The sequence below is a fragment of the Siphateles boraxobius genome, unplaced genomic scaffold, assembly GCF_051911475.1.
Source record: "Siphateles boraxobius isolate OS27281-9 unplaced genomic scaffold, OSU_SipBor_1 24, whole genome shotgun sequence".
NCBI lineage: Eukaryota > Metazoa > Chordata > Actinopteri > Cypriniformes > Leuciscidae > Siphateles > Siphateles boraxobius.
In genome coordinates this window covers 17,034,177-17,165,086 of record NW_027508855.1, presented here as the reverse complement: position 1 = coordinate 17,165,086, position 130,910 = coordinate 17,034,177, and the positions used below count along the sequence as shown (strand labels likewise).

At 37.5% G+C, this 130,910-nt stretch overlaps 8 protein-coding genes across 11 annotated transcripts; 3 read left to right on the top strand and 5 right to left on the bottom strand.

Annotated features, from left to right (window-relative positions):
• Positions 1-9,362: 9,362 nt before the first annotated feature.
• tor4ab (torsin family 4, member Ab) lies at positions 9,363-16,830 on the bottom strand. The gene is made up of 4 exons (XM_077240557.1): positions 16,695-16,830; positions 16,557-16,595; positions 10,870-11,229; positions 9,363-10,575 (listed from the first exon to the last, which is right to left on the bottom strand). The coding sequence occupies exons 3-4, from the start codon at positions 11,191-11,193 to the stop codon at positions 9,760-9,762; spliced, it is 1,140 nt and encodes a 379-aa protein (XP_077096672.1). The 5' UTR covers positions 11,194-11,229; positions 16,557-16,595; positions 16,695-16,830; the 3' UTR covers positions 9,363-9,759.
• Positions 16,831-25,442: 8,612 nt separating this feature from the next.
• Positions 25,443-32,012, bottom strand: LOC143748547 (E3 ubiquitin-protein ligase RNF183). Its single transcript, XM_077240556.1, has 2 exons — positions 31,996-32,012; positions 25,443-26,260 (listed from the first exon to the last, which is right to left on the bottom strand). Exon 2 carries the CDS (start codon positions 26,189-26,191, stop codon positions 25,622-25,624), a length of 570 nt encoding a protein of 189 aa, XP_077096671.1. The 5' UTR covers positions 26,192-26,260; positions 31,996-32,012; the 3' UTR covers positions 25,443-25,621.
• Positions 32,013-33,405: 1,393 nt separating this feature from the next.
• On the bottom strand, positions 33,406-46,980 carry wdr31 (WD repeat domain 31). Of its 2 annotated transcripts, XM_077241712.1 has the most exons (10): positions 46,734-46,980; positions 46,063-46,198; positions 45,851-45,974; positions 44,340-44,414; positions 41,648-41,792; positions 41,460-41,560; positions 40,810-40,877; positions 39,785-39,926; positions 39,539-39,701; positions 33,406-37,012 (listed from the first exon to the last, which is right to left on the bottom strand). In XM_077241712.1, exons 2-10 carry the CDS (start codon positions 46,107-46,109, stop codon positions 36,852-36,854), a joined length of 1,026 nt encoding a protein of 341 aa, XP_077097827.1. In that variant the 5' UTR covers positions 46,110-46,198; positions 46,734-46,980; the 3' UTR covers positions 33,406-36,851. The 2 variants fall into 2 exon arrangements, with proteins under 2 accessions (XP_077097827.1, XP_077097826.1); XM_077241711.1 differs by lacking the exon at positions 46,734-46,980 and having other exon boundaries at positions 45,851-46,198.
• Positions 46,981-48,301: 1,321 nt separating this feature from the next.
• Positions 48,302-65,914, top strand: slc2a11b (solute carrier family 2 member 11b). Of its 2 annotated transcripts, none has more exons than XM_077241708.1 (12): positions 48,302-48,436; positions 50,249-50,347; positions 51,827-51,987; positions 52,094-52,218; positions 53,309-53,438; positions 54,096-54,244; positions 59,140-59,327; positions 60,762-60,872; positions 61,112-61,213; positions 64,614-64,689; positions 64,812-64,939; positions 65,237-65,914. In XM_077241708.1, exons 1-12 carry the CDS (start codon positions 48,383-48,385, stop codon positions 65,423-65,425), a joined length of 1,512 nt encoding a protein of 503 aa, XP_077097823.1. In that variant the 5' UTR covers positions 48,302-48,382; the 3' UTR covers positions 65,426-65,914. The 2 variants fall into 2 exon arrangements, with proteins under 2 accessions (XP_077097823.1, XP_077097822.1); XM_077241707.1 differs by lacking the exon at positions 48,302-48,436 and adding an exon at positions 48,693-48,885.
• A 1,628-nt stretch (positions 65,915-67,542) lies between these two features.
• LOC143749202 (glutathione S-transferase theta-1-like) lies at positions 67,543-70,838 on the top strand. Its single transcript, XM_077241716.1, has 5 exons — positions 67,543-67,729; positions 67,948-68,035; positions 68,154-68,304; positions 69,302-69,478; positions 70,223-70,838. The coding sequence occupies exons 1-5, from the start codon at positions 67,606-67,608 to the stop codon at positions 70,367-70,369; spliced, it is 687 nt and encodes a 228-aa protein (XP_077097831.1). The 5' UTR covers positions 67,543-67,605; the 3' UTR covers positions 70,370-70,838.
• Positions 70,839-76,320: 5,482 nt separating this feature from the next.
• On the bottom strand, positions 76,321-85,687 carry LOC143749206 (glutathione S-transferase theta-1-like). Its single transcript, XM_077241719.1, has 4 exons — positions 85,441-85,687; positions 85,155-85,242; positions 79,873-80,023; positions 76,321-76,538 (listed from the first exon to the last, which is right to left on the bottom strand). Exons 1-4 carry the CDS (start codon positions 85,562-85,564, stop codon positions 76,530-76,532), a joined length of 372 nt encoding a protein of 123 aa, XP_077097834.1. The 5' UTR covers positions 85,565-85,687; the 3' UTR covers positions 76,321-76,529.
• A 7,435-nt stretch (positions 85,688-93,122) lies between these two features.
• Positions 93,123-110,731, bottom strand: chek2 (checkpoint kinase 2). 2 transcript variants are annotated; one of them, XM_077241683.1, is made up of 15 exons: positions 110,615-110,731; positions 109,723-110,009; positions 106,048-106,172; positions 103,637-103,769; positions 103,396-103,486; positions 102,904-103,000; positions 102,093-102,146; positions 101,951-102,015; positions 101,071-101,170; positions 100,170-100,256; positions 99,839-100,002; positions 97,732-97,847; positions 97,503-97,588; positions 96,856-97,203; positions 93,123-93,321 (listed from the first exon to the last, which is right to left on the bottom strand). In XM_077241683.1, the coding sequence occupies exons 2-15, from the start codon at positions 109,997-109,999 to the stop codon at positions 93,265-93,267; spliced, it is 1,800 nt and encodes a 599-aa protein (XP_077097798.1). In that variant the 5' UTR covers positions 110,000-110,009; positions 110,615-110,731; the 3' UTR covers positions 93,123-93,264. The 2 variants fall into 2 exon arrangements, with proteins under 2 accessions (XP_077097798.1, XP_077097799.1); XM_077241684.1 differs by lacking the exon at positions 106,048-106,172 and having other exon boundaries at positions 110,615-110,692.
• A 500-nt stretch (positions 110,732-111,231) lies between these two features.
• On the top strand, positions 111,232-119,900 carry hscb (HscB mitochondrial iron-sulfur cluster cochaperone). The gene is made up of 6 exons (XM_077241682.1): positions 111,232-111,597; positions 111,909-112,005; positions 117,398-117,487; positions 119,114-119,258; positions 119,494-119,541; positions 119,651-119,900. Exons 1-6 carry the CDS (start codon positions 111,278-111,280, stop codon positions 119,743-119,745), a joined length of 795 nt encoding a protein of 264 aa, XP_077097797.1. The 5' UTR covers positions 111,232-111,277; the 3' UTR covers positions 119,746-119,900.
• The last annotated feature ends 11,010 nt before the right edge of the window (positions 119,901-130,910 follow it).

Sequence of the window (130,910 nt, the reverse complement as noted above, 5' to 3'; positions counted from 1 at the left end):
AGACACTTGAAGCAAAATGTTCTGTCTTTTCATTCCAGGATTCTCTTGGATGCACATTTGTTTCTCTGTTGCCAAGAAACTTTAACAATTCACTTACATCTTAATGGTTGCTAATATTAAACACAATTAGAAAAGAAAAAGAAAAATCACAGACTCCTACACAAAAGCTTGCAGATCACATTTTGTGGTAGAGTCACTGATAATAGACTCTTTTAACTTTACAACTGCCCTTACAATTATCACTCCCACACATACAAAACCAAAATGTGCCATTAGTGTTTACCAGGATGTAGTTTTCGGGTGAGTAATGGGGTCACGCTAGCTTTTAGATGATGTCGTACTTGTGAATGATTTCCACTTCTTGACCGGCTGTTTGTGGAGGCGTGTTTATACAGCAGCATCACTCTCAAATGAACTTACACATAGAAACTCTTAAGTACAAACTCTTAAGTCGCTTAGAGATGGATATACCAAACTACCCAACCTCAAAATCGATATTAAACAGTCTACAGTTGTGATATGGGTTCCCGTACTTGGCAATCACATGTCACTTAAACACTTGATTCATTTTTATGCACTAAACTAATAATCTTGGTCTAACAGAATGAAATTAAAGGTACACAAGATGTTCAATTCGTCTTTGAGAGATACAAGTCCTTCACAGTGGCCAGAGGGTTTCTGCGGTCTGGTGGAGGAAAACGTTTTCTGACCTGCTCCTCCAAAATACCCCAAAGTGGTTAAAAAAATCTTTAGATCTGGTGACTGTGCAGGCCGTTGGAGATGTTCAACTTCACTTTCATGTTCATCAAACCATTCTGTCACAAATCTTGCTGTGTGTATTAGCGCGTTATCATGCTGATACACGGCACCATCTTCAGGGTACAATGTTTAAAACATTAGGTGCACATGGTCCTCCTGAATGGTTTTAGAGCTCAAAAATCACTGATACAGCGTCTATTTTCACTCTGGGCGTCCGGGTGTTCAGACTCTTCGGGGATTCTCCACACCGTAATTCCCACGGATGTGCAAAAGACAGTGAAGGTGGACTCATCAGAGAACAATAGATGTTTCACATTGTCGACACCCCAAGATTTTTTGCCACCAATGAAACTGACATTTGGCACGAGTGACCAAAGGTTTGACTATAGCATCCCGACCATGAATATGGACTCTGTGGAGTTGAGCAGCTGTGGTTTTTTGGATACAATCCGGGTTAGTAACTGGACATCCCTTTCAGACAGGACAGCTTCCCCTTGCGTCAACAGTTACTCATGTTGGATGCGGTTGGTCCTGTGTGGAGGTATGCCGACATTACCCTGGATACCAGAGCTCTCGATACACCACAGAGACTTGCTCCTGGTCACAGATGAGCCAGCGAGACGACCACCAACACTTTGTTCTCTTCTGAACTCTGGTATATCTCCCATTATGTTGTTTGAACTGCAATATTTTATGTATAGCAGTGATACTGCTCTGATGTTAATCCTCACACTCTACTTTTACTGATGGAATGTATAATCAGTGATGATTGGCCACCAGGCCGTGTATATATAGATGTGAAACCTTCAACCCTATACTGGCTAGTGTTTCAGTTTCATTGTCCAATTAATTCTAAATATATATATTTAAAACATATATGCAGAATGTACTTCTTAAGCTCAAAGTGCAGTACCTGCTACTGCCGTGTCAAGAAGCTGGTTATGCTACATGGTCTTATAAACAGCCTGCTGTATATAAACAGAATGAGCTTGGTTCAAGATGGTCAACACAAAACATTCTAGATGTTTATATATTCTTTGAACTAGTAAGTGGTGCTAGCCCAGGCAAAACCCCACTGCTATGGAGTTTTTTGTGGTTGTCAAGACATTGCTTCACAGTTGCTAAGGTGTTCTAAGTGTTTTTTTGTGTGTTGCTAAGCGGTTCTCATGGTTGCTCCCTGGCCCAACTTAAAAGAGCCAATCCCTGCGTCTCTATATGATATTCAGGTTGCTAAATATGGCCCGGGACCCTCTTTAAGTGTTAGTACACTCAAAAGTTCCAAAAGGTGTTTTTGGCAGAGATGCTGTAGAAGAAACATTTTTCGGTATTAAGAACCTTTCGTGGAATGGAAAGTTTCCAAGGATGTTAAAGGACCTTCATGGAAGCATCAATGCTTTTAAGAGTGAATTTGTTTTTTTTTAACCTGTTTTATAGTCTGGCAGACAAAAATCAAATCCAATTCACAAGTCATTTACTTTTCTAGCACGTACAGTGCAGGATGAGTTACAAAATGAACCCACTAACCCCATGTATAACCAATTATAATAGTGATGCTTGCCTTAGTAAAATGATAAATGAGTTCATTCTAAGTGTATACCAGGAAACTGATTGAATTTCTACACCGGAGGTCAAATTTATGTCAGAAGTCCTGTGATTTATGTCACTCTGAGTGAAACTCTGGCTTCAAAAATCAGGAGTCCTATTTCATGTTTTTTTTTTTCCCCAGAGGAGTGTGTTTTCGGCTCCTGATTCAATAGGAAGTTTTGTCAGTCCTGATTCAATAGGAAGTTTTTGTAAGTCCTGATTTAATAGGAAGTTTTGTCAGTCCTGATTTAATAGGAAGTTTTGTCAGTTCTTTCCTGGGTTACTTCACTCTGTTTTCCTGTTTCCTTTAATGCAATCTACAATTTTAAACAACTTTGCATTTAAAATCAATTTAAAAAAGCAGTAAATGTGCAATTCTTTTGTATAATGCACATAAAGGCCACCGTAGAGGAGCAGTGGAAAGTTTTGGTGCGTTGAAAGATCCTGCTGCAGTAAAATAGCTGGCAGCTATTAGCAAAGTTAGTCTGGCGTTGGGCTGAACCACAAAACGGAGGAATGTACTGACCTTGGTCTCCACCTTCCTTTGGAAATTAACTCTTTGCTCACAATAGCTGCAAGCAACACTGAGATCAGACACAAAATCAAACCTCCATGCTTGACACAAAGGACAGAAATGTTTTTTTGCATACTCTAACTTCTCTAAATTGTTTCTGGCGCTGCTGTACATTTCATTACTGAATTGTTAGTTTGTGTGAGACATGTAAACTTGACCCCTCCAGCACCTCCAGTGCCCTTTTCCACCCTTGTAACTATTTTGAATTACACTAAGTTACCAGAAAGTTCAAAGCACATAATTAAACGGTCTGTAAATTCAGCTGTCAAGATTATGCGTGTCTCAACTGATATTATCAAACTTCCCCATGGCACGTGCGTTATTTTCAATAAGAAAGTGTGCAGTGAAAAATGTGAAAGTAATTGGAGCAGAATTAGAGCAGGATGTTATAACAAAAATAGCTTAAAAGGGGAACCATACTTTTAATCAAACAGTCAAGCAGACTCAAAATGGTTAATGTAAAAACTAACGTACAATAAAAATAAAGTTAATAATTATCAAGGTATTTTTCAGATTTTTCAATACACCAGAATATTTAACTAAATATTTATAACAAAACATTTTGATCCATAAAAAATAAAATAAAATAAAAATAAACGCCACGTTGAGACTTGGCACAAATGAATCGTTCCAAGAGTTAGGAAACAATTTATTGAGTCAAACAGACTGAACTGACAGAATCATACGAACTGTAGATGTGTTAAAGCACTGCTAAACTGCTAAAGCACTTTAAAAAAAAACTCATGTTAGTTTTGCACAGATTTTAACCCTGGGTTAAAGGGATAGTTCACGCAAAAATGAAAATTCTGTCAGTATTTACTCACCCTCATGTTGTTCCAACCCCGTAAGACCTTCGTTCATCTTCGGAACACAAATTAAGATATTTTTGATAAATTCTGAGAGCTGGATCACTCCTCCATAGGCTTCTTCAGGGATTGAAACTTGCCAGGCCCGAAAAATTATTAAAGTCATCGTTAAAATAGTCCAAGTAACTACAATGGCTCAATCCTAAGTTTATCAAGCGACGAGAATACTTTTCGTGCGCAAAAACAAACAAAAATAACGACTTTATTTCAACTATTCATTTCCTTCTCTGTGGGCCTCGAGTCAGTTCACTAGTGTAACAGCGTAAGCTTCTGTTGTTGTACGTCACACGCATCACACACATGACCAGCATCGGCCAATAGTGAGTCTACGTGTGACGTAGCTCTATGCAATCACACTACGTTAACTGACTAGATGCCAAAAGAGAAGGAAATGTATAGTTGAAATAAAGTCGTTATTTTTGTTCGTTTTTGCACACAAAAAAGTATTCTCGTCACTTGATAAACTTAAGATTGAGCCACTGTAGTCACTTGGACTATTTTAACGATGTCTTTAATAACTTTCGGGGCTGGCAAGTTTCAATTCCTTAGAAGCCTATGGAGGAGTGATCCAGCTCTCAGATTTAATCAAAAAATCTTAATTCGTGTTCTGAAGATGAACGAAGGTCTTACGGGGTTGGAACAACAATTGCGGTGCTAAAGGTATACATAGTGAACTATGTCTAAAAAAACAGCCTTAAAAACAGGATCAAGTATGAACAGTGAAGAAATATGGAACAAGCCATGATTGCATTTTGAGTAGAAAAGATGACGTTCTTCCTCTTCCTTTTCTAGTGCAAATATCTAAACATTTTAAATCAAGATGTGTGTACTTGAGAGGCAAAATTAGGTCTTGTTTTCTACATAAAATGTATCAAAATGAAATGAGTTTTTGCTTAAAGCTAGAAAAAACAACTGCCAGTGGGGTCAGCAAAATAATCTTGTTTTGCAACTGAATATGAAAATACAAACTTTTAATATATCGCAAATCCTTTGATACTAGTGTCAACGGTACTCATATTTCATGGCATTTTCTCCAAATGGAAGGCATTTCCATGGAAAGTGTGTGCATGTGTGGTGATCGCGTGACAGTTTTCAGCCGTGTCTCGATGTGATTAAAAGTGAAATTTGTTATGTTTAGCATTCTCAGACAGAGGGCTGTAGGCAGGTACGGGGTGTATAATTGGGATTCAAAATTATTTGTGGTGGTAACCAGGCTTCTGTCTCACACACATAAACACACAAGGGTGAAAATAAGATAAACCTGCCAATCACAGCAGAGGAAACAAACCCAAACATCAACCAAGTGAAAACAGCAATTCAAACCATCAAACACATATATCACAATCTTGACCACAAGACAATTAACAGAGGCAATCAATGGATTTATTTATAGCATTTTATATATATATATGTGGCAGAGTGGTGCGGGAGCGGCAGCTCTATTCTATATGACATTGAGCGTAACAACAATTTATACCAACGCTCAATTCAGTTTATTATTTCCGACTACGCCACTTGGGGAATTTCGCCCCAAGAATTTAATATGACATCTAAGCTAAGGCACGCACAGATCGTAACCACAGTTGGAGTCAGAGACATAGGTGATTGAAAACATATAAATTTTATTAATTATTAAAGACAGTTCTTTTTCTATAAAAGGCGTTGACCAGCAATCACTCTCTTCAATTCACTAGGTTCTAGAGTGGGCGACTGGGAAACCTGGGCATACCCAAGGGCAGTCTCGAGGTATCACATCTATGAAGAATACTCTATTCATTGCACACACGCCAGCACAGCACACACTCCACGACTCAGGTCAGAAAAGACCACGATACACAGTGAGGACCCTACCACCTAATTGCCCCCTCATCTGCCCCCGGATGCCCAGGCCCTGCCAACAAACAACAGAAAAAAAATACATTAAAGAGCAGTGTTATACAAAAAAAAATAACAACAACAAATCACATAAATTCAGCAATACAATTCAACCAAAAAAATATATATATAAATTCACTAATACAATAATTTTCAAAAATACTCAGTCTCGACTAGTTAAAGAAATAAACCAAAAAAAGAAACAAACTCAAAACATATCACAAATACAGAGTCATCCCTCGCTGAAAACCGTTCACTTGAAATGGCTCATTGAATGGCTCACTTAGAACGATTCACTTGAAATGGCTCACTTGAATTGTCCGCTTAGGACGGTTCACTTGAAATGGTTCACCTGAACGGTTCACTTGAACTGCCACTTGAATGGCCCGCTTAGGACGGTTCACTTGAAATGGTTCACCTGAACGGTTCACTTGAACGGCCACTCGAGACGACTCACTCGCAACAAAACAACACACACAAAACAGAAACCAAACAGACAAGCAGTTGATGAGACACAGCGCAAACAAAGTCGTATAGCGAAACACAGGGCAGATAATACTCATTCAGAAGGTAGGTATCGTCCTTGTCGCATGCAACCAAGCACGCTGTCCCAGAATCACCATCCCCAGACTATGCGATAGATGGAGGCGAATGTCTCCGACATGCTTGTTGGCATGAAGCACCGATAAATCGGTCACTGTCTCAAATGTCCACATTCAACCCTCGAACCAAGCCCATAGACCCGCCAACAGCACCGCCAGTGGATAAACAGCTTCGGCAAATTTTACGAGCAACACGTTACGCTGAACCCAGCAGAAAGCAGCAGGGCGCGTAGATGACGTCACGACCCCGGATAATGACGCATGCCAAGGAACTGGTAGCTCATGCTCTTATACGCACAGGAACCCTGGCCATTGGTCAAACCTAAAACAAGTGGGAGGGGTGCTAACACATCCTGCCACAATCTTCCCCTCCATTTTTGTATCGGCGCCCCGACGATGGACTCAAGCCGGAGCCACCAACATCACTCATGACCAAGGCCTAAACCAGATATCACACAGTGGTTAACTCAGAGGCGACTGCGAACCTACTTCCCATCTCTCCTACAGTCCGTGGAGGATGGTGCACGTTTGGATGCCGACCAGCTCCAACTCGGCCTATTCGCCGAGGGCGACAATCCTACTACCCTGGTAGCTAGAAGGCACCGCAGATTTCCTCGCCACGGGTCCCCTGCCAAGACGGCTACACGAGAAACACATGAGAACCTGTTACCAGTCCTCTGCCATGATGGCTATACAAGAAACACACGAGAACCTATTACCAGTCCTCTGCCATAACGGCTACACGAGAAACACACAAGAACCTATTACCAGTCCTCTGCCAGGATGGCTATACAAGAAACACACGAGAACCTATTACCAGTCCTCTGCCATAACGGCTACACGAGAAACACACGAGAACCTATTACCAGTCCTCTGCCATGATGGTTATACAAGAAACACACGAGAACCTATTACCATTCCTCTGCCATAACGGCTACACGAGAAACACACGAGAACCTATTATCTCTGAACCAATCCGGTGATAATCCTGCCGACTACGCCAAAATGTGGCAGAGTGGTGAGGGAGCGGCAGCTCTATTCTATATGACATTGGGCGTAACAACAATTTATACCCACGCTCAATTCATTTTATTATTTCCAACTACGCCACTTGGGGAATTTCGCCCCAAGAATACAATATGACATCTAAGCTAAGGCACGCACAGATCGTAACCACAGTTGGAGTCAGAGACATAGGTGATTGAAAACATATATATTTGATTAATTATTAAAGACAGTTCTTTTTCTATAAAAGGCGTTGACCAGCAATCACTCTCTTCAATTCACTAGGTTCTAGAGTGGGCGACTGGGAAACCTGGGCATACCCAAGGGCAGTCTCGAGGTATCACATCTATGAAGAATACTCTATTCAGTGCACACACACCAGCACAGCACACACTCCACGACTCAGGTCAGAAAAGACCACGACACACAGTGAGGACCCTACCACCTAATTGCCCCCTCATCTGCCCCCGGATGCCTAGGCCCTGCCAGCAAACAACAGAAAAAAAGACATTAAAGAGCAGTGTTATACAAAAAAAAATAACAACAAATCACATAAATTCAGCAATACAATTCAACCACAAAAAAAATATATAAATTCACTAATACAATAATTTTCAAAAATACTCGGTCTCGACTAGTTAAAGAAATAAACCAAAAAAAGAAACAAACTCAAAACATATCACAAATACAGAGTCATCCCTCGCTGAAAACCGTTCACTTGAAATGGCTCATTGAATGGCTCACTTAGAACGATTCACTTGAAATGGCTCACTTGAATGGCCCGCTTAGGACGGTTCACTTGAAATGGTTCACCTGAACGGTTCACTTGAACGGCCACTTGAATGGCCCGCTTAGGACGGTTCACTTGAAATGGTTCACCTGAACGGTTCACTTGAACGGCCACTCGAGACAACTCACTCGCAACAAAACAACACACACAAAACAGAACCCAAACAGAACAGCAGTTGATGAGGCACAGCGCAAACAAAGTCGTATAGCGAAACACAGGGCAGATAATACTCTTTCAGAAGGTAGGTATCGTCCTTGTCGCATGCAACCAAGCACGCTGTCCCAGAATCACCATCCCCAGACTATGCGATAGATGGAGGCGAATGTCTCCGACATGCTCGTTGGCATGAAGCACCGATAAATCGTACACTGTCTCAAATGTCCACATTCAACCCTCCAACCAAGCCCATAGACCCGCCAACAGCACCGCCAGTGGATAAACAGCTTCGGCAAATTTTACGAGCAACACGTTACGCTGAACCCATCAGAAAGCAGCAGGGCGCATAGATGACGTCACGACCCCGGATAATGACGCGTGCCAAGGAACTGGTAGCTCATGCTCTTATACGCACCGGAACCCTGGCCATTGGTCAAACCTAAAACAAGTGGGAGGGGTGCTAACCCATCCTGAGGAGCAGATTATGGTATATATATATATATATATATATATATATATATGTATATATTCAAACACAAAGAGATAAATATATATATAGCTTATGATGTATATATGAGGTAAAACACTCCTCCCTTAAGGTTTTTAGCGTAGCATACCGACAGTAAGTCTGTTAAGGTTGTTGTCCTGTTGTCCTACTACTTAAAATAAGACTTAGTGTGATAGAAACCCTTACCTGTTATATGTGAAGTTATATACAATCTTTCAACTTGGCGACGTAATGCTACAGCTGCTAATCTGCTAAACTTTTAGCAAAAAAATATGCACAAGTTTACCTGAAAGCGATATGACGTAATTATCCGTAAAGCACTGTTTGCATTGAACAAACTCCACCCACAGGAATTACATCAGTAACATGTGACCAGAAGTTCATCCGCCGAGAAAAGTAGTGCCACCTCACAAGGATTTAGACGAAAGTCCCAAAGTCCATGCATTATGATTTTTTCATAATGTTTAGATTTTTTTTGTGATTTTCGTCGTAATCCCAACGTCATCTCAATTTAATGTTTTCACAAGAAAAACAAACTATGTTGCTAATCAAACTATCTGTTTATATGATCTTGAGGGTCATCAAAATTATTTTCTTGGCAATCAGCATTCTGACACAAATATATTATTGAACATTCTTTTAAGATACTTTTATTCAACCAAGCAGCCAGAAAAATACCTTACATATTTCTGTTATTTTTTTTTGAGAAATATTTCACAGAGACACATAATTTGAATTAAAAAAAGTTGTATTTGTCACTACAGCTCCCCCCCCCCCAAATTCTTTGAAGAATAGAAAGTCCAAAAGAACCGCATTTATTTGATATAGAATTCTTTTATTATATTATAAATATCTTTACTGTCACTTTTGATTAATTTAATGCATCCTTGCTGAATAAATTTTTGAATGGTTGTGTATTTTAAATGTAGGATTGGCAAGTTGTTTTTGAGATTCCGATCTTTCTTTAGAGAGGAGCTGTATTTGCGTAACTGAAAATAGCTGAATAGTGCACATTTTCAAACAGAACTCACTCAGATCTCTCAGAGCAGGTTCACTTTTCCCACTACTTGTTTGCATCCAGTTTTTGCATAGTGTCTTCCAGCCGCTCTGTGATAGGTCAGTTCATCCGCCAGCCTATCTACATGACTGAGTTCGGGGTAAAATCCTTCCAGGGTCATTTCCTCTAGAAAGCATTGAATGATGTGTTCCCGCTCCAGCAGGGAAAGAGGTATAAGCTTGACTACTTGCTCTGTCCATAGAGGATGGACAAGAGACAAGGCTTGTCGGAGCGGTTTATGGGCTCCGGCGGTGGAGGCGTTTTGAAGAACGTGAGCTGAGATCTCTTTTTGCCCCAGACTGCTGAGGAAAATGTAAATCACGTTGAGAAACTCATTCGTCTGATCTGACTGAAGAAACGTCTGCAAGATGTCCAGCAGCAGAGGTGGCATTAGTTCTACCTCATCCAGAATGAAGAAGGGAATCTGCTCCTCTTCCTCGGCTTGAGTCACTACCTCAGTTATACGGCGAGCCAGTGCGGAGGCGCAGTGCTGCGCTGCTTCCTGTAGGGGACAGTGGTGTTTGGATAAATAATGCACCACTAGCTTGTCTTCCACCACGGAGCGGAAGTGCCGTACCAGTAAGCGACCCAGGTGGCTCTTCCCGACGCCAGACGCCCCATGCAAAGACAGGACGAGGGGCTGCTGGTGGGCATAAGTGGACAGGTAATCGTTCAGATAGTCCATTAGCTCCTCTAGCGCCTCCGACTGGCCAAACACCTCCCTGTGCAACGTCCTTTCCAAACCCTCAATATCGTACTTCACAACATGGTCGTCCAGATTCTCAATGGCATTGTAGACCTGGGAGAACAGGAACTAATTAAAAAAAAGAATGGGAAGCCACCTTTAATAAAGCTTTGGTTATACTTTATTTTGACGATCCACTTTAGAAATTCTACTAACTATGAGTAACTTTGTAACTACATGTCAACTGAATCTCATTAGAGTATTAGTACTCTCAGCACTCTCAGTGCTTGGCTGCATCTAGAGTAAAACCTGTGCCAAATCCAATGAGTGTGTGTTTTTCAATTTAGTGTTTTTTTCAATTCTGGCACAAAAGAAATGGCACCCAAGGAAAAGAACAGGAAGAATTACCTGAACGAAGACGATCACGCTAAAGAACACAAGGAAAGGTTTCGCCCGACTGCGTTCTTTCTTTGGCTTGAACATCAGAGTGTCATTAGGGAACATCACGCGGGACTTCCTTCGCTTGGACTTTCTGGTTTGGGGGCTCTTAGGATGCAAACTTCCACCGGAGACAACAGATTTAGTGCTATGAGCCAACCTGACTGAATTAGATCTCTTTAGGTACTTTTTCTTGATTCGCATCATTGCTTTCAGCTGTGGGGAGAACATAGATGACCTTTGCCCACTTTCCTTCTCCTCAACTCCTCTCGCCTTTTCCACTTGAACATCCATGGAAACCCCTTAACAGTCCACCACTAGTCTGGAATACTGAGAGAAACAAACATAAGACCATGTTATAGTTAAAGGGTCTGGGGTGGTCTGGGGTGTTCACTGATATGCTCGAGCAAAAATCGCTGCAAAAGATGCTTTCCAACAGGTTTTATCGTAGTTTTTGGAAGAATGTCCGGTTGTGATGCGTTGGAAAAATAGGTCCACAGTTTTACAACGAATGGTAAAACACCTGTTGGAAATCATCTTTTGCAGCGATTTTTACGTGAGCATATCAGTGAACACCCCAGACCACTCTGTGAGTTTCACGTCTTTGTAAACTAAAGTTTAATGCGTTTATATGAATGATTGTTCCAGTGCCCCTATGAAACCATTGTGGAGGTGGGGGGGTGCTAACACAAAAACCTAAAATTCTTGGGACAGCAGCATGTGTCCAAATTTTAATCTTAACCATTCGATTTAATCAGAAACGATCTTAAAACAGGGCTTTACTTGTAAAACGCCGAACTTACCCTTTAAATATTTGTATTAATTCACTTGGTAAATGCTTTAATCCAAATCTTACAGCGCCTTCTTTGTTGATCCCGGAACAACATTCCAATCAACCAATCAGATTTGAGGTTTCAGGCTTACAACCAGGGTTAGGTGCTGAGTTAGTGTTATTCAATTATCATTTCCCTCTGATTTTAGGGTTAACTTATGGGTAGGGTTAGGTTTAGGGGTAGGGAGGGATAGGACAACATTTTCAGACTGGAGTGTTGTTTCAGCATCACCAAAATATGTTGAAGCAGGAACATAACTTAATTGGCAGAATCATGGTGACCGTATCACATGCAGTTTGCTACAGGTCGAGGTAGTTAGCATGACTGGTTTTGAAGAGTCTTACATTCAGCTGTATCTTGGCAAACGCATGATAATTATAGGTAATTAAGAATAAGAGGCTAAATAAGAGGCTGGAGTTGGCAGTAACAGATGTGTGTGTGTGAGTGTGTATAGAGTGGATGTAAATTGTAAAGCATGAACCTCAGGCAAGGAAAGTATAAGGTTCTAAAAGCACATTTCTGATACAGGATATAAGTAAGGGATAATCCACAGCTGTGCATAAAACGATTTTAATGCACGACATGGAGGCAAAGAACCGCCCAACATGAAGCCATCATTTGCCAGCATTGAAATACAGCAATATTTGACCGGAAGACTAAAGATGGTTATTTTTGTCATTTAGAGGTCGGTAGATCTAGCATTCTGTCCGCTTTAAATCAGTCACAGAGATAAAGTGAGGTAAGATTACATTTATAAGAATGAATTAAATTGCAGAATTTAAAACTGCTGAGATTTAAATGCTCGAAGAAATGGGATAACCTTTTACAGCTGAGAATGTGTTGGTTTGTGTTGTTATATCTATTAACTCAATATTACACGTTTTTCATGGTAGGCTACTTTTAATGTTTTTGCTTTTACTATGGTAACTTTTTATTGTAGTGTTAGCTGACACCTTTGTCTTGTTGTATTGTGTTAGTTTAGCAAAATCATCTGCTGAAGTCTATTTCATATAGCTATAGATATTCATACATGCGTCTAATTATGAATGTTCACGGACCGTTGACCGTTCCAATATGGCGGACAGCTTGCGTATAGCGGCCCATAGAAACAGCTGCTACTGAGGCATCTATGTGTATATACTGTATCTATCTATAACTACTGTATGACCTGATTGTACCTGCACAGTTCTGGCGTAATTCAACCTAGTGGTTAGGAGATTGAAAATGGTTATTTATGCTCATAACTTCTGAACGGTTTAACCAAAAGTCACTTTTGGTGTCACTCTTAGGATTTGATTCACAATTTTTCTATGTCGGCCATTTTAGACAATGGCCATTTTGAATTTTGTTGTAAAATGCTATATTTTATAAACGCAGTGGCGCATCGTTACACAATTAGGTATAGGTCATCAGCACCATGCCCTGAAGGTACTTAAAAAGTACTGATGTACTGAAGAATTGTAATGAAACTTCAAAAAATGCTTGTTAACACACAAGGTAAGAAGCGGGTGCCATCCTTGTATGTTTTGGGTTTTCAGTTAGTGTAGATTATGTTGGGCGTGTTGAATGCTGGAGACTCTTTTTTCTTTCTTTGTCTTGTTGCGTTAGGTAGTTTATTGGGAATGGGATGTAGTTGAAGTGTGGGTTTTGTTTTATTATTTTTTTGGATTTAACCCCGCTCAGGTTCCTACTCCCTGTGATCGGCATTTGTACTTTTTCTGTGTAGCAATGGCCTAAATCTACTCAGAACCTCTTAGCAACTGCACATCAAGGTACTGGAAATCACCTACAACACATAATGTTATGGTTATGGCATCTTTTGCATGAGCAACACCACTCAAATTTTGTAATCACATTTTCTTCAGAAAATTAAATAATCTAGTTTCTATATCCTCAAGATACATGCATTCAGGGGAAGTCCACATGCATTTCTCTCTAAAGTTTTCGTCATAGTGCTCTCATGTATATTATCCTGGGCACATCATCCTAAGCTCCACTTGTCCGGGCAGAGAAAGAGAGAGGGATGTGTGTGAGATGACTTTACCATTTTGCATAACTGTCTACACTCACACTGCCATTTTGTTTTACAAAAAACACACAATTAGGAAGTTGATGCATAACACACTAGCATTGAAATTAGAGACGGAGCCTTTGGTTCTATCTGTATAACAATATTCCATTGTTTATGTGTGAAATTGTGTATTTATTAATGGTCTCAAAATGTATTTGAACGCTTACTTAAAACCGTAAAAGGTGCATGTAAGTGCAACTGAAGTGGAGATTTCTGGCTCATTGAATGTCACTGCGATAAGCAATCTACGCTCAGATGCATATGTTATCCATACAGGCAAAAACATTGTTTTTTCATGCACTGCTCAAATAAAGTACCCCTATTATGCTATTTTAAAGGATTAGTTCACCTCAAAAATGAAAATTTCCTTATACTTTACTCACCCCAATGCCATCCAAGATATCCATGTCTTTCTTTCCTCAGTTCAAGAGAAAATAAGTTTTTTGAGGAAAACATTTCTGGATTTTTCTTCGAATAATGGACTTCAATGGCAACCACCGTTTTGAAGTCCAAATCAATGCAGCTTCAAAGGTCTTTGAAGTGCTTCAACACAGGCTGTGCACGATTGCAGCTGAGGAATAGGGTCTTATCTAGTGAAACGATAGGTCATTTAAAAAATATATATAAATCAAGAAATGTTTTCCTCAAAAAAATTAATTTCTCTTCCATTGAGGAAAGAAAGACATGGATATCTTGGATGGCATTGGGGCGTGTAAATTATTAGGACATTTTCATTTTAAGGTAAACTAATCCTTTAAAGGTTCCTAATTTTGTTTTGTAGGTCTCCTAAAATAGGTTTATATGCATTCAAGGTCAAAAACGTAGGGTGGTTTCACACCCGCCTCATTTAGTTCGGTTGGATCGCACTAGAGTTCGTTTTCCCCATTGGTGCTGTTCGTTTGGGCAGGTGTGAAAGCAGTAATCGCACTCGGGTGCGCACCAAAAGCGGACCAAACAAGTGTACCGAGACCTCCTCGAAGAAGAATCAGCTGCGCTGTGCATTATGGGATGTTTGTTGACAGTTTGCACTAGCATGGCAGCGAGTTCTGAGAAGGTGCGGAGCATCATAGAAATTTGCCTAAAGTGGTGTAGACAAACTACATAATACACTTTGACCAGGTATACAATCAGCCCACGCAGTCGTCTCTCCATAAAAGCTGTCTGCCGGATTTTCCTCCTCTTTGTTAACTTCCGGGAGCTCTGGAATTTTCCCGCACGTTAATTCTGACTTGCACTGACATATATTAAATCATGTCAGTGCCATTGTTTTGTCTCAAGATTCACACCAGTAATGTTTTTTTCTAAGGCCCGTTTATAAAAGCTAAATGTCCTAATTGAACCTAATTCTGGCTTAATCTAAGCCCCGTCTGTGAAACCGGGCCTTTATTTAATGTAAACTTTGATCTTTCAAACTTTGCAGACCTTTTACATTCACAAACAGCTATATACATGAAAGGTAATTTCTAAAAAAGGTATAATGACAGATTTAATCCTATCTATATTCTGAAGGTTTTTACAGAAGGGTTTATTCATACATGTATATCATTTGCCTGGTTTTACACAACATTTTATTCCTAAAAACATGGTGATAGTTTTTTTTCTGGCTGTTGACAGGGTTTTCTGATATATGGAGTGATAAAAAGAGATACCAGTAATCCCTTCTACAATACAATACCTTATGAAACTACTTTATGAAACCCAAAAGTAAATTATGGTGTTACAGAAGCAGAAAGTCAAACACACACAAACCGATAAAATAAGATAAAAATCATCTACAAGCATAGCAAAATCTAAATCTACACTTCTGCAAAAGCCTTTGACTCAAAGAAGTTGACAAAATGAAACAATTTTTTTGAACCTAGCTTCATTCAAGGTTCAGATTTTTGTTCTGGAAATGTATGCAAATTAGAGCATATTTGATTAGACACTGCCTCGTTTGTATACTTCACAAAACCTGTGATACAATTTTTTTTGTGCAATTCTTAATGTAATCAATGAGGAAGTATGGTGTATATTTTGTTTTACCCTATTCACTTGGGTATAAATGCCACCTGATATTTTGTTATCTAATGCAATGGCATTCAGACATTTTTAAAGGGATAGTTCTCCCAAAAATGAAAATGATGTCATCATTTACTCACATTGTTCCAAATCTGTATCTGATTCTTTCTTCTGTTGAACACAAAAGAAGATATTTTGAAAAATGTTGGTAATCAAACAGTTGACGATAGCCAATGACTTCCATAGTATTTTTTCCCCCTACTATGGAAGTCAATGCCACCGTCAACTGTTTGAATACCAACATTTTCAAAATATCTTCTTTTGTGTTTAACAGAAGAAAGAAACTCATACAGGTTTGTTACAACATGAGGGGTGAGTAAATGATGACAGAATTTTCATTTTTGGGTGAACCATCCCTTTAAGTGCGTTTTGAGAGTTCAAATACCCTGAAGCCATTATAGATCCATATATGAAAAAATAACTGTATATTTCCATTTTTCAAAGGATGGCTGGAAAATGGTGTTTGTTTGCACACAGCTCTGTGAGGGCAGTTATGCAAACTTCACCATGCAAATGGTCCTGTTGCTCAGAAGCACTACTGTAAAAAATGAATATGGAGACCGAAAATGATGTAGAAATGGAGGAGATTACAAAAACATGTTATGGTTCTCTTTTTTTTTTTTTTCAACATCATGGTCAGATGCCTAAACTTGCCTGATTGTATGGATATGAAACACAATATGGGCCTTTACCTTTCATGGATGAGTCTGGTATCACCTGCAACGATACCACTGTGATAAAGAGAAAAACATGACAATCTATGATCGACAGACAAGGTGAAACCAAAAATAAATAAATAAAAAAACAAGAAGATGAGCCAGAAAACAGACCTTCAACGCTGCATTAGGCGTGTGCTTGCTTTCTTCTCCTAGAGTTTTGGTTCTTGTCCTCAAAGATGTTGATTTTGACAATGATGATTGATAAGAATTAGACGATGTTCCAAGCACACATGCACACCTTTCGACTACCTGCTCACTCCTATTTCCATCACACCATCCCTGTGTTTGAGCTCCACCCTCTCGTCCCGCTGTCACTTTACATCTCTCTTTCCATTTTCCTTTCCTTGTCCCATGAACCACATACAATAGCCTATATCAGTGTGATCGACTGTACAATTGCTGTGGCCAACGTTTGCTATTTAAAAGAGCAAATTAATTAAAATAGCTAGCCGCTGTGACCGCAGGCCCCCAAAATAAGACTTATTTTTTTTAATTCCACTTATTATATAAGGAACGTTACAGGTGTGTTCTTTAGCAGGCATTGATACTATGCCATTTAAGACTGTTCATCAAAATCTCTTAACCATGTAAAGCCTGCCATACAGTATGAAATACTAGTCAGAAACCTTTAGACAAAATGTTGAGTACATTATATTTGGCTTTTATGGCTCATATAGTGAGAAAATGGGGCTCATATTTGAGGAGGGAAAAAACACCGGTTTTATTCACAGGCCCAAACTGAGCAAAATATGTAATATGGTGCAGTTGCTGATATTTATTTGAACAAAAAGTATGATGAAATTCTCATTGTTTGTAATGTAAATCAATGATATCTTTATTACATTATGGTGGATACTTACATAAAATGCATATAAACACCCGTTGTCACTGTATCTCTAAATAATGTATCAGTAAGATTATATTTAAATGCTTAGTTTTATAATCAAAACATATAATGCAATGATGATTGAGTGATGAATAAATAAACGTTCCACAAAACCCTGATGGATTAGATACTCACGTTTTAACATGATTTTTCAAAACAAAATAAAAGATGTATAGATAATCATGTAAACCTAAGTTGTTTCAATAAAAAAAGTTATTCTCAATGATACTAAAAGGCCTTTTACTTGATGAATAAGTATCATCAAAAAGCATGCCAGCCAATAGTAAATAACCATTTTCTAATCCTAATCTTCACTATCATGTTATATGAATTTAATCATAGAACATATATTAAGATGAGTTTCAGTTTTGGATGGATGGATGAACAAATAAATAAATAAATGAGATTGAGGAATGACCCATCTGGCATGTTTTTTATACGTTGTTCACAAATGATCTAAATAACATTTACATAACTGATCTGTGGGTGGAACAGAAAGCGGTATTATTTGAGATTATTTGCAGTCTGATTCACTAATTATTCAATTAGGTTTGCTGGAGGAGCAACTTTCCTAACAAAATAAATAATGAACAGGTATCCCAAGTCCAAGCATCCACTCAGAAACAACCCACAGATTTAAAGTTCATATCCTTGATATTTCACCTGAGGGATTTTTTTTTTGTCACAAAGTTCGTCATCTGTGCGTCTGCTTGTACACAAAACTGAATGACCAATTGCGTCATAATCTTGAGTGGACATTGAGTTTCTATTTCCATAGTAACATTCAAAACTTGCACTTTTGTGATTTGCAGTTCTGAATTAACTGTAAAACATACTTGATGTCATAGAGGCAAAACATGGTGTGATTTAACCTAGAAACCAAATACTAATCCTTTTTTATATCAATAATTATCAGACAACAATTAAAACATAACATGCACTATGAATCTTTACAAAATAATAATAATAAAGATAAATATATATTTTCTAATTATAATTAAATTATTGTCAGTAAATTGATTCTATTATATAATAATTATTATTAACAATACATTTAATAAATATATAATATTGAGCAGAAAAATGTAAGCAGGTTATTGGTCAAATATAGTACCGAGTAAATATAGTAAATCAGAAGTAATCATTGGTCTAGTTATACTGTATGTTTACTATTGAGTGCTTCCTGTTCGTTTTTGACAAGAAAGGAAAGGGACTGATTGCTCACCCATGTGGAGCCATCGGGAAAGCTCACTGAATGTGGGAGGGCTGGGGAGTACTGAGTAACGCTGCTTGTTTGTTTATCTGAGGTAAACGGTATTGGCCTTGACCTCGGAGAGACAGGAGCGACTCTTTTATCTGCCCGAAAGAGCGGTGATATTTACAACGTGGTGGGAGGAAGCTTTCTTCCATGCCATTTCCATACACTTCATAAAATATCTCTTTGTTCCTCCTGCTGTTCAATAGAGCACAACAGTGACCGCACACCTTTTCAGATGATTCAGGGATTTCATTTCTTTTTTCAAAATTCTTCAATAAAGTGTTCTAAAATAATAATCAAATAAGCAGTGGTGAGTTCAGTGGAACACTATACAAACTTTGACTGAAGACTGGAGTAATGATGCTGAACATTTAGCTATGACATCACAGGAATAAATGACATTTTAAAATATATCTAAGAAAACAAATAGCTTAAATTGCAAACGTGATATTTCACAATATTACTGTTTTAACTGTGTTTTTGATGGCATCTGAGCATAAGACACCTCTTCCAAAATGACTTTTGGCAGGTATTATTGCAATCTGAGAGCTCATTGTAGTTTTTTTTTTACATTTTTGTTATCTGAAAGGTTTATAGGTTATAGGCACACTATGTAACTTTTGGCCCTCTAGCCGTAAAAATATAATACAAAACTGCCTGCATTTTGCAGAAGAACATTGTTTTGGTTGTGCTTCAGCTCTGCGTGACTGTGTGGATGAATATGGTTATCATACTGCTCATAAAACATTCACTACTAGACTTAAGAGATAAAACCGGTTTAGATGGAAAGGATCTCAAGCTGACTAGCTGAAGACATTACTGTATCTTTACCTATTAATAGACACGGTAGCCTACTTCCTTGAAAAAAAATTCCAGCACAGCTACAACAACCATAATGAAATGAGCTTCACAATAGGCTAATGCTTTACAATAAACTCTGTTAGAGAGCTACCTTTGGTAATTTATCTGTTTAATGAAACACCTTACTCACCTGTTGAATGCATTTACAACATTTCAAATCCCTCCGTTCTCTACATCTCTGAAAAGCCAAGCCAATGTTGATTATTGTTTTATTAAGAGCTCAGATTCTCTTTTCTCCAGCAGACTCTCCTCTGTTCTGCATTTTTTTAACAGGTGATTCTCTGGAGGTTCAATATTTAGCAGCTCCGTGTCAGTCTTTCTCGTTCGTTGTGACTTTAACACGTGTTAAAGAACCTGGAGCAACATTTCCCTAATGTTTTATCGAGACAGCTGGAGTGACGTAGGCCTATCTGCTCAAAAAACATCCCGACAGGTCTAAAATATAAATGTACCATAGTGAATCATAAGACAAAAACACATTTTTGAAGAAGGATCGGTAATGTAGTGATTGATTATTTAAATTGTATTATTGTTATCAAAAAACGTTACATAGTGTACCTTTAATCAATACAAAATCTATTTCTCAATAGAGAAAATAAAGGCTTTTTTATTACATGGAAACCGCTTTGTAAGAAAAAAACTAAAAACACTATAAAGGTTAAGGTAAATAGCTATAAAGGTACTGGCTGTGGTAAATGGGGTTGCACGAGGATAGAACAAGATGAAGGTATCTTTTCAACACGAAGGTTTAATGATGATCAAAATAAAAGACAGGAGAAGAGGCAGCAACACATTATTTACAACGGAGATCGGACACACACTTAAATGTAAAACTATCAAGCTAACCCAAACACTACTGTGACGATATCAATAAACTCTTTATGTTTGGTGTGCCACAGATGATCTCAACGACTCTCATACTCACACAGTACAAAATTTCACACGCGCAGACTCAACACAACCTTAACAAAAACAAAGATAAAGAACAGACAAAACTCTTGCCAGTTCCCACAAAGGTTAAATGACACACACACACGCACTCACACTCTTTTGTCAAAATGTCTTTCTACACCAGTAACATGTTCAAAGCAAAAGCACAATTGTGCATTGTAGTTCACATGCTGTACAAAAGCACAAGAATAGTACCACAAACATGCTGTAATCCGGTCTGGTCGCAGTCTTTGTGCCAGTTTAAACATCATCTGACGTATATTAGCACTAGCTGCGACAAGACAAAGGCAGAGATGTGTCACATCAGCGCGACAATGCATGATGACATTACTCGCCCAAACTGTCAGGAAGAATCAGTGATGAATCAGTCTTACCCAACATTTACCTTAATACAGTACATTAAAATCATCTCACTGTACAATCAAACCGTCTGTGGTAATGTCTGATCCAAATCCACACAGAAACAACCGGGACACCTTATAATCAGTCCAGGCTGTAACATTTATTTTAAGAACAGATTTGTCTGTAACACTTTCACAATAAGTTCTCATTTTTTGACAATAGTTTAACTGCATTATTTAACATGAACAATAGGCTACTTCTATAGCATGTAAAGGCCTATTATGTCTTATTTACATATCAAAGCTTGTTTCCACCACAGAATAAAAAAGTAATTGTGACTCCCCCCCCCCCTACAATTGTGAGCTTATATCTTGCAATTGTGAAACATAAAGTCAGAACTGCAAGATATAAACTTGCAATTGTGAGAGGAAATGTCAGAATTGCGAGATAAAAAGTTTCTCTTTTTTTTTATTCTGTGAAATCATTTTATTCTAAATTCAAACATTAGTTAATGCACCAAGTTATAGCCTATGCTTTATTAACCAACTTTAACAATGATGGGTAATAGAAACTCTGTAAATGTTACTCATTGTTAGTTTATGCAAGCTAATGCATTCACTAATGTTAACAAAAGAGATCTTATCAAGACTTGTACTCATGCAGAGTGCTATTTTTAGATCTTTGCATAGCATAGGCTACTGATGTATTGATTTCAAAATTCAGAAAAAGTCCGAATCTTTCATTAGTGCAAAGTTTCACTTTACTTCCTTCTACAATTTTTCATCACATCCGTGAGCTGAAGTCACTAAAGTTACATAGAAATGTATTTCCCCATTTCAGAGGTTTCAAGAGTCGGGTGGCACAGTGGATTGCACTGGTTTGTATGGTTTTGTCAGCCATACAAGGCAAGAGAGGCAGAAAGGGGCAGGTTAACGTGCTCTGGTACTTTTCCATTGCGTAAAACCGCTCGTTAATGAAGCGCGCGCGGTAAAGCTCGGGCCAGATGCGGGAATGAACTCTGGCGAGAAGGCGCCACCTGGTGGACGCGCAGTGCAGTGGCTGCTTGATACCAGACTTGCAGTTTTCCATTTCTACATGAGTCTGAACAACTTTAATAATGCAATCGCTATGTAATCGCTTTGGAAAATGAGACAATATGACTTTAATAGCTGTGTTGGTATGAGATTAACCAACATGGTAAACACGCAGCCTATGAAAAACAACAACAACAAAAAAAAAACTTATGTAGCCTAGGGTAATATGAAAAAATGTGTCCCAAATGACGCAATGTACACTTATACACTCACTATGTATACTTATGCGCAATGTGTAGTGTATTCATTTTGTAAGCACTGCATCCCAATTTGCTCTTAGGCTACTTATACTATCCCTTAAAAGTGTGTAGCCTAGTTTTTTTTTTTTGTGAAGAAAAATACAGTTTTGAGTGCGTAGCATAGAAAATACTGGCCTACTATGTGTCATAGCCTACAACTATGTCACTTAACTAGAGTTTCTGTCACCGTTTAAACTGCCCAGTCAATCATCTTGTCACAGAACAATCTTGAATCCTCCACATTTAATTTAATTTAATTTCCTACAGTTTCAGAGAGAAAGTTGATCTGCCAGCACAGGGTCGGAGAGCTCTCTTCGTGTGTTTTCAATTTGCATAATGATGCATTTACAAGTTAATGAACAAATGTATTTTTTACAAAAGTTCAGATGAAACATAATGTGAATAACATTGAATACATATCTTTTCGTCAGGTTAGACTGATTATTAATCACTTAAACCCCTTTATCTTAACCTTTGAACTTAACCGCCAGAAACGCACATCCGCCGTGTTTGTAGTTTTTAAACTCCTTTTATTCGTGTTTGTAGTTCTAATCGAACCCTAGTCCAACGCGCAATGGGTTGTGGGCAATATTACCTGTTAGAGCGTGCACGGATTTGCACATCGGATCTTAGGTCGGTTTCTTTGGAATACTATTTAAACATACTACAATTTGGGACACACTAATTCAAATTTCGAATATTATTTAGGATGGATAGTAGCCTATGTGAATTGGGACGCAACAAAGGTTATTTTGTCATTCAGCGTTGGAGTCTGATGGCTGCATCCGAAATCACACAATTACCTACTACTGTAGTAGGCGAAACACAGTACGTGACAAAAGAAGTATGTCCGAATTCACAGTACTCATAAAAAGAGTCTGCAAAAGCTATCTGGATCTGTCTCTATATGATATCTATGATCTGGATGACCTACTACTTCCAGCATGTATCCCATGAGGCCACGGGAGAGGGGTCACATGACAATGACAACATGGCGGGTGTAGTACATTCACATACACACATTCACAGGAGTGCCGCTAAGGGGGGAAAAGTTTCAATTTAAAAAGTTAAGTTTCGAAAGAAAAGGACGATTCTAAGGGCCCACACACTTTTGGGGCCCCCAGAGATCGATTTTATTAATGGAATCGGTGGGGTAGGGGGCCCAACCTCATATTCTTTCATAGGGTCCAACATTTCTAGCCGCGCCCCTGCACATTCATACTATATAGAACGTACTTTTTTAGTCGTTGTGAAGTAATTACTTATTCAAAACAAGTACCTACTCAAAGAGAGTATGCGACTTAAGACGCAGCCCTTGGCAGCATCTAAATCCAATTTTTATGTCCTTCCCTCGCTAACTTCCCTCTGTCTCATTCACTCAGATGAATGCCATTGCTTACGCTGCACGAGTGCCCACTAGTGGCGAAACCCTTGAAATGTTTAAATGGAACACACTAAGCCCTTGATCACTTGGAATCTGCAAGGGATCTGTATTATTTACAGTTTTTTCCGTATTAAATTTGTTTTACGCAGCATTCTATCGGTCTGTATGTATGCTTTGGCTGTTAGAGAAAATATAAAAAAAACTACTCAGAATGGTGCATAAGTATGCAAATTTGGACGCCCCGATTCTGTACTGTTTTTGCCTTTTCCTTTTTATTTATTGTGTAAAAATGTGTGTGGATATAATTTAGTGTTACCAATACTTTGGCAATGCAAAGTCTTTCATCATGGCAATAAAGCTAAATCTAATTCAATACATAAGGAGTCCAGTTCAGTGAGCAGAAAAAAAGCAAAAAAACACTTCTATACACAGAACATTCAGAAATAACATTTTCCTTAATGGGAACGTTAGCAAAACGTAATTAGAACATATTTTTTTGTTAGCTGGGATGATTGTCAATAAAAACTATAGTTTTGAAACTTATATATATATATACACTACCAGTCAAAAGTTTTGGATCTGTAATATTTTTTATGTTTCTCTTCTGCTCATCTTGGCTGCATTTATTTGATGATAAAAAAACAAACAAGTAAAAAACAGTAATATTGTGAAATATAATTTTAATTTAAAACAGGTGTTTTCTATGTGAATATATAGTAAAATGTAATTTATTCCTGTGATGCGAAGCTGAATTTTCAGCATCATTACTGCAGTATTCAGTGTCACATGATCCTTCAGAAATCATTCTAATATGATGATTTGCTGCTCAAGAAACATTTCTCATTATTATCAATGTTGAAAACAGTTATTCACATTTTTATTTTAGGATTCTTTGATGAATAGAAAGTTCAAAAGAATAGCATTTATCTGAAATCGAACGCATTTTCGAATACTACCGTTCAAAAGTTCGGGGGCAGTAAGAATTTTTATTTTATTTTTTTGGGGAAATAAATAAAATAAATCAATACTTTTATTAATCAAGCATTAATAAAATTGATCAAAATTTACAGCAAAGACATTTATAATGTTACAAAAGATTCTATTTCAAATAAATGCTGTTTTTTAAATTTTCTAAGTAGTAATGAATGTTTTTTGAGCATCAAATCCGCATATTAGAATGATTTCTGAAGGATCATGTGACACTGAAGACTGGAGTAATGATGCTGAAAATTCAGCTTTGATCACAGGAATACATTACATTTTAAAATATAATATAAAACAGTTATTTTAAATTGTCATAATATTTAAAAAAAATTATCAAATGGTAGTGTCAATAGAGGGGGGGGAGAGAGAGAAATGAATGTGAATAAAAAAAAAACAGTTATAATATAGTATAACATACATTTTAAAATATAATATACATTTTAAACCATACATTATGAAATACCATTTTGGACATGTAGAACCAGTACCATTATCAGTGTGCATGACCCTACCATATGATATTTTGTAAGGTGCAGTTATGAATGCCTCCTAAAAAACAGAATTTTTACACACACACACACACACACACACACACACACACACACACACACACACACACACACACACACACACACACACACACACACACACACACACACACACACACACACACACACACACACACACACACACACACACACACACACACAAAAAAACTACCTAAAAGTATCATTATGGTATACTGTAAAGTAGTCTACCACAGTATTTTTAAGGGACATGAAGAAAAAGATACAAGGTGTCGTAGTGTTTAGCACATGTACCATGGTACTCGGGCATACCATCTAAATACAGTGGTAGCTTCACAGTACTTTTTTCACATCCATTGTCCTTCTCAGCTGTCAAATATAGCAGTAGACTTCCATGATGAGAGGGACAGTTTGATTTGCATGTGGAAACATTCAAAAATATGCTCGTCATGTTGCTTGTTTGTTGTTTATGCTGCCGTATTGATGCGTCTGCTGTCAGTGCCAGTGATAATCTATTGTTTGATGAAGATGATCACAATGACGAGAACCACCGTAATTATGGCCACCATACTCATGAGTAAAGCTTTGCACAGTGGCGAGCGCAGTATGGTGATCAGCATAGACCTCTCTCTGGCCGAGGCGTGCTCCCCCCCCTCTCCTGCTGGGTTCCCGACGTCCAGACTCTGGCTGATGGTGTGTGTTAGAGCCGGGGCAGAGCTGGGCACTCTCTTCACCTGCAGTTTGCCCTTGTTGCGATTAAAACGGATGCTGTAGACGTGCTGCATGGCAGCCGGGAGGTAGGACAGCACCGTGGAGTCATTCGCGAGCTTGGGAAGACCCAAGTCTGGTAACGGGGTGTAGGCACGGCACAGCGGGCACTGGATGGTGTTGGGTTGGGCGGACTTCACGTTCATCCGCGCTAGACACTCCAGGCAGAAGGTGTGCTTGCATTCCAGTACCTTAGGGGTGTTGAAGATGTTGTTGAACTGGCAGAAACAGATGGCGCACTCCAGATCGGGCAGCTCGCCCTCATCCGCGTCTGGGTTGTAGGGGTCACAGAGGTGGTTTGGGTCAGACTCCATGACAGAGGGGGGAGGTGAGAGAGAGGGAAGTCAAAGGGCATCTTCAAGGTCCATGATGACGTGGCAAGTCTGGAGAAGAACAAGAAAAGTTTTGTTTCATGGATTTTTTCGTGTATTTTCTACCACCACCCATAGGAGAAATAAAATAAAAACAAAAAACCTGGCATTATACACTATGAATATTGTTGGCTCTGTGAGTAATTGCGTATGTTCCTCTTTTTGTGAGTGGCTTTGGATAAAAGTGCCAGCCAAATGCATGAATGTAAAAAAAAAAAAAAACTGGCATTGTAAACTACGCATATTGTCTGCTATTTGACACATTGCTTATGTTCTTCTATTGAAGTTGCTTTGGATAAAAACACCTGCAAAAAATTAAATAAGATGAAGAAATGAAAAAAATTAAATTAAAACAATATTAAAAAAAAACCTGGCATATACACAACGGATATATCCTTTGCATAAAAGCGCCTGTAGAATGCATAAATGTAAAATAATAACAAAAAATAAATAAATAAATAAAACTGGCATTGTACACTATGAATATTGTTGACTCTTTGACACTTTGCTTATGGCCTTCTATTGGAAGATGCTTTGGATAAAAGCGTCAGCGCCTGCTAAATGAATAAAATAAAATAAAAATTTATAATAAATCTTTTTTATTAATTAAATTATAAACCTGGCATTGTACACTACGAATATTTTCTTTGGATACAAGCGCCTGTCAAATGCATAAATGTAGAATAATAATATAAATAAATCAAACTGGCATTGTACACTATGAATACTGTTGACTCTTTGACACTTTGCTTATGTCCTTCTATTGGAAGTTGCTTTGGAAAAAGTGTCTGCAAAATAAAATTAATAAATAAAAAATAAAATAAAATAAAAGCTGGCATTGTACACTATGAATATTTTTGGCTCTTTGACACATTATTACTTATGTTCTTCTGTTGGAAGTTGCTTTGGATAAAAGCGTCTGCAAAATAAAAAATACAAATAAAATCTGTGGTGAATTGCTTATGTTCCTCTGTTGTAAGTTGCTTTAGATAAAAACATCTGCTAAATGCATAAATGCAAATCGTGAGCTTAGAATTATACGGTTCTATCTCCACTTTTGGTCGAAATTGAGTTTTTGACATAATCCTATCCATTAGGTGTTTATTAATGCCGGTGTGGTGTTATTTTTGTAAAAAAAAATATTTTGTCAGTAGTTATTAATAAAATAGAAAGGTTCCATCTCACAAAACAGCAGGGATGTAAAAACTTTGATGCTCAATTTCTCAGAACTACCTTAAACGGAGATAGAACTGTATCATTCTAAGCTCACGAAATGTTAAATAATCAAATAAAATGTAGCTTAATGAGCCCTGCATTAGAGGTCTGCACTCCCGCGGGAGTCCCGCGGGACCCGCGGGTCCCGACGCAAAACAGTGCGGCGCGGGACAAATTTTTAAAGGTCATTGCGGGAGCGGGCGGGATGATGAGGTGCACTTGCGGGTGCGGGCGGGAGGGATGATACGCTGCACTCCCGCAAATTAAATATGAGTATAAAGTAAAATATATAAATGATTAAAGTAGCGTACATAATTTGTAGTTGTGAGGGAGATTCTGATTGGCAGCAATAAAAACGTTTTAAGCAGCCTAAACTTGTGAATGTTGTCGGGTAGGGCGGGGCCTAATCTCACGCACACTTGTTTAGAGACAATTCCTTTCCCGCTGCTCCGAGTTCGAATTCGAAAGCTAGTTCAAGTTCAAAATAGACAGCATGGACGAGGAACAGAGCGCCTCTAGTGCTTCAGATAAAGTACTGTTGTGAATATTATGCTGTTCGTAATATGGGACCAATAAATATGTTACCAAGTATTGGTAAGGAATTTTGTGTGCACGCATTTTTTCCCCCCAAGACGTTTCGTCAGACAGAAAGTGCGGGCGGGAGCGGGACATTATATCACAGATGCGGGCGGGAGCGGTACTAAAAATGACAAATCTTTGCGGGAGCGGGCGGGAGCGGGACTGAACACTGCGGGAGCGGGCGGGAGCGGGTCTGAAAATTGTGTCCCGCGCAGACCTCTACCCTGCATATGGTCATCGTGTGTTTTGGATGTCGGTGTATTCCACACCAGGCTTTTTAACCTGCCTGGCTAGCAAGGCCTTCATGCTCAACCAGCTTCAGTAGAAATCCCACCTCGTCCCACCTCTACAACTTTTGCAGAGTAGATAGTATGATTGGTAAACAGACTTGTTTGTTGTTCTACCCACGCTAACCTGTTCTCAATAACAGATTTGCCTTGGAAATGATTATAGGTCTTCATCAAAGAACGGCTAAAAATATGCAAAGCAGCAGAAGGGTGTCCCATTACTGACGTCTATAATGCTGGTAGAAAGGATTGGGTTACTTCATTAGAGGTCCACTTAGCCTCAACTGATCATAGTTTACATTTATGATGCCAGTATAGTCAAATATGATGCATTTAAATGTAGCTGAATGTTTCAGCATTTACCTACAATTTGTTTCTTATTCTACAGACATATAATTGAGTGGGTTTCTTATGGATTTGAGAGCATTGCTGCATAGTGTAAAATGCAAATAAAAAGCAGATAATCTATTGCCTTAGTTTGGTGTGCACATGCTCAAACAAATAGGACAAATAGACTAAGGCCTGGTATCACAAACAAGGCTTAGATTATTCCAGGATTAGGCCTTAGTTCAATTGGGGCATTTAAGAAGCTTTTATAAACGGGCCTTAAAAAAACATTACTGGTGTTATTTGGTACTTGAGACAAAACAATGGCACTGACACATTTCGTGCTCAAACATGCATTTTAGTCTGGGACTAGGCTTAAGCCTTATCTTTGAAACCAGGGGTAAGACAGTTTACTAACAACATAATCACTGATGACTCGCCAGTCGAACCAGCTGCCCAGGATCTTGGAGTCAACACAAGTTCACTATCATAGAGATAAAGTACACAATTGAAGAACGGCAAAATCACACCAGAGGCACTGAAACACGGAGGAGACTATGTTGCCGATCTCCTCTGCAACATCTGCAACGATGTATACGATCAAGAAAAAGCACCAGAACAGTTCACCACGAATCTGATAGTACCACAACCCAAGACAGGAGACCTCACCCTAATGAACAACTACAGAGGGATCAGCTTGATGTTGGTCGCCGCCAAAGTATACAACAAGGTCTTTCTTTACCGAATAAGAGACCTGATCGACAAGATTTTACACGCCAATCAAGCTAGCTTTAGAAGAGGGAGAGGATGTACAGAACAAGTCCTCATCCTGAGTAGAATAATCGAAGGCTTCCAAGACAAGAAACTCGATTATTACATCACCTTCGTAGATTTCAAGAAGGCATTCGATTCCATCAAGAGATCAAACATGTTCGACATCCCAGACAAAACAGTAAGAGCGATCCGCACGATTTACAAGCCAAAGAGTTATGTACTAGTAGAAGGGAAGCTGTCAGACCACTTCGACATCACAACAGGTGTCCTGCAAGGCGATACCCTAGCTACCCTCCTATTCATAATCGGCATAGACTATGTATTAATTCCAGCCGAAGAAGAGCATGCAAAGAACACATTATCGCGCAGAATCGTAACACATTCAAAAGAATCCAGCAGAAATCCAGAAGTATCATTATTTGACCTGGATTTCGCAGACGACATCGCCCTATTTGGCAACACCCTGGACAGAGGTCTTGAAGTCAACATAGATAAAACAGAAGCACTGAGTAATCAAGAATATGCCGGTCTGGACATGGCAATACATAAACATCAGCACATAGAGCTAGATGGATAGACCATCGAATGGACCAAAAACTTCAAATATCTTGGCTCCCACATGGCATCTAGCGAATCCGACGTCAAAATACGAAAAGGCCAAGCATATAAGAAAGAAATTTAATGAGCATTACATTCTAAACAGTTCGTAAGAATGTTCCAATTCTTGGAAAATTCTCTCATATTTTCTCAACATGCCCCTATTATGCCTTTTCAGATATGTGACCCTGGATGACAAAACCAGTCATATGGGTCATTTTTTTTTTAAATTGAGATTTATACATCACATGAAAGCTGAATAAATAAGCTTTCCATTGATGTATGGTTTGTTAGGACAGGACAATTTTTGCCCGAGATACAACTATTTGAGAATCTGGAATCTGAGGTTGCAAAAAAAATCGAAACATTGAGAAATCGCCTTTAAAGTTGTCCATTTAATTTTTAAAGTTGTCCGATTGTGCTGCATTCACTCACAAAAATCAATGTTTTATACATTTACGGTAATAAATTTCCAAAATATCTTCATGGAACATGATCTTTACTTAATATCCTAATGATTTTTGGCATAAAAGAAAAAATGATAATTTTGACCCATACAATGTATTGTTGGCTATTCCCACAAATATACCCGTGCTACTTAAGACTGGTTTTGTGTTCCAGGGTCACATATTACCTTTGTAGTGAATAATATAGCTGTGAATCTAAAAGCTCTGCAAAGTTTCAAGTAATTACAGTCTTAGTTCCTCCTGCATGAACCTACGTAGGTTTTGCTCTCCGTGACCAACGTCTACTTTGACTCTTAAACACTGTAGTTGTAGCTGAGACTGGAAGAGTTTGGTTCGTGTTGTTAACATGTTGAGAAGATGCGTATTTTTCTGCGCTGCAAAAGCAAATCCACTTTGATGAACTTCCAAGCATTGAGATTTCATTTCACCTTCTGGAAGTTGAAGAACATATTTCAGTCAAAAAGTCTTCCAATTACACTCAAGATCAACATATTCGAAGCTGCGTGTGTCTCAATCCTGCTCTATGGTTGCGAGAGCTCGATCCTTGGCAGCAAACTCAGAGACCAACTCAACAGTTTTACCACCAACTGCTATACAATCATGCTTGGCATAAAGCGTCTAAGAAAAGCAATAAAGAGATTTATGTAAGAGTCGGCCGCAACCAACTCGTTCTTCAAGTACAACAGAGGCAACTAAGATTTGTAGGACACTGCCTAAGAAGATGTGAGAGCGACTTGATCAACAAGTATGTCTTGTACGCGCCACAACAGCAGCATGGCAAAAGAATTCAAGGCAGTGCGCGAAAGCTACAGTATACCATCAATATATCGGCACACTCATCAATAAGGACGTACCAGCAACAGCGAGCGAACCACGAGAAGTTGCCAGTAATCGCAAGGAATGGAGAAAACTAGTGACCGACTGTCAACCTACCCCGTTCGCAGCCGATTGATGATGATGATGTAAGACAATTTCCATTATCTACATCTTCAATCATCAAATGTTTAATATCTGATTTCAGATAACATACCTGAAGGTTATGACTGAAGGCATAAGATGCATAACACATTTGTAAATTTCAAAAACCTCTAACATCCTTGTTGGTCTACAAGTTTGACGGCATGACCTAATTTAACCGCCACAGACATTGCATTTTAATGGTTGATTAATAAACTACTGGCTTTAAACCATATATTTTGCTTGTCTATTATCAAGTCAAGGAAAACGTTAGAGCCACTCTTATGTGTTAATATCACCAGTTCTACTTGGTATAAAGACAGTAGACATAGAAAATACAATGTAACACTTTATTTTGATGGTAACTTTGCAACTACACGTCAACTTATTCTAACCCTAACCCTTCTAATACTCACCTAACACTCTAATGAGAGTTAGTAAACATGTAGGTGCAACGTTACTTATAGTCAACAGAATGTGCTAAAGGGACCAAATAAAGTGAAACCAAATATATTACATGATATTTAGATTCACAACTACTCACTCATCTTCTGGAAAGATTTGTTGTCCTGGATGTCAAGGCTGTACTTTTCAGGGAGAATGAGATGTTTCGGTGTCTCTTTTTCTCTCTTTGGACGTCTACCACAGTTCTCCTGACATGTTTTACATAGAAAAACAAAAAACAAAACACCAAGTCACTCTACCACTTTTTTCCTTTTCGCTCAGCTCTCTTTCTTAGTCTCTCTCTTCCACTGTGCTATAAAGAATGGCAGCATTTGAATACTGGAGCAGCAGCAGGAGGAAACACACAGTCAGTAGTCAAATACAGCCGTCAGGCAGATCGGCAGAGTAAACTCTACAACCACGACCTGAAAGACAGAGAAACAAAGAGGGAATAGAGAATACATGCCTGATCTGAAGAATGAAGTGAAGAAAAGCGTAAAAACAAAACAAACAAAACAAAAAACGCTGTTTGGATTTAAATAGGCAAAAGAGTTTGTTGGAGTTGGATCATTATTGCAGTGGTTATTATGTTTCAAGCATGTTATATGTTTGGTAACAGTTCTTCTAACCATAATTGATGGAGTGTGTAGCTTTTCATTACTAAAACAACCATGCATGAAGACACATCATGGCCATATTCTAGGATGGCAATGTAAAGATTCACCAGGCTCAAATTGTGAAAGAATGGTTGTGAGGAACATAAAAAAATCATTTTCACACATGAATCGGCTCCTCTGAGTCCAGAGTTTAAGTTCATTGAAAGTCTTTTAGATGTGCTGGAGGAGACTTTACAGAGTGCTGGACTCTTGCATCATCAATACAAGATCTTGAGCAAAAACTGATGCACCTCTTGATGGAAATAAATGTTGTGATGTTATTTCCATTAATAGGTGCAAAAATGTTTTGGTAGTAGCATGAATAGAGTACAGTGTACGAGTAGCGAGTAGCTCCTTTACTCTCAATCACAATACCCTCCCCTATTACCAATTCACCTACTAATTGTGAACTGTTTCAAAAGAGTTTAACTGGGATATTCTATAAGCTTTTATTTTGCCTCTGTCCTAACCTCTTTGGAGTGTGAAGCAGCCATCAAAAGCAAAATTTGTTTACTTTTACAAAACACAATTATTTTGTGAAAAAAAGTTGTTCAGTGAAACATTTGGAAATCTTTTCTTTTTAATGTTGTCAGTTAAATTTAGTTGAAAGAGAGTTAACAAATTACATGTTTTTAAATTTCTGGATTTGGGGTTGTAAATAACCGACTTTTATGATCAAATAAAATATATTATGAGCTGTTAATAAATATCATGGTACCATCTTTTGATATGGTTTTGTAAATGTGCGTATTGCATATTTTATCAACAGCAAAGATCAAGCTACACGTATTATTCCACAGATGTTTCCATGTCCTGTTGTGTCTGTATGCAAATAAAGACCCAAAAAAGGACTCTTCTCATTGAACTGAAATAATTTATCACATAATGTGCAAATACATTAACATTTCCTTCAAATTGATATCTCGACACCACAGACTTTACATAATAGTCAAATAAACACATCAGTGTAACCTTTACATCCTTCTGTATCATTAAAACAACAAGACACAGTATGGACAGTCCTTTCCGCTGTTTGTTCATCAGTATACAGCTAATGTTATATAGTGGTTGAAAAAAGTATTTGGACATTTTAAAATGCATGAATGTCTTGAAATTTCATTAGACAACAAACGTTGACGTGATGAACTACAACCTGTTATTTTACACTACATACATTTAAATAAAAACTAAAAAAACAATACAAGCTAAAAAAGCCTCAGAAATGTCGTTTGTTTGGAGAAAAGCTCTACTCTTAAAAATAAAGGGACACAAAGGGGGTTTTCACATCAATGCCATGGAATAACCATTCTGGGTTCCTCAAAGAACCTTTCAGCACTGAGAAAACAATGGGTAAAATTTACTTAATTTAAGATTTTGCATGGATATCTTTTAAGTAAATTTCACATATGGAATTAAGAAAAATCTACTGTACTTAACTAAGTTAAGTAAAATCAACAAAGAAAGTAAGTTACTTTAACTTGGTCAGTTAAATTTTGTTTTAATTGAGTAATTTCTACTTATTTGAAGTTTAGTACATTGTATTCAAACATTAGCACACTGAATTAAGACATGATTTTGAAGTGTATGCTTTACTTAGAACATCAAAGTAAACAATACAGTAGATATGACAACATATCTACATAATAGAAGTAATGTGGTAGCCACCCGAACACAGATCGCAATACTTATTTATTACACAATGCACAATAACATTCGTTGGATAATTTTTGAGTATGAATGTGTGATTGAGTAGAAAATGAACTTCAGATGTCAAAAAACAGCAAGTTGCCAAAAGCAACGATAAAACAGTGTAAATACAGAAAAATGCAACATTATTATTCATGTCAGAAAGTTAAGTAGGTTACACTTAGTTTTATAATATAATAATATAATATAAGCTTAAATTGAGTAAATTTTTTTGTTGGTAAATTCTTGCCTGACCTAACTTATTCACGCATATTAACTTATAACATTTGTTTTTTCTGTAGTATTTACTTCACAACATTTTTCTTTTACAATAAAAGATAAACTAACAATATTTTCGTTTGAAAAATCTGAATTTTTTTCTGATAAAGTGAAACTTTTTTGTAACTTTCATGGATGTCAAAGGTTCTTTATGGAACCATATATGCCAATAAAGAACCTTTATTTTTAAGAGTGTAGCAACATTTATTTGATATTTTGCATCTAAGGCAATGACATTCAGGCAGTTTTAAGTGTGATTTAAGTGTAACAATTCTTTGGGACCACTGTGCATTATGTAGAAATAAAATAATACAAAAAAAAAACTCTTTGGTTGATATGTTTGTAAAAAAAAAAAAAAAAACTTCAAAACAAGGACATTTTTAAATCCATATGAAATCAACACTGCCGGTGTTGGCAAGACAGTATTAGCTGGAAGAAGCTGCAATATTCTTTTTATTCTAGTAGTTATAATTGAAGGAAAAATATTAAAAACAACAACAACAATAACAAAAAAACACATTCCATCACTGATTTTCATCGACTTCATATTCTCCATTGTCTGGCCACTTGTCTCTGGCTGTTTTTGTATTTAATTCTCTAAATGGTCACATCATCTCATAAGCGGTTTCAGGAAATACAAGTGCTGAATGTTTACATAAATGTGTGAATGTGTGTGTATGTAAACTCCGTAAATGATTCAGTTTCTCGCTCATGCCAAACCCTGAGTCTGTGTATATGTAACTGTGAATATGTGTGTATGAGAAAGAGAGAGAGAGAGAGAGAGGGAGGGAGAGCCTGAGATTTTATCTCCTTCTATGCTACTTACTGCACTACTTTTAGCAGTGAACCATTTTGACCCATTAGCCATTACCTTGTGCAAATAAAGATCTCCAACAGGGGTGTAAAAGTACAGAGAAATTGTACTTCAGGTCTGGCCAAGCGTCTATATAAGATCACCGTTGCACAGTATGTGCACTTATGTGTATACTTACCTAAGAAAGTACTGGGTAATATAATGTAATACTACATGGGTTAAGGTTAGGTTTTGGGGTAGGTTCAGGGTTAGTACCAGTTATTGTAATTATTATAATAAGTATAGTACCAGTATATACATAGGTAACAGGACTGTACAATAAAGTGCTACCAAGATTGCGAGGTTTGAGATTGTGATATAAACCAAACTCTAACCCCCCTCCCTTTTTAAATTTATTTTCTAATTTAATTACTAAAAACAAAGGCTGAGTACACAGAACTTAAAGCAAAATGTATATTCAGAAACCCCTCTCAAGTCAAGTTGGTATATCTCATTTTTAGTTAATCCTGCCTATAAATGGTGGTTATAATCCAAATGGATTAATCAGATTCTTCGCATTGTTACATGTTGTTGTGGACAATCATATTTCACAATGGAATGGATTTGGACATCCAAATGGATTTGGATGTTTCAAATAAAAGAAAATAATTTGTTAGATTAATAAGCAAAATAATAAGAATGATTTAAACCATGATAATGCAAAATATATTTGTATTTTGAAGCTCTTAAGTAAATTGTAAGAAGTATGATTTTTGCAAGTATTCTATTTCAACAGGAGTCAACAGTAGTAACATATACATGTCCTAAAATAATACTTTAACATATAATGAAGTACAATTACTCCAGTACAATTTACACCCCTGAACTCAAATAACATATTCAAGCATATTAAGCAACCAAGCAGAAGTGGAGTGGCATTTTATTGCCTATATTTGTTTACACAATAACAAACCTATATTTGTTTACACAATAACACACACAGACAGACAGACAGACAGACAGACAGACTGACACACACACACACACACACACACACACACACACACACACACACACACACACACACACACACACACACACACACACACACACACACACACACACCAGCACCTACAGTATCTTATCTCACAGTTGTATTTGGAAATGGAGAAAAATTCCCATACGGTAAATCATCCCTGCCGGGTAGGAAGTTTCACAGCGACCCAGTCTCTTTCCTTTAGGGAAGTTGATTACGTTTTTACATCCTTTAATGCTTCATGTAGTCAAGTGGTCATATATGGCCAAAAACATGCGGACAATGTTGGAACATGGATGGAGGGATTTGCTCCCATTTAGACACGAGCAGATTGCATGGATTCATGCTTGATTTATGCTCCTGTTAGTAACAGATGTATCTGAAATGTCCAAGCTGTTTAGAATAGGGTGTCCACATACTTTTGTCAACGTAGTGTACATTTTGATTTCCAGGAGTTCCAGTTATTAAAGTCGTTGGTTTTATCTTCCAGGTGGTCCAGATGGAAGTCAGAAGCGAGCCACTTCAGCGAGGCTGGGCACTGTTGCCTGATCCAGATGCAGCTGGTGCAGTCCTGTGTTAAAACTGGCACACAGGAGACTGCTGGAGTCACACGGAGCCAGAGACACCAAAGGCCCTGAACCGTCCAGTGTTAATGTGTACAAACATGCTGAAGAGAGAATATGGAGGAGACTCGAATCAAACCATGTGGATGTGACACATCATTTTTTTGTGATTATTCTGGCCAGAGCTTTTTAGGAAAAGCTATTTGTTGCCGAAAAAAGCATGACATACACTAAATGTAATGTGTTCACTGTTGCCTTTGACAGTAGCTATGTTTCCAACCACCTATTTTTATGCACATTTGGGATATTAAAAAAAAAACTTTTTTTTCCTGGATGGCAATGCCAAGATATGCATAAACTCTAACAATGCACATAAAAAAAATGTATGCACAAGTGAGGCGGATAAATGTTTTATCTTATAAGAATAAACTATGATTGAAACACATTTACTGAATAAATCCCTCGAAAGCTAAACAAAAGACTTGTGTGATTTTGCCTCAACAGCGGACTAACCAGTGGACCAATTTCATCACACAACATGTCAGACGTTGGTTTGGTCATTCAGAAATGCATGAGCCACAGTCTGTCATCAAAATGATTTTTTTAATCCCCTCCCAGAAGCGTCTCACATGGTTGTGTTCCCAAACATCCGCATCCGAATGCAAGATAACAGGACAGCGTTTATTGCGTTTCGTCTGTGCTCTCTGTGAGATGCAGAAAAGGAGCCACAATGGTTTCCCCGATTGCAGCAACCTCCATTTTATTACAGATATTTTGCACCAGTTTCCTGGAAAGTGATGATTTTTTTTCTCAAAAAATGCTGTTTTATTCGCAAACGATTTATATGTTATTCCAATTCTGCGCATAAGTTAAATTCTCAACTATGGATGGAAACATAGCTAGTGTTGTTTAAAATATATATATATATATATATATATATATATTTGGGAAACAGTGAACCGTTTGCATTTAAATTCCACAAGTCATGAAAAACCTGAAATTCAAAAAGTTCAAAACAGCATTTATTTGAAATATATACATATTTTAAATATCTTTACTGTAACTTTTGATCAATTTAATGGGGTGATAGAATGCAAAACAAAGTTTACCGTGGCATATTTGAATAACAGCAGCTATGTGGGTAAAATGGCCATACACAGAATCTCAAAATCCTGTCACCTCCTTAATATGAAAATCTCAAAACTTTAAACCGCAGCTGTAAAACGGTCGGATCTCAAATCAGCTCAGATGTGACGCAACACTTGGGGGATTTCCTTATTTGGATCTGGTCTGTACCTTTGTTATGCCCCTAAATTTGCATACACCCTACATTCTTGGCCCAGTTATATCAATGGTGGTCGTGCAGTCAGACACAGTTTAACTGGCGCGCTAAGTTTACTGCTTCTGGAATTACAGATAAGAAAGTTTGGACGTTTTTAAAGGATCTTCAAAATGAGTCACGGGCGTTACTGCAGTGTTCCCGGCTGCAGTTTTCATTGTCTTCCCAAAGAACCAAACATTCAATGGGCATGGTTGATGTTTTTATACAACAAGATCCCTGTGCACTTCAACATGAAATTATCAATATGCTCGAACCATTTCACCCCAGACTGTTTCGAAAACCAGACAGTTTAAAGAAGGCTTTTCTACGCGGCTACTTCTGAAAAGAGTTTCGGCTGTTCTGACCATGTTGACATCACTACCGCAAGCTGTAAGTAATCTAACGTTATGAATTTGTCGCTAACAGTAATTAGCAATGCTATCCGTTATAGAAGGTACAGTTAGTGTGACGGTTTGGTTTAATTGAAATATTTATTCGGTAGTAGTTTAGATAGACTGGACAGCGTGCAGCTCATCTAAATAGTCATGTGCATACAATAAAAGGGAGAAAACCGCTTGTTTCATTCTAGGGCTATTTCTCAGGGTGGCATTACGGCGTATAAAAGAGCCACCGGGGCATTTTCAGCCCAACCACTGTTACATACCCTATAAAATCATTCTATCACCCCCCTTTGATGCATCCTTTATGAATAAAAGTGTGAATTTCTAAAAAACAAAAACAAAAAAAACAATCTTACTAATCCCTTTTAACAGTATTGTAATTTAATACATTTACTTATTCAAGACTTTATACTTAGAACTTTATTGCCAAGTATGTTTGTTTTGGTGACAGAGGAAGCTTCCTGTGTACACAGAGACAATAACGGTACACAAATAGAAAAATAAAAAATAAAGATATATGTGAAGATAAACAAATGATGTATAAATGTGTGTGTGTGTGTGTAATATATATATATATATAGATATATATATATACACACACACACACACACCCAAAAAAGACAAATTTGTATGTACATGACGTGTATATATAAATGTATAAATAGAATAGAATTACCAGGGAACCTCAATGCTTTATGTAAACTTAAGCTTTATATTCATTTAAATGTCTGCCAGCCAAAGGTGATAGGCTTCCCCAGCTGAGTTTGTTTCCTCGTACAGTTTCTTTTTCATCTACCTAAACATCTTAGACAGTTTTTTGACTTGACTTCCAAAACCAGGAAGCCGTCTAAACCCACTGGCTAATCCTCTTTGTGTGTTTAAAAAACAGAATAGCGCACATGCGTTACCTGCAGTGTTCTGATCCCATATTTTGACTGAGCTGTCATACGATGAGGACGCCACGAGGGCAGGACACCCGGGACGGGGAGGCACAAACACGCAGCACGCTGTGGTCTGCAGGTGTCCTCTGTATTCGGCCACCTTACAGCCGGGCTGTCTGAGGTCCCACAGCTACACACAAGCATAAACACACAAACAACTAAACTTATGCACATGCACAGCTGTGCCCAGGCAGTATCCGTACACACACTCACCGTGGCCTCGCAACCCTGCCCACCGAAACCGTTGCTGGACGACAGCAGGTGGTAACAGTTGGAGCTGATGTCACAGTGTGTCTGAATGTGCTGCTTCGCTGGAAACGTGTTAGTCACCTGCCAGGTACGACTATCCCACACCCTGAGACAGACAACAAACATCAACACACAAACAAAGTCAAGTCAATTTGGTAACACTTTATTTCGATAGTCCACTTTAGACATTCAACTAACTATAAGTAACTTTGCAGCTACTAACTGTCATTCGAGTATTAGTAGACTGTCTGCTTAATATCTGCTAACACTTTTTGTGTTGGTCCACCAACAGAAATTCTACTGACTATAAGTAACTTAGTAACTACAAGTCAACTTGTTCTCCTAACCCGAATCCTAACACCTAGAAGCTTTCAAAGAAGCTTTACATCAAAAACATGATGTTAATGTTTGTAATTATAGTCGTATTGAGCAGATTAGAGCTGTGCAACAATATATGGTTACACTTTATTTCAATAGTCCACTTTAGACATTCTACTAACTATAAGTAACTTTGCAACTTCATGTCAACTAACTCTCATTAGAGTATAAGTAGACTGTTAGTAGACTGTTAGGTTAGAATTAGGATTAGAAGGATAAGTTGACATGTAGTTGCAAAGATATTTATAGTCTGTTGAGGGAGCATTCAAATAAAGTTAGCAGATATAAAGCAGACAGTCTACTAATACTCTAATGAGAGTCAGTTGATATGTAGTTGAAAAAAGTTAAAAGTTTGCTATAACAAATTAATTGCTCATTATTAGTTAATTTTACGTTAACTAAAGGAAACTTTTTATAAAGTGTTGCTGATATACTATACATCCAGCTTTATATTTAGAGCTTTGTGATTATATAGTTTACATTTTGTGATGATATAAAAGAATCACGTAGCTTGTTATTTGTTTAGTAAATATTCCCAGAGAAACACATCTCTGCAAACAATGACTGTACACCAGTGTAATGGATCATATGACATATCACGATCTTCTGACCTGATAGTTTTGTCTTCTGAGGTTTGGACAATAGATGTGCTTCCTGGTACCCAGCACACATGTGTCACCTGAACAGAGAGCAACAGTAATATTAACAATAATATTAATGCACAAGTAAGGAATACTTGACTAATAATTGACATGGCCATGAACTTTTAGAGAAATAATGCACATGTGGTAATGCGTTTGCAAAGTAAGTACCATGTCTCAAGACAAGATATTTTATTTCAAGACATTTGTCAGGTTTTTGTCTTTAAAACGTTCTTGCGTGCAGGACTGATTTCTTACACATCTCATCCCAAACCTCAGTTGCTAATACCAAAACGTCATTTTAGAGCTAGTAACAGCGCTAACAAAACATGTTTGTGCGTGTGAATGTGATTGTGCTTTTGATTGTGGGTTTTGATTAATTTGCTTTTATAGGCTGTAATGACCTTTTAAAATGCTGAAATCATTTGTTATGTGATCAAAACCTGCCTGGAACTACTTTAGCTGTGCGTTTACTAGAAAATAATTGCACACCTTAGAACGTTAGTCAATCAATCAGAATTAAGCATTCAACAGCCCCATAGTATAACTAATAGATAATACATGCACAAGAATATTAGAAAATGAATATTAGTCCATTTTTGAAGATTGGCTTTTCTAACCAGGTTGCGTGAGATGGTGTTTCTCTGCAAACATTCTCCAGACTCAATGTCCCAGAGGCACATGGAGTTATCACGAGAGCCCGTGCACAGCTTTGTGCCATCTACAAGACAAAAAACAAACAAAAAAACACATTACAGGATCGTGTATAATTTGTGCATGTTATGTTATCATTTGAGCATTAGTTCACCTGGGCTAACCGCTACACCGTTAACTACGAGTTCATGGCCACAAAACTCCTGGATGGGTTCTGTATCTCGACCCAAATCCCACATCAGCACCATCTTATCCCGGGACGCACTGAAGATTAAGGAACTTCCTTTGAGACAACACAACTAAAGGAAAACAGAGAGATTTATACTGTAAATACACTTATTCATTGCTTCATCTCTATGTGTGCAAAATATATAAAGGTACACTATGTAACTTTTTTGTTCAAAATTAACAAAATTGAATAAAAAAATACATAATGAGTCAATACATCGTCAAATTCTTCTTCCAAAACGTGTTTTTGTCTTACCATTATTCACTTTGGTAAGCCAATTGTTTATTTATAATATGTTTATTTTAGACCTTTCGGATGCTTTTTGTGGGAAATTGCGTACATACGTCAGTCATGTGTGTCTCGTCATATCTGTAAATAAAGAAAAGTTACTCCTACTTTGACGTGTGTATGGTGTGGTAGTGGCAAAAGTTAGTTTTCACAACACACACACAAAAGGTTGCCGAAAAGTGCAGAACAGAGGAGAGTCTGCCGGCAAAAAGAGAACATGACAGAGCTCGTAATAAAACAAGAACCAACATTGGCTTGGCTTTTCGGAGATGCCATTTTTATTACTCAACAGATAAGATATTTACAGATAAATGGCCATATGTAGCTCTCTAACAGAGGTCACTGTAAAGCATCATCTCTAGTGAAGGTTCATTTCATTATGGTTGTTGTAGCTGTGCTGGAATTTATTCTCAAGAAAGTACTGTCTATTAATAGGTAAAGATACAGTAATGTCTTCAGCTAGTCAGCTTGAGATCCTTTCCATCTAAACTGGTTATATCTCTTAAGTCTAGTAGCAGGGTATCTGCACACTTTTTAAAGTCAAATTTAAGGCTTTTTAAGACCTGAAGAAATCAAAATTAATACCTTACATTAGGGCAGTGCAAGTTTGACAAAAATCTCTCAATATTTCAAAGTTTTGTTATTGATAATTAGATGATATTTTACTGATTGTGTTTGTGTACTGGTACCATGGCTGGTTTAGGCCTCTTGTTGACAGCTGACTCATGAAGATATTCATATTTTTCATATTCTATGCAGTGGTCAGTTCACAGCAGTGACAGAAATTATCATTTTTTTTATTAACGGGTAATAGATGCAACCTTAAATTGAGTTCCAGGGGCATTTTCACCCATACATGGACTTTCTTTTTTTTTTACTTAGAGGTATGCATCACTTTTAATGTCAAATTCTAACATTCAAATTAAATTACATTAGAATAATAACACAATACCACTGTTACCAGTTAAATTAAATCATTAAATCAAAATCCATCTTTGCAGTGCAGAGGAGACACAGAAGCAGCATTAGAACTTGCATTAATATATTTACACTCCATTTACAACTGCATAAATAAAGCTATGAGATTTTCAATTCTTCAATTCTTAATTCAATATTTAAATATGAACTGATTTCTAATTGTAACATTTTAATTACAGGGTACTTTAAATGTGAAACTAAACCCGCCAGTAGGCGGCGGCAAGTCACTGTCTCAGGGAGTCATTCATTCAACCGATTGGTTCAAACGGCTGATTCATTCCGAAGTGCAAGTGATTGGTCATTGAATCGTTAAAATGATTCGTTCAAAACGCGTATTTCAGTCAAGAAATCATCGCTGTCGTTTGCATTGGGACTCTGCTACGGTTTCATTTTGAAATTTCTCGTAAGCGAAATAAACGGAAAACAAACAATATTGACAATATTGTTTATAAAATGTAACTCACAATGTTCATTTAACTGTTATATAAAATAAATATCATATTTGCTATTGTGCACGGGAAAACAGCCCTCTTGCTGATGTTATATTGTATGATAACAAGATATATAAAATACAAAAACTTTATACGTCTATTAGGGAAAATACCATGGAAAATACCTATAACTGCACTGACACATCACGCAGTGAAAGCAAACGTGAGAGACAAATGCGATGTCAGCTCGCAGTGCGCCCTCGTACATAGTTAATGTAAAACAATGATTACAAAATCACAATAGACTACACATCGCACACCACTATAAAGAATGAACTTACAATTGAACTGAAATTAACCAGCTTTCTTCTCCTCTCCTGCTGATTCCCGTGCAGGAGACAGACGTGATGCTGGCGCGAATGTGATGCGAAATGTCACGTGAACGAGCAAATCCACAAAAAACGAATAATAAATGATAAAGTACGCTAATTAGATAGTTTTAATTTGGAAAACATTCAGATATGTCGAAGTCAAATTGCCATCGAAAATTTAAGACCTTTCATAAGTAAAATTAAGACTTTAAGACATTTTATGGCCTTACATTTTTAAAATCTAATTTAAGACTTTTTAAGGACCCGCGGACACCCGAGTAGTGAATGTTTTATGAGCAGTATGATAACCATATTCATCCACACAGTCACGCAGAGCTGAAGCACAACCAAAACAATGTTCTTCTATAAAATGCATGCAGTTTTCTTTTTTTAACCGCTAGAGGGCCAACAGTTACATAGTGTACCTTTAAACAAAATCTGTTTTGTTTATTTTTGTTCCACCATTGAAAATAGTTCCAAAACAAGTAAAAGCAGGACCCAGCATTGCTCGCTGAATCTAATTAAAAAGATTTAATGTAGTTTTATTACCTTTGTAATCTCTCTGCTATGGCCCGGGAATGATTTACACAGTTTTCCAGCCTTCCAGTCATAGACAACTACAGCCTGACCAAAAAACAACAACACAAATCATATTTAAATGCATATTTCAATCAAACTTTGAACAAGATATTATGATGATTATTGTTGTTTGTGTACAGCCTTAAATGTGGTGCATGTACTGAACCTGAACTGCAAATGTAGCTAGGTTTTTACAAATGTATTTTCTGAACATTTTATATATTTTAAAATGTAATTTATTCCTGTGATGTAAAGCTGAATTTTCAGCATCATTACTCCAGTCTTCAGTGTCACATGATCCTTCAGAAATCATTATCATATGAAGATTTGCTGCTCGATAAACATTTCTGATTATTACCAATGTTTAAAACACTTGTGCTGCTAATTTTTTTTTTCAATGTGGATACAGTAGCAATTTTTTATGATTCTTTGATGAATAGAAAGTTCAAAAGAACAGAAATCTACTGTAACGTTATAAATGCCTTTACTGTCACTTTTGATCGATTTAACGTGTCCTTGTTTAATAAATAAATGTATTAATTTCTTAATTTCTTGTATTAATGAAAGATTATTAATTTAATAGTAGTGTATTTCAATGAAAGATTGATTTGACACATTCTTTTATTATGTGAGAACAAAGAATGTGGAGACATGGGAGACATGAAGCTATAGCACAGTGTAGGGAATTAAAACTTCAGGAACAACAGTCAAAAATAGTTATGATGAGAGTCACAATGTCAATTTACAAATATATCTGTCCACAGACCATGCATGCTGCCTTTGACCAATCAGAATCATGCATTCCACAGAGCTGGTTTGTTCAAGTTACTATGAGTAATAAAGCACCACTAATGATGCTTTACAAACATACAGAAGTCCATTGAGAACTTTAAAAGAATTATGTCATTTCATTTATGTATTGATAGTAACTAAAGAGTTTACAGTACATTAGTAAGGGCTAGTTAATTTACACTAGTGTTATTTAAGTATTAATTATACATTATTATTAATTCATTCATTCATTTTCAGTTTAAGTTTTAGTAATTTTACTATGCACTTTTGTAAATATTTATATTATTCTCTTCTATTATCATTTTTTATTTCAGTTGTATTAATTTTTAAGTACTTCAACTTAGTTTGTGTTAAATTGTCATCTAATATTTTATTTCAGCTAGCAAATTCAGCTAATTTTCAATAACACTGACTACACTAATGGCTCACTTTGCCGCAGAGTTTTATAACACTACTGTGTAATTTAGCAGGTCCTTTAAAGAAAAACAAAAGATAAAATGCTTTGAAATTCATTCCATTCAGTTGTAACTGCTTTATTATCAGTCAGCAACAGTAAAACCCACAAGGCAAAACGGTGAAAGGTCAATTGTTTTTGCATTTCCAATGAGTGCTGAAGCAATGACTTCACCTTTGACATCCAACACCGCTACACACGTTCATCTCAAAACCTCAATGCTTCTCCAGCTCACCTGGTCATGCCCCCCTGACGCGCAGAGGTCAGAGGTCAGGCTTACGACACAGTTGATGGCATCTGTGTGAGCGGGTTCATACTGCACTACCTGTGGCACAAGTGCAGTCTCCCCCTCTTTGACCCTGCCAAGGTGATAATAACAACAGAGCCTCAATGACCACACACTTATCACAACCATCTGTCAGATCATTATTGCTCATCATATCTCACTTGTAAAGGTCTGAGCGCCGCCGGAACTTGCTCTGCAGTTTCCCCATGTTTGTATGGGTGTCCACCGGATCACCTGATGTCAGGAGGACTCTCTCATCTCCCCACGTCGCAAGCCATCTACAGACTCTTTCGGGATCTGAGAGAATTACAGTTTTTTACATGCTGAAGAAGACATCAGTCCCTGGCAACCTCACAAGGGAGCTATTAGCTGCCAAGAACAGATGCTGATGTTGTCTCTAGCATAAGCTGGTAATCAGTTATGTATTGGACTCAGTTATGGGCACAGCTTGCATCTGAGAGCTACAGGAAGACAGGGAGGGCGACCTGAATCCTATTAAGTGCATTAGTTCCTCATCGCATTAGGTAACAAGAAAGATGCAATATGGCAATATTTGGCCAAACCAATATCCCCAGTAGACATCTTCTGCAATAAACCTTTATATGAAATTAAAAAGCAATATACAGATATTTACATATATGTATATAAATCTATATATCGGTGCCAGTGCACAATGCATTGCCCATTTGAAGGCAAACCAGCAAGCACTGCATGACATACATGCAACATCGCTGGCTTTTAACCCATGCATGCATCTACTATTCAACTACATTAGACACACGTAGACGCAATTTAAATTCAGTGAAGTTCACGAGGACAAAACTAAACTTACCGTCCCGTGCCGTAAGACGATTATCCGGGTTTCCCAATCAGTGTGCCAGTGTTATTGTGAATGCCTCGCATGTGGGTGTGCGTGTGTGTGTGTGATGTCGGAGATATTTGAAAGTACGTGAACGAAGGATTTATCGCGCATCGTGATCGGTTTCGGCAGTAAATCTTCAGCGGTTCCTCGAGTTCAGCTTCTCAATCTCCATAGCGTGAGCGACGCTTTCGCTGTTACCAGGCGCACGAGATCACGTGAGGAAACAGGAGGCGGGGCTTCAGGTCACATGGACTGTCTGAATGAAATAATTACTACTATTCATTTATAAACAGAAAACGAAAATTCACCAAACAAAAAAAAAACATTATATTATTCAAAATTATTATTATTATTTTAAAATTTTCAACACGGGAAACAGTTACAAAACGCCTACATCCATATACAGTTTATGCACAATAATAAAACAGAAATATCTCTTAGAAATATCATATTGCATAAAAATATGTTTTCAAAAACTTATAGTTGTTTGTTTTAATAGAATATTAAAGAATCATAAAACATATTTAAGTCAGTGGAAATCAATATCATATTAATTCAAATTAAGCTCAAAATATATTGCTCTGAATGGGGAAAAAATGTTTAGGCACATAATATCTGTTAATGTAATGTAAAATGTAAATCAGACAAAATATGTGCCCCCTATTCAGCAAGAATATATATTTTTAAAATGTAAATTAAAAAATTCCATAATGGCAGTGTGCAATATGTTGTGCATTAATACACAGATCTTTCACTTAAATTGTTTTTTTGTCTAAACCATGCTATTTTGTTGTATTTAACAAAGATTTTTAAGTTTTATTTTAAACTTTGAATCAAGTAAATTACTCGCTGTATATGAAGATTTGGCTACTTTCATTGAACAGTTTAGACTAGACTAGGCGAGCGGTTAGCATTAGGAGCTTGTACCGAAGATTTGAGTTTGCTGAGGCAACACTACATTTCCTTCTGTCACAATCAAATCAAATCAAAACTAACTTTAGCTAGACAATAACTTTATTCTAGAGCTGCTGTAAAGCAAAAACAATCTCTGTTACTTTAATTTCCTTTTATCACTGTAAAGCGGCATCCTTTGAAACAATCGATATTGTTTAAAGCACTATATAAATGAAGGTGTCTTGACTTTATTGACATATATAACCATGCTTTTTATATGAAATTAAACGCACTATGTTTAAAATGATGGTACTGGTATGGTCAGAGCCTTCCAAACTGCTTGAGTTTTATGAATCAGAAAGAGGCTTATGGGCTCTGCGGGTCACTTGACTGAAATAGCAACAATGTGCTCTTTGTGATCAAAGGCCAAACAACACAATGCTTGATATAGTTCAATAAGTGTTTCTTCTCACATATAAGAGCCAGCTAGCATGAAGTAGTTTCTTAGTCATCATTAAATAACCATTAGAGGACAATCCAACTGTAATCTTACATGCAGAATTCAGAATTTGCGCCTTAGGTTGGTTCAGTGGTCATCTGAGCTTATGATTACACCAATGACTGCACACAGACCTATACAGCCCCTTCAAAGTTAATCTTTCCAGTGAGACCTAGAAGGCATGATGGAATAAACTCCTTTCTTTAGCATTCTAAAGTTGCTAAAAATGAACAAACTCAAAATGAACGAGCCAGAAGAGTCTAGGACTTTCAGAAGAAAGGTAAGTTTTCATTTGAATTTTGAATTCATGGTCTACCACAAGGCTCTCAGTGCATTATCCACAGGACTGAGTGTGGAAAAGCAATTGACATGCATGTGTTAAAAGACAAAAATATCCCAAAGACGCTTCTCTGTGACTAAAGGGAATTTCATCCTGAATCTACTCTGAACCCATGCATTTTTCACTGTTCATGCTCTGAACAACAGCATGATTGTATTTCTGCTAGTATATCTGTTATGCACCTCATCTAGAGCTCGAAGAGCAGTTCTGTCCTAGGATGAGTTCATATTTCAGAGACACTCTGAATCTGTGATTAAGAGACGTTTGGTATATATAGTGACATGTTAAAATATTTTGGACGAGTTTCAAAAATGGGCAAAGACAATGGAGAGCTAAAGGAATATCAGCCTTTACTTAAAGACTTCAAAGAACCCGTTCAACAAATAAAGGTATGCTTGAAATTATTCTTGTAATATAATTTGAAATACATATAACAAATTTATTATAATTAAAAATACTCAGTACTAGCTGGTTATAACTATAGTAACAGTGATGGACAGGACGTAAAGTTGTAAAAGCACTTACTATGTTTGTGTGTCTTGCATATTACATTCTTTTTTTTTGATTATTGTATATTTGTTGTATTTTTGCATATGCATATATTTGGTAACACTTTGCAACTAGGTTCGATTTGTTAACATTAACCATATTAGTTTACATGAACTAACAATAAACAACACTTCTAAAGCATTTTTAATCTTAATGTTCATTTCAACATTTACTAATATGTTAACATTATTTAATGCACTGTGAACTAACATGAACAAACAATGGACAATTTTACCAAAGATGAATAAATGCTTTAAAAACATTGCTCTGTAGTTCATGTTTAATGTTAACAAATTATTTATTTAAAATTAACATTTGTATATTGTAAAGTGCTACCATATTTATTGTAAATTTTTGCAGCTCTTCAGCTGCTGGTGCAATACTGCAGTTTTCCTCACTCTACTCTACTCTACTCTACTCTACTCTACTCTACTCTACTCTACTCTACTACTCTACTCTACTCTACTCTACTCTACTCTACTACTCTACTCTACTCTACTCTACTCTACTCTACTACTCTACTCTACTCTACTCTACTCTACTCTACTACTCTACTCTACTCTACTCTACTTTATTCTACTCTACTGTACTCTACAATACTCTACTCTACTATTTTCTACTCCACTCTTCTCTACTATACTCTATTCTACTCTACTATACTATACTCTATTCTATTCTACTCTACTCTACTATACTCTATTCTACTCTATTCTACTCTACTCTACTCTATTCTACTCTTCTCTACTCTACTCTACTCTACTATATTCTACTCTACTTTATTCTACTTTACTCTATTCTACTCTTCTCTACTCTTCTCTACTCTACTTTACTCTATTCTACTCTACTTTACTCTACTCTTCTCTACTCTACTATACTCTATTCTACTCTACTATACTATATTCTACTCTACTCTACTCTACTCTACTATATTCTACTATACTCTACTCTACTCTATCCTACTCTTCCCTACTCTACTCTACTATATTCTACTCTATTCTACTCTACTCTACTATATTCTACTCTATTCTACTCTATTCTACTCTACTCTATTATGCTCTATTCTACTCTACTCTTCTCTACTCTACTATACTCTACTCTATTCTACTATACTCTTCTCTAATCCTGACAAGTATAAATATTAGCTGTTAACAGCAAGTTTAGATCAAAATCACGAACATGCTTTTTGTACTGTGTTAACTACAGGTTCCCAGTAAGTCTCTTCTTCTGGCTGTCTGGGCAGCTGGCATTGGTGGAACCTTTCAGTATGGGTACAATATTTCTATCATAAATGCACCGACCAAGGTAAGTAATGTGCATCAAGCCTTTACCCGATTATTTAGCCTGTTTGTGTTTACACATAAAGCAAACTTTGTATAATATGCATTATACAGTCACATTAAGAGGAGTTAAGTCAAAAGACTTTACTTTGGTTATGTACAGTGTGTATGAGTGTGTGATGCATAAGTTATTATTGCAGTCGCTCATCAGCTTAAAAGTCACATGAAATCTGTAGTTTGTTAATATGTTATGACAATTTTGGGCCCTGTCACATTTTTGCTAAAAAAAATTGACTAAATGTAGCCTACTGAATCCAAAACCCACATTTGGGCTTTTTGCACTTTTAAATTGTTAACTCAGGGTCAATTTTAACCATGTTTCACAATGTCCACACATTACCCTAGATTAGCAATTGACATTCTATGATATAATATTGTTCATGTTACTATTATCCAAGTTAAAGGTGCAGTATAGGTGGTTTCTGAGAAAAGCTAATGAAAATTGAAATCAACACCCAAACAAACAAATTTGTAAATATTTGCAAGATATCTGTGTGTGCTGAAAAAAAAATATGTTTGTACATAGTCCATGCATAGGAGAAAAAACAAAGTGGATCAGAGCGATCACCATACACTCATGATGATGGAGAGTGAGCAACCGGGACATTTGAAAGATAGAGAAAGAGAGATGGCTGAGATATTATCAAAGAGGAAAAGGTCAGATGAAGCAAGAGTCACAGAACCCACGTTAAGGTAGGGTAGGCATTCAAACAGGCTAGCAATAGCAAGCTAGCTTTGAAAGCATAGATCCCACCCTCTCTTCAGAGCGTCTCCAAAACCATGAACACACACAGCAGAGTCTGCAAAGAGCCACGAGAGACAGCGTTAAATTACCTCATGTCTCAAAGCACATAAAATTACAATAATAATAATAAACTTAAACAACTTACAGAGCTCTAGTTGACTGCTGTAGATCACGAGGCAGGTAGGACATCGTATCATTGCATTCGGACTGCATGCATTGATTGGATGAAAATTTTTTGGTCCTGAGACTTCCACTGAAGATGTATGTTCATGTTTTATTAGTTAGACCACTTCTATTACTGACTGCTATCAGGATGTGAAGATTTCCAACCAATACAACAAAAAGTATTTATAAAACAAATTGCCTACCCTATACCTTTAGTATTAGAAAAGCCTTCCAACACTGGAGTGACGTTAGAGAGCGGAAAGGCCTGAAAACGGACACTGAGGTTGCTTTGTTTTTTTAAAAATATGTGAGTAACTTGGTTTGCTGTTTCACAAAACTAATGCTGCTGTTGTTGACTCAGCTGATTCATCTGTACTTGCGCGAACAGATGCATTTCCTGTTCGTCACTTTGGGGGCGGAGCAACGAAAAGGAGGAGCCTGTTTTGGTTGAAATCGCTTACTGTAACTTTAAATGCACCTTTTCCTTTCATATAAGACACTATTTATTCTATTTGCTTGTGTGTTTTCTATCAGTCTGTACAGAATTTCATTAATCAGACATGGACAGAGCGCTACAACACAGAAATCTCCACACAGATGCTCACTCTCCTCTGGTCCACCATAGTGTCCATATTCACTCTTGGTGGACTTGTGGGAGCGTCCGTTGGAGGAACTCTGGCCATTAGATTTGGAAGGTGAACGGAAGACTAAATACTGTATAGAATGTGTTTGAAGAATGCATTGAATTAAGTTTTTAGGGATGTTACAGCCTTGAGATAAGTTTTCCCGTCTTTTTTTCAGGAAAGGGACACTATTGTTTAACAACACATTTGCTCTGTTGGCTGCTGTCTTCATGGGCTTGAGTTATCCTTCTAGCACTTTTGAGCTTTTAATCATTGGACGCTTCCTGACAGGAGTAAACGCAGGTACAGTATCTCAAGCTTTAAAGCACATACAATTAGTGAAGATTGATCTTTTTTTTTTTCAATCAACATTAACATTATACACTATAGTTCAAACTTAAAAAAAAGAAAAAAGAAAAATACACTTTTATTCAGCAAGGATGCATTAAATTGATCAAATGTGACAGTCATGACATTTATAATGTTACAAAAGATTTCTATTTCAGATAAATATAATTCTGAAAAAAGATCAAAGAATCCTAAGCAGCACAACTGTTTTCAACAATGATAATAATTGGAATTGTCTCATAAGCAGCAAATCATCATTAGAATGATTTCTGAAGGATCATGTGTCACTGAAGACCGGAGTAATGATGCTGAAAATTCAGCTTTGCATCACAGGAATACATTACATTTTACAAAATATTCAAACAGAAAATAGTAATTTTAAATTTTTATGTTTCACAATATTGTTGTTTGTTTAATATATAAATGCAGTCTTGGAGAATACACATTTTTAAAAATTACTGACCCCAAACTTCTGACTGGTAGTGTCTTTTTTCTAGTGTTACAGTGTTTTTTTCATGAATACAAATATGAAACGTTTTATAGCAGTCTATAAAAGTATAAGGGGAAGGTCAAAATATATCAAACAAAATAAATATTTTGCTATTAAATACAATTATTTAAATTTAGATATATTCCTTATAAGGTTCACAAATGTTTAAAGTCTTAATAGATTTTTTTTTATTCAGAGAGTTTCTAATATTATCAACGTACAGCCTTGCTTTACTCCATAAAATCATAAATAGTTTTTTAATTAGTACATTTGCATTCATAAATATGATTTTTTTCACCACAACAGTGAAAAAGCTGTAGGCCTACCTGAGATAAAGCAATCCCAAAATAAGTGCTTTCAATGTATTCATTGCATGTTTTGAATTTCTGTAAGTGATTTGCTGGATAGAATTTGTTGTTGCCTTTATGATAAATTGCATGTAGCCCATCTTTTAAATGACTAAACATAAATGAGAAGCTTATTGAATTAAATACGTTGCACAATATTATGAGCATTTGTTTATGATCCCATAACTGACATCTCTTTGAATGACAGGTATCGCAATCTGTGTGCAGCCTCTGTATATTGGTGAGATCGCACCTAGAGCTCTGCGTGGAGCCATGTCCATGGGAACCTCCATCTTCATCACCGGGGGGATCTTAACGGGACAAGTGATTGGCCTCAAGTACAAAACAAAGGCATTAACACCACATAAACCATAAGAGGAAGGTCAAAAATTGTCTTACATGTTGATTTCTCAATTTTCTGAAGAGACTCTTTCGCTTTATATGATGTACTTTGTATTTTGTGAAATTTTCATTTTTAGGTAAACTAACCCTTTTAGGATTTTTTTTATTTGCCGACCCATACAACAATCTTTGACTTTATACTGTCACAAGTCAAAGTGGATGCAGCATAAAAAAATAATAATATTTTTTTCCAGAAAATACCCTATTTATAGGATATTTATTCCTCAACTCAAAATGTCTGACAATGGTAGTGTTACAGAAAAACAGCCTTATTTACACTGAAGACTGGAGGAAAATTCAGCTTTTCCAAAACAGTTATATAAATTGTAATAATATGACACAATATTGCTGCTTTTACCGCATTTTTTATTAAATTAACAAATCTTTAACCGGTAGTGTAGCATACAAAAGATTCCTCTAATTGTAGCCAAATAAATTATATGTACTAAATCAACATGCCAGGTTTTTAAGACTCTCTCTCTCTCTCTCTCTCTCTCTCTCTCTCTCTCTCTCTCTCTCTCTCTCTCTCTCTCTCTCTCTCTCTCTCTCTCTCTCTCTCTCTCTCTCTCTCCCTCCCTCTCTCTCTCTCTCAGAGAGTTGTTGGGTAAGGAGGAGTACTGGCCCATACTCTTGTCCACCACCTGTATTCCAGCCATACTTCAGCTGATGATTCTGCCCTGGTTCCCCGAGAGCCCTCGCTACCTGCTCATCGACCGTGGAGATGATGTTGCCTGCACAAAAGGTACGGACTGGTTCAATAACTGTGCACAATATTGTTTACGTAAATAAAGAAGGTGCTTGTGCCAATACTACACATTAATATACATTTTGACTTCTTGTTATAGGTAGTGATAAAGCTCAGAGTATTTGTCCTCTGCTGTCCAAATTATATATACTTTTTGTTGAATCAGTTGATTGTTTTCTGAGGTCAGTTATAGTACTAGGCTACCAAATGTGTGTTTTTTTAAAAAAAAAGAAGTCTATTATTCTCACCAAGGCTGCATTTATTTGATAAAAACTAAAGTAAAATCAGTAATATTGTGAAAAATGATTACAATTTATGAATCAATGGATGAAGATTAATATTAGCAGTTAATCAATAACCAGGTTAACAAACCACAAAATCAGCATGCAAGTTTTCAAGTCAGGGGCAAGTTTTTGCATTCATATTTTTTAAGTAAATTTCACTCATGGAATTAAGTAAACTCTTCTTAACTAAGTTAAGTGAAAGTAACAAAGAAAATAAGTAGCCTAATTTTAACTTTGCTAGTAAAAGGTTGAGTAATATCTATTTAGTTGAAGATTCCTTTGCAATATATTTCATTCAAACAGTATAACTGAGTAAAATCACACTTTTAAAACATATGCGTCACTGTGTAACATCTAAGTAATTATTACAATAGATGTTGTGTGACACCATATCTACATGTACTATGAAGTTATGCTTCACATGAACACATGACCTCTTGGTAGACAATACACAATGGGTCTCATTCATGTAACACGAGCAGAACAAATTTTTGTGCCAATCGTATGTAAAGTGGTTCTGGCGATTCATTAAAATGTTCGTATTTTCCAAATGTTAGTTGGTACGCAAGAATTCTCCACCTGCTCCCAGCCACGCGTAAATAATGCGCTTAACACCCGAACGTTTTGCTCATTAATAAGGCTGCATTTTAATTCACCTTAATCGGGTACATATTTACACAGCATTTTGAAAAAATATTATATATAGTAATTACATACGGTTTATCTTATTATGAGAGCCAGTAATAGCATCTGTGATGGTGGTCCTTCTCCAGTTTTAATACGATTTTTCCGAAGTGAACGAATTAGTTTTTAGCTCTCAAGCTTAATGTCGAACCATTTTCTTCTCAATTCTGGGAATGTTCGATTAACAGATGAAACTCCATTGACTGCATTAATATGCTGCCAAGCTTCCTTTTTTTAGGACCCGACACGCCACTATGTACGCTTGAAAATAAAATGTGGCGTTTTGAATGAACTTTTGAAACTTCAATTTCTGCATCTGACAAATTTTTCTTTTTCATTCGCATTCATGTCATAATATGATGCCCATATATAGTTGTCAGTCGGATTTAATGGGTGGGATTTATGGTAATTGAGAATGAACGTGCACGCGCATCCCATTTACGACTGATTGGAATTCATTAACACACACACATTTCACTATCACATCTGACGTTTACGAAGTATTTGTGAATCAGGAGAAGAGTTTTCGGGAAGGTCTCTTAACGCGCAAATCACTCGCATATTTACGAATTTTTCATGAATGAGACCCAATGACTGTAACATTTGATGGATCGTTTTTGTGTTTGAACAGTGGCGGCTGGTGAAAAATATCTGAGGTGGGGCTGTGTCATATTCTGTCGGTTTCAAAAGTCTGGTAACATGGGAGTCTTTTAGTGTAGTGGCTTCAAGGTTGTGGAATGCTCTTCCTCAAGACATCCGTTAAATATCCACCCTTCTCTCCTTCAAAAACACATATTTTATCTGATTCTGTATATTACTCTTCAGCTCACAGTCTGTAAATTAAACATTGTTATTGATATGGTATTTGTTTGAATCCCTCTTTGTTTGTATCTTTAACCTAACTTTGTAAGTGACCTCTGTATATTAGGCCTACTTTCTGTCCTCGGTATGTGTATTGTGCTTTGATGTTGATTGTTCTATTCCTTAACCCAGTCCCAGTGGTTCTCAATCTTTTTAGAGTTGTACCCCATAGTAGGGAGGTTAAGTGACCTTTGACTTCAAGTCATGATGCAAAGGTCCCCTTTGGTATGGAAGTACCTTAGGGCCATAGAAATAAATTTGTAATCTGTTTCACCTCAGGGTCAATCAGAAATGCGTCGCAGCTCTGAAACCTTGGAAGGCGACCGACTGGTACTGGAACCACGGCCTCTTCAATCTGACATTCTCTCTTCGGATCTGACAGCGAGTCTGTCTGCCTTTGCCTGGTTAGGGCCCTTAGAATTTACGTGGAACGTTCGGCTGCTTTCAGACGGTCAGGACAGCTATTTGTTTAGTTTGGTGGCCGATCTAAAGGTCTAGTTGCCCATTTTTATATCCCCATATCATATGAACTCAGGGCGCTCGCTCTTGGGTCAGTGTTGTGGTAGATTTAGCACGCACGGCGTTTTAAATTGGATTCCCGTAGCGTAAGCTAGCTTACGCAACATGAGAGTACTCTCGTAAGAGAACGTCACGGTTACTAACGTAACCTCGGTTCTCTCTAGAAGAGGGAATGAGTGTTGCGTAACCCTGCCGTGCTTGTGCTACAATCTGGTTTCGCTTCAGTCGATGAAAACCAAGGAGCATCTTATCAAGCTCTGGCTTATATAGGCATAAGCCACGCCCATTCGCCCACACGCCCACTCATTGGTGCTTACGTCACGTGCAGTGCCTCGATAGGTTGCAGCAGTTGCCGCATAGCATCCAATAGGCGCGCGAGCTGCCTCGCCTAGGTCTGCTAGCTGCAGCAAGTGTGTTTTAAATTAATAAAAATTATAAGGATAATTTTTGGCTTCAGTATTCATGGGAAAAGAGGTTTTCCCTCTAAGGTTTTTTTCCATAGTCAACTAGATAGCTATTTATTAGTTATCTAACATTAAAAAACATTTTTCTATTTAATTAGAAAGTCATACGAGCCTCAAAGTGTTAACCTGTCACCTTTGACCTTCAACAGCTGTCACAGCTCCTGGTGCAGATGGGATGTGTTGTTGCAGGAACTGATATGCTATAGGCTACTCCTGACTGGTTGAAATCTCATGCTACTTAGGACTAATGTAATGTACAGAAGTAGCTGCACTGCTTAAATACAAAATTAAAGTTTTTGAACGAAAAGATAAGTCACTCTGATGACAATTTTTATGTGAAATGTGCATATTTACCCCCAATAGTCATGGTATGGGGAAAATTATTATTTTTTTAAACTTGAAACCAATTTTATTGGATTCCTTGACCCCAAAAATGTACACGTTGACACCAAATTTTGTCATTATAGCGATAACAGAAGCAAAGATATGGGCTCTAGAGTATTTTCGGCGCATTGGCGGCCATTTTTGAAAAAACATGTTTATTTCTGATACAAAGTGTGATCTCACTTGTGTTTTAGGATAAATTGATTTGTATGACCCTAAGGTACTTCCATACCAAAGGAGACCTTTGCACCTTTGTGTTGGAAAGACACTATATAAATACAAATAATAATAATAATTATTATTAATAACCACCCAAACACAGTTTAACACAAACTGCATGATACCAGTGCTTTGTGATAAAGTCAGTAATTATTTAATGCCATATTACAAGGCTGAGGCATTCTTACAAAAACAAACAAATTGCACAAACGTAACTTTCCATTTGCATTTGAAATTGAACTCAAACTGTTTACTTTCTCAGACAGGTGCTGCTTCCCTCACTCCGTAGCTGTCCATGCTGGATCGTTCACTGTTGTTTTAAAAAGTAATCACCAAAATAAGGCATTAGCATGACCGCATCCAGCTAGCCAGGCCTTTCTAGTGTACAGCTCCGATAGTGTTGCTGCTGTCTGATAGAGATGCGCGCGCAGTTTGCGCCGCTAGAAGAATCGCCCATAGCTGACCTGATTGGAGCTCGCTGATTGGCTACAGATTATGTCAAACATTTGTGTCTTAAATCAGCAATTGGCTAAACTGCTCCAGAGATCCGCCTTTCTGGGGCGATTTCTCCAGCGCCCCAGAGCTGATCACGTGCACAGAGCTGGAGGGGACGTGTAGAAAAAACAGACATTTTGAATTTCTATCATATTTTTGACATATACTGTGTGCATTTAATACCTCAAACACAGACAGATTGACAATTTGTATATATTATTTATTTATGTATTTACATGTATTTATTTATGTATGTGGCTCATAAACTGTGGTTTGGCTCATGGGGGGGAGATGGGGGGGGGGGGGGGGGGGGCGGCGCCCTAGCGCCCTCTATTCGCCAGCCGCCCCTGTGTTTGAATGTGTCATTTTGAGTAGAAAATAAACTCCAAATGGCAAAAAATGGCAAGTTACTAATCCTAACAACAGAAGCATTAAAACACTGTAAATACAGCTGTAAAACAGTGAAAAATCAACCTCATTTATTATTCAAGGCCCAGTGCATGATGGGAACTCCAGTATCAGAAAAGTTGAGTAATTTTACTTAACGTTGATATTTACACTTTCATTTCTACACGCTTGAATTGAGTACTAATACAGAATTTATTTCGTATTTTTTAATTCTTGCCTGGACGTTTTCATGTAAATTACATTGTTTTTTTCTGTAGTATTTACTTCACCACAAAATCCTTTTTATCAGTGTGTTTTGCTGGCAAGTAAGGTCATAAGACATATTTAAACTCATGATTCCATTGAAGTGAAGATAATGTTCTCATCTCAGCTGTGTATAACCAGTAAATCAAAACATTTAAATACTGAAGCGAAAAATCTCATTGACATGATCCCTCTTGAACGGTTGTCGTGATGTGAACACTGTCTGTAAGGAAGATAAATCCAACCAGTTGAGCCGTAACCAACAACTGAAGCGAGGAGAAGAGAATCTCGTGAGTAAAGGAATGTTATGCCCTTTGCCACTTTCTTTCAGCTCTAACGTGGTTCCATGGCCCGGATAAGTACCATGGAGAGAAGGAGGACATAGAGAGAGAGAGGGACTGTGCGATCGGCATTAAACCTAAGAAGCCCTGGGAGCTTTTTAAAGACAGCAGTCTTCGCTGGCAGCTTCTGACCCTCTTTGTGATTCACACATCCCAGCAACTCAACGGCATCAATGCGGTGTGTATCTCGCTCACATTAAAGGGATAGCTCACCCAAAAATGAAAATTCTGTCAGTATTTACTCACCCCTCATTTTGTTCCAACCCCGTAAGACCTTCGTTCATCTTCAGAACACGAATTAAGATATTTTTTATTAAATCTGAGAGCTGGATCACTCCTCCATAGGCTTCTTAACGGATTGACACTTGTTCCCCGAAAAGTTATTAAATACATCATTAAAATAGTCCAAGTGACTACAGTGGCTCAATCCTGAGTTTATGAAACGACGAGAATACTTTTTGTGCGCAAAAAAAAACAAAAATAACGACTTTAATTCAACTATTCATTTCCTTCTCTCTGGGCCTCGAGTCAGTTCACTAGTGTAATAGCGTAAACTTCTGTTGTTGTACGTCACACGCATCACACACATGACCAGCGTCGGCCAATAGTGAGCCTACGTGTGACGTAGCTCTACGCTATTATACTAGTGAACTGACTAGAGGCCCACAGAGAAGGAAATGAATAGTTGAAATAAATTCGTTATTTTTGTTTGTTTTTGCGCACAAAAAGTATTCTCGTTCCTTGATAAACTAGTGTAGCCAGTGTAGTCACTTGGACTATTTTAACGATGTCTTTAATGACTTTTCGAGGCCGGCAAGTTCAATCCCTCAGAAGCCTATGGAGGAGTGATCCAGCTCTCAGATTTAATCAAAAATATCTTAATTCGTGTTCCGAAGATGAACGAAGGTCTTGAGGGTGAGTAAATACTGACAGAATTTTCATTTTTGGGTGAACTATCCCTTTAAGGGCTTGAAATATAAAATGATTAGCCTTGACTGCTGATATGTGCACTATTATAACAAAAAAACACACTCTACCTCCAAAATGGCATGTGACCGGCCTGCTGTGAATTAAACCCTGATCTTTTCTCAAGGCAAATGATTATAAAATAGATATTTATCTTTGTGACATTTGTCTCCGCTCATATAATATGCATGAAAGTGAAGCAAAGCCAATGCTGAACCATGTACAGTAGGCCCAAACATTAGACAATTTAAGCACTATTAAAAAGTAAATATATGAATGTCATTGCATTGGATAAAACATCACACCAAGAGAGAGCACAAATGCACATTTCCGAAATGGTTTTGTTAGGTTTAATTGTTCAAAATTAGATATACTGTTCAAAATTAAGACTATATCTACATAAAAATGTATGCTGTTTACGTGACTTTTTAAAATTAGAAAAATTATTAAGTAACAAACAAGTAAGAAACATTCTTTAACTTACACAAAATACTGGGGGGGACCTGAGGAACTTTTCGCCCTTTGGCGATCATGTGGATTCCTATTGAAAATTTTTATTGTCATTGTTTAAAGCAAATGTCACACAATTTTACATCTACAGATGTGTCTTTGTGACCCCAGTTAATAGAGATTTCTCTCCCTTCAGATTTATTTTTATGCAGACTACGTGTTCACCCAGGCTGGGATTCCAGCTGACAAGATTCCTTACGCTACAGTGGGAACCGGAGCTTGCGAGTGCATCACTGCACTGACGTGTGTAAGTCTGGGATTTGTGTACCAGCTCAAAGTCGTTAATCTCATCACAAAGCATTTTTGGCATAAAATTGTTTGGCATATGCCTGCTGATCCAGATACATGTCCCACATATCACACAAATTGTGCTTCAGCCTTTAGAAGTAGCTGCATGGAGATTTTAGAAAATTATTCTATATGAACCCGATGTTGAAAGGTTTTTCAAACAAAGGAGCTGTGTGTGTCTGTATGTCTGTGTTTCAGGGTCTTCTGATCGAGTCTTTGGGAAGAAGGGCTCTGATTATTGGTGGATACTCTCTCATGAGCCTGTGTTGTGTCTGTTTCACCGTCGCACTGACTTTTCAGGTTAACAGTGACCTATTCTATATGCTAATACTATACTGTACTATACCATACTATATATACTATATATTTGGTGTTTTTCTCAATATATTTATTTTGTGCACCGTCTCAATTTTTATTACACTCTTAAAAAATAAAGGTTCTAAAAGTGAATTTTGCAATTTTGCAAGAAAAACAATTTTAGTTTCCCTAAAGCCTAGTTCACACTACATGATTTTAAGCCCGATTTAAGCCGATTTGCAAATCGTTGAGCTCGCCGACAGGTCAGGGTGTTATCGCGTGCAAATCGCGGAGGATTAGCGGGCGATGAACGCTCGCCAATCTGTTAGTATGAAAGAGCCAACAACGCATCAAAGACCCTTGCAGACGCCTCGCAGACGCGTCGCCGAGCCTACAAAAATATCTAGCATGCTAGATATCCAGAGCTGTCGCACGACTCAATCTCACTGATGTCATGAGCAACAGCCAATCACAGCAAGGCATGAGTTGAGGTCACAGGGTAAATACGTGATTTTTGCTGTCAGCTAAACATAAACATGCAGCTACATGTCCGATATAAACATACTGTACTCACCTCCAACTCTCTCTGTAGCACAGACCTGCTCTTCCCGTTTGCAGATCCACTCTTTCGCCCATACTCTCTTATTTTTTATTTTTTTGCGTTTTTTTCTCAGAGCAAATTATCGCGCAAACAGTTTGCAGCACTGGTTTCTGTCTGAAGTCCATATTCGCGTGTTGTGTTGTTCTTCGCTGTGTATTGGCGCGCGTGTTGTTTCGCGTCAAGATAGACATTAGACATATAGATTTGTAGACTAGATAGAATCATTGGGTGACAGAGTTGTTGTCAACTCGTGTAGTGCGTTACCTCCTGTTGCGGATCAATCACGCTGTGTCGTGTGGTGTGAACAGCTCAACAACTTGAACTCTCCTGATTTCTCAGAAAGCAAGTCATGTAGTGTGAACGCACAGTTCAGCCCGACGTTTTAAAATCATGTGGTGTGAACTAGGCTTAAAGAACCTTTCAGAGAAAAGTTCTTAAAGACCAATTTGTTTCTAATGCCGAGTTCAGACTGCACGATTTTAGCCCCGATTTTGGCTCAGCGACAGGTTTTGAGAAATCGCAGACAAATGCCCGAAATCACAGGCAAATCGGTGCTCGTTCACGCGAGTTACAATCACGCAGTGTGAATGAGCAAAGACGCGATCTGAGAGAATCGCCGACGAGTCACCGACGCCCGTGAGATATTTTGCATGCTGAATATCTGGACCTGTCGGCGACTCACAATCCTGCAGTGTAAAAAGTGTTCTGAATGAAAACTACATCGGCGATGACCGACAGCCAATGAGAAAGCAAGATACAGGACAGCAGGTATTCAGGGAGGAGTTATAGACCAGAATTTCAGTATTTTAATAGATAGGCCTATATTTAGAATTATATCAAACAGAAACAAAGCACAAACATTTGCATGAGCAGCAGCAACAGCAGGACATTTGCAAAATTATTTATTTACCCCCAACTCTCTTTACAAAACACAGTCCTTGCTCCCCTCGTCTTCCCAACCATTTCCTGCTGCATAAACTGTTTATTTTTCTCATTTTCGCTGCAAATCAGCGCACAGACAATTTGGATCGCAATCTTCTTGTAGGCTATCATTGTTAATAACAAATTCAGTGTCGCGCGAGAACTCCGGTCTCACGCATGCTGATCTTCCGTTATCGCGTTTGTTTGGTTGTGAAACGTAGTTTCGGACCAGGCAGAAGTTTTCGGCGATTCTTTCTTTTGTAAAGTGTGAAACCTCCTGTCGCCGATCCATTGTGCAGTGTGAACACAGCAGCAACTGAATGTTACCCCAGATAGTCATGCAGTATGAAAACAACAGTGACCCGATTATTTTGAAAATCGTGCAGTCTGAACTCGGCATTAGTGTAAAGAACATTTTAATAATCTAAATGTAACCCCTCTGGTTCTACTCACACCACGACGAGTGGGCTTCAGCGTTACCGGCAGAGGAGGCGGGAGCTCTAACAAGGACACTAAACTGTCAGAAAAAACATGCAAAACAGTTTGTCATTGGGGAAGTACCCATAAAAGGACAAATTTGTACCATATCTATCCCCTAAGGGTGCATATTAGTGGTAGTAATATGTACTCTTAAGGTACTACAATGAACATGTTAGGGGTAAATAAGTACAAAGATGACCCTTTTAAGGGAACTACTCCAGTTACAAGCTATTATACACCTAAAGGTAAAATTTTTGTAGATTTATTTTGAGAGTGTAAAGATCACAACCTTTAGGATCAGTGTGATACTCTTGAGGCCAGGAGAGTGAGGTTTACTTGCACAGATCTTACTATCTGGCCTCTGTTACATACAGAACCTTTTCCCATAAGGAACCGTTTGTGTAGTACAAAGGTTCCATGGATGTTAAAGGGATAGTTCACCCAAAAATTTTAATTCTGCCATCATTACTGACCCTCATGTCGTTCCAAACCCGCAAGACTTTTGTTCATGTTTGTAACACAAATAAATATATTTTTGATGAAAATTGAGAGCTTACAGCCTCTCCATTGACAGTTACGCAACTGACACACAAAAAGTTTTTGAGATTGTAGAACTAATCCATTTGAATTGAGCGGTTTAGTCCAAATATTCTGAAGAGACAAGATCACTTTATATAATGAACAGATTGAATTTAGTCTTTTATTCACAAATAAACATTAATAAACATCAGTTGAGGTAAATGGTGAGAACCAGTGAGGTTCATTCTCGTGTTACACATCACGTTTGAGCTTCTGCAAGAACCAATGAGGTTTGTTGTCACGCGTCAAGCAGATTCGGTTGAGCTTCTGTTTATGTTCACTGATCAATGTTTAAATGTGAATAAAAGCTTAAATTTAATCTGTTCATCTTATAAAGCAATCAAGTCTCTTCAGTAAATTTGGACTAAACCACTCAATTCATATGGATTAGGACAGAAAGCTCTCAGATTTCATAAGAAAAGATCTTCATTTGTGGTTCAAAGATAAATGAAAGTCTTACAGGTTTTTAACAACATGAGGGTGAGTAAAAACATTTTTGGGTGAACTATCCATTTTAGCAATTTTTTATTTGCTGCCCAATACAACAATCTGTGACTGTATGTGGAACCAATTCCAATACGAACCTTTATTTTTAAGAGTGTATCAAATGTCTCAATAAACTACAGTCATACTGTATGATACAGTACGTCGAGAAAATGGCATAAAGTTTGGGATCTTAATATTTGTTTCAAACATTTATATGTATGCAGATTTAATTTAATGTTTTCAATTCAATTCAAGTTTATTTGTATAGAGTTTTTGAAAAGAGTTATTGATTTTTTTTGCATTTATAGATTTTTGTTTGTTGTTTCTCCCTCGCAGGAGTCCAGCACTTGGGTTCCCTACCTTAGTATGACCTGTGTTTTTGCCTTCATCCTCAGTTTTGGCCTTGGACCAGGTGAATGAATGAGCAAAAAAGAAAGAAAGAATACAAACTGTATTATTGTTGTGTGCATTGGCACACACTGGTGTAAACACACACAAGTTTGATCAGTGATATAAATGTGCTTTGTGCTGTAGGTGGTGTGACAAACATTTTAACAACAGAGATGTTTACCCAAACCGATCGGCCTGCTGCATACATGATTTCTGGCTCTATCAATTGGACCTCTTTCTTCTTCATCGGCATGATCTTCCCATTTATTGTGGTATATACAAATGCCTTTCCCCCCGTTTTTAGAGAAGTGCATTTTGATGAGAGGGGCTGGTTTACACAAACATTTGGTGCTAAACTGTGTATTATGTACAGAATGGGTTATCCAAAATTTTTATTATTAACAATTTCACAAAGCAACTGTGTTTGTCCAAGACACTGGACCATATTATTTACCATGCATATTTTGTAAAATTATGAGAGTTAATTACTTTTTAATGATAGTTCTTTAAAAATGTGAATTTAAATGCTTTGTTTTTAACAATGTAAAATCTTTCTTTACTTCTCCCAGAATGGCCTAAAGCAGTACTGCTTCCTTGTTTTCCTCGTTATCTGTTGCTTGGTGGCCACGTACATCTTCTTTGTGGTCCCAGAGACCAAGAACAAGACATTTCTGGAGATTCAGAGTGAGTTTCGCTCTAGAAAAAAGCTCATTGCTGCCAATGGTACTGAGGGCCTTCTACTGTCCACACCAATGTAAAACACACAATACATTCACAAAGTACTGCATTTAAATATTTGAAAGGGCATGCGTAAAATATGCCAAAAATACATGGAAATGTGAGATCAGCAAATATCCGAATGAAAGATACTTATGTTAAACAAGTAATAGTGTACCATATTATGATTTGTAAGCGTGAGATCAGTTATTCACATACAGACTGCACGAAATCATGTGCCTTCAAAATGAATACTGTCTTTTATATCAAGGAGAGTCACATAATGAGGGACTTTCAATAGCATTACATCTTGGATGTGTTTTAAAGAAATTAATATGGATAAAAATCTATGGAACAATACTATTTAGAATCAGTGTACTTGTAAAATGTACTGTAACTGTAAAATGGATTCATATTGTGACCTTAAGCGAGAAAGATACAAGTAATGAACTCACTGCATTGAACATGCTTGAAATTATTTAAATCTCAACAAACATTCTGAAAATAAAGGATTTTTTTTTCACAACAAATAATGCTCTGTATTTTTTCCCCAGTCAGTTATCTTTTATTTTCAACATTCTTAAAGGTTTCAGATATTACAAACTCTAAAAATCACTGCATGAATCATACTAGAATGCACTTCATTTTAATGTCAACACATTTTCTGGTCAGAGCCTGACTCCACCCACTGGCAATATTTGAAAAATGCTGGAAAGTGGGCAGAGCCCAGCGGAGGGGGGCGTGCACCTGAGACGCATCTATTTGTATGGAACCTGCCTACGTCACAACTAGGGATGCGCCGATACCACTTTTTAAGGGTCGAGTACGAGTACCGATATTTTTTTCCTGGTACTCGCCGATACCGATACCGATACCGATGCCTGTTGTACGGGGGGGGGTTCTCGTTTTATGTGGCAATTTTCTAAGAACAACACAATGAGACTAATGAACATATCAGCATCTTTATTTTCAACAACTTAAATAAACTTAAAAAAATAAATCATTCTTATTGTGCTTATCACAAATTTTCAAAGCCCAAATTTCACAGTGTCCAATAACCTCCAAAAGGCAAAACAAAGGACATAATGAATGTAATTTTTACCTGCCTGTCACAAAGTTGTCAAAGTGCTAAAGAAATCACAGACAACAAGACAATCAAATTTGTCATAAAGTGCCAAAGAAATCACAGAACAAATGTTTAACATAACACTGAGTAACAATGTAATCACAGCCGAAAGTGTAAAGTGAAATATTAGAGTGTACTATTAAATCTAGCAACACTATAACTGCAGGAAGAGTGTTCATAAGAATTAAGAAATATAAGCTAAGGATATACGTGAGGTATCGGTCTTTGGTATCGGGGTATTTTTACGAGTACGAGTACAAGTACATGAGCTTGGTATCGGGCCCGATACCGATAGTGGTATCGGTATCGGTGCATCCCTAGTCACAACCATCCCTTACGTCACGAACCACCCCAAACATCCAATAGGAAAATTCAACTGCAGTAGCCACCGTTCAACCTGAAGAGGGCAGCCCTCAGACATTTTTACACCATATATTGTAGAATTAAAACACTTTATACACAAATGTAAAAAAAAGTTACTCGAATCAATGAACTAATAAAGCCCCATTCTTATAGATCATTAACTAAAAAAAGTTGGTTTAGGGTTTAGTTAAACTTTAAACAAAATGTTTTCACGTGTGCAAAAAGGTTTGTATTTTTCAGAATCAGGGATATTTTAGTCTTAAATTATGTAACATTTTTTATTTTGACAATAATAATCGATAACGTTTCATTTAAAGTCTCGCAGTCATTTTTCAGACGTAAAATGATTAGAGATCAAGTGCTCAACTGAAGCCACGAACGCCTCCACGTGGTATCTGTTACCTTTCACAACACTGATAAGAATCGACCAATCACTGTCGTTTACAATTACTTGTGTTAAAAAAATAATAATTATATAGAGATTACAGGAGGAGAATGCCCGTTTTAATCATTGAACGTAATATATTTAAAATAATATACTATTTAATGTACAAATGTCTTAAATAAGAGAACGTTCTCTGTTTGTGAGCCACTATCAGCCCCCAGCAGGAAGACAGCATATCATTTTTTAGCAGCTTGTGATTGGACTATCGACCAGTGACGCCTGACAAAGCAGGAATACATGTTAAATCTGACTGTCAATAATACAGGGGGACACACTAGCAGTTGACTATGGCTGGCAGACAGGCAGTGAAAGTCTATTTAGATCTCATGTCGCAGCCATGCAGGGCTGTGCTAATATTCCTCAAAAACAACAAAATACCACATACGGTGGAACACATTGCGATACGAAAAGGTGAGCAGCATTATTTTGTGTGGTATTTGTTCAGTGGAGGCTGTGCAATGCATTTGTAAAGTCCAGCTGGCTTGCATCCAAGCCAGTACAAAGGTTATCCTTCCGATTTATATAGTCCTGTATTTATTTCAGAACTTTGTATACTAAAACTTAATTTACTGAACTTTATTCTACATTTACCATTCACAACTTTAATACCCTTAAACATGAAACTGTAGGGCAGCAGAAGACACCTGAGTTCACCAAACTCAACCCCATGCAGAAAGTTCCAGTGCTGGAGGACAATGGATTTGTTCTTACTGAGAGGTAAAGTGTAGTTAGAAAAAAAAGAGTATTTCGAAGTTTTAAAATTGAAATTATTATTAGTTGCAGTAGTTTGAATTATTGTTTCTATTGTTAACCTATTCTGTTATTTCTGTCAAAGTGACGCCATATTGAAGTATCTGGTGACAACCTATAATGTCCCTGATCACTGGTACCCCAAACTGCCAGAGAAGAGAGCGCGAGTGGATGAATACACAGCCTGGCATCATGCAAACACACGTTTACATGCTGCCACAGTCTTCTGGCTTGAGGTATAGGTTGGATATATGGCTAGTTGACATGATATTTAAAGCAGCGGCAGCAATGTGACATGCTATACGTCATCAAAAACAACATTATTATACATAGGTACAAGGTTCTGTCATGAAACTGTGGATGGCATAGGTTGATCCTTAGGTCCTTAACTCAATCTGCTTGCAATCACTTCATTCTCTATAGGGCACAGCTGATTGGTTCCTGCTGTATCAGCAGCCAATGAGCTCGCTGCTCAACTTTCAAATACTTAGTCAGCATTTGCTGTAGCAGTTTCAGCGTGCTTTCAGAAAACCTCCACCTTCCCCAGCTCCACCTGTATAGATCTGCTACGGGTAATTCATGCACTCTATATTGTACAGCAGCAGCATGTCTTACTTGCTCATAGCAGCGTGTCATGAATGTTTCGGCAGAAGCAAGTTCCGTACTTGCTTTGCAGCAGCAGTAATAACCAGGCCCGCACGGAATACGCGCCCGCAGACTTCCGCAGAAACCTCCGCAGATTGTAGTGCCCGACCATCATTGATAAGTACAACCTGCACCTGCGCGATTGTGAGGGGTAGTAGGCTGCGCTGATTGATGTTACATTTTTTTATGAAAAAGTGAACGTTTAAAATGTCTAAAATAAAACTGAACACGGAGGAATTAAGGAAGCCTCTCCAGTATTTCATCGTCAGATAAACTCAGAAACCCGTCAAAATAAAAGTTCTATTTGCATTTGTATTGTGAACATGTAAAGTTTTCATTTATAATACCCTAATACTCTAAGATCTTTTTAACACATTTAAAATAATTCCACAGATTTTTCAAAAAATAAATAAATATATATATATATATATATACATGTCATGACAGAAATGCAATTTTTATGACATACTTCTCCGTGAGAAAATACATTTAATAATTTTACTTTGAAAACCATTTAACCTAATTTACATTTGAACCTTTAAAACATTTAATTCTGGCAGACTTCATAGGTTTTGTATTCCTGTACAGGTTTTACTGCCTCTCATGATGGGACAGCCAACGAATCCTGAAAAGCTCGAAAAGGCGCTATCAGATCTGGACGGCACGCTAGACAAGCTGGAAAACATGTTCCTGAAGAGACAGGCCTTCCTGTGTGGTGATGACATCTCATTGGCTGATTTGTTAGCAGTTTGTGAGCTCATGCAGGTAAATACTTACAGTTGCTAAACATACTAACTAATGATGTTGTGAATAGTGAACAAGTTATTGCTATTAGAAAAACATCTAATTTTAAGCTTTTAAAGTCAGCATGAAACGGAAGTTGCAATTTTTTCTTCCATATTGTGTTGTATATCTAAGTGAAATGGCTTTTTGAACAAGAAAGAATTTAGGGGCGGGACTTGATTTTACCCATTGGGAATTGATTGGATTGTTTGATGGTTGTAGTTTACTATTGGTTTACTATCAGAGAAGAGATGCAAGATGGAAAGGAAAATATTTTGATTACAGATTATGAAGGCACATGAATAAAAAAAAAAAGATGTGCACAGATAAATTATTTATAATAAATACTGCTATATTCCATAATAAAAAAGAATGGCAAATTTTGATTTCATGGTGACTTTATATATGGAGGACCTCAAGTGTCTCTGAAATAGTAATAAAGCATTTAAATAAAGCATTAGTTAATAAGTAATAAAGCATTAATTAATAACTAATTGTACAATAAATATGCCATAATACTTTTGTTCCATCAATAAACAGTTCAAATTAAAAACAAAAACAAAATAAAAGACTCAATATTTACTATTTCCTTGTGGTTCTTTCACAGTAATGCGGCATTCGTTAAGGCAAATTTAATATTCATCCACATGTAAAAACATAAATAGACCTAGACTCATGTGCCTACAAGCCTTTGCATCTTTGATATAATTTGATTGTCTTTTTCAGCCCCTCGGTAGCGGGAGGGACGTTCTGAAGAACAGACCCAATCTGCTGAGCTGGAGGAGTCGAGTCCAGTCCTCTCTCTCGGACTCCTTTGATGAAGCTCATGCCATTCTCTACAGTTTAAGAGAGAAGTTCACAGCTAAACTGTGAAAAATCAAGTCTTTCTATTCACAGACATTAATTCTATACAGTTGATATATTTAACAAACTATTGATTCAGTATGACTAACATGGCAATGTGTTTCAACTTTCTGCCATATACTTAATGGGATTAAGGATGTATCTGTCTAACATGGATGTGCAGTTTGCTCAATATTATGTTTGATTAATAAAGGGTTTAAAGTGAGGAATATATTATCCACAAGTTTGGTTTGTTAAATGAATAAATTTAATGGTTTGTGATGATTTAATACATTTTTAAAGAGAATCATCGAAGGAGAAAAAAATTGTAAAAACATTTTATTGTTGACAGGAAATGGTACAAATATGTATTTACAAGATTGAATGTTTGTGAACATCAAGACCCAGGTTTGCTCTTGAATGATGAGTTGTCTTCTCACTCTTGTGCCTTACCTTTCTGTAATGAAAATGTCTTATTAAAACTATATTAGTTAATACACTTAAAGTTGCACATCGTATTCACTTATGACACAAACTTTAGTAAAGGTGCGTGCACACGCTGTCGTAATTTCCGTAACGATTCTGAACTGTAAAAAGAATTTGTGTGCTTGTAGAATTTTCTGAGAGCTACCACATGTCCGCTGTACCACCTGACCACTGCAGATTTAAGGTGTGTTTGACTTGAAGCGGCACTGTGCAGACCGATCGTTGTATGGCATCAAACGAGAGCGATTAGAAAGGATGCAGAGCTTTATTTGCGGTAATTCCAACAAGGAATGAATGCAGCATCTAAAAAAACTTTGTAATGTTTCTTGAGTTATAAAAAATGACTTTTGAAATTAAATAGCTGACATATTTTGTTCCAAAGACATTAACTTCTGCTCTCTATGAATATAAGAAACAAAAAAATAAAACGAAAATTGCATTTTTTTTATACTTTTGCCATCAATAAAAATTGATGAACAACATCCCTCAAAAATCTTGAACCAATTTAGTGTGTTTTAACTTTCGGTTTTAATACTGTAGAATAGGGTTTTAATTTCAAACATTGATATGAAGACACATTGTGCTTTGGCTCCACCATTCTGTGCAGGTTGGGACGATTCAGTATTGATTTAAAATGTTTTTAAACTTTAAAAGTGGTCAAATATTATGATTGTATCATGTTTATATACAGTGTTGGGGTAACGCATTACAAGTAACACGAGTAATGTAATCAGATTACTTTTCAAGTAACGAGTGAAGTAATTGATTACTTTTAAAATTTACAATATCTGATTTACTTTTTCAAATAAGTAACAAACACAAGACTTTGTTTTCCCATTTATTGACTGACAGCTTACCTGTTCCCATGTTGAGAGAAATCGGGAGGAAATGCAGAGGCGTTTTGTGTGCTGTGTGAACTTGATGGGGATTGTAGTTCTAGAATAAATGTCACATTATTTACCATTTTCTTTGCTGCTGAATTTTAATGATCCAATTCAACCAAACCCATAAGCAAAAATGACTAGATAAACAGCACGTTTTTGTATCATTCTATTGCTGAAGTAAGAGTGTTTCAACTTTCTTCTCCTTCATCCTATTCCTCAGCAAACCAGAATGGCAGCACAGCTAAAAGACTGTTTGAGCTGCTTCCATTATCAGACTGATCTCATGAAATGGCGTATGTATGACACGCCAATTCGTATTTCCATTTTTGCCGTGCTATCAACACGCATAATCACTTTTCAGCGTGTTTATCAACGCCATTGACTTAACGTTACATCACTGTATATACTGTATAAATATATGACCTACCCCAACCCCGTCCCTAAACCTACCCATCACTGGGGTTAATACCATTTATGAGTCTTCCCCTACCATCATAGGAAAAAAAATATCGCTCCCCAGATGTAGATATACATTTTGCTTCGTTTCGCTCGGACATTTAACGGCGTACACGTACACGCGGAATCACTCGGACATTTAATGGCGTAGACATACACGCGGAAGATGACGGTTCGTTTCGGCGTGGACATACACGCGGATAGCTAAAAATGCGTATAGATAACACGCCACTTGACTTGAAAGTGGCGTGTATGTTTACGCAAAGTCATGATGTCATGTTGCCATTATAGTAATGCTTCTCTTTCAGTCTGACGATTATTCATTTCACTTTTGGTGTTTAAGGGCCTTCATGTTTGCCATTTAAAAAAAAAAATCTCTGGTGAGAAAAAACAACGCACAAGTAATGCAACATTACTTTCCATAAAAAGTAACTAAGTAATGTAATTAGTTAATTTTTTAGGGAGTAATACAATATTGTAATGGATTACTTATGTTTATTTTTCGGAAAATCTTAGAATGCATATTCATCCAGAATGTCTGACACTGTACCACTTTATTATATAAATATTTGTACAGTTTTTTGCCAACATTAGCATATTTACATGTTATACTTTGGTTTTGAGAGAAAATGTATCATTGCAAACCATAGCACTTATTCATTTAGAAAACCTTCCTAACAAAATGACTTTTGTAGCCTACATTTTTCAAATGGCAAAAATACATCAGTGATCTTATACAGGGACGTAGCACAAGATCCTGGGCCCTATGCATAGGCAGTCCTGATGGGCCCCCATGTTCCTCAAACTGAGCACCATGTGTTTCACAATGTTACGATCTGCTTCTACTAAATCTGACATAAATATAATGTTGACATGGTGATAGGCCTATGTAGCTGCACTGTAAAAAATCTGTTAAATTTACGGGAAAAAACTGGCAGCTGCAAAAAACCGTATTTCATTATCTGATATAATGTTAATTTACTGATCTTTTGAAGTAGTAATATCTGTTTTGTTCCATTGTAATACACTGACAGCCATCAATCAGCAGAAATAAGAGTCAAATGATCAATCAAAGCTCATCATAAGCAGCTCTTCCACACAAAAGTTAATACTAATATATAGAAGCTGCACAGTGTCATTCACACAAACATTAAACACCATCATTGTTACATGTTGAAATTTAAAAAATGCAATAAGTATTACTAAGAACATTATGAAAAAAACAGTTATTTAAAAAAAATACATTACATGTGAAGTGTCACGCAGGGAATTGTGGGAATGTCAATTTAAATTTTTTCACTGTAAATTATACAAGGACTTGTTCTTTTCCACTTCCAAAAACATTTTATTTTAAAGTAAAATTACATTAAATGTAACATTATATATATCACAGTTATTTACCGTATATAGTAAGGAAACTTTCTGTTAACCAATTAACAGTTTAATTGTCTTTTACCGTTAAAATCACGATCATTTTTTACAGTGTAACGTTACCGATGAGCTACTAGGCTACCTGTGACACTGAATTATTGCTAATTTTAGATATAGCATATACATTTAAAATTAAACATGTTTCAAATTAGGCTATAATGCTGTGTTCGTTGTATGCAAACAATATTGTTAGTGTACAGTTTATTTGTTTAGCCTTTACCTCAGATTACATGTATAGTAGGCCTATAACCAAATGATCATCTGAAAGTGTATGTTCTGCTCTTTCAATGGGTTGTCTCAGCTCATTTTTAACAATAACGATCGCGGAGATATTCAAGCAGTTAGCACTATAGATTTTGTGCTCTAGTTTGTGCTTTCTTTGAAAAATAAGTCAGTTACCAATTGAGTCCCCTCATTTTGTTTTCTTTCCTTCTCCTGTATTAACTTTCTTTTTTGGTGGCCTGATTTGGCTTTCTTTGAGAAAGACATTTCTACAGCAGAAGTTTGCACTCCACCAGATGCTCACTAACATAATCAAAATGCGTGCAGATGGACTAAACCATTTGGCGCATTAGCACGGGGTGGGACCGTGACACCTTAGATAGTCTTTACTTTTTTGTACACAAAATGTATACACTAACTTTACATTTCATCTTACATTCATTAGGAAATTTAATTAGGAAATGAAAATATCCAGGTAAAATAAATTATATTCCAGACTTTTCAAGGGCCCTCTCTCCCCTTGGGGCCCTGGTAATCAGTACTGGTTTTACCCCCAGTCCAACGCCCCTGATCCATAAGGTAAACACTTTGCCATGTTAATTAATAATAGTTGAAAAATATCTTTACAGATTGGATTGCTTTAAATAGGGAGACTGTTTAGGGGTGTTTAGATTCTCTCTTATACGGTACACAATGTCGTGAGCTTCATCAAAGGAGTCAGAAAGCGCTGACTGGACTGGACTCCTCCAGCTCAGCAGTTTGGGTCTGTTCTTCAGAACGTCCCTCCCGCCGCACAGGGGCCGAAAGAGACAAGCAGTGTTGGGAGTAACGCGTTACAAAAGTAATGCATTACAGTAACACATTCCTTTTTGCTGTAACGCAGTAGGGTAAGGCATTACTAATCATTTTCCAGTAATATTTTACTATATTACAGTTACGCTTGCTTTACAACACACTTTTAGTTTTAATTGTAAAAAACAACAACAAAAAAACAGCAAGACCGCGAGACATTAACAAATGAAAAATGCCAGTAGGCTAAGTTACCTGTTCGTGGTCAATCAATAGACGCGTGTGGTGTCCAAGTTTGTAAATAACGACTAAATGGTAGTGTCTGATATATTTTTTATAGCGATTTATTTTTTAGAGGAGTGCCGTGAGGCATGATTTCGGCCTCTGTGCTCGCGCTGGCCAGTGGAAAAGCGGCTAATGGGTGAAGAAGAAGACTGTAGCCTACATTCGCGAGATGGACGTATGCGCATTAGGCTACTCTATTTGTTCTGTGTTTTCTTTCTAAACAGTAAGGCTATGTTTAGGTGGTATTTTTCTTGTTTTCATCACGCAATCATTTTTGATGCGGTGGTGACGCGTTACGTAACATGATAAGGAAAGCAACCAAAAGCTGTCACAAAGAACCGGCAAAAGCAATGATTATGAATATGTCAAATATAGAAAGGAGACATTTTAATTGTTTATTAATAAAGATGAAGTTGACGTTGCTGACTCGCGATCTTCGCAGTAGTGAATGCGCCAGAGAGAAATGCACATTTCATACAGATAAGCAGAGAGCAGTCCGTTTTCTTTCGTTTTGAATTGTTCTGTTTACAAATAGACATTTCAATATATCTATATATATTTCAGGTCTGTGAAGTACCTTATGCTGAGTTTCGGTTAATTTATGAGATGCGCTCCAGTTCACGCGCAGGCGTCTCCGTGTCGTGATCTATTGTCTGCTATATTTAGCCTACTTCTTATTTATTAAATCCAGGCAATTGGTTGATGAAACATTGATTAAAATTAAGATACAATTAGTACAAATCGAAATTCACTTTAAATACATTTGTGTCTTCTGTTTGGGGGTTTCTGTGAAAGTTTTAAAACAGTCTTTTAGTGCCGCTTCAGAGCGGTCGCGTGCGTAACGTAGAACTGTCATGTAGGCTACATTAGTTTTTCCTTTTAGATAATTTATGCTCAACTAGTTTTGTGGTGTAGGTCTACATATTTTATAATGTTAACTTCAAAATTTAAATAACACAAATAGTAATTTAAAGATGTGGTAGAATTGGATCTGGACGGGAAGGATAAATCAGTTGGAAGGGGTGTGTCGCGATTCTGCAGGTTCGTTCGTGGATCTGAGTGTGGCGATTTCGGTTTCATATCGCATATCGTTACAGCCTTAGAATTTTAAGTTCTACTACTTTATAGCTATTTTGGTGAAAGTAACTCAAAAGTAATACAGAAGTAATGTAACGCATTACAATTCCGAGACAGTAATATTGTAAGGTGATGAATTACTTTTAAATTACAGTAACAAGTAATGTATAATGTATTACAGTTTGGAAGTAACTTGCACAACACTGGAGACAAGTGAACGTAAACGTTTAAAGAACTTTAGCCCTATAGCTTAGACTTCTCCAAACATTTCAACACCATGTGAACTAAGGCAGGTAGTAATTTATTAAAGAGATCCTTTTAACTGGTCTGTGTAACTTAAATATTAAACAACTTTAAGCATTTAACTTACTTGCATGAGCTCACAAACTGCTAACAAGTCAGCCAATGAGATTTCATCACCGCACAGGAAGGACTGTCTCTTCAGAAACATGTTTTCCAGCTTGTCTAGCGTGCCGTCCAGATCTGATAGCGCCTTTTCAAGCATCTCTGGATTTGGCAGCCCCACGCGTGGCAGTAAAGCCTGTGCAGTAATGCAAAACCTATGAAGTCTGCCAGAATGAAACAGGTAAACGCTGTTTCAAATAGTTTTAGATGAAGAATAATGTCACCGCTTTGTCATAATGTCATCATGTCAACTAGCCACATATCAAACCAGTGGCGGGCCGTGCATTTCACACCTAGGCCTTCATTGAATTAATAACTTTTAATAGCGTGGCAGCGCACAGACTCTCTTTAATTGTTGTGAAATTGCTGTTTTTATTTTGCACTGGCAGTTATAGGGTTAATGCGGTAAATTTGGAACAGACGCCCGCACTGTCGATTTGAAGGCCTCAAGCATTAGCGGAGCCAGGAATTTGATTGTAGGTGGGCCTCCAGAAAACTGGATGGGCCAGTTAAAATAAGCACAAAAAACCCCCACAACGGGTTCCCCTTCATCTCCGTTTCAGCACTTTTCTGCGGCACTGAGGACAGCGACTCAGTAGCCTACCTGTGTGGCTCTTGTGTCGCTGTCCTCAGCTCAGTGCAGTAACGTTAGCCTAACTGGGGGATCGCACACTAGACAAGAAGCGCAGCACTGTGCCGCGTCGTGTCTAGGACAACTCGAGGTATCGCACACTGGACGTGCACTTTCTCAGTTTATGGCCAGCAATACTGTTATGTTTAAGGACATTATGGAATTAAGATAATGTCTGTACTATGTTATGATTGTACTGTACAATTAATTACAATCGTTGCTGACTTTGCAGTCTGAACACTTTACCTCAGAGCTTCCGTTAACTGAATGAATTGAGAATATCAGCTGAAAATCCAATAACATCAGCAATTTTAATTCAAGCAGCTGATTTCTGTAAATGAATATAAAACTAAATGTATATTGCAGCACAGGGTGAAGTCAGTATACATTAACGACGATTTGAGACAAATACATTTAAATTTAATATAAAACAAATGGCGCTCTGTGGCGCGGAAGGATTTTGAACAAGGTCCTGAGCCGTTGCTGGGCGCCACAGACAGACGACGAATGGCGCCGCCGGTGTGTGTACACTCATAGAGAATAAAGTGTTCGAGTTTTAAAGACGCGGCACTGCGCTCCTCATCCGGTGTGCGACCCCCTTAAGTCACACATGGGGTAGAAGCGCCTGATTGGTTGAGAAGCTTTCAGTCAAAGCTTTCCTTTTTTTTGAACTGGGGCCCAGGCCCACCCGGGCCCAATGGTAGCGCCGCGGGTGGCCTCAAGGCAGATTTATTTTACCCTGGCAACACATGATGGCTGAAATATAATAGGGTTTGGGTGCCACGTTGCAATTTAATTGGATAAAAGCACTAAAATAAATATACAATACTGGAAGCAGCGCAACCAAAGCCTGTCTACGTAAAGCCTGGCCACTCCCTATTAAGCCCTATTGTACCAAATTTTGGTTGTAGTTCCACCAGAGTTCCACTGGGGGGCGATCGCCCTGAATGCAAAATGAATGGGAGTCTATGGAGCTAGACGGCTAAATTTGTCTCTTTCACCCGATTGTCATTGATAAATCTCAGATTTGATTGTAGGTTTTGCAAGTTCAGCATGGGTTATAGGTCGAAAGTTGAATGAACAAGTATACTTATGTCCTTTCAATTTCTTACAGGTTGAGTTGTTGTTGCCCATTACACGCTAGCATTCTGCTAATGAACGCTGATTGGTCAGTGAAGGACTGATTACGACCAGAGATACTGCTTGATGGCATCCGAATCGGGACCAGAATGTGTGTGTGTATATTTTCGGCGTGGTTTTTAAAAACAACAAAACATAAACTCTTCTAGCACGTGTATTTACCTGTGTCAGCTGCGTTGTCGATGCCTCGAGAGAAAAGAAAGTGCAGAGCGCGAAAGCACCAAAGTGACTGAAGGATTGCCGTAAAGCAGTAGCCTATCTCTGGTGGTACGATGTGTATGACGTCATTGACATTTTAAAATATGTTTTAAAGCAAATAAGTGACTAAAAAATCTAACACCCAGCAATGAGTAATTTCTTTGCATCTCCTTTCGAATACAACATTCAAATTACTAGACAAAAAATTATATCCTGAGAAAAGTGGATTTTGAGGGGTATAGCTCTAGCCTGGTTCTACCAGACTCTCGTACATTTCATTTGTACAGAGAGTCTGGCACCGCTCCATTGACAAGCGTTAACTTCCTTGTAGGCGGGTATTCTATTGAAGTCTAAAACTATTGGATCTGCCCAGAGTCACTCTATCTGCCATAACCAATCGCTGACGTTTGGTCGTGACATATGTCTTTTCCCGAACCCCGTGGGAGGATGGCCATAAACACAAAACTAAGCCAAGATTGTTCTTGCTCCGGCTTTAACTTCTTGATATTCGGCAGCGTTGCCACAACGGACCGAATGGCTTCGCTCGCATCTTTCTTATTTTGAACTACAACTCAAAATAACGCACGAGTCGACATCAACGTCATCGTTCTCAGCCACTCCCTCTGTTCGCTGATTGGCCCGGTAAAAAATTGATCGGAGAAAACCAAAGTCTACAGCGCAATCCCAGACGTAGTACTGAACATAGACATCATATAGAGACTAGATGCCCTATTGGCCGCTGTGGCGCAAGAAATGCGACCGCCATCTTAAACCGGTCATACTCCTATTTGCGTTGCATAGCAGCAGTAGATGCCAGAGCACTGTGCAGCATATTCTTGCTCAAATCGGCGGACCATCACTCGGGGATTACTTTTCACAAGTAAGATTTAACATTTAACATTACCGTACTATTAGTTGTATTTTGTGAACCAAATAATCAATGTGTCCTGTATCGTAGCTACGTGTATGACCGTTGCAGCAAAAAAACCCGCGTGAAAATCAGTTCGGTATTCAGTGAGATATGATTAATTAAATGCGATGACAGCTCATTGCACCAGCCAAAGAGATTACACTGAGCGGAGCGGGTGACCGGTTTAAGATGGCGGCCCCACGGCTCGTCCGCACCAATAGGCAGTAGCGGTCGATAGGGCGTCTATCTATATGATGTCTATGGTACTGAAGGAAAATCCAATTGAGCGGAAGTGCGTAGGAGGGCGGAGCCAGGCTAGTATAGCTCCATAGACCTCCATTCATTCTGCACTCTTCCTGTGAGCGCCCTCATAAGGAACCAGAGTGGAACTGCAACCAGTTCAGAAGCCGGAAGTTTACTGCAAGTCAAAGTTCTCCCCTTATTAGACATTCTCTGGCGCAACCAAGAGAAAAGCTGTGAGAATGAACTATTGGGAATAATTTAATACTCATTCATGGAAAAAATATATTAAAGCGCAAGTCAGTGATTCTGATAGTGTTTGGGCCAGCATGGAAGGCCTTTCTGGCCCTGACGGCCCACCACTGATCAAACCCTATACCTCATGCAAGAAGACTGAGGAAATGTGCGTGCGTGTGTTCGCATGATTCCAGGCTGTGTATTCATCCACTCGCGCTCTCTTCTCTGGCAGTTTGGGGTACCAGTGATCAGGGACATTATAGGCTGTCGCCAGATACTTCAATATGGCGTCACTGTGACAGAAAACAAGAGCTTGGAGAAATATTTCACCAAATTATATAATAACAAGTTTGTCATCATTTATTCAGCCTTGTGTCATTCTGACTCTGAGTAAATTATGATTATTTTTGTTAAACAGACCGAACAGAACAAATGCATAAAAAAACATACAAAACAGACTTCACCAGCTCTTACCACACTTCCCAGCAGTCCCGGTGACAGAAGGGAGAAATTAATAATAATTAGGAGTGTAACAATATATCGTGACACAATATATCGCAACACAAAAATGCATTAGTATGTATCGTGGATGGTTACAATGTATCATGGATAGTTCACCCAAAATACAAATTATCGTGTGAGAAAAAAATCAAGTGTTCAAAGTTTTAGTGTCAGTCAGTACTACATTAAACTATATATAAATGTTAAAGGTCCCCTATTATGCCTCTTTTCACAAGATGTAAAATAAGTCTCTGATGTCCCCAGAGTGTGTATGTGAAATTTTAGCTCAAAATACCCAACAGATCATTTTTCACAGCATGTTTAAATTGTCATTTTTTGGTGCTCAGAAAAACGCGCTGTTTTAGTGTGTGCCCTTTAAATGCAAATGAGCACAGCACAGGGGGCGGAGCTTCAAGAGCTCGCACTCAGTCTCAGGACAATTTCATCTCACAGAATGATGATAATAATATCAGAAACTCTCAGTAACGGTGTCCATTTCGACCCGGAGTCGGACAATAATGCCTACAGAGTCAGAGTGCTGTATAGAGATGGAACAGGTATAGTTTAGTAGTGTAATTACGGTTATAACGTATTTTTCATCTGCTTGTATCCACTATTAATAGGCTACAAGTCTGCTGTTTCGGACCAGGTCCGAATGATGATCAAACATATACTGATGAGTTTAATAAAGTTTATTGTACATAACACAAAAGATGAAGCGTCAGTTTTACTTCAGAAACTCAGCGCAAGAGCTGAGTAAACAGTAAGATATAAGAAGTGCGCAAGTACATAAACACATTAATGTAGAGTTGAGGGAGCATTTTCTTTAAAAACAAAATAATTCCACCTCGTCTTCAGCGGCTGCCTCAGATTTAGGGAGTAAATAGAGAGAGCTATGTGGATTAATACAACCAGCCACACAACACCTACAACGCTGTGAACTCGATCAGGGCGGCAGCGTTCTTCGTCTGCCTGTCATTTGGTTTGTATAGTAGTTTGTTTGTTTGTTTAAAAGGGACCATGTGCAATTAATAAAATAAATGTAAACATTTGATACATTACACCAGAGTTAGCCTTAGGCTAATTTACATCTGCAGTCCCCAGGTACAAATAAATACAAATACCATAGACTGTAAAAAAATATGGACGTAGTGTCCGTGACGTCACCCGTAGGTTTCTGAAGACTGCTTTTGAAGCCTAAAGTAGGCGGGGCCAACCGTCGCCATCTTGGCATCGCGTCAGCTCTCGTCACTCCCGGATAAAAGAAAATGGGCAAAGAGGCGGAGCGTGGGTGGAGCTGAGGTACTAATGCTATGCTACTGGCCTCGTGCTAAAGTGACAGCTGAATGTAGAAGTAAAGCCACTAGTTAAAGTTCATGTTTTTGCCCTTCAAAATACTATAATAATTAAAAGACGTAACTAAAAGTGAGACTATGTGTATCGGGATGCATTATTATTCTGCTAGTTAAAAATGTATTATCATGCAGTAACTTACAATATTGCTCTGAGCTTGTGCGTGTGACAGTGATTCATGCGCATACATGTCAGTCAGTGCGGCATCGCACGTCAAGTTCATCAAGAGCTTTATTCAGTTCAGTTGATTTTAAAATCTGATTTTGGCCGCTTCTCAATTTCTCAAATGGGTTAAACCAAAAATATTACCTCAGAAGTTCAAGTAAATGCACTAGAAATCCGCGCTCATTCAAGGGTGTGTATCTATTGCATGGACGGAGAGAAAGCACTGACACCTGCAGGATTTTCTCATGGTACTTTTTATTTAACACTTAAAAGTTTGAGAGCAACGGTACCGCATAACGAGTGTAGCCTGTACAGTATACTCCAAAAAGCAACGAAATTGTCAGACATCCATTAGTGCATGCGAGGAAAACAACTGGAAATACAACGCTGGTTGTTCTCTCCATACTCGACACCGACGGAATCCAACGGCGTGGGCAAAGGTATAATGCGTGTATTAAATTGTATGAAATAATCCCGAAAAAAGCACAAACACTGCAGAGATGGCAAGTACAGCAGCTGAGGGTGACGTTAACAGAGACAAACGTCGGCTAGCAGTTATAGCAGCCTCAATCCACCAGTCACGCAAGTGGCCACGCCCTTAATTATGCAGAACTTTAAGGCTTAATATAATTTAAACGGATGAGGTGTAAAAAAATTCACCCCCCTCACAGTTGTCATGAAGGGCAAAATTAGCTATATAGACCAAAACCACTTTTTGCTCCAGGCTGTAAACATTTTTTTCTGCTGTAAAGTTGGGGATTTTAACATGGGGGAGATACAGATTTGACTCACTTTTGCAGCCTGCCTCAAGCGGTCAGTCGATGAATTGCAGTTTAATTCACTTCCGTGTTGGTTTCAAGAGAGAGACGGGGAGGTTGCCGCTTGACAAATACATACAGTACAGATTATAATATCAACATTATTCAAGAATATGCGGCATGTCAAACATAAAAAATCAAACATTGTTCAAGAGCATATAACATGTACTTAATGCCCCTCACTGACACGCACACACACACACACACACACACACACACACACACACACACACACACACACAGGCACACACACACACACACACACACACACACAGGCACACACACACACACACACACACACACACACACACACACACACACACACACACACACACACATCATAATCACAACATACAGTGGTATGCCCACACACAGCCCCTTCTCAACCCTTGGGCAACCCTACAATAAAGATGTAAATGTGACTAAAGAGAAAGTAATATTACCCACTAACAAGTTAGTGGATGCATTGTTGTGAAAGTTTTAAATGTTTTTTTTATATTATCTTTAAAGGCCCCAAACAAGTCACAAGTTTTTATGTTATCTGGAACTGTATTCCAGACCAGTGTATCGCAGCTTTGATAGAAAAGGCTGCCTGCCCAAATGCTGAATAGCGAAAAGGTACAGTGCAGCTATATACGGAAACTATTCTAGTGGTCCTCACAGACATATAGTAACTTATAAAACTACATTTGTATTATTATACAATGGTAAAATAAAGTGAATACGCAGAGTTTTGCATTCAAAGGCATTTCAAGTCAGGAAACCATTGACACAGAAAATAAAGAGTTAAAACTCTTCACATGTGCTCGCGCTGACGCGCTCATGACCGCTTATGAACATCTGAACACAAACAACGATCAAATGCACATCGATAGATCTTCTTCCGTCTGTTCTTCAAAATGTAATCAAATGTATATTTATCCAAGCATGTTTAAACTGGTTAACTGTCTAAGGTAGGCAAAGACATTCGTTTTTAAGATGATTTTGCACGCTGCGCAATACACACACATTACCGCGGGATGGCGGGTGTTCATTTCATAAACTGTGAACATTGGTAGCTTATTTAATGTATAAATTAAGGGTATATGTCCTAAAAACTAGTAATGTCATACTTTGTAGTAGTGCTATCATGGTGTAGTAATCTATTTGGTTGTAAAATATATTACCTGAATGAAATGAAATCAAATGTATCGTCCTGTGGAATCATTCATTCACAGACAGATAGCATACCTAGATGTTCAACTAATGAAGATCTTCATCGCTGGCAAACAATATCATGCACTTGCAGATTTGATTTCACTTGAATGTAGATCCACTGCCACTTCATCCAACGCGCTTGGTGTTATTAAATCTTTCTTTGCATTGACTTAACATTGAAATCACTCGCGCCTGACGCGGTATTCGCGTCCGGTGTGAACGCAGTATACGACTCCGAGTGTGAACCCGCTTCAGACGATTCAGAGCGTGACGGAAACTGAACAAATCCTTCAAACTGATTTGCGAACCAATTTAGACAGATCTGCCAACTTGTTTGATGAAGTCTTTGAACAGAATCGACTAAAAAGAGTGATTCATTTGTGAATTGAGCATCGCTTATTCCCCGGAAAAAAGATACAGCCAGCTTGAAATATTCTACGCATTTAACAACAGGTATTGCATTAAAATAAAGTAACGAGAGGAATGTCGCCTAACGTAACGAAAAAGTACAGAGTATTTTTTTTTACCAAAGTAAAAGTACAGTTTTTTCATTAGAAATGTACTCGAGTTGAGGTAAAAGTACCCACATTTAAATCTACTCTTAAAAGTACAATTTTTTCAAAAAAATACTCAAGTAAATGTAACGAACTAAATGTACTTCGTTACTACCCACCTCTGCTGCTGATGATTTATGGGGATTAATAAAAAAGGAGTGAGTGGATTTTTATCACTATTGGGTGGTTGTTTACACACACTGCCAACACACATTTATGTCCAAACAGCATGCAAAAGTGAATTTTGCATAATATGGGACCTTTAAATATAACGTATAATAATGCAATGGGGGAATATTTGTGGGTCCTGATAATGCCAAATGTCTTATGTTACCAGTCAAAATTATTAATTTTAACATATCTAGTGAGTGACAGAGTGCAAGCATCTAAAATAACTCTGTTTTCAGCTTCAGAATCATGACTATTTTTATTCGGGTGTCACCATTGTCCAGTGCATTGGATTACCAGCACCAAGTCCAAACCTATTAATGTCATACCAAATTTAGCATTTTAATTAACAGTACCTTTTTTTGTTAACCTTTTACCATGTCTTGGAACATCTCAATAACATTGTATTGTGATATGTGTTGAATCGTGACAAGAGGTTACACAAGTTACACCCCTAATAATAATAATAAAATGTATAGAGTAAAGTAAAATACTACTAGTAATAATAGCTAATAACAATAATAAAACCTTTAGGAAATACTACTGATAATAAAGATGTGCAGGAGTTCACTTGTCCTCATTGTTTTAAAAGCCTAATCTTTGCAGACTTTCATTTGCTCTTATAACCAATGGTTTCATCTGTTTTTCTAGCTTCACTCTCTCTTTACCTCTCAGTAACAACAAATCCATTGTCCTCCAGCACTGGCAGTTTCTGCATGGGGTTGAGTTTGGTGAACTCAGATGTCTTATGCTGTCCTAGAGGTTTAAGTTCAAGGACATTAAATTTGTGAAAGTCAAAGTTTAACTAATGAAATTGAGTTTGAATATAAATAGATTACTACAACTGTTATCCTTTGAACAGGTTTGGATTCATTCCATCTGAAGTCGACAAATGCATCCAAGACAACTCTTAACTCCTCAACGGAACAACACACTCACAATAATGCTGCTTACCTTTTCGTATCGCAATGTTCTCCACTGTATGTGGGATTTTGTTGTCTTTGAGGAATATTAGTACAGCCCTGCATGCCTGAGACACGAGGTCTAAGTACGATTTCACTGCGTGTCTGCCAGCCATAGTCAACTGCTTGTGTGAGTTCTTCTGTATAGGAACAAGTTTTCCTGTTTGGGATCCCTCAGTTGCTTTGCCTCTTAAATAGGACCCTGGCTGGAAGGGGTGTGTGTGTGTGTGGTTGTGACGTAACTTAGATTTTGATATGGGTGTTCTTAAATTTAGCTAAATCACAGGACGTCCAAGCTGGTACAGGACAGTTGGCACAGAGTGAAGTCCTGTTCATACCTGGTATTTCACGAGTTCACATTACATAAAAAAAATCTGATATTTAAAGTTAAGCTTATTTTGGTATTCTGTCCGGGGGAGGGTTTCGAGCCTAGACATTGGGCCTGAACCCAGAGAACTCCCCTTCTTGACTAGGAAAGAAAACCGGCCAAGAGTGAGGCGATGTGGTGGTGGAGGGATGCTGTGAAACTGTCATGGGACAGAGGTGAAGGAAGGCTATATTTATACCGGCTTTCTCTTGTGCTGATTGGTTGATTACCTGAACGTGCTTCTCCCGAACTTTGTTACTTAAAACTTAAGATGCGTTTTGGTCGATCGGATCACAAGTAGACGAGGGCAACTTGTGTCTATTGTCCACTTTCAACCACTTCTGCACTGATTTTTATGAAGGGAGGGTCTATGGGTAGGTAAATGTATGTTTTTTTATTTTTTTAGATCTTTCAATCTATTTGATGAAAGAGGCTCACACAAGTGACATATGAATGCGAACGGAGACAACGGGAAAACATACAGAGAGCAGCAGCTTTCGTTTCTGCTCTGACAGCCGCAAGAACGGCGACAGGAATGGCTAGAGAACATTGTGCTTGGCACGTTTTTCATCTTCAAACAAAACTTAGGTCCTCAGCAAACAAAGGTTAAATCCCATCTGGCTAGCGCGCTTCCTGTAATGTTTATGCATTATTAGGTTGGTAGGCGAAGACTAGGTGGTATTTTGTCACAAGCATCTACACCATGAAAGAAAACCGGTCTAATGCGTTTTCGACTTCCACTGGAAGTGGTTGAAGGTTGACAAGCTCAAAACGTTTTAGACCCCGTTTGCACCTGTATTCAGCGTTGTCCACTTGTGATCGTATTGAAGAAAATGCTCCTTAATACCAGGTATTAACACGGAACACTGCCTAAGAGAGAGAAAGGAATGGGATGTCAGTGTCACCGGGCCGGAACGGGCCCCTTGTTAACGTACCACCTCGAGGAGTTTATCCAGAGACACCACAGACGGACAACAGGGTAAGTAACAAAAGTTCAATTTTATTGAATTAAAATCCTATGTACTAAAACACTTGGTGGAAGAATTCCAGCTATGCTTTCCTCTATCCAGCAAAGGTGGGGAGGACTTGGCGCAACAGTCGCAACCCAACGGGTAACGGAGCCGAGACGTCGACTCGATCGTTCTTCTGCGGTCAATACTGGTAAGTAGCCACAACAGAGTTCACAACGGTCCTTCTCCGAATGAGCACGGCAGACAATGCAACAGGCTGTGGCAAGCGACTTTCGTACAGCGGCTTCTCTTCGGAGCAGACAGCAGCAGACAACAGATAACGGAACAGACGTTGGTAAGAGATCTTCACCCAGCGACTCTTCAGAACAGACAGCAACAGACTGTGGTAAGAAAGTTTATACAGCAGCTTAACTCCAGAGCAGGCAGTGGAGACTGTGGTAAGACACTTTCACCCAGCAGCTTAACTTCAGAGCAGGCAGTGGAGCAGTCAGCGGACGATGGGACAGGTGTTAGTAAGAGGTCTTCACCCAGCGGCTCCTCTTCAAAGCAGACGGCCACAAACTGTGGTAAGAAACGTTCATACAACCGCTTAACTTCAGGGCAGACAGTGGAGCAGTTAGCGGATAGGGGAACAGACGTTGGTAAGAGATCTTCACAATAGTTCCTACACAACACACGCTGTATCAACAATGGTTAGATGGGTTTCTCCAGCTCAAACCTCACAAACCTGCCCACTGGGGCTAACGGGTGGAAGCAGAATTATACACCCACACTTGTGCATGCAGTAAGTCACTTCAAAGAATCACACGTGTTCACTTCACACTAAGCACTGCAGTTCACATCAACTCACAGTGAATAAGGCTCCCACTCGCGGCCCCGGCCGGCGTCCTCTCCCATTGATGGATCTAATACACAGCACAGTGAGGATTACAACTGCACAGCCATTACAGTCAATATCTTGACTAATTTAGAGCCACTGTCCACTGGTTGATACACCCAAACGAAGATTGAAGATACAGGGACTTCACAAAAGAACATCTGAGAGACACTTAACTGCTGCTTGGGCCGTGTGGATGCTCAGCCACTCTTTAATCCTTGTCACTCTCACGTTATGAATCCATTATTCCAATTCCCCGGAATGCCGAACATTAAGGACTGCCTTCCCGCTCTGTTACTCTCTCCCGCTCTATTACCCTTCCTTCACGCCAGATTGGCCTTTTTATAATCCCTGTAATAGATACGTGTCCCAATCGCTGTCCGCTTTCCTCCTCCCGCACAGCTGACGCTTGTCTCGTCATTTAGAAGTTACGCCCGGACGCAATACATGGGGAAAACCCCGGAACCGGCTTGGTGTCTCACTAAATACGCTCCCACTAGGAAACATTTCCGGGAATAATAGTTCCTTTTGGTTCGTGGCCCGGTGACATCAGTCTGAGGTGCTGTATTCCCATTGGCTGCATATTACTGTCATTCACAAAAGTCAATACAAGAGCCACAATATTTATGTGTGAAACTGACACATAGTAATGGATTATGGAGAGAATAAAAGATATGAATTTTTGCCATAATGGGACATTACATAGGCTCCTCATGTAATGACGCAGCAGACACAAGGGGATCCATTTGTAGCTTTTATTATAGTCAAACAGGCAGGAATCAACAACAGCAAACAGGGCAACAGAGACAAGGCAGGGACAAACCAGATGACAGTCAATGGTCGGGGTAGGCAGCGAGAAGAAAAAGTCCAGTAAGCAAACAAAGTCGGGGCGGGCAGAGAACAAGCAGAAATGGGATACACAGTCCAAGGTCAAGGTAACAATAAATCCACAGGAAGAAACACTCGATAATGACAGCCAGGAAAGTCAAGACTTCGCACTGGTGTGGTGCGTGGAAGTGGTTTATATGTGTGTGTGTGTGAATGAGAGGCAGGTGTGTTCGCAATCAGTGCAGTGCAGGTGTATCGTGTAATCAGTCCAGGGAGATGCATGCAGGGAAATGTAGTCCGTGATCACCCAGGGAGTGCTTGGCTATCGTGACACCTCAAACCCCCCTCCCGCCCCCTCTCTGTGTATACATGGTGTACATGGCAACTGTCAGTAGCTGGGACATAACGAAATTTAGTGGAATTTAAGACATGTACGGTACATCGTGGTCCTGTATCAAACCCTTAGCCCTCCCCCTCCCTCCCCATCTTAAATCCTTTCGCACGGTATAGTACACAGTGTACAAACAAACTCTTTATTTCCAAATCACTGGACTACATAAAAAGAAAGGACAAGACACCATCTTCAGTTGTAAAAACATAGCTAGGAACTCTAGCAAACATGCAAATAAATAACAATCCGCAAAAATGTAAGTCACATGACTACCAAGAAAATTTTATTTAATTTATTACATTGTTTAATTAAGGTTTATATGCTATAGTTTGGCAGAGTTCAATATAAATATTTTCATTACTACTGGACCTGCCAGTTTGCTGTTTCAAATTATATTATGAAAGGGTATCTAAACCCCTGGTCAGAGCCTGACTCCACCCACTGCCAATATTTGAAAAATGCTGGAAAAGTGGGCAGAGCCCAGCGGAGATAGAGGGGACGAACCGAGGGCGGGGCTGAGCGGAAACATTGAGGCACGGATGTACCTAATAATACAAATAAATAAAACATCTCCAGTTAACTACCAGAGCAGTCATTTAGTTCGCTATTAAATAAGAGATCTAGCGCTAAAATGTGTTGTTTTTGAACTCAAGCTGAGCGCTCGTTGCAGCTGCTATCAGTTGTCATGGATACAGTGTTCTCTTGCGGCTCACGCAGTCTTCACTCGGACGCGCTCTACAATCTATTTCCGTTGCGGAGACTGAAATCACAAAATAGAATGCACACAAACGTGTCCCTGCTTGATATAGACTGTAATCACTGATAAACATATTCAGTTATGATGAGAGAAAAAAAAACTATACGAGTGCGAATTAGAAACCGTAACCTCTGACACGCTTGGCAAAAGATCTACCACTAGACCATTTAAGAACTCAAACAAAATTTGCGGATCAATGCATTTATATACGGGTTGATCAGAGAGGCTGCAGTTTGACAAGTTTGTACCCAGAACTTCTGAAAATGCACTTCCGGATGCATCTCTGTCCCCAGCACATTTCAAACCAAACTGACGCCCGTGCAATACTACACTAACAACTATGCTAATTAACTAGTCCACACAAAATAATCTAAATAACTTTATAAATGCTATGTTAAATAGATGCTAAAATACTCTATCCTGATTGTTTTCAATACTCGCAATTCCAACTCCTGACTCGCTACAGTGTTTGACGAAACAAAATGTTTTTTATACTGCCAAGGGCGATGTAGCTCACTCATACTAAGGGCGTGGTGAGCTGGAACCTGCTTACGTCACCTGCACCCGCCATGTCACGTACCACCGCAAACATCCAACAGGAAAATTCAACTGCAGTACCCACCGTTCAACCTGAAGAGGGCAGCACTTTTTGAACGTTTTTACACCATATATTGTAGAATTAAAACACTTTATACCCAAATGTCAAAAAAGTTACTCAAATCAATGAACAGCGCTAGTAAAGCCCCATTCTTACAGATCATAAACTAAAAAAAGTTGGTTTAGGGTTTAGTTACCCTTTAAACAGTAAGCACAAACTATGCAAAAGCGGCAGCCCTTCCGGTGCACTCAGTGTCCGAATTCACTCACTCGTTTTCATTCACTTCTTCAACTGGACTATATTAGTGGAGTAATGTAGGGAATAGTGAATGAGGGTATAGGAGGCGATTTTGAAGACAGCATTTGTGTAAACTTAGACAAATATTTTAGATCCAGGGGTGGACAGAACTTTATTTGTCTCCAATTCACCTGTCCTCCATGTCTTTGGATTTTGGTGGAAACACGAGGAGAACAAGCAAGCTCCACACAGAAAGGCCTCCTGGCTCAGATGGGACAGGGCTACACACTGATTCACCAAACAGAAACACTAACATATAAAGCTGTGTGCGTACATGTCTATGTAAGTTCATGATTTTCTAAAACATCCAGGTTATAAATTGTTCAAACTAACTCTTTATTTAAAGCCACTGTAAGCGGTGGGGAATACCATCAGCTCTTGCTATGCGGCATGCTATGTGGACAACTTGGTAGTCATGTGACTTGACTTATGTGCATAATTTGCCAGAGTTCCTTCCTGTGTTTTTATGGTGTTTGGATGAACACTGTCTTGTCCTTTCTTTTTATGTAGTCCAGTGATTTTGAAATAGAGTTTGTTTGTACACTGTGTCCATACAACGTGTGAAAGGATTAAAGTTGGGGAGGGAGAGAGAGGGCGAAGGGTTTGATACAGGACCACAGTGTACCGTGCAGGACATGTCTTAAATTCCACTAAATTTCAGGATGTCCCAGCTTGTCCTGACAGTTGGCACGCACACCATGTATAGAGAGAGATAGAGACAGAAGGAGAAAGAGAGAGACAGAGAGAGAGAGAAAGAGAGTGAGTGAGTGAGTGAGTGAGAGTGAGTGAGTGAGTGAGTGAGTGAGTGAGTGAGTGAGTGAGTGAGTGAGAGAGAGAGAGAGAGAGAGAGAGAGAGAGAGAGAGAGAGAGAGAGAGAGGTGGTGGGGAAGAGCCTATGTACTGTACCAAATTTCTATATTTTATCATTATCAAGAAGGCTATTCGAGAGTTTAGGAGCCAAACATGAAAATGTTCTCTCTCCTTTAATGGACTTAGATATTCTAGGTACAACCTAAAGTCCAGAGTTTTGTGAACTTAAAGAGCGTGATGGATTGTAGTGCGATAGAAGATCGTTAAATGTTCAGGAGCTATACCATTTAGGGCCTTATAGGTCAGTAGAGATACTTTGTAGTCAAATAAAGTTGCTGTCAAATATAACACCCAGGGGGAGTATTACAGAAACTTTCTATCTTAAGTTAAGTTCTGACAATTTAATTGGATTTTTCACAAAATCATATTACAGAAGCAAATTTTATGTTGATTTAGGATTCTTATCCTATCTTACACAATCTCATCTTATCTGTATGTGGCAGTATGTTTAGTTTCAGGCTACTATTGGTTGGTTGTGGTCTATTTAGCAAGCCTATCACTGCTAGAGGCAGAGCATATATACCTGCTTGGTGGTCAATCACGTCACGGAGCTACTCCCTTTCCTTTCACGCATGCCGAGTGGTTTGTTTGGTCCCTACAGTGTACATTTATACTGTTTCCCACGGCTGTGTCTGCAGGAACGCAGTGTTTGTGGCGTTCATACTTCCCTTATAGGGCCGTCAAGAACGTGCCCATTGCCTCACCAGGGTCAAGTATACTCCCTGGTGACGCAGACGTATTGCCTGTGACACTCCTGGCCCGGTCTGTGGTGCTAATGCCGGCTTGTCTGAACAATTTGTCTTTGTATTGAGGGATAGCAAGTGCCCTAAGTTTATTGGCTGGACTTTTATATGTATTTTTATATAAATTAAAAATATATATATAATTTTATAATAATTATATAATATAATTATTTTATAATAATAATAATATAATTTTTATATAAATTTATTATATATATTTTTTATATATTGGCCTTGGAAGGTCTAGCAAAACCAGTATTGAGATAGACCTTGGACAGAAGGCATTATTTATTATTATTAATTTCTTCCTTCTGTTGAGAAATTAATCACCAGTAAGTGATTAATTAAAAAAGAAAGAACTTTGGCACTTTGGAAAATGTTCTGTTTGGAATTTTTTTTGTAATTTATTTATTGAATTTTAATGTTACCTGTAACAAAATGCTTTCTCTGTATTCAGGTTTGACTATATGCAAAAATGTGTACTTCACATCAATTCTTCTTTTTATAAACCTTGACAAAAAGTTATTTGAGAGTTCCTAAAAAATACATTTTAATCCACATCTTAAAAGTTATTTTTTCTCCAAAAAAAGCCTCTCCATAGAAATCTATACAGGCATCTAGTGGTAAAACCATGAAATGACATTTATTTTCTATCAACAGATGGCGCTAATCTGACTTCAACAATTGGATTTAAAAGGCTTAGTCTCTGTATTAATCTGAAATACTGCATTAATTTAAAAAAATATTTAAAAATTATTTTCAATGGCAAAAAATAACCATAATTATTACATAAATATTAATAATTACCATCACATCCTTTTAAAATACAAAATAAAAAATATTATAAAAAACAAAAATAAAATACGGTGGTTTTACTGGAGTGGAGGAAGTTTCATTTTTTATGTGTCCGGTCAGATATAATAATGAGGAGCACCTGTGGGGATATGCGGATGAAATCAGAAATCCAAAACAGTAGAAAATGTAAAAACATTTTATTGTTGACAGGAAATCGTACAAATACGTATTTACAAGAGCAGAACAGTGTTGGACGATTAAGATTAACTGGTCACAGGAAATAACTTTTAAAAGGCCACAAGGAAATAAAAGTGTGTGAACATCAAGGCCCAGGTTTCCTCTTGGAGGACGGTTCACCCTCTCCTTTTGCCTTGCGTTTCTGTGATGACAAAATCTAATTAAAAATCACATTCAGTTTCTAAAAATGAGCTGCATTTAGTCCCCCTGGGGTAGGTGGTACAGTACAGTCTCCCTTAGTGTGTTAAGCAGTAAACAGAATGCCCTCATATAGGTCATATTTTTTATGTAGCGCTGATAAAAAACAAAAGATATTTGGTCACAATCAGCTACAAAACTGAAAAGCATCTCATGCAAATGATTTGTTTTGTCATTTTAACAGCAGAAACAGCTTAAAATAAAAAGTAATTTATGGTAATACAGATAACAGTAAGACATTCGAAACTGTAAAGGGTCAATTTTTATTAGTGTACACCAGAGGCGATTTCTTTAAGACTGCAAGGGAAGCTCAGCTTCCCCTGTATAATGTCAAAAAAATAATGGTCAAATATGTACTATTGTGTTAATATTTTATTGACTAAAAATACATTAGAACAAGTTAATCTCGAAGACGAGTTCTTTCAGAATCAGCAACGTATAGCAGGTCGGCTGACTCGATTTCCTTCTCATACAGTCTCGTAGCATCACAGTGCATTTCCCTATGGCATTTCCCCATTGAAGCTGAGCGTCCATTGACTTCAATGGGGCTGCTTAGAACAGTTTTTTTCAGTGCTTCGAAACTAGACGGTCATTGGATAAATGCTGCGATTATGTCCCGCCCACGGACTCTCAACGTCTCTGGGGTGAATAGAGAAGTGGACTGGCCTGGAGTCCGGGCATCTGCGTGATGATTGGAGGATCTGTCGGGAAGACTGCATCTCCTTTAGACTGACAGCTATTTTGTACTATAAGAAGTCGCTGAAGCTATTCGCGCTCAGTCTCATCGCGGATTTCTCAAGTGTAGTCAAAAGACAAACTGCTGAAACCTATTTCTTGATATTTGCGTGCGAAATTGCCAATTTTCATTTATATATTTCACAGTTACACACCACATCCCTTGTTTGAGTTTTAGCGAGTTTAATACATTTTTTTTGATCGTCATTCATTCATTCATTCATTCATATAGTAGGCAAGGCTAGCGTGGGTGAAACTGCACACGATGTCAGACAGTTCTAATATTGTCGACCTGATTTTGGCGAAGTCATTTGAAAGTCTTCCTTACGAGGAAAAGCTTAAAATTAAACAGAAGGGCAGATCAACACCTAAGATTGATTTAGTGCAAAAAATAGGGAAAAATAACAGGTCCTTTCAGCTCTCCTGGTATGACAAAATTAGCTGGCTGACTGGAAGTGCTGTGACAATTAAAATGTACTGCTGGCCATGCCTCTTAATGAAACCACCTCACGGATGTGTTGTTTGGTCAAAGGTGGGGTTTGAAGATCTGTCTAACTTTGACAGGGCATATAAAAGACATGAAAAGAGCCATGAACATGTGAGTGCATGTGCAAGATTAAGTTGCATGGGCAGGATCAGGGTTGAGCATGCAATCAATAAAGGTGCTGGCATTCAAGTGGCTAAACAATGAAACAGTAAAAAAAAAACAGGCCCTTCCTAAACCGCCTTATTGATGTGACATACTTGCTTAGCCGGCAGGAGCTGTCAATTAGGGGACATGATAAGAGTAGTGAATCATCCAACAAGGGGAATTAAAGGGAGTTCACAGAAACATTAGCTAAATATGACTCTGTCCTGTCCACACAATTTGAGTGCTCAACTGTGTTTTCTGGTATGTCCCATACTATTCAAAATGACTTGATCTCTGCTCTTGCAGCCACCGTTTCTGATCAGATCAGAGATGAAATTCAGGATGCTCCCTTTTTTGGATGGCAGTTGGATGAAACAACTGATATATCCTGTCGTGCCCAACTCTCTGTCATTGTTCGCTATGTGGATAGTGCAGGTAAAATTCAGGAGCGCTTTATTGGATTTTTTGATGTTTCTGAGGGGCGAGATGCTCAGTCCGTTTTTGATGTATTAAATGAGAACATGCAGGGCTACAATTTTAAGGATAAGCTTGTGGCACAGACCTATGATGGAGCTTCTGTCACGGCTTCAGCTCTCAATGGTCTGCAGGCCAAAGTGAAAGCAATAGCCCCCAGTGCAATGTTTGTGCATTGCTATGCACACAGACTGAATCTGGTGCTGTCACAGGGGGCTAAATGCTTGCCTGAGTGCAGAATTTTTTTTGCATCACTCTCTGGGTTTGCCACAATTTTTTCAAAATCCACAAAGAGGACGTCTTTTCTGGAGTCTGCAGGCTGTTCAAGGGTTGCCCAGAAACGCTCCTACTCGATGGAATTTCACATCACGGATAGTGAGCACTGTGGCAAACAACTATGATGGCCTCCTGCAGACATTTGATAACATCATTGCAGATACGACAATGGATGATGATACACTGGATTGTGCCAAAGGCTTTGTGAGGAAACTGGAGGATTTTGAGTTTGTGTTCATGTTGTACACATATGAACAAATCTTCTCTGAGACTGTTGTGGTCTTTGACATTGTTCAGCAGAGGGCGATGGATGTTCTCTACTGCAAGAAAAGAATTGAGTCTCTTCTTGCATTTGTCAAAGAGAAGAGGTCAGAGGGGGCTTTCCAAGCTGTTTATGCCAAAACAGCAGATCTCACATCAGACCCACGAGATGAGCCCACGAGAAAGCGCCGTCTGACCCAATTGCAGGACCCCCAAGAGCGCTACAGAAATCTGTACATGGCGATCGTTGATAACATCTTGGAGCAGATTCCTCGACGTTTTTCAAATTTGGAAAGTTATGCTCTTCTTAGAATTAGTCAATCCAGGGAAATTTGATGACATGGAGCAAGTATTTCCAGAGGAGGCCTTGCAAAGTGTCCTGAAAAGTTATGGCCATCACTTTGATTCAGGGAGACTGAGGTCTGAACTTCAAGTCCTGTATTCAGATCAGGACTTGCAGGGTAACAGGGGAAAGCTGTGTGATTACTTGGTGTTCCTTAAAAACATGGAGTTGGACAGTGCAATGCCTCAGCTTTACAAACTGTTCTCATTAGTGGCAACAATTGGAGCTACATCTGCAGGTGTAGAAAGGAGCTTCTCCTGTTTAAAGCGGCTCAAGTCCTTCAGCCGTAACACAATGGGCCAAGGCCGTTTAAGCAGCCTAGCTCTGCTGGCCATTGAGAGGACACTGGTCAAGTCACTGGAAAAGACGCCTAGTTGGTACGACAGGGTCACAGAGCATTTTCTTGAAAAGGAACGCTGGGCAGAATTTACGTTTAAATAAATGGACAATTCTATGATGTAGGCCGAAAATGAGCTTCCCCTCTTTGAAAGACCAGCAGCCGCCACTGGTGTACACTAAACACAACATTGTGCTTTTGCATTGGTGATGGTTGAGTTTTTGCTCACCCCCAAAAAGTGACAATTTTAACATGCTATATAAAAATATCTGTGAAGCATTTTGAGCTAAATCTTCACATACACACTCTGGGGACTTTCTTTACATCTTGTGAAAAGGGCATTATACCACCACTTTAAAAACAACACAGCCATATAAACATGAAAACTAATGATTTCGAATACATTATTTAGGTGTTGTACCTTGGATGTTTCACGGCGCGTCTGTCGGTTTTCGGGGTTCATCGGCCGGTTATCAGGATTCATCGGCTGGTTTTCGGGGTTCATCGGCTGGTTTTCGGGGTTCATCGGCCGGTTTTCGGGGTTCATCGGCCGGTTTTCGGGGTTCATCGGCCGGTTTTCGGGGTTCATCGGCCGGTTTTCGGGGTTCATCGGCTGGTTTTCGGGGTTGATCGGCTGGTTTTCGGGGTTGATCGGCTGGTTTTCGGGGTTCATCGGCTGGTTTTCAGGATTCATCGGACGGTTTTCAGGATTCATCGGTTGGTTTTCAGGGTTCATCAGTTGGTTTGCAGTGTTTCTCATCTCATCATCCTGTTATACAGATATTAGAATGATCTTTTTATATTGCGAAACACTTATTGTATTTAAATCAACCACATTTTAAATATTTAAACATTGCAACTTTCATTTAGTATAAATAATGATTTTCACTCAGAAATAGCTTGGAAATTTCACAATACAAAGAAACACAAAATTAGAGAGTAGAGTAGAGAGTCTGAATTAGTATTTTCTTGTAAAACAGTTTGTTTTATTTACAACCTCAATATATATATATATATATATATATATTTTTTTTTTTAACAGTAGTTGGTGGGTTTTTCAGCACATACGTTCAACCACGGATGTTCCAGTGCATCTTCAACACTCAGACGCTTTTGAGGATCCACAACCAGCAGCTTCTTGATCAAATCTTTGGCTGAAAGTTAATATATAACTTATACTGTATGCTGTTAAGTTCAAATATTTCTGACATAAACTGTAAACATAAACTATAAACTGATATAATATACACTATTTAACTATACCAATCAAGTTGTGAGTAGAGAGCAAAGACATTACCTTCGTTTGAAACCTTCTTCCACTGAGATGGGATGAAGCGATAAAGGCCGTTAATGATCTGCTCACGCACAGACATTGTGGAGCACTCGGTGTTAAAGGGAGGATAACCACCCAAACTATGACAATAGAGATACACACAGATTTAGAAATAAATATCATATTCATACAAGTTTAGATTATGGGCACAAAATATAAATATCATCTTTCAGGGTTTTTAAATGTATTGACCAATTAATTGACTTTCCCAATCATTCATGAATATTGTAAAAGTATTTATAGAGAATTCTGTAGATTTCTATTTGCATGCAAGTTACCATCATTTAAATAAATGGATTTAAAACAATAAGTCATCATTTACTTTCTTCCATATGACACAATAGGTAAATTCTGAGTATAAAAAAAGTGGTTGATTTTAATTATAGCATTACTTTTTGAAAAAGTAACAATAAAGTTATAAAAAAAATACTCCATACTACTTGTGTATTATATTGCAAGTCATTGAAGCTATACAAAAGTTTTTGTTGAGCCATTGTACTCACTGGAAAATCTTTACTCATTCAAGAAATAATAATTTTTTCAATAAATAATTTGAGCTGGTCAAAACTAGGTGGTCTGGTCTGAATGATTTGTTCACAAATCAGACTGATCTGGTTCTCTAGATCAATTGATCCAGTTACAGCAATTATTATTCAACTGAAGATTAGGGCTGGTAGATATGGCCAAAAATATTATCAAAATAATTTTGTACATATCATACGATATTGATATTTATCATGATATTCATTTACCATTAAAGGAGAAGGAAATTCTTTCCACTTATTTTTTAGACCTTGAATGAATGCAAACTTAAAAATTAAACTCCAAGAGTAGCTACCTTTAAATTTAGGGCCCAATGAAATCCATTTTATTTTCCCCCAAATCCTGTGTTTTCCATTTTATTCTTTGGGGATTCTGTGTTTTATGATTTAATACAAATTTATTTAGACACTAAAAATGTAATCAAGCTTTTAAAATTTATTCAAATGCAAATATAGCAATTAATTAACAATAAAACCATTTTTATTTATTTTTTTGTCAAATAAGTTGCAGCACAACAAAACTGTATACATTTAAAACATGGATGAAAACATATCTTGGTTGTATGATATCCCTTGCAAATAATAATATTATTATTACTTTGAGAAGTACATTTTAGTATATACATAACTTAGACCGTTACCTCTGATAACAGATCACTCTAAATTATAATGTAGACTTATGCATTTTCTGTAAAGCTGCTTTGAAACGATGTGTATTGTGAAAAGCGCTATACAAATAAATGTGAATTGAATAGAATTTAGTATCGATACATTTTCTCATCATTTCTCGAAGTAAAACTGAACTTTTATTTTGATGGTTTGTGGTAAAGATCTTTCAGTTTTAGTTTCAGTGTGTATTGGACGGTAGTTTTTCTCAAATTAAACCGTGAAAATCTTGTGAAGTGCCTTTAAAAGCAGCTGTGGATATGAAGTTCATGCGTTCATGTCCTCGTGTGTTGAGACGGCAGACGCTGTGAGAGTCACATGTGTGAGTTTGTGTATCAGATAAAACCGCGCTGATCAGAGTTATTAGCGACATATACTGACTAGCTGTTGTCGTGTTTATATCTGCTGTGTGATTGATCCATATCAAGTAAAAATCTCCAGAGCTTATCGTTATCAACATGCATTTTATTGCGATCTCGATATGATTTTATTTCCCAGCCCTACTGAAGATGAAGATCTTTCAAGAAGTCAATAACAACTTAAATTTCAGTCGGTTCCACATACAAAAGTCTTCGAATATAATGTACCAGTTATATTGGATATATTTATGATACTTTAACTTTTGCAACTTTTACTTGTCAGCCCCAGTCCTCATTCACTTTCATTATTTTTATTTCAAAAGAATGGACAGTATATCATCCACATTATTTATATTCAGCGTTTTGAGTCAAAGAAAAAAAGTCAAACCGTTTTAAAAAGACAAGTAAATGATGACAATTTTTTCATTTTTAGGTGAACTACTCCTTTAAGAACTTTTAAACTAATGCTGGATCCAACTGACTCATATTTTTATCTCCACTAACCAGATGAACAGTAGGACACCCAGGCTCCAATAATCCACTGCTTTTGTATATCCTACAGTCGCAGCATGTGTGAACACCTCCGGGGCGAGATATGTGGGTGTCCCGCAGAGCGTCTTCATCAGGGAGGATTCCTCCAAAATCTTGGACTGATTAAAATCCGTAATCTGCAAAGCATTGAGAATTGGCATGTGTTGAGAAAGCCGTTACCTCTGGTTCAGGAGTATTTCTGGGCATCCCGTTTTAAATAGAAAGACAAAGGCTTGGCTGGATCTCTGAACATTGGAACTGCCACAGTTAAAGGAGAAGCCATGTCAGGAACTGGTAAACACACCTTAATCAGACAGATGTCGTCATGTGACGCCAGCAGCACATTTTCAGGTTTGAGATCTCGATGAATGATCCCGTTATTGTGGAGATACTGGGAGAATGAAATGGAACTTTTGTTATTTTTATAAATTCTTTCCATTTCACCTCTGCTCCAGCTTATTTCCTAGTGTAGCTTTCTAATAAACCTGGCATTGTACACTATATTGTTGGCTCTGTGACTAATTGCTTATGTTTTTCTACTGTAAGTTGTTTTGGATAAAAGTGTCTGCTAAATGCATAAATGTTACATAATGAGATGCAAAACATTTTTAAAAGCCACATGGCCTTTAAAACAATGATTTTGAGACAAAATAATAAATTGATTCCACAATGAATGTACCGAACAAACAAATAATGCTCTACTGAGAGATAGCATTCGGATCCTAATGTTATTTTTAGTCCAGTGATCCTGTATCTTTCGTCTCTCCTTCTCATCTCACTAACGCGTCAGTGGGCGGGGCCAAAGATGTGATGATGTAGAAGTGGGCGGACTTTTATCGAACTATTAAGTCATAATGCGACAAAAAAAATTTATTTTGAGTTCTGTAACTTACAGGATGTTTTTATAGTACAATGACCTCTTACATCAAAGATTTTTTTAAAGGGGTCATGATTTGAGAAAAAACAATTCTCAATTCATGACCCCTTTAAATAAATCTTACCAATCCAAAACCTATGAACGGTAGTGTAGTTACCATTTAAACATTTGATACTACAAAGTTATCTTTATACATTCGACATGTGTCAGTTGACTGATTTTGATCATTCGACCATCTATGGATATGTAGTGCAGGTCCATGCTTTGTTCATTTAAAAATCACTTTTAGAGATTGATGCTGTTTGAAACATCTCCCATAAAGACGTACCTCCACAGCCCTGAGCATCTGATAAAAATAGAGTTTAGCGATATCTTCCTCCAGTTGTTTCTTGGCCTTGATCCTGCCAAACAGCTCTCCTCCTTCAATACTATAGACAGCACAGAGATAATGAAATTATTCATCAAAAAGAATGTGATTTTTTTTTTGCTGTCATGCTTGATTACAAATTGATGAATTTATATAGGGTTATACTGCAACTATAAAAAGTACAGAGATATGTTTAAGAATAAACCATCTCTTAATAATACATGCACTCATGTAAAGATAAAACAAATAACTATTATTGAGCAAAATTATTAGCTTTAAGGTTTTTTTAAATAAAAAAAAGGTAATTGCGAGATTTTCGACTTTATATTTCGCAATTCGGAATAACTCACAATTGTGTTTTTATCTCAAAATTGAGAGAAAAAAAATGTGTATAGCGAGATATAAACTTGCAATTTCCCACAATTCTGAGTTTATATCTAATAGTTCTGAGGAAAAAAAGGCAGAATTTTGAGTTATAAACTCGCAATTGCAAGAATAAAAAAGTCAGAATTGTGAGATTTAAACTTGGAATTGTGAGGAATTACTTTCGTGAGGAAGAAAAACTCCATATTGCAAAAAAAAAGGAAAATGAGAGATGTGAGATAAACAGTCACAATTACTTTTTAAATTTTTTTATTCTGTGGTGGAAACAAGCTTCCATAAACTGGTAATAATTTGCAATGCTTTGAAAAATTATTACCCTCTCTAGTAATTCACGGCAAACTACTTTTAAAAGAATCTATGAATACAGTACAAGTAGAAATTCTTTGACCTCAAGTAAATTCTACCAGCGAGTTCATGTTCCCAATTCTTCCATAATAAAAAAACTAAAAGGACTTACTACTCCAGAACAATGTAGTAGGAATCTTCTGTCTGATAGAAATCTTCTGTCTTGATCAGGCACGGCTGCGGGGGGAGAGAAAAATAATGAGATATGAACAATAGCTCTGGAACATTTAAAAGACTCATTCATCATGACTTACATGATCAATTTTCTTTAAAATTTCAATTTCCCGTTCGGCATTCCGTGTGGCTGTCTGTGAAATGCAAACAGAACATTTTATCAATCAGGTATGGGCAAACTTAAATATGTGTACGACCAAAATATAAAACCATCTTTTTAATCATGGATACACATCACCAAAGAGTTGAAATAGGATTCTCAAAACACCAAAATGTTATAATTTATAAACCAAAATCATATAGATTTCCTAATCTTTAATATTACAGCAAAAACGAATTATTAACTTCAAATTAAAAACTATTTTACTTGTACAACTGTTACCCGCTTACATATACTCACAATCATATACAAGTTTTGGTGTCAGTAAATGTTTTTTATTTTTTTATTAATACTTAATAAATTGATCAAAAGTGAACGAGTAAAGCCAATTATAAATTTGCAAAAAATCTATTTCAAATAAATGTTGTACTTTTAAACTTTATATTCATCAAATAATCCTGAAAAATAAAAAATGTATCACAGTTTACACAAACATATTCAACAAAAACGTTTTCAACATTGATCATAATCAGAAATGTTTATTGAGCAGCAAATCAGCCAATTAGAATGATTTCCCAAAGATACATAAAAAACTGCTATTTTAAACTGTAATAATATTTTAAAATATTCACTGCATTTTTTATCAAATAAATTCAGGCTTGGTAAGTAAAAAAAAAAGCAAAAGAAAAAAGAAATTTAACCCAATAAGGTATTAAATTTATAATAATTTCTGTACAATTGTAATAATGTTCATACGCCAACACAGTTGAGTGAATACAGCTGTGTCTTACCCCTATTGATGGAAAGTCATTTTTGTTTATGGTTTTCAGTGCAACTTTTTTACAGGTTTCCTTCTCAATGGCGAGCTTCACTTCACCACAGACGCCTCTGTCAGAAAACACAAATCGACTACGTTTAGACTGATATTCTAAACCTGATATTGGCCGCATTAAAACAATTATGTGAACAGCCAAACAAAACAAATCAGATCTGAGCACTAAATCAGAAATGAACTCTATGGCTTGCAGAGGTTTTTTTTAAGTGCAACAAACTGCAAAAAAACAAACAAAACAAATGTATGCAATAATCAAGTAAAACAGTATCGTGCAGGAAGCTGCTGTTTATTCCTATCCTGGTATTAAATCACAATGTCTGCTAAGAACATAAATGCAATATAATGAAGCTAAGATATATAACTCTATATAACAGCAGTATAACTCCACTATCATTAGAAAAATCAGTACATAATATTATAAAGGTTTCTAAAAATCAAGTTCACTTACGTTCCAATCTTTCGTGCAATGTGGTATTTTCTGCTGAACTCTAAAGGAAGGTTAGGTTGATCGTTCCCCATCTTATCTATGAACATAAAGACTGTGGAATGAAAGAAAAACAATCAATCAATCAGAGTTCAGAGTCATATCTATATATTTTCTAGACCTTGAAATTCACTATATGATTTTACTTTGTACAAATTCATAAAATTTCATAAACTCCTGAAGACATTTCACCAAAATGACGAACCCTGATGTTTTTGTTCTGCAAGGGCAATAACTGAGTTATTGATAAGAATTCGTTGCTTCCCTTGTCCTATTTTCTCATCGTCCACCCACGTGCCGTTACCGCTGAGGTCCTCGAGGTACACCAGATTTTCATCCTGAAACAGCAGAAAAGTCATTATGAGAAACGCACCATCACAGTCAGCCATGATTTATTTGTCCAGCAAGTGAAATTGTCCCATAACAGGGAGTTTACAGAGATAAAGTAAGTAATATTTGGCTCAATTTCTATAATGAAACCTGTAGTTAATAAGGTAATCTATTGCACTACATTATATCTCTTAGGCTTGATTTGATGCATGTTTTTATTGAATGTGATGCCACTGTTTATATTTGACTATATTAGGGCTGCAACTAACGATTATTTTGATAATCGATTAATCGGACGATTATTTTTTCGATTAATCGATTAATCGGATAGAAATTAAATTAGATTTTTTTTTTTATAACTAAATAAAACCGTAAATCAGGGTATTTATGTGTAAAAGTGTACTTTAAAAAGTGCAAAAGCCACACATTGAGTTTTACTAATATCAATATTTGCATTGTTTTTAATGATAATTGCTGATGGCAAGTTGACAAACATGATTATTGTTAAAAAAATGATATCCAACATATTATGTTTTAACACAATTTTTGTTAAAACAAATTTACACAGACATGTTGTTCAGATGTGAATATCTGAACTAAAAACAAACTAAAAACATCTAAAATATATAATTCATTTAATTTTTATTTAAAATTAATTATATATAAGGAATATAAGGATAAAGAATATAATATATATTATATATAATATATAAAAGAATAATATAAGGATAAATTGATTAAATAAATATAGAAAGACTGAAAACAATTGTGTGAATGTAGAGCCGCAGTAGATCGCGTTTGAAAAACAATTAAAACTTAGTAGACAAATGCTATAAAAAGAGAACGGAATGGAGGTAACGTTACCCAGCAAGCTAACAGGCTTGAGTAAAGGACAGGAGAAATTATGCATTAGTGCACAAGCATTCGCTGAAAACCACTGAGTACAGTGACTAAAAAACAATATTTTACTGCTGCTGTTATTAACTGCCTTTGTATTTAATGCTTCACTTTGTAAACACCGTTTTAATTTAACCTATTTCTGCGGTAGCGCTATTTTAATCCATCACTTACGTTGCGAGCGAACTGATTGCACAACCTGATGCTCGAGACAAAATACAGACATCCCGGAAGTCCCGGGAGTCTCCCGCATATTGATTGCGGCTCCCTGATGCCCGCGAATTAGTTCAAACTCCCGAAATCTAGATCGCGCAAGCAAGAGCGCGCATGCGAGACAGAAGAGACTGCTCCAAACCGTGTAGCGCGCGCGCTCGGCAGAGCCCCTGAGGGAGAGAGACCTTGCGTGTGTGTGCGTACCAGTAAACGCTCCCCGTGACGTAAGCAGACCAACTAATCGATAATGACATCCGTTGACAACGATTTTCATAATCGATTATAATCGATTTTATCGATTAGTTGTTGCAGCCCTAGACTATATATTTTTTATGTAAAGCACTTTGAAGTGCATTTTATGGCTAAAAAGTGCTATATTAATACATTTGATTAAAATTAAACATTTTAGGTAATATATTCGGACTTCTTTTTGATTATTTTTAGATTACTTTTGACCTAGCTTGTTCATTACATTTGAATAGGATAATCTTGTACCATACTGGTATAATACAAACAAATCATGTTGAAAATGTGTTAACTCCATGAAGTGCATTAAATATTACATTATGTCAGGGTTTTGGTGAAATGATTTAGTAAGTTGATGAAAAGGTAATATATGAGAGCAATAATTATTTATTATTAATAATTCAATTAATACTTAAAACACTAATTTAAAATTAAAAGTTTTCTGTGTAATACCATTTACAAATGTATATAAGCAAAGACTGTTTTAGAAAGGAACATTTAAAAGATACAATTTTTTTTTTAGGTAGAATCAATTAACCGTGAATAATTTACTGCCATTTTGTGAATATTAAGTAATCATGTTATCAATAAAAATGTAACTGTGCTCTGATAATGAGCATTTTAAAACATAATATAATCCAATTACAAGTATATAATCTTTGGAATCTGATTATGTAATCCAGATTACATGTAATCAGTTACAACCCAGCACTGTTGTCTTCTGTCTTTTTTAAATACTATTAATAAAAAAAGTGGAATGATTTACCAATATTCTGCATTTACCTTTGAAGTACACATTCTGTCAAGAGAAAGTGGATAAAAACTGGAATAATTTACGAATATTCTGCATTTACCTTTGAAGTACACATTCTGTCAAGAGAAAGTGGATAAAAACAAGTATAATGAATATCTTCTCAATGTTGGTCTTACCTTAAAAATCCTAAAGTGTTTCTTGCTGTATGTGGTGAAATGTGGTGATTTTCTTAAAATGGAGTTGTTGAAAGTATAACCGCATGTTTTATCCCTTCCAAAGATATACTGGTTTTCTGTGCAATCTGGAAAATACATAAAAAAGAAGCCACATTCAGTGTTGTTATTGTTAACTAAAATGGTTAAAAACCCTCTTTGTTAAAGCTGTAGTCTGTAATTTTTTTTTGTGTTCAAAATGTACAGAATTTATATAATGAGCGAGTATGAATGAATGAATCATGAATGCGTTTTCCAAACCGTGTTTTTGTCTTATCCGGAATCACTACGGTACATCTATGATAAGTGTTCATTTTCAGACTCTTTCAAACAGAGGGAAGTAGCTCCAGCTACAATGTTCATCCGCAAGATTACCCGCCAGAGTGCCACAAGTTACGGACTGTGGCTTTAATTGAAATAAAGCTGAAATAAAATCGAAATAATTGATGAAAAACGTACAAAACCTAAATGAAAAGTAGAATAGAAATAGAAATGTCACCTTGGCAACTAACTGATACAAGTTAGTAAATAAATAGTTGAAGTACTAAAATAAAAACATCAAATAAAAATAATGCATTGCTATTGATCAGTCTTAGAGTGGGGACACGGAGACCAAACTCTGAGGCGCAGAATGATGTACCCACGGTGTGGACACATGCGTGCAGTCATAGCTGCTTCCCAGCATCAGGACTGGTCTTACAGGTGGACTTCTAGGCGACTCTATCAGACACCAGACCTTCGAGGGATGTTACTGGGATGACACAGGCCTTCAGTATAAATTTCAGATGATCTACATAACGTTTTTTAGGGCGGCCACAGTGTGCTGTCCCTGCAGGAGCTCCCCATACAGCAGCTGCATTGGCATCCGGTCAGAGGACAATCTGATAACATGACCGACCCAGCGCAGTTGTCGCTGATAAAGGATGTAATCCAAATAGGTGATGTTGGCTTTGCGCCGAAGTTCGTTATGGGTGACATGATGCCACCAGTGAATGCCAAGCAGGTTTTGAAGGCAATGGGTATGGAAAGCTTCTAGTAGTGTTTTGATAGAAGCCATAAAAAAAGAGGAGATAGCCAAATTGCTTCATACTCTCCGATCTTGGTTGAAAAGGCCAAAAGCACATAAAACAATACTAAATGTTTTAAAGCTGCAAACCGTAACTTTTTTTGGTTTTCCCACATTCCAAATTCAGTTATATTTTGTTTTCATTTTTCTGGACTCCCATTTTAATGGTTAAATAAAATTTTAGTAATTAATTGAAACCATGAAACGTATATAATTTTTAACAAAAATGTATTAACATTTTAAAATAAATTACATTTTAAGGGCACTATGAAATAGTTTTTTTTTAATGATTTAAATTTTATTGACCAAATATTTAAAATGTAGGCCTAATGATTTAAGCAAAACTTTCTTCAAAGGTTAAACCAACCTTTTATTTTGACAGGTTGCCATGTAGCCAGACCTTTGAGTGTGTTTTTTAGTTTTTTTGGATATGACGATAGTTTTTTCTCAAATCAAGCTAAAATGCTGCTAAAGCGACTCTCAGAGCGGCTGTGTGTAGATGAAGTTCATCGATCCATTACTGAAAACATCGCAAGCGTCATGTGCTTAGTGTGTGGTAAATGAATCCGCACGTCTGAGCCATTCATTCACAGAGACACGCAGAACATTCCTTTTTAAATAGTCTTTAAGCGGTTTAATATTCGCAGACACTAGTCTATATCGCGATTTTATTTAAGTTTACTTACCTTCTTTTCATCCAAGATCTGACAAATTCCGTGAAATTCCACGTTATACAGAAAATTTCGTTTTTATGCATGATATCGCGATTCAGTCCATGTTTTCATATGACCCTATGGTTACCAACCACCGTAAAACAAGAAGAAGAAGTCACCGTCACTAACTGATCCAGCATCAGTGACACTTAGCAGTTGTATTTCCGATTTGAGCTTGAGCTTTAGAAATGCTTGTGAAAATGTAACGTTAGCTTGTGTGGACGCTACTGCACTACTTGATCAAAAAAAAGAGCTTCGCTACTGAAAAGCTATTTGATTCAGAAAACAGCGACACTATTAGCGTCACTAATTGTAGCGACTCTACTGCCCAACACTGAGAATAATCATATACTGTAGCGCAGCTAAATGGATGCTACGTTAATTGGATTAAATATTTTTTAATTATATTCTATATTTTAAACATTTTTTGAGAAAAAAAGTCAGAATTGCTTTTATATAGTTAAGGTGAGACACGGCAGGTGAAAACATTGTTTTTTCATGCAGTAGTCAATTTTGAGATTTTGGGTCAGTTTGTTCCCTTAACATGTAAGTTTTCATGTCAAAATAAAATATGTCAACATTACACATTAAGGTGGTTATTTCATTATATTTTGTCAACTTGCACCTTTAGATTTCTACCGGAAATCACGTTAGCATTCTAACGCGAGCTCCCGTGCCGTCTCCATTCACAGAAACATGTGATGCCTGTTATCATTGTAAAGCTCTCAGTCTCCTACACAGCACTGTCTAATCCACTAGGCATTTCCTTTATAGAAATAACCAACTGGGAAAGTTTGCCGGGGAAACTACAGCCGAAAACCACATCTGATTGATCATGTGAATTTCCGACTAGGTGATTGGTTCTCTGCGCCAAAACGTAAGCACAGCCAAAAAGGTGAAAACACACCGACAGGAGATTGAAGATGGCATACATATGGTGCAGGCATGGACATTTAGGCTGTAAACAGACAGGGAGCTGTTTATTAGATTCAATTAGTTATAGATGGACATAAAATAAACAGGGACAGTTCGTTTGCAGTTTTTGTGACTGTTGCTATGCGCGTTTCTTAAGGTAGTTCTCTTTAGCTTAAGGCTATTAATAATTTATTAATTTATCAATTTCCATGTGTTTTAAATATTATACACTACTGATATGAATGAACTGAATATAAATTTTGTTTGTAGGTAGGGGGTTTCAATAGTGGATGAAATTATACAATATAAAACTTTAAAGGCAGTTATTTTTTTCTCACACTCATGAGATATATCCATTTCAATAGCACCTACAATAATATCAGTTGAATGAATGATAGCGTAATTATATATATTGTAGCGCAGCTAAATAGATGCTATGTTAATTGGATTAAATATTTTGTATTTCTTACTAAAAAAAGTCAGAATTGCGAGATAAAAAGTCGCAATTACCTTTTTTAGTTTTTGGGTGGAAACAAGCTTCCATAGTTAATACCACTCCTGTTCTTCTCAAAAACACTTGTGACACTAAATAAAATGCTTTAAAGGGTAACTAAACCTCTCGCCAGAGCCTGACTTCACCCACTGGCAATATTTGAAAAATGCTGGAAAAGCGCAGCGTGCACCTGAGACATCTCTCTGTAGGCAAGGGTGTGGTTAGCTGGTACCGTTTTTACACCATATGTTGTAGAATTAAAACACTTTAAACCCAAATGTCAAAAAATGTACTCTAATCAATGAACAGCATTTATGAAGCTCCATTCTTACAGATCATTAACTAAAAAAAATTGCTTTAGTGTTTAGTTACCCATTGAAAATTCATGTTTGCTCGCTCTATAGCGCTCACATTATTCAGATTCTTCAAGCGAGGAAGACGGTACACTTAACTGAGCACATTGAATCCATGCACCAGGGGAATGATCCTGCCCCACACCTGAGGCTGGGCTTCCTCCTGGTCTTCAGGAATAGATTGGAGTTCTTGTACAGGTAATGTATCCACAGAACTTAGAGTTCCTGATCCTGAGGAAGAGCCCTGGCTTGACGATGTTGGGCCGGATGAGGAGCTGGATCCAGGTTGGGATTGGGTTTGTGGTTGGGATTGGGTTTGTGTTTGGGACTGGCTCTGGGATTGGGATTGACCACTGGGTCCAGGTTCGTCAGACATTATGTTAACTCTGGAAGAACAGACAGCAAAATGAACAAAATTTCAACAACAGTCTAAAACTCATATATAGAGTACGATTTAGCCCAAACCTGGTTGGGCTTTAAAATTAACGTAATTCTGCACAATATACATTGTACATGATAAGCGTTTGCATGTTACATTTTTGTCATCAACCTGTTGCATGTGATTTCTAGTTGTTTGTGAATTGAAAAGTAATTTCACATGTTTGCAACTAATGATGACCCCTTCCACAAAACCCAAATGTGAAAGGGCATACATTTTAAAAGCAACAATTTCACTGATAACTTATTTATAACTGATAACACTAAATTCCAATTAATTTATCTGCAAATTGCGAATCAAATGCAATCAAATTAATCTTGGTAAGGAAACAGATTGATGAGCCACGGAAAATAAACAATAAAAGTCACTTTAGTTACTTTTGCTGGTTCAAATGTCCATTATGACAGCACGCGGATACAGTGCAAATAAGAGCTGCAAGAGCGATAGAGGAAACTAACTGCTTCTTTTCAGCAGAAATATTCATTAATAGAGCATCCACGTGTCCGTCAGATCACCTAATTTTGTTTTTTCATTTCTTATCGTAATGCATACCTTAATCAAGTCCTCTTTTTAAAATGATCAAAGTTGCAGAATGGGTTATGCAGGCCTCGTGAGCTGCTCATCAAATCTGCCGGGAAAACCAACACACTTCCATCCATGAACTTCCCATAACACCATTCAGCCAATCAGAAACGAGAGTAAAGGCTCATGGGAAATGCGGTTTATAAAACATTCCAACATTCGATTAAAATAAAGTACACATACAAGGGTAGTAGATATAATTCAGAATTTTAGAAAGACAAATGAAAATATAACAGGAAAATAAACGCAACAACGTCCATCGTAAAAAAAGGGGAATAACAAGGGTTTACCACACCTTCTCAAAACATTTGTCAGTGCAAGTTATATATATTTGAATTTTACTTACTATATTTTAATGTGGAACGGATAAATTAATCTTTGAGTTAACGCAAAAGTTAATACTGAGTTTTATTTTAAAGCATGTTTTTTTTATCTTGTCATAAAATCACTCATCACAGATCCTGTCTCATCCTAACAATTACCTCACAGATAACTACAAAAATGAATATAATACAATAAAGTCACATACATTTGACGAAGTGTTTTAAAAGTACAAACTTTTATTTTGACAAATTATTGCTGTTCATGACAGGAAGTAGCGCAATATTACATATTCGCCCGTTTGGTTTAACCATGATAACTCTATACAGGCTCCGATTTCTGTCAACATCTTTCGGATTTAATCACGCACACAAATGTATATCAGACGGACAACGTCTTAACATTGTCGTAAAGTCGTATTTTGCTCCAGAAAGAGCGACCAGCTCGTACAGTAAAGACCTTAATCACTGGAATGCAGTCAAAGGACTCTTGAATCTGAAATCATTCAGCACTGTTACACTCAACAGACTTTGTTGGAACTGCGGATCTTCAGCTGCATTATTTTTCTGTTCTTCCTGTAATGCGATCCAACCTGCTGACGACAAGACTAATTATTTTGACATTTTGAATACGTGAGTTAACTTGTGATTTAGTTTATACATTTTTGTTGTAGTAATGAATACATCACTAATGGAGTCATTGTTGCTTATTCTCTGTCTTCTTGGTTCTGAACTTCCAAAAAGTTGCTTTCTTTATTTACTTCCATTCCTCAAAATCCATAACATTGTTGTTATTATGTACCTACTGTATATGATGTAACGTTAGTGGTTGATAATTACACAGATTCAGAAATTTTGGTTTCAGAGCTTTAGACTAGATTTCAAATGTCATTGTATTTCAACTCCTGACATATATGTAAATGAACATATTTGTCTTTTCTCAGTGAACAAACATTTTCTTTGGACACCCAAAAACTTCAGAAAAGATACTTTGAGCTGCAAAGATCTCTTCATCCTGACAACTTCGGCCAGAAATCATTGGTAATGGACTATATTCAGGGTTTGACATTGACATGGCGTGTAACACAGTCACTCGATCTAGACACTTTGGCGGGTTGAATTTTATATATAATAGATACAGTTTTAAATTTTAGTCTTTTAAAAAGGCATCTGAAATAATAAACTATGTGCAATAGTGTTGTCAAAAATATAGATTTTTCGATACATATCAATACTGAAATATCTGAAACACTTCCAAAACTCTTTTTCCTCAGAACAGATACATGATACCAGCTGACCTCTCTCTCTCTCTCTCTCTCTCTCTCTCTCTCTCTCTCTTTCTTTCTTTCTTTCTTTCTTTCTCTCTCTCTCTCTCTCTCTCTCTCTCTCTCTCTCTCTCTCTCTCTCTCTCTTTCTTTCTTTCTTTCTTTCTTTCTTTCTTTCTTTCTTTCTTTCTTTCTCTCTCTCTCTCTCTCTCTCTCTTTCTTTCTTTCTTTCTTTCTTTCTTTCTTTCTTTCTCTCTCTCTCTCTCTCTCTCTCTCTCTCTCTCTCTCTTTCTTTCTTTCTTTCTTTCTTTCTTTCTCTCTCTCTCTCTCTCTCTCTTTCTTCCTTTCTTTCTTTCTTTCTTCTCTCTCTCTCTCTTTCTTTCTTCTCTCTCTCTCTCTCTCTCTCTCTCTTTCTTTCTTTCTTCTCTCTCTCTTTCTCTCTCTCTCTCTCTCTCTCTCTCTCTCTCTCTCTCTCTTTCTTTCTTTCTTTCTTTCTCACTTTCTCTCTCTCTTTCTCTCTCTCTCTCTCTCTCTCTCTTTCTTCTTTCTTTCTTTCTTTCTTTCTTTCTTTCTCTCTCTCTCTCTCTCTCTCTCTCTCTCTCTCTCTCTCTCTCTCTCTCTCTCATCTCTCCGAGCGCAATCACTCACTCGTTCATTTGCTCCGTATGAATATTGTTGGTGTTACAGGGCTTGAATTTTGGAGTGGGATTGCGCGTATTGCGCATAATTTTACTCATCCCTACAGGTTTTGTGCTCACACCCAAAGCGCAGCCCATAAAGCCCATAAAGTCAATACTAAATTGAGTTATTTTTCTTGGGATGCACCGAAATCTTGGCCGAAGCCGAATAATAATGAAACGCTTGGCCGAAGGCCAAATACCGAACGCGGTGTTTCACATTTTTTCCATTTATTTTGCCAATTTTTTCACCATTACATTTAATTAAATAGTAAAAATATGCTTTTTACTATTTTGTCTTGCTTTTCAGAGAAAGAAAATCAAATTGCAAAAATACAATTTATTTAACACTGAATTTTTTGTAACATTCCAGCAGAAATTATTTAAACAAAGCACAATATAACTTAAAATAAATAAATTAGTAAAATAAAAAAAAATATTTTTATTTGGCCATCTTTGAAGCCCCCCTTCTTGAATAGCCTATGTTAAGCCTATAACTGACTGTTGAAAGAATGTAACTAAAAAACTGCATTGAAAAGTGCAAAAAAATTATATGGATGAACCCACAACAAATGAATAACTGTCCTAGACATAAGCCTATTTTTGCGGTTTACATACACTTTATCGTGGGCGTTAACAGGTTTGCATGGATTTGTCTCAGATCGTTTCAATATAGCGCGCGCTCTCCGTGGCGATTAGCAGAAAAGGAGTTGAGAACGACCTCTCTCTAAAACGCGGCGGCGCATTTGTCAACTACAGAGGGTTAAAAGACGCTTTAGTGCTGCAAGTAAGGGTATAACGTCTGCCACAGATGCATCAGATGAGCTTCTCTTTTGTTATCTGCTCAGAGGGGGCACGTTTGCTGCATTTATAAAGCGTGCGCCTCTCACCCTACGCTGGTTACTATTTGATTGCGTCATCAAAAACGTCATTGTTCGGTCAAATTGATTCGGTCTTTTTAATTATTCGGCTATTTTCGGACGAATAATTTCGGTTGCCGAACATTCGGTGCATCCCTATTTTTTTCGCTTCTTATTGTGCTTAAACAGTCAAACACACAAAAATAAGGTCAATATGCCGGTCTTGGCAAGTATGCCAAGTAAACACAGTCAGTTATGTTTTAAGTGTATGTACACAGTTGAGAAATAAAACGCATATGTAACTGTATAATGGATCTGTGTGTCTGGTCTTAAAGTGACAGCAGCCTAATATACCTGCTGCCAAATTATGAGAATATTATGAGAATATTAAAAATATCTATGTCATTTTTTTCCCATTGTATCGATGGAAAAAATTGTGGTCAGTTAAAATGCTGAGTGGCTAGTAACTGGAAAACCACCTATAGAAAATACTTACTTTTTTTCCTATTGAATATTTGAAACAAAAAATATTTATTTATACTAATTTATACTGTGTATTTATACACTGATGTGCCAAAACATTATGATCTCCTGCCTAATATGCTGTTGGTCCCTCTGCGACCTGCCGAGGTCTGGACTCTACAAGACCTCTGAAGCTGTCCTGTGGTTTCTGGCACCAAGATGTTAGCAGCGGATCCTTCAAGTCCTGTAGGTTTTAAAGTGAAGCAGCCGTGTCCAACTTGTTGGTCCAGCACATCCCACAGATGCTCAATTGGATTGATATCTGGGGAAATTAGGGCAACACTTTGGACTCTTGATCATGTTCCTCAAACCATTCCTGAACAATGTGTGCAGTGTGGCAGGGTGCGTTATCCTGCTGAAAGAGCCCACTTCCATCAGGGAACACCATTGCCATGAAGGGTGTACGTGGTCTGCAACAATGTTTTGATAGGTGGCCTGTGTCAAATTTCTTCATGCAGTGATGTGGTGATGCATCTTCCCATTAAAATGATGTTTGACTTCTGCCACAATAAAGCTTTTGTTGGCTCAGACCAAACGGGATAGTCTTCGTTTGCACTCTTGCATCGACGACCCCTGGCCACCCAACACCGTCGTCGCTTTGTGGTTTGTCCCTCTTCGACCACTGTTGGTAAATTCTCACCACTACCGACCAGGACCAACACACAAGCCTTGCTGTTTCAGACATACTCTGACCCAGTCGCCTTCCCATAACAATTTGGCCCTTGTCAAAGTCGCTCAGGGGCCGTATTCACAAAGAATTTTAAGGCGAACAAATCCTCTCCCATGTCTCACACTTAGTTTTACTTGATATCCCAGTGTCGAATTTCCCTTTTATTTATTTATTTATTTATTTATTTATTTTCAGCACCAACACCAAGCAGCAGTAACTGATCCTGCGTCCAGTTGGGCTTTCTTTTCCGTTTTGGCGAGTTCATAATCCACCGTTATTCAACAATTACATTACTTAAATAGTAGCAACATTTCCTTCCTTTAAGTAGTCTATTTAGGCTATGGAAGCTTGTTTTCGCCACAGAATGAAAAATATAAAAGGTAATTGCGACTTTTTATCTCACAATTGCGACTTTATTTCTCACAATTCTGACTTCATATCTCGCAATTGTGAGATAAAAAGTCGCAATTATTTTTATTTATTTTTATTCAGTGGCGGAAACAAGCTTCCATACTAATAGGATGTCAATTAACCAAGCAAGTGTTAATGCAAGTGTCGTTTTTCATTATTAGGCAAGTGGCGGTTTCATTAGGGTATTAGGCTACCTTAATTTAATTTAATTCACCACTTTTCTCTCTCTCTCTGCCTTTTTAGAATTACACTTCACTGGGGCCTGCACAAACATGTCATTATATATGCATTTCGATGACATTACTATTATTATTTTGTGTAGGACACAAACATATTTAGATGTCGTAATTCCATGATTTGTTTCGTCTGTGTTATGTTCCGCATGATGGCCCTGTCATCTAACAACCAATCACCGTGATCATTGCGAGGAAACTCGTGCATGAGAATTGACGTCATCCATAGCAATGAAGACTCACTCTTAGTTTAGGAGTTGTCATTTTTCCTTACTAAGAGTAGGTCTGAAAGGAGTTGTGAATAACTTTTAAGAGAAAACTCCTAGCTAAAATATTTTAGTGTGATTTAGGATTACTCCTAGTGGTAAAATAAAATTCTTTGTGAATACGGCCCCAGATCTTTATTCCTGCATCTAACACGTTGTTTACTTGAACGGATTGTTTGACCACCATGTAATCTACCCAGACCTGAATATGTGGCCTTGTTAGGAGATGATCAACGTCACCTTTGACTGGTGTTACATCCAAAAACGTATTACTATTATTATTATCATAATGTTTTGGCTCATCTATATGTGTACATATGTGCATATGTGTATATATATATAAACATTCTCGTTCAAGTTTTTTCTTTCTTTCTTTTTTGAAAGAAATTAATACTTTTATTTAGGAAGACAAAAATGTAATTGATCAATAGTGACAGTTCAAAGTTACAATGTGAAATGTTACAAAAGATTTCCATTTCAACTAGAAAAAAACTTTCTTTTGAACCCTGAACAAACTTATCACATTTTCGACAAAAATATTAAGCAGCAACTGTTTTCATCATTGATAATAAGAAATGTTTTTTGAGCATCAAATCAGCATATTAGGATAAATACACACACACACACACACACACACACACACACACACACACACACACACACACACACACACACACACACACACACACACACACACACACACACACACACACACACACACACACACACACAAATTAGTTTTTTTTAAATTCACATTGTTGTTAATGGTGATTCTCAATAATTTTTTATTTAAATTAGCATAAATGAATGATAACCACTATGATGAACATTTGAGATTCACATTCTAACCCTTTACTATCACACTCTGTAGCCAATGTCCAGGTCTATTTTGCTCAGATAAAGGGTATACAGCACATCATTGTTCATATAAGGCAGCAGACAGTTTTTTGTGATTGGCTCATGCTTTGCGTGTCCAGTTGGGTCTCCTGACAGCAACAGCAAGCCGGATGTGGATTCTCCAAGCAACTTGGCAACTCTGACAGCTGAAAATGTTTCTCATCTGCAAGTCATTTCTTTCGTTTCTCACCTCGTATTTCACCTGACGAATCCCATCACAGCTCAGACCCTCTGCGTCTGCCCACACAGCGAGATCCTTCAGGGAAAAAAACCCACACAATTATCAGCATTGCTGGGGTTTCGCTTTTTGACAATTCTCCTCCTTCCCAAGAGGAAATCCTTATCACAAACAAAGAACATGTCATGATATCTTAAAATGAATGTGAATATAGCACATAATTATATAACGCTTGGAAAAGTTTGAAAACTTGTGCTGAGTATAAGTATTTTTTATTGTACCACACTTCCTTTGTTACTCTATAAAATCACAATATTCTTTAAGTTGCTTTATAGTTTGGAGCTTTGTGTATTTGTGCGATTTGTGCCTTTAGGGGCTGTTGAAATTGTTTGTGTAGCTCATAAGAAGAATGACTTTAATTTGGAATGACTTTGTGGTCTGATCCTATTTACAGAAAGAGCAGGAATATTCAGAAGAACAATCAGCACTGGTGAACAAAGCCTACAGAACGCTGCAGAAACCTCTGAGTCGGGCCGTCTACATGGTAATTATTTGTTCAGTAAATATTCGTTGTGTTTATGGCATCCGTAGGTCGTATACACTGGCCCAAAAAATATTTGGACACATAAGCTACTATTAAATGGAATCTAATATGCACATATTATAAGAAGAAAATTATAGGAAGTACCCAAGCATACTTTTCAAATAAAGATTTTTTTTTTATTGATCAAACAATGGATATACTGTTCAATATAATTATATTGTGACACTTTTAAATTTTGGTGAATCATTTATATATATAATATATCATCTATATAATTTATGTATAATCTATATCATTTGTTGCACAAAATGATAAGAAAAATTTGGTAGAGAGAAAAGCTCCTGGAGTACAAGTTACATTTCCTACTTGTATTTGATATATTAGAATCAAATACAATAACATAAAAAAAATTGGAATAGTTCATTAGACTTTTATTCATCTTTGGAACACAAATAAAGATATTTTTAAAGAAATCTGAGAGATTTCTGCCACCCATTGAGAGTCGATTCACCCAAAACTCAAAGCGTTCAAAGAGTTCATAAAGAGATCACAAAAGAAATCCGTTTGAATCAAACCATTTAATCCAAGTCATGAAAATTCTGTCAGTATTTACTCACCCTCATGTTGTTCCAACCCCGTAAGACCTTCGTTCATTTCCTTCTCTCTGGGCCTCTAGTCAGTTCACTAGTGTAATAGCGTAAGCTTCTGTTGTTGTACGTCACACGCATCACACACATGACCAACGTCGGCCAATAGTGAGCCTACGTGTGACGTAGCTCTACGCAATCACACTACGTTAACTGACTAGAGGCCCACAGAGAAGGAAATGAATAGTTGAAATAAAGTCGTTATTTTTGTTTGGTTTTGCGCATAAAAAATATTCTCGTCGCTTGATAAACTTAAGATCGAGCCATTGTAGTCACTTGGACTATTTTAACGATGTCTTTAATAACTTTTCGGGGCTGGCAAGTTTCAATCCCTCAGAAGCCTATGGAGGAGTGATCCAGCTCTCAGATTTAATCAAAAATATCTTAATTCGTGTTCCGAAGATGAACGAAAATCTTACGGGGTTGGAACAACATGAGGGTGAGTAAATACTGACAGAATTTAAATTTTTGGGAGAACTATCCCTTTAAGGGGTCAAATGTGTATCAAAGCCTAAATTAAATCTGTTCATTAAATAAAGCGACCATGTCTCTTCAGAATACTTGGATTAAACCACATATGGATTCAATTTTATGAATGTCATTAGAATTTTGGGCGAATAGAGTTTCAATTGAGGAACAGAAATCTCTCAGATTTCATTAAAAATACCTTAATTTGTGTTTCGAGATAAATGAAAGTCTCACGAGTTTGGAACGACACGAGAGTGAGTGTCCCAACTAACCCAAATACATTTTGTGACCAATTCATATATAAACAGTTGCCATTTTCTATATTTTTACACCGCATGCACAGACAAGTGAATTCAGTTTATCAGTGTATGGTATCTGGAAAAACATGCGCCCTATGTATCTGGCAGTTTCTATTGAATCTTATATTGTAGTCTGTCATGACTGCTGCCAAGAGGCCGTAGTGCTGTTTGAGTAGCGCTTTACCCTCTGTAACCTGCATGTTCTGCTACAGCTGGAGCTGCAAGGGGTTTTGCTGGAGGAGGGTACGGACGCCACCGCGGACCCCGTGTTTCTCCTAGAGGTCATGGAGATTAACGAGAGCCTCGCAGAGACGCGGAGCCGAGACGAGGTCCATGCTATCGAGCAGTCGGTGCGAGGTGTGTAGGCCAGAAAGAAAAGCTCCAACCGGAAGTGACTGTTGAAATGTTGCTCTGCACCCACTCATGTCACTTGCAGCTTGTTTATGTGACCGTTTGCTGCCCTAGATTCATTCCATCAGAAAGTTCAAGGTTCTGTGGTTTTATGTTTGTGCTTTCACTTACATTGTGGTTGTCGGACTTATCTGGGAAAGTTCTGCTGTTTTTTATACTGTGTTTTACTTCTTTTCACCAGAGAAACTGAAAGGCTTGATTGAACAGATGAATTCATCCCTAAACAAAGGTATTTTTTACTCTTTCTCTTCATGACCTCCTAAATTTGACAGAAATACACCGCATACGAGTGGAAAATAGCTGTTTTTGTGTTTGCCTCACGAGCCTCTTTTTCTCAGGGGATCTGCTGACCGCCAAAGGGCTTTTAGCCCAAATGAAGTACTTCACAAATATAGAGGAAAAGGTAAAAGACAGAATTACTGAGGTGTGCTGAGGGAAAATTGTAAGCAATTTGCAATTGTAATCCATCTGACACAGGTCAGTGAGAGATTTCACGCATGTACTCTGAAGTTTTTATAGTAATATTATTGTTATTAGTACAAATTGTTGGATTATTGTTGGTTACTGAATAAAGTACATTTATTTGAATCGTCTGTCAAAAACTTTTTTTGTGTTAGCAACAATAATAACCCTGATCCGTAGCACATATTTTAGTACTTTGGGTAAACCCAACCCTATGGCCCTGTTTACACCTGGTATTAAAGGGATAGTTCACCCAAAATGAAAATTCTGTCAGTATTTACTCACCCTCATGTTGTTCCAACCCTTTAAGACCTTCGTTCATCTTCGGAACACAAATTAAGATATTTTTGATTAAATCTGAGAGCTGGATCACTCCTCCATAGGCTTCTTCAGGGATTTAAACTTGCCGGCCCCGAAAAGTCATTAAAGACATCGTTAAAATAGTCCAAGTGACTACAGTGGCTCAATCTTAAGTTTATCAAACGACGAGAATACTTTTTGTGCGCAAAAACAAACAAAAATAACGACTTTATTTCAACTATTCATTTCCTTCTCTCTGGGCCTCGAGTCAGTTCACTAGTGTAACAGCGTAAACTTCTGTTGTTGTACATCACACGCATCACACACATGACCAGCGTCGGCCAATAGTGAGCCTACGTGTGACGTAGCTCTACGCAATCACACTTAACTGACTAGAGGCCCACAGAGAAGGAAATGAATAGTTGAAATAAAGTTATTTTTGTTTGTTTTTGCGCACAAAAAGTATTCTCGTCGCTTGATAAACTTAAGATTGAGCCACTGTAGTCACTTGGACTATTTTAACGATGCCGGGGCCGGCAAATTTCAATCCCTTAGAAGCCTATGGAGGAGTGATCCAGCTCTCAGATTTCATCAAAAATATCTTAATTCCTGTTCCGAAGATGAATGAAGGTCTAACGGGGTTGGAACAACATGAGGGTGAGTAAATACTGACAGAATTTTCAGTTTTGGGTGAACTATCCCTTTAAGATGCGTTATTCGGATCACAAGTGGACGACGCTAAATACAGTAAATGTAAACGGGGTCTAAAACGTTTTGAGCTTGTCCACTTTCAACCACTTCCAGAGGTTGTCGAAAATGCATTCGTCCGGATGGCTTTTGTAGTGTAAACGCTCATGTGGTCGAATGTGTTCGAACAGCCACAAAATACCGTCTACTCTCCGCCTACTGAACTAATGCGTAAACATTATAGGAAGAGCGCTAACCAGATGGGATTTAAACTTTGTCGCCTGGAGACCCAAGTATTTTTATTTTGAAGACGAAAAACATACCAAGCACAATGTTCTCTCACCATTCCTGATTTCTAACACGCACTCACAGCGTTCGGCATGATCTTGCAGCCGTCAGAGCATGAAAGCTGAGGCTCTCCATATGTTTTTCCGTCATCTCTTGGCATGTTCATAGGTAAATTGCGCAAGCTTATTTTCCATTAGATCTAAAGATCTGGGGCCGTATTCACAAAGAATTTTATTTTACCACTAGGAGTACTCCTAAATCCCATTAAAATATTTTAGCTAGGAGTTTTCTCTTAAAAGTTATTCACAACGCCTTTCAGACCTACTCTTAGTAAGGAAAAATGACAACTCCTAAACTAAGAGTGAGTCTTCGTTGCTATGGATGACGTCAATTCTCATGCACGAGTTTCCTCGCAATGATCACGGTGATTGGTTGTTAGATGACAGGGCCATCATGCGGAACATAACACAGACGCAACAAATCATGGAATTACGACATCTAAATATGTCTGTGTCCTACACAAAATAATAATAGTAATGTCATCGAAATGCATATATAATGACATGTTTGTGCAGGCCCCAGTGAAGTGTAATTCTAAAAAGGCAGAAAGAGAGAGAAAAGTGGTGAATTCAATTCAATTAAATTAAGGTAGCCTAATACCCTAATGAAACCGCCACTTGCCTAATAATGAAAAACGACACTTGCATTAACACTTGCTTGGTTAATTGACATCCTATTAGTATAGAAGCTTGTTTCCGCCACTGAATAAAAATAAATTAAAATAATTGCGACTTTTTTATCTAATTGCGAGATATGAAGTCAGAATTGTGAGAAATAAAGTTGCAGTTGTGAGATAAAAAGTCGCAATTAGCTTTTTTATTTTTCATTCTGTGGCGGAAACAAGCTTCCATAGCCTAAATAGACTACTTAAAGCAAGTAAATGTTGCTCCTATTGAAGTAATGTTGAATGACGGTGGATTATGAACTCGCCAAAACGAAAAAGAAAGCCCAACTGGACGCAGGATCAGTTACTGCTGCTGGCCCAGTTGGTGCTGAAAAAATAAAAAAATAAAAATAAAAGGGAAATTCGACACTGGGATATCAAGTAAAACTAAGCGTGAGACATAGCAGAAGATTTGTTTGCAGATCAATGCAGCATTCCCGCTTGTGTGGCGGACCCCGGACGACTGCGAGGCGGTGATATGCGCTACAATCCTTTGTGAATAGGTCTTAGTGAGTTAGGAGTCCTCTCGACTTCTTTTAAGCTGTCCCAGACTTAGGTGCTACTTTTAGGGCTAAAATGCTTCGTGAATTACTTTTAGTGAAAAAAATTAGGAGTCCTAAAGTTAGGAGTGACACGCCCATTATTTTTAGGAGTTGCTACTAAATTCGCCAGTTAGGAGCTACTTTTAGCCTTAAAATTCTTTGTGAATACGGCCCCTGAAAAAACCCCATACGTTTCCCCGCCCATAGCCCCTCCCCTCAAAGAAATCTGGACAGAAGTGGTTGAAAGTGGATAAAAGAGACAGATTAAAACACCAGGTGTAAACAGGAATGTGTCTCCGTCGTCTACTTGTGATCCGATCATCAATACCAGGTGTAAACAGGACCTCAGTGTGTGTAATAGTAATGGCGATGCTTGCATCAGCAAACTCTAATAACAATTGCAAACATTCTCTTAGATGGCGTTCCATAAAGAAAGTGTAACTTTCCCAAGACAATACTTCTGCGTTCAGCGTCAAACTGCGATTGGCTGATCCCACTCTTATTTGGGTCTGGTCTTTTGGGAGAAGCAAGGAAACAAGAAACCCACAAAATGGTGAAACCACTACAGTTATAAAACAAAACTGTGCAAGACAACAAGATTCATTTAGCTCAATTACTGTTTGAATCTTTAATGCTACTTTCTGGACTTGCGATCTCTGCGGTGCGCTTTGTGATAAATGCGTCTTATTTCTCTCAAATGTGGGCTGATTCATTAAATTGTAATTGTAGCTGGATTTGCTATATGATGACATTACTCTGGACACAGTCTGACATCAGTCTCTTATTAGATAGCACTTCGACAGAAGTTCTTTATTGCGGCAGTTTGTACAGTAGCTTATGATGTGGTATGAATTAAATTACATCCTAACACACTTATCGATGCAGGATTTATGAATGTGTGTGTTTATGTGAAAGGCAGCGTCAGGGAGGGAGAATCAAGGTGTGATTTCTAGAACTGAAGATGCCTCTTTTGAGCTGTAGAGGGAAGCATGTCACCTCACTATGGAGAATGTAGGTAGGGAGACAAACTCACAAAGGGTGTAAATTGTGTTTATGAAATGCTTGTTCTTAAGCATGCATATTCCTCTTGTAATGAGGAGTATTGCTTGAGTAGATTTTAAATGACTGTATTCCAACATTTTGAATTAAATATGTAAAGAATGCATGGTTTTTAGTTCCCTTAAGATGGAAAATCAGTTCTGTTCAAATCTTCCGTTTTGTGCTTTTTTCCCTTCGCTGATCAATAATTGTACATTTAACAAGTACAAGATACACAGTGTATCACTATCGTTCACACTTAGGGTTTTATGGTATGGACATGAATGATACCTCAAATCATGTGGCTTGTTGAGAAATACATTTCTAGGTTTCTCAGTGATTGTACTTATAAACTTCACAAAATGGTTGAAAGAAATCCCACAGACTTAAACTTAAAAAGGGGCTGAACCCATTTTTTTTTGACAGAAAAAAAACATTGTAGAAATGCAGCATTACCGAAAACCTTACAGAAAAAGTCACCTTACACTGTAAATGGTTTAACATTGCATTATAGTATGTAGTTTTATAAAAAAAATACTATCAAATGTACGTTTTTTGCAAGTAAAAAACTCACAAATTACCATATAATTTACAGTGTAAAACAGTGAAAAGTCCTTATGTGACACATCAGATGATGTATGGAAGGACATTTCCGCCAAATAAAAAAACTAAAAACAAAATCACACTCTAGTAAGCCAAAATTATGACTTAAAATATAACAATTATGACAGTCATAATAATGAGATAAAAGTCAAGATTATGACAAAAAGTCAAAAGTCAAAAATCGTCATCATGACTTTTTATCTCATAATTTCAACTTTTTAAGTCATCAATCCTATTTAGTATATCATAATTTTGACTTTTTAATATCATAATTTTAATTAAAGTCATAATTTAGATTTGGATATTAATTACTACTTAGAAGGTCATAATTTAATCTTTTTAATCTTGTCATAATAATGACTTACCAGAGCATGATTTTTTTTCTCATTATTTTTGTAAAGTAATGCATTTTAGGGTGTTTTGTGTTACATTTTCTGTTAAAATTGTTTGTTTCTGTTTATTGCATTATTTTTGCATCATGAAAGTATCGACCATGTTTTATGGCCTCTGATGAACTATGATTTGCCGCTTTCTTATTAAGGTGGTTGTCCGTACATTTTAATGTAAAAAGTAGATTTTGGTAGATCAAGTATATTAAATTAACATTTGATCACTTAATGAAATATATGGTTATAAGTTTTAAAAATATACAGGCACCAATATGCCACATTGCATTACCTGAAGCATTGTCACCATCATTTTTTTTACAGTGAATTTCCATTTTTTTCTGTAAATTTAAAGTCTAGAGACAAAGGCTCAGGAATAAGCTATTATGACTTTTAAGATAGATGCCACCTAGCAACTAGTCAGAACTCCTTAGCAACTGCATAGAAATGCCTTGGCAACCACCAAAGTGACAGCATAATTTGCAAATGCAAGAACCAAGCATTGTTTTTGGGCCGTATAAACAAAGATCATGATGACTTTGCGTTTTTTAAACCCAGATTGTCTAAGCTGGTACTGTAGAAATGATCATAATTTAAAGTGAAAGTCCAGCTGCATCATCAACTCAAAATCAAAGAAACAAAGACAGAAAATTCATTGGCGGTTAGAAAAACATCTTAGACATGCCATTTTGCATTTATCTATAGTTTAAGCCCGTGTAACACCACTGGAGCATTGCCCTGTGGATGTCCCGCTGAAAACAGGACCTGACTCACTTGTTTATTAAGTCAAGAACCACAGTGTCACGATTCTAAGTCTTTCACGCGGGAGACGCTATTTCCTTAATACATGCGAATTAAACCACAGAAAGAGAAGAGGGAGGAAATGTGGCAATCTGATTATTATTCATCCCGTAATCGGAAGGCATCTCCAGCCTTCAGGAAAACATGATCGACCAGTTCTGAAGCCACTGCTGTCTACACGTTGTCTTTGAAATTGGTTTGAAAGGAAAAAAGGATGTGTGAAAAATGGATGGTGGGCAGGGAAGAGAAAAACAAGTTAAACTTACTTTTAAGTTTAAATGTTGTTAAAGGTGAAGTGTCTCTACTCCACTAGTATCAACAAATAAGATTAATGACAGGTTTCCTGTCTGCCTTTGCTTTGACAAACAGATTGTCTTGTTCAAAACACATTCCACTGGTTGCTGTTTTTGGGCTGGTAGGATGTTTTAAATGTACCACAGTCATAGTATTTACGATTTTTGTGTTTAATGCAGAAAGTACTTTAAAATGGAAAATGGAAAATAAATAAATGCAATCACATTTAAAGGCACAATATGTAATATTTTTTGGATTAAAATACCCCAAAACCAATAAAACAATGTTATATATTTTGTTGACTGGTGTACTTACTTACATTATCCCAAATGTTTCCAACAATGTTTAAATCCAGCTATTTCAACCAGTGTAAAGGTCTGTGTCATTGATATCATGTCCGCGCCACCCTTGACTTCCGTTTTACTTCCTTAGAAACCATTGAAATGCCAAATACTCTTTAATATGTTATGCGTTTTATTAGACAGGTAAGGAACTGTTTGAATGCATTTATCAACAGAAAACGAATCATTGATTTATAGGTCAACACGGTTAGTCTTATTATTTGAATAGTTTTTATTGATTTACCATGAGTAACGCGTGTACTGTACCATGCCTCGGAGACAGTGCTATTTTGTCAGGTGGCTAACATAGCATGATCAGAAAGAGCTTTATTTCTAGGAACAGTAATACAGCACTTCCTCCACCATACAATATATTTTAAAATTAATTGCATTCCATTTAGCAACACAAGTCATCCAGCTTTTATTAATATGATATTCTAATTTCAATCTAGCTGCAATGTAAAACAAGCGTCTCATACCAGCCACCGTGCGAACGCACACAGAGTAGCGTTAACAACTTTCAACACACTCAAACGTAGTGTTTTGAGAAAGTAAAACATCGCTGCGTTACCCAACAATTTTAATTTGTCAGATAAAGTGACCTGTATCCGTAATTCAGCCTTTGTGGCTATTTCATTAGAATATAAGTGATTGAACGTAACTAACAAAGTTCAAGTTCAGGGACAAAGGAGGCAGGCGTTAAACAACTTAATCGTAACTTTAATCATAAAATATGCATAAACACGGATGACTGTGGCATATCAGCATAATGAAAATCAAAAATGTCCCCCACTCTCGGCCCTGCCCTGCTTATTAACAGTAACATAAATAAAACTATTAATACATTAGCGCATCCATAAATATGAAGTCCCATCAAATTGCTTTCCATCAGCTGTGGAGGTGAAGACTACAACTCCCATGATTCCACGCTCATTCACAGCGTCATCAAGCTACGCCTGTTATTGTTTTGAAAAGCGTCCTCTAGCGGCGAAACTTACATACTGTGCCTTTAATGCCCAGATATACTGATGGCATTTTTTTTTTTTTTCAAATCTACATATCTAAACGCCACTCTCAGTAGCGTGGCTGGCATCCGGATGTTCGCTAACAGGACAGTATATCGCTGCTCACATACTTCAAACTTCTTTTTATGCCAAAACGAAGAACGCAAAAGAACTTCGCTGTGAGTATATCGGGGCCTTTCAGAATGCAGTTGGACCAGTGCACTGCATTGATGTTTCTGACTGTATGAGTATTACTCTAAGGACTGTTACACAAATTTTACCATATCTAAATTCATTCCCCAGATTTTGTCCCTCAATCAGTGCAGAAAATGTGAAACATTGTGTATATTCCCTCTGGGCATGCTCATATATCATTGTTAGCTTTCAGTGCCACTTTTGATCAAGTTGTTTTTTGTGTGATTGAGCTGTGTGTGTGGCTCCATCATCACTGTGTTCTCTAAAGTGCATAACCCAAATATACCGGTTTCAGACAAGCAGATATGAGCTTAGATAATAAAGCATGATCATCAGGGATTGTTTGTGTGCAGTGTTCAAATAGAGTATATGCACCGACCCTTTACATGATTACTCATCTATAAAGGACCTTCCTTGTAACCTTACAAATGCGAATGAGATATTTACCCTCAGCAGTGTTTAACTCATGCGGTTTGATGCTCTTCATTAAGTCATTACAGTTTTTCTGAATTGCTAAAACACATTTCTTGAAACCATCACTCACTTTCTCAAAACCTTAAACACAAAACCAAATTTTCAAACCACATTCAGAGAACCTCTGACTCAAAATCAAACAATAGCCTCAAAACAATTTTATCTGTGCCCAAAACCAAACAATGCTTTCAGATCATACACACAGCGAGTCAATTTTATAAACACTACAGATCATTCATTAGACACTACATCAAAAAATGGAGAACACAGAAATCATGCAGTTACAGAAAAAAAGGTTAATGTAACAAAGTAAACAAATTTTGCAATTACTGTATGTAAAAAAGTATTGTAATAACAACTTACAGTACAATATACAATGAATCGTATACTGTATGCACTGCAAGTATAGTATTGTACTGACTATTGTATAGTAGGCCCATCAAATGTCTGTATATTCAACACTTGCATACTGTGAAAATACAGTGACCCAACGGCATCAGCGAAAAAGGTTACAGTAAAAAACTCTAAATGAAAAGCATCTGCAAAATCAAGGTCAGTGAGAGAGATTTTCTTCTGCTTCAGCATCGTGTCTTCATGTTGATCTGAGGACTTTGTCCACAACACAGACACTGTCATCTCAGGCAAAGGGAAAAACCCTAAAGCCAGATCCAGCCTTGACAACATTCTCCACACCTGCTCTTTCTCATCCTCTTCCTCTTTGTTCACCACCTCTTATATATACACATACTCTTCCTTCTCTCTCTCTTTTATTGTTTCCATCCATTGTTGGTATCAACATTCAGTGCAACATTTTGAGTCAATTTTGGCTCTGAACTGACTTGTGCAGTTGGTTTGGTCACATCATTAGAAATAAGTGTGAACAATTTTGAGCCGTTGTGTGCAAATGAATGATGACCACTGTGTTGTAGTTGTATTTAACTTTTGCCTGTGTTTAGCGTTTTGAAACACAAGTGCATCACGGTGTGGAATGTGTTTTAGCGAGTGAGAAGAGAGTTTTGCAAAAAGAGTTCATGAGATTTGCAAACAGTGTTGTAACTACCTGAACTTGTGTAATGTTTTACAGAAAGAGTGATTTATTCAACAAATTGGTTTTGGCTATTGAGATTTTGGTTCAGAGAATGGGGTGTAGTGTTTTAGCAATTCAGAAAAACGGTAAAACTGCATGCAGATCTACTATTTTAAAGGGATAGTTCACCCAAAAATGAAAATTCTGTCAGTATTTACTCACCCTCATGTTGTTCCAACACCGTAAGACTTTCGTTCATCTTCGGAACACGAATTAAGATATTTTTGATTAAATCTGAGAGCTGGATCACTCCTCCATAGGCTTCTAAGGGATTGACATATGCCAGCCTCGAAAAGTTATTAAAGAAATCGTTAAAATCAAGCCAGCTGACAGTCTTGCCTGGGCCCGGGACAAGATAATCTTAGATGGGCCCCCACCCCCCATGATTTTTTGTATTTTTATAAAACACCATATACTTTTACCCAAACTGAATAATAAAAACACGTTTAAAATGGGTACATTTTCTATAAATGACTTTTCTGACATAGCCTACTACAGTTCTTGTTAAAACACAGACATGCAAAATCTGTACATTTTGGGCACTTTTTGTGTGAAATCAAATTTATTTTTTGTCCATCAAAAGTGTGCTTTCACTCGGATCTGGCCCATTATTTGTTCACCGATGATGACAGTGACGCATTTCAGCCGGCTTTTTATTTCTCATCTCCATAAATATATCTAGTAGTAAAGCTAATGCAAGGGCTAGAAATCAATGAATTCTTTGCTAATACTTCCTCGTCATCATGGAGAGCGCAGTTCGCACCGCTTTTCTCCTTTCCACGAGCGTGTGCTCTCCCGTGGCGTCTGTCGTTGCTATGCAACAATGAACTTAGGCGCGCCTGTAAAAACGAGGGCGCTGCGTCGCTATTATGAGCTAATATCCAAAATATTTCCATATGTGGCTCTTTCCTCCTTTCTTATCAACAAGTGGATTTACAGCTACCACATCAGCAGCACCGCCGGTCGCAATGTCTCAGCACTTTTATGAAGAGGACGCAACTGCACGCGCTTCGGCTGCATGCACGCGCATCAAGTACCGGGTTTGAGAAAACCTGGTACTGTGGCGTAACGTTTAAAAAAAAAATAGTACCGACTTGGTACCGAAGTACCGGGTCTTCGACAACACTCAAAAACGTTGGCTGCGCTGTTTCTTACCTTGCTCTACGTTGACTTTACTAACGTTAGTTCCAACTTCACCGTCACCACCTTTTTTAAAATATTTGTTTAGGACATCTCGAAGGCCTCTATTTTCTTCTTCTCTTCTTCTCCTTTCTTTTCTTTTCTGAGCACCGGACTTGTAATGACCGGACATTTTGAGCGTAACGTTATCCTATTGACCTTCAAATCAAAAAGGCTTCTAAGGGATTGAAACTTGCCGGCCCCGAAAAGTTATTAAAGACATCGTTAAAATAGTCCAAGTGACTACAGTGGCTCAATCCTAAGTTTATCAATCGACGAGAATACTTTTTGTGCGCAAAAAACAAACAAAAATAACGACTTTATTTAAACTATTCATTTCCTTCTCTGTGGGCCTCGAGTCAGTAAACTAGTGTAACTTTTACTAACTAAATTAACTGACTCGAGGCCCACAGAGAAGGAAATGAATAGTTGAAATAAAGTCGTTATTTTTGTTTGTTTTTTGCGCACAAAAAGTATTCTCGTCGATTGATAAACTTAGGATTGAGCCACTGTAGTCACTTGGACTATTTTAACGATGTCTTTAATAACTTTTCGGGGCCGGCAAGTTTCAATCCCTTAGAAGCCTATGGAGGAGTGATCCAGCTCTCAGATTTCATCAAAAATATCTTCATTTGTATTCCGAAGATGAACGAAGGTCTTACGGGGGTTGGAACAACATGAGGGTGAGTAAATACTGACAGAATTTACATTTTTGGGTGAACTATCCCTTTAATCCTTCCCAGAACTGTTTGAATAGAGATTAATGCATAGATAAACAACAACATATGACTCACTTGTGATCTTTCGCTTAGCATATTAGGGATAATCTATATGTTGAAAACATGTCCATGTGAAATTGTGCTCCAGAAACTACATTTTTGCATTAATAAATAATTTTGTGTGTTTTTGAAAGATTATTTTTTAAAACAGTTATGCATATATGCATATATATTTCCTCATTACTAAAATGTAAAAAAATCCCCAATATATATGTTTTCATTACTAAAATGTAAAAAAAATCCCCAATATATTATTTAAATAGTAAAGTGGATTTATTTTTGTATTGCTGTAATGCTTATTTAAAGGAGCCGTATGTAAGAATGTGGCCAAAACTAGTACTGCAATCACTTTCAAATTACTGTAGAGCGGTGCATCCCCTCTCCCTCCTCCCTGACTCGAGGTTGCCAGATAGA

Excerpts from the sequence above, each read along its gene's own strand:
- tor4ab (XM_077240557.1), bottom strand. The coding sequence starts at position 11,193 with ATGGATGTTCAAGTGGAAAAGGCGAGAGGAGTTGAGGAGAAGGAAAGT. Across the intron at positions 10,576-10,869 it reads GCGTGATCGTCTTCGTTCAG|GTCTACAATGCCATTGAGAA; the intron begins GTAATTCTTCCT and ends CTGTTCTCCCAG.
- LOC143748547 (XM_077240556.1), bottom strand. The coding sequence starts at position 26,191 with ATGGAGTCTGACCCAAACCACCTCTGTGACCCCTACAACCCAGACGCG.
- wdr31 (XM_077241711.1), bottom strand. The coding sequence starts at position 46,030 with ATGGTTGTGATAAGTGTGTGGTCATTGAGGCTCTGTTGTTATTATCAC. Across the intron at positions 44,415-45,850 it reads CGTCAGGGGGGCATGACCAG|GCTGTAGTTGTCTATGACTG; the intron begins GTGAGCTGGAGA and ends TTTTTTGGTCAG. Across the intron at positions 39,702-39,784 it reads GGCAGGGTTGCGAGGCCACG|CTGTGGGACCTCAGACAGCC; the intron begins GTGAGTGTGTGT and ends GCTTGTGTGTAG.
- slc2a11b (XM_077241707.1), top strand. The coding sequence starts at position 48,778 with ATGTTAAAATATTTTGGACGAGTTTCAAAAATGGGCAAAGACAATGGA. Across the intron at positions 50,348-51,826 it reads TCATAAATGCACCGACCAAG|TCTGTACAGAATTTCATTAA; the intron begins GTAAGTAATGTG and ends GTTTTCTATCAG. Across the intron at positions 59,328-60,761 it reads AACTCAACGGCATCAATGCG|ATTTATTTTTATGCAGACTA; the intron begins GTGTGTATCTCG and ends CTCTCCCTTCAG.
- LOC143749202 (XM_077241716.1), top strand. The coding sequence starts at position 67,606 with ATGGCTGGCAGACAGGCAGTGAAAGTCTATTTAGATCTCATGTCGCAG. Across the intron at positions 68,036-68,153 it reads GGATTTGTTCTTACTGAGAG|TGACGCCATATTGAAGTATC; the intron begins GTAAAGTGTAGT and ends TTTCTGTCAAAG. Across the intron at positions 69,479-70,222 it reads CAGTTTGTGAGCTCATGCAG|CCCCTCGGTAGCGGGAGGGA; the intron begins GTAAATACTTAC and ends TGTCTTTTTCAG.
- LOC143749206 (XM_077241719.1), bottom strand. The coding sequence starts at position 85,564 with ATGGCTGGCAGACACGCAGTGAAATCGTACTTAGACCTCGTGTCTCAG. Across the intron at positions 85,243-85,440 it reads GAACATTGCGATACGAAAAG|GACAGCATAAGACATCTGAG; the intron begins GTAAGCAGCATT and ends TTAAACCTCTAG. Across the intron at positions 80,024-85,154 it reads GGATTTGTTGTTACTGAGAG|TGACGCCATATTGAAGTATC; the intron begins GTAAAGAGAGAG and ends TTTCTGTCACAG.
- chek2 (XM_077241683.1), bottom strand. The coding sequence starts at position 109,999 with ATGTCTGACGAACCTGGACCCAGTGGTCAATCCCAATCCCAGAGCCAG. Across the intron at positions 106,173-109,722 it reads GCATGGATTCAATGTGCTCA|ATTGCACAGAAAACCAGTAT; the intron begins GTTAAGTGTACC and ends TGTATTTTCCAG. Across the intron at positions 97,848-99,838 it reads GGTGTCCTACTGTTCATCTG|TTTGGGTGGTTATCCTCCCT; the intron begins GTTAGTGGAGAT and ends CTATTGTCATAG.
- hscb (XM_077241682.1), top strand. The coding sequence starts at position 111,278 with ATGATAACTCTATACAGGCTCCGATTTCTGTCAACATCTTTCGGATTT. Across the intron at positions 117,488-119,113 it reads TGAGTCGGGCCGTCTACATG|CTGGAGCTGCAAGGGGTTTT; the intron begins GTAATTATTTGT and ends GTTCTGCTACAG. Across the intron at positions 119,259-119,493 it reads TATCGAGCAGTCGGTGCGAG|AGAAACTGAAAGGCTTGATT; the intron begins GTGTGTAGGCCA and ends TCTTTTCACCAG.